General features: G+C 39.7%; 15 protein-coding genes across 29 annotated transcripts; 5 read left to right on the top strand and 10 right to left on the bottom strand.

Annotated features, from left to right (window-relative positions):
* Positions 1-457: 457 nt before the first annotated feature.
* Positions 458-3831, bottom strand: LOC144068537 (uncharacterized). Its single transcript, XM_077593129.1, has one exon. It carries the CDS (start codon positions 3644-3646, stop codon positions 1169-1171), a length of 2478 nt encoding a protein of 825 aa, XP_077449255.1. The 5' UTR covers positions 3647-3831; the 3' UTR covers positions 458-1168.
* Positions 3832-6427: 2596 nt separating this feature from the next.
* On the bottom strand, positions 6428-17557 carry LOC144068331 (organic solute transporter subunit alpha-like). The gene is made up of 8 exons (XM_077592778.1): positions 17366-17557; positions 16936-17087; positions 16434-16507; positions 15899-16057; positions 15712-15823; positions 15498-15644; positions 6840-6945; positions 6428-6757 (listed from the first exon to the last, which is right to left on the bottom strand). Exons 1-8 carry the CDS (start codon positions 17439-17441, stop codon positions 6597-6599), a joined length of 987 nt encoding a protein of 328 aa, XP_077448904.1. The 5' UTR covers positions 17442-17557; the 3' UTR covers positions 6428-6596.
* An 890-nt stretch (positions 17558-18447) lies between these two features.
* Positions 18448-24520, bottom strand: LOC144068455 (palmitoyltransferase ZDHHC20-B-like). Its single transcript, XM_077593011.1, has 13 exons — positions 24398-24520; positions 23483-23509; positions 23307-23401; positions 23097-23217; positions 22459-22528; positions 21065-21097; positions 20865-20985; positions 20606-20738; positions 20402-20528; positions 20246-20332; positions 20091-20170; positions 19971-20017; positions 18448-19150 (listed from the first exon to the last, which is right to left on the bottom strand). Exons 1-12 carry the CDS (start codon positions 24513-24515, stop codon positions 19974-19976), a joined length of 1056 nt encoding a protein of 351 aa, XP_077449137.1. The 5' UTR covers positions 24516-24520; the 3' UTR covers positions 18448-19150; positions 19971-19973.
* Positions 24521-25314: 794 nt separating this feature from the next.
* On the bottom strand, positions 25315-29328 carry LOC144067838 (choline-phosphate cytidylyltransferase B-like). The gene is made up of 9 exons (XM_077591831.1): positions 29301-29328; positions 28265-28436; positions 27197-27296; positions 26924-27040; positions 26661-26812; positions 26273-26351; positions 26053-26195; positions 25798-25986; positions 25315-25717 (listed from the first exon to the last, which is right to left on the bottom strand). Exons 2-9 carry the CDS (start codon positions 28340-28342, stop codon positions 25529-25531), a joined length of 1047 nt encoding a protein of 348 aa, XP_077447957.1. The 5' UTR covers positions 28343-28436; positions 29301-29328; the 3' UTR covers positions 25315-25528.
* Positions 29329-29335: 7 nt separating this feature from the next.
* Positions 29336-34442, top strand: lipia (lipase, member Ia). The gene is made up of 11 exons (XM_077591830.1): positions 29336-29497; positions 29836-29924; positions 31894-32264; positions 32333-32441; positions 32613-32714; positions 32782-32871; positions 32938-33105; positions 33225-33314; positions 33425-33533; positions 33821-33994; positions 34064-34442. Exons 2-11 carry the CDS (start codon positions 29846-29848, stop codon positions 34146-34148), a joined length of 1377 nt encoding a protein of 458 aa, XP_077447956.1. The 5' UTR covers positions 29336-29497; positions 29836-29845; the 3' UTR covers positions 34149-34442.
* Positions 34443-34899: 457 nt separating this feature from the next.
* LOC144067839 (SH3 domain-containing kinase-binding protein 1) lies at positions 34900-37284 on the bottom strand. 2 transcript variants are annotated; one of them, XM_077591833.1, is made up of 6 exons: positions 36394-36418; positions 35983-36035; positions 35772-35841; positions 35471-35670; positions 35342-35405; positions 34900-35243 (listed from the first exon to the last, which is right to left on the bottom strand). In XM_077591833.1, the coding sequence occupies exons 3-6, from the start codon at positions 35829-35831 to the stop codon at positions 35205-35207; spliced, it is 363 nt and encodes a 120-aa protein (XP_077447959.1). In that variant the 5' UTR covers positions 35832-35841; positions 35983-36035; positions 36394-36418; the 3' UTR covers positions 34900-35204. The 2 variants fall into 2 exon arrangements, with proteins under 2 accessions (XP_077447959.1, XP_077447958.1); XM_077591832.1 differs by lacking the exon at positions 35983-36035 and having other exon boundaries at positions 36394-37284.
* A 155-nt stretch (positions 37285-37439) lies between these two features.
* On the bottom strand, positions 37440-44424 carry LOC144067836 (uncharacterized). The gene is made up of 10 exons (XM_077591828.1): positions 44287-44424; positions 43546-43616; positions 42754-43440; positions 41770-42414; positions 39939-40051; positions 39752-39842; positions 39636-39678; positions 39461-39529; positions 39242-39391; positions 37440-39149 (listed from the first exon to the last, which is right to left on the bottom strand). Exons 2-9 carry the CDS (start codon positions 43584-43586, stop codon positions 39275-39277), a joined length of 1806 nt encoding a protein of 601 aa, XP_077447954.1. The 5' UTR covers positions 43587-43616; positions 44287-44424; the 3' UTR covers positions 37440-39149; positions 39242-39274.
* Positions 44425-45828: 1404 nt separating this feature from the next.
* On the bottom strand, positions 45829-56267 carry map7d2a (MAP7 domain containing 2a). Of its 5 annotated transcripts, XM_077592975.1 has the most exons (18): positions 56102-56267; positions 55849-56038; positions 54328-54420; positions 54143-54235; positions 53996-54073; positions 53102-53265; positions 52847-52943; positions 51504-51593; positions 50534-50640; positions 50339-50451; positions 50024-50253; positions 49815-49953; positions 49604-49742; positions 49054-49158; positions 48926-48976; positions 48696-48714; positions 46986-47547; positions 45831-46920 (listed from the first exon to the last, which is right to left on the bottom strand). In XM_077592975.1, the coding sequence occupies exons 2-18, from the start codon at positions 55886-55888 to the stop codon at positions 46665-46667; spliced, it is 2376 nt and encodes a 791-aa protein (XP_077449101.1). In that variant the 5' UTR covers positions 55889-56038; positions 56102-56267; the 3' UTR covers positions 45831-46664. The 5 variants fall into 5 exon arrangements, with proteins under 5 accessions (XP_077449104.1, XP_077449102.1, XP_077449103.1 ...); XM_077592978.1 differs by lacking the exons at positions 55849-56038; positions 56102-56267 and adding an exon at positions 55409-55798 and having other exon boundaries at positions 45829-46920; positions 54143-54232; XM_077592976.1 differs by having other exon boundaries at positions 45830-46920; positions 54143-54232; positions 55849-56220.
* Positions 56268-57139: 872 nt separating this feature from the next.
* On the top strand, positions 57140-60696 carry pdha1a (pyruvate dehydrogenase E1 subunit alpha 1a). Its single transcript, XM_077591955.1, has 11 exons — positions 57140-57294; positions 57648-57716; positions 57774-57947; positions 58025-58151; positions 58230-58321; positions 58449-58541; positions 58602-58757; positions 58994-59065; positions 59148-59215; positions 59695-59803; positions 59885-60696. Exons 1-11 carry the CDS (start codon positions 57247-57249, stop codon positions 60047-60049), a joined length of 1173 nt encoding a protein of 390 aa, XP_077448081.1. The 5' UTR covers positions 57140-57246; the 3' UTR covers positions 60050-60696.
* Positions 60697-60953: 257 nt separating this feature from the next.
* Positions 60954-63063, top strand: prdx4 (peroxiredoxin 4). The gene is made up of 7 exons (XM_077591956.1): positions 60954-61239; positions 61760-61877; positions 61965-62081; positions 62416-62538; positions 62604-62734; positions 62868-62902; positions 62971-63063. Exons 1-7 carry the CDS (start codon positions 60993-60995, stop codon positions 63019-63021), a joined length of 822 nt encoding a protein of 273 aa, XP_077448082.1. The 5' UTR covers positions 60954-60992; the 3' UTR covers positions 63022-63063.
* A 150-nt stretch (positions 63064-63213) lies between these two features.
* LOC144067898 (diamine acetyltransferase 1-like) lies at positions 63214-64885 on the top strand. The gene is made up of 6 exons (XM_077591957.1): positions 63214-64013; positions 64083-64134; positions 64203-64286; positions 64358-64459; positions 64576-64616; positions 64701-64885. The coding sequence occupies exons 1-6, from the start codon at positions 63948-63950 to the stop codon at positions 64866-64868; spliced, it is 513 nt and encodes a 170-aa protein (XP_077448083.1). The 5' UTR covers positions 63214-63947; the 3' UTR covers positions 64869-64885.
* An 847-nt stretch (positions 64886-65732) lies between these two features.
* On the top strand, positions 65733-73651 carry LOC144067988 (zinc finger X-chromosomal protein). Of its 9 annotated transcripts, none has more exons than XM_077592119.1 (8): positions 65734-66209; positions 67450-67546; positions 67787-67880; positions 67955-68101; positions 68469-68618; positions 68693-68815; positions 69240-69383; positions 69598-73651. In XM_077592119.1, the coding sequence occupies exons 3-8, from the start codon at positions 67787-67789 to the stop codon at positions 70902-70904; spliced, it is 1965 nt and encodes a 654-aa protein (XP_077448245.1). In that variant the 5' UTR covers positions 65734-66209; positions 67450-67546; the 3' UTR covers positions 70905-73651. The 9 variants fall into 9 exon arrangements, with proteins under 9 accessions (XP_077448244.1, XP_077448251.1, XP_077448245.1 ...); XM_077592120.1 differs by having other exon boundaries at positions 65734-66230; XM_077592121.1 differs by having other exon boundaries at positions 65735-66209; positions 67973-68101.
* A 4-nt stretch (positions 73652-73655) lies between these two features.
* On the bottom strand, positions 73656-81050 carry LOC144067989 (palmitoyltransferase ZDHHC23-A-like). Of its 2 annotated transcripts, XM_077592127.1 has the most exons (9): positions 79800-79934; positions 78255-78851; positions 77754-77921; positions 77405-77639; positions 75034-75173; positions 74886-74959; positions 74025-74138; positions 73838-73939; positions 73656-73768 (listed from the first exon to the last, which is right to left on the bottom strand). In XM_077592127.1, the coding sequence occupies exons 1-9, from the start codon at positions 79916-79918 to the stop codon at positions 73749-73751; spliced, it is 1569 nt and encodes a 522-aa protein (XP_077448253.1). In that variant the 5' UTR covers positions 79919-79934; the 3' UTR covers positions 73656-73748. The 2 variants fall into 2 exon arrangements, with proteins under 2 accessions (XP_077448253.1, XP_077448252.1); XM_077592126.1 differs by lacking the exons at positions 73656-73768; positions 73838-73939; positions 74025-74138; positions 74886-74959; positions 75034-75173 and adding an exon at positions 80690-81050 and having other exon boundaries at positions 77054-77639.
* A 1685-nt stretch (positions 81051-82735) lies between these two features.
* Positions 82736-88075, bottom strand: LOC144068439 (V-type proton ATPase catalytic subunit A-like). The gene is made up of 15 exons (XM_077592985.1): positions 87897-88075; positions 87394-87491; positions 87038-87166; positions 86663-86877; positions 86438-86575; positions 85475-85626; positions 85228-85390; positions 85040-85148; positions 84849-84971; positions 84657-84771; positions 84523-84586; positions 84234-84437; positions 84033-84127; positions 83789-83960; positions 82736-83333 (listed from the first exon to the last, which is right to left on the bottom strand). Exons 2-15 carry the CDS (start codon positions 87473-87475, stop codon positions 83241-83243), a joined length of 1854 nt encoding a protein of 617 aa, XP_077449111.1. The 5' UTR covers positions 87476-87491; positions 87897-88075; the 3' UTR covers positions 82736-83240.
* A 308-nt stretch (positions 88076-88383) lies between these two features.
* Positions 88384-92584, bottom strand: LOC144068169 (actin-binding protein WASF3-like). The gene is made up of 8 exons (XM_077592482.1): positions 92413-92584; positions 91470-91626; positions 90907-91041; positions 90647-90800; positions 90114-90231; positions 89830-90014; positions 89263-89711; positions 88384-89184 (listed from the first exon to the last, which is right to left on the bottom strand). Exons 2-8 carry the CDS (start codon positions 91600-91602, stop codon positions 89027-89029), a joined length of 1332 nt encoding a protein of 443 aa, XP_077448608.1. The 5' UTR covers positions 91603-91626; positions 92413-92584; the 3' UTR covers positions 88384-89026.
* Positions 92585-111234: the final 18650 nt, after the last annotated feature.

Here is a 111234-nt window from a genome sequence, read left to right as displayed (position 1 = left end):
TATATTTACTCTATTTAGACTTTCCTGATTGATGTTAGCATCCTTTTACTCTTCCCTGTAGGAGATATATAACTGTAGCAAGTAGATACACGATACCACTTGCCATAAATAGCAATGACACCAATTTCCCTTCCTTTCATGTTACTAAACTGCGTGAAAAATGAGTTCACTTGCAGCGGATTGGCCAGGTTGTCGTTGACATTAATGTGCTTTTTATTCAGGTCAGTGAACTCGTAGTGCGGCTGCTGTCACAAACGCGCACTTCGAGGAGGTCAGAGCGAACCCATGCTGAAAATCTTTACAAGTTCTTATCTTCTCCTGAATGACGACTTCATGTCATTTCCTCCCGTATTAAATTAGCTGAAAAGATAATCCAGTCTACTTCATAAATCCTCTTTTATGAGCTGTTTTAAATTCGTCACGCTGACCCAGCGCTAAAACAGCACAAAGGCACTCGTTAAATTCACATATCCTTTTATTGATTAAATAGGAAACTACATAGATAAGACTATGCACACAGATTGAATATAAGCAGGATGAGGATATGTGCCAAAATACAAACTTCAAAACACATCTCTGCATTCTCTGGAAAGTCTACTGAGCCATCCGGGATGGCCGATGATCCAGTGCCAACCCTGTTTCAATGTCAGTCTCTCCCTTTGGTCACCATGTGATCAACCCCATGTTACACAGGAAGGAGCAGGCAAACACGTTGGATACATTGGATGAGTGCAAATATAAAATGGCACCATTTCTGCTACATACGGAGGATCTTGAGCAAGGTGTGGAATGTAGAGTAGGAGCTACTGTCTCTGGAAAGAAACTGGGAAAAAGGGTAGTCCCGAACGGAAAAACGAGAAGGTTTGTACGCGGTAACAAAAGTTTAAAACACTGTAGAAAAGATTGATTTAAAATCTGTTGGAAAAGCAACCTTTAGTAAAAGGCACCAGTCCAGGTTGTGTATGTCGCATTACGATTGGACTCTTTATCTTTTTAAGCTGAATTGCTGTTTGACCAAGGTGTGGATTTTTGTTGTGCTTTAGTGCTCTTCTTTCTAGTTGTTTGCTGTCTTACGAAGCCAGAAAGTGACAAAGAAATTGACAATAAGGAGGATAAATAATTGCAACGCTCACTTTGGAAGATGATTCAAGGGCACGTGCAGCACTTTTCATTTTCTCACAACAGCAGCAGTTGCTGGTTTGTTACCGACCCTGCGGACTGGGACTCTTGAGACGGGGATCTTGGTGCGAGGGGTTTCTTTAACTTGAGGAATTTGAGACGCCGTCGGAGACTGCGCACCGTGCTTGATGGGGATCTTGGAGTCACGCGGAAGATTCATCGGAATCTTGGACTGCTGAGGCGGCTGACTCTCCTCCTGGCAGTGTTTGAAGGTGGCCACGTGGATCTCAACACTGGCACCTTTGTCTCTGCTCTCTGTTATAAGAAGGTCCAAACGACAGGGGTCCTCTTGGACGGGAGTGGGCGGGTCCCTCCTCGAATCGTCATCAGCATGCTGGCTGTCCCGCGCTGCTGGCTTACCGGTTCGGGCACCGCCGACCACGGGTATTTTGCTAAGTGCCTTCACTTGCGTCCTCCTTTCTTTGGGAACATCCATGCGTGAGCCATTATTCTGTTCCTCTAGTTTTGCTGAATGTGCATCTGTGCTGCTCAGGCGAGACAACTGTCCGTTTGTTGTTGGGTCATTCGTGCTTATCTTGTGAGATGTCAATGCTTCACTTGGCAAAGGCACCAGTGTAGTAGCACAGAGAGAATCAGTAGGGATAGGGGGAAGTCGAGGAACAGGGATTTGCACTGGAGCCGAGGAAGTTTTTGGCACAGGAACAGAATTCTGGGCCTGGACAGGAGATGTAATAGAGGTTGGCACAGCAGCAGAAGAATCTTTACTGTTAGGAACTTCCGATGGGGGAACCACAGTGGTTTTAGGAACAGTCACAGGAGGTGGAAGGTTTTGGGACGCGGAGACTAAATTCTTCTCTATGGCAGGGAATTCTTTAGAATGAGCAAGACTGTTATTATCGAAAGACGATTTTTTAGCAATAGTATTTGTAGTAGTTGGGCGAGCCTCGAGTTGAGGATCATCTGGAACGATTGAGATCCTATTTGAGTCCCAAGGGCTGATTGATGAGACAGGTTTGGAAATGTTTGGCAAGGTGGCACTAGGGGTGGAAGGAGGGTGGTTTGTGTTAGGACTGGGAGTGGTTTCCAATCCTTTAGCTACATTTTGGGGTTTAGCGCTAGAAGTTTGACAATCACGATCAGGGTGAGTCAAAGTAACAGGGGAGGACAGACTGTGAGTTGCAGGTTTATGGGATGCAGGAGGTGTCGTAGTTACAGAAAGAGGCTGACTTACTGAGGCATTTGTTTGAGAAGTAGAAGGAGAAGGAGAAGGGTGGGGGGTTGTTTCTGCTGAAGTCACTTTGTCAAAAGTGGAACTGTTTTCTTGAGTCTTGTCTCGAGAAATCTGGATACTGGGTGGAGCGTCTGGTATGGTTTTCATTGATATTGAGGGAACGGACATCATTGGAGGTCTTGGTGAAGGTTTGATGTTGGTTGTAGTTGACTTTATTGTAATCCCAATAGAAGATTGCTCTAAGGCTATGGGAGAGTCTAAGCTTGGTTTGACTGACTGAGTCATGAGTGGTGTGGATTTGGGAAAACTGGCCATAACTGGTTTATCCACACAAGACGAAGGTGGAGTTGTCACACAAGTATTGGAATGACGGCCAGCAGATACAGGTGAGAAAGAGGTATTCAGAGGAGGTGATATGGAAGAGCCGGAAGTGTCCAAGGTGGAGATCTCAGCTGGTTCTGGACTGGAGGCGCATTTGGCTTTACCCCATTCGGCCTTCATGTCAGCCATGATGTCTCCTCCTGAGATGGACTCGAAGGTGAGGAGAGAGGAGATGTCGTCTAACAGCGAGCCTAGGCTGCTCTCGGCGGGAACGGCTGGAGGTTCCGTTGCGGGCACCGGTGCTCCGTCCTCATCAGTTCTGCTTACATGACCTGCTTGTTTCGGAGAGCTCTGGACACCTGCCTTCTCCGGGCTCTCCAAAGAGCGAGGAGGAGTCTTGGGGGTGAGACCGATGTCCTCTTTGATGATCTCCACACTGTTTGAGCGAGAAGACATGAAGAGTGGGCTTGGGGGAGAGTCCACCTTGTCCTCCTTGTCTTTGGGGCGTAACTTCATGCTACCAAAGAGACCTTTCAGTCCTTGCCGTTGTCGAGTCACAGGTTGGGACACCGTTTGTACTTTTCGGTCCCCTCCTCCTCTCCGACCTCCCCTCAGCCGTGAAAAAAAATGGACGGACTTGGTCGAGCTGATGGAAGAGATGGAGTTGCGAGCGGCGGCCAGGACGCCATCTTCGAGCATGGGCTCTCCCTCCGCGTGCTCTTCGTCTCCTTGATTCAACTCCCGCGTTTTCTCCTTGACCGCCTCCGAATCGACCGCTGCGCCTTCGGGTAATCCATCGAGGGTTTGGCTCCTGGTGACAGGTGATTTGTTGTTTTTTAGAGAAAAGATGTGGCCAGGCTTACGTTTGCCAAACAGCTTGAATCCTTTTCGTATTTTTCCACTTGGTTGGGATTCACAAGGCTGGGTGTCCACATTCTCCGACTGTACATCCATCTTTTCTCTGCATCCGCCAGTGCCTCCTCCCCTATTCGATGGTGTTGTTATTCCCAACTGGATGGAGCATTTATATCCGGGCTTATCTTTGTCTGTCTGGGATGAACGTATTCGCCTCGTTCGTTCTCCCCGCGTTTACTATGTTATCGTCTGCCTGCGTCCCCTCCCTCTGGCCCTCCAATGCTTTCTCCTCTATTTCTCCCTCCAAAGCCCCTCCCCTTTGCCTGGCTCCTCTCCCCAGTTACCATGGCAACTGAGGGGGTAAGCTGCTTTCGTAAGCAATGCGGAGCCAGGGGCAGTCATCAGCATGTTCTTTCTATCTCTAGACGTGTGAAAAGTGTTTACATAATAATCGAGACAATTAGAGTATTAATAGAAGTTTAAGGTGAAAATCCTCAATATTTATTGCTTGTGAATATTGCAGTTGATCTTAATTGGAATCATTGAAATAATTGGAATGAAGATAACTTGTCAAACTTTTCAAGAACATTTTAGAGAGGAAGTAAAAACCCACAAATGTCAGGAAATGCCCACTAGAAATAGAAGAGTTAAAGATTTTTCGGGGTTAATCGCAGGTACTCTAAATGTTAGCAACTCTGTATTGAAATGTCAACATGGCTACTTCCCAGTTAAAAGAGGGTGTACATATATTTTCAGCAGTTTAATAAGTATTACTTTATTCCTTTGAGTCGAACATGTCACAAAAGTTTTAAATAATTTACACAAAATATATATATTTGATCAGGGGTGTTTAGACTTATTTATATATAGACTTTCCATCTATATGTTTTAAAACCTTATATTCTTAAACTATTGCAGCCAAGAGCAAAATTATTCTCACACAGGGTTTGGTAAAACACAGGCTGGTATGTTGAAAAGAAAATGTGATGCCGCTTTAAGTTTTATTTTTAGAACAAAATCAATCAAATATTAAATGTGAGAAGACTGAATCCTTGAAGCAGAACTGAACACAAAGGAGTCATGAGGAAAATTATGCAACTATTGAGGAGTATATAAAAACAAATCACCATTCATTTTTCACTATACCTGAATACACAATGTCATTTAATAATGATAATAATCACATTTATTGACTTAAATAGAACTATTAAAATAATCTTGCAAGAAGAAAAATATATGGAATGTTCTTTCCACTTTGGAAAACTGAGAATAGTGTTAGTATTGTGACATCGTAGTCTGACATGACACAGTCTTTATCTTGTTTGCCTGTAAAAATGACAAAGTAATACCATTTTTTGATCAAATCTCTCAACTTTGCTATTCATTGCTTTTACAATTAGTCAGGTAAATGGAGGGACAGGGCTTTTTCTTCATTTTCAGGTCATTGCATTAAGTTCTGAAGTGGAACACATTCTCTTTTGGTCAGTTGAAGAACAGCATAAAAAGCTGCCAACTGCAGCACAAGACAGTAAGTCCCACTTTTAAGTTGGTCAGCAGTTTTTATAAATCTCTGGCATTTTGATCACAGATAAAAGAGGGTTACTTAGAAAATATTCCCAAACATTCAGTATTGAAAAAGATAAAACAATTAATTCTCAATAACCTTAGCAATGAAATAACATTTAGAAAATGTCCACGTAACCACTGTTTGTTTACACATAAAGTACAAAAAAGAGGATAATCTGTCTGGATTTACAGTTTTAATCAGATCCTCTGACAAAATGTAAATGTCTTAACAAATCTCTAAAGTAAGATCTTTATACAGGATGATATCTCAATTTTCTTCGTATTAGGAATCATAACTAATGATAGTGAACACATTTCATGGCCTCGGAAAAAAAAATGTCCAGAAAACAAAGGTTTGGAATGTATATTTGGGCTTTTTTTTGTAATTAAAAAATGACCAGGTATAGTAAGACTACTCTAAACTCTGCACTTTGGAGAATGCTGGCAGGCTTGTGGGAAGTTAATGTATGTGTTTATTGTAGAATATCCAAGTATCCATCCAGATAAAAAGCTTAAAACATTATTATAATCTTGTTTAACTCAATGATGTGATATCTGATCTATAATATGAATTATATCACCAGGGTGAGGTTTCACTGAACATAGCTCTCTGGCTTGTGCTGCTAAAGTGAGGCACCAGACTTTTAAGGTAAGGATATTATTCTAGTCAAACATTTAATATTGGAGCAGCAATTTTTTTTAAACAAATATAAGTATTTTTTATAATATCCTTTGGCAGGATTTTATTCTAAGTCTTTTTTTTCTTTTAAAAGTTATCTCTTATTTTATGTCTGCACGTGGAGAAAATTACTGGCCACACCAATCAACACTTCAATGTGATGCCAACTCTTAAGTTTTTTCCTGTTAATAAAAATTTTAACTTGTCATGTTACTTGCATTCTTTTGCTAGGTAAATGAAGGAAAAGACATGTATACAATTGAAGAACATTTATTGTTTTCCACAAATTCTAAGTGGGTATCGAGACAGATATTTTTTTTAGGCCATCAGAGAAGGCCTTGCAGGTCCTGACGGTCCACCACTTGTATAGTAAGACTATTTTTCGTGGGGAAAAAAATAGCCCATTTGTAGAGAAAGGCTTTATTTGTTCAAAAAAAATAAAAAATACCATGTATAGTAAGGCTTTTTTTAATGGAAAAAAATGTTCTGTATACTAGTAAGACTATTTCGTGGGGAAAAAAGTAGACGATGTATTGTAGAACTTTTATTTGATTTAAAAAAAAGACCATGGAAACCTAAAACATACGACTTGTTAGGGCTCCATTGAAATATAATTGTAATATTTAATCAGTGAATGGCTCTAAAATCAGAGAATTTACATGTTAGTAAACACTTTATTGTGGAAATACTGTCATCTTAAGGTGTTGTCTCACATGTTAGGTGGCACCACCTCACAGACTCACATTAAATAAACCCTTTGTCCAATTGTACCTGAGAAAAAGAGCATTTTTAATTTGTTCTCATTCAAGCAACATTCTTCATGTCAGTAGCCCGCAGGGAGAATCCGTCCTTCTGATGGTTGTCATGTGTGGCCGAGGGAAGCTTGTCATATGTACGGCGGTAAAAGAAGCGTGTGACCAAGGTGATGATGAACATCTCCATGATCATCATCTGCTGACTTAGCACTGCAGGAAAAAGACACATAGGGATTGGCTCATGTCACGCCAAAGGGGAGGATAAAAATAGACACGTGCAAATGTTTCTTACTGGATCCACGGGCCTGTGAGGAGAAGGGAGGAGAGCAAGCGATGGTGCCATCCAGAGCCAGAATGTTGATGATGGAAGTCTGCAGTTGACTTAATACAAGTATTAGCTAAGGATTAAAAAGAATTAAGAAGAAAAATAATTACTCTAAAAGGTATATCACTTCATAAAGCAGTTGAAGACATCACAGGATGGAAACTATACTTCAATAAGAACACCTCGGAAATGTGTAACGGTGTGTATGCATGGCGGTGTGGATTCTCAGTTTTCATTGACACTGTTTGAGAGGTATTCATTTAACATTAACAGATTGGTATTTTTGTTTCAGTGGTCTTTCAAATCCAGTGGTGTGCCGTCAGGGCCTTCAAGGCCTTCTCTGCTGGCCTAAGAAATATCTGAATCATATATTATATTTTGTCCATCAATACTTATGAAATAATTCCAAATTGTCTGTTAGCTTCCTTCCATTGCTTTCCCGCTGGTTGCACTGCTTCCAGATGTGTGTTTTCATATTGAAGCATTTAAGAAATCACATTTCAGCTATTATTTGTTGCCAGGGTCAGAAATCTGCCTCAGGGCCTTCACAATCAGTTCTGCAGGCTCTGCTGCATTAAACAAGCGTCGATAAGACTGTTGCTTTAACCAATCAGAATTCGATTTTGTGACACCAAGGCCTTCTCGCAGGCGTAGGGATACGTCATTGCCTTCTCGTAGGCGTATATATATTTGTAGTCAAGACTTTCCAATAATGACAAAATTAAGTATGTCTACTTCATGGTGCAGAGGTTCGCTCACCTGCCTGCCATGTGGGCAGACAGGGTTAAATCCCAGTTGGTAATCATTTTTCCCTTAAATAAAAACAACCGTGTGTAGTCAGGACTTTCCAATAATGATGAAGTAAAGTGTTGCTACTTCATGGTGTAGAGGTTTGTTCACCTGACTGCCATGTAGGCAGCTAGGGTTCGAATCCCAGTCGGGAAATTTTTTCCCTCAGTTGTTTCAATATATTTGTAGTCAAGACCTTCCAATAATGACAAAGTAATGTGTGGTCACTTCATGGCCTAGAGGTTCGTTGCCCTGACTGCCATGTGGGAGGCTGGGGTTCGAATCCCAGTTGGGAAACATTTTCTCTTTATTATTTCTATATATGTGTAGTCAAGACTTTTCAATAATGAAATAGTAAAATGTGGCTACTTCATGGCATAGAGGTTTGTTCACCTGACTACCATGTGGGAGGCTTGGGTTCAATTCCCAGTTGGGAAACATTTTCCGTTAGTTGTTTCTATATATTTGTAGTCAAGACCTTCCAATAATGACAAAGTATAATGTGGCCACTTCGTGGTGTAGAGGTTTGTTCACCTGACTGCCATGTGGGAGGCTGGGGTTCAAATCCCAGTTGGGAAACATTTTCCCTTCGGGGACCCCTGCACTACACCATGAGGTGGCCCACCTATACATGGTCATTTAGTGCTTTTATTTAAGGAAAGACTGAATGACTTAGTCTTTTTAATGGCAAAATTGTTCATCGTCTACCGAGATTCGAACCCTGCCTGCCCATACGGCAGTCAGGTGAATGAACCTCTACACCATGAAGTGGCCACACTTTACTTTGTCATTATTGGAAAGTCTTGACTACACAAGGTTGTTTCTATTTAAGGGAAAAATAATTCCCAACTGGGATTTGAACCACAACTGCCCACATGACAATCAGGTGAACAAACCTCTGCACCATGAAGCGGCCACACTTAACTTTGTCATTTTTGGAAAGTCTTGACTACACACGGTTGTTTTTATTTAAGGGAAAAATTATTACCAACTGGGATTTGAACCCTCTCTGCCCACATGGCAGGCAGGTAACAGAACCACTACACCATGAAGTGGCCACACTTAACATTAACATTATTGGAAAGTGTTGACTACATATATATATACATTCAACTTACGAACAACGGTACATACGAACATGTCTGCAAATTGCGTTTAAGTCCAAAAATGTTCGCAAGTCCAATTTTGTATTTCACGCCTTTTTCGGAGTAGTACTTCTTTCCGCCGCTAATACCGATGCCTGGCGCTGTGAGAGCTCAGCTCACCCAGCATCTACCTTCTTCTTCGTTGCAATGCGGAAGTGCGTGAATGTATCTCCAGTGTGCAAAGAACCTTTTTCATTTGTATCATTAAATATCTCATGCATCCAATATTGAATATGGTTGGTAAAAAGCTAAAGGCTTCTATTGAGGGAGTTGCAAGGAAGAGGCAAGCCATTTCTTCTGAAACGAGTGGCAATAATAACGAAGCTTGATGCGCGTGAGAGTGGTAAGCGTTTCACGGGCATTGAATCGTTCGACCGTCAGTACCATTTATAAACAGAAAGATCGAGCAGCAGGACCCAAATATTGAACGTTGCACAAAGTTTGCAAATCATTTGAATGATGCCATACAGTGCTACCGCATCATTTATGATGAAAAAAAGAAGAAAACTGTGCAATCGTCATTAGGTCGCTTCTTTTGGCCAGTTTCTAATACATAAATCTCTCTCTCTCTCTCTACAGTACTGTACATATTCTCTCCATTTTATTATTATTTTTTTTTTTCAGTACAAACCAATGCGTGTTACTTATACAAGCCTTAAACATACAAATGCACTTATATAAACCTTCAATATACTTATATCGGCCTTAAACATAAATTATAATACAAAATATAGCACTGAATCAACTTACAAACAAATTCAACTAATGAACCAGCTCGGAACCAATTGCGTTCGTAAGTAGGGGAGCGTCTGTATATGTTTTGACGAAAGTTTGGCGACACTCTTTTTCCTTGTCGACGATAATGTCAAATATTTATTCATCTTATTAGACGTGCTTCATAACTGAGCAAAGAATACCCCGAGATTTGGTACAAACGTAAAGCTGGCATGCAAAATGACTTGAATGGCTGGACATCGTAAGGCTTTTTTTCTTAAAAAATGACATAGTATTGTAAGGCTTTTTTGTTTAAAAAAAACACATAGTATTGTAAGCCTTTTTTTCGTAAAAAACGACATAGTATAGTAAGGCTTTTTTCTTAAAAAACAACATAGTATAGGCTTTTTTCTTTAAAGACGACATAGTATAGTAAGGCTTATTTTCTTTAAAAACAACACAGTATAGTAAGGCTTTTTTGTCTTTAAAAACCACATAGTATAGTAAGGCTTTTTATTTACAAAAAAGACCATGTATAGTAAGGCTTTTTTCTTAAAAAATGACCATGTATAGTAAGGCTTTTTTGTTTAAAAAAGACCATGTATAGTAAGGCTTTTTTTCTTAAAAAACGACATAGTATAGTAAGGCTTTTTTTCCTAAAAAAACGACATAGTATAGTATGGCTTTTTCCCCCTAAAAAAACGACATAGTATAGTATGGCTTTCCCCCCTAAAAACGACATAGTATAGCATGGCTTTTTTTCTTGAAAAACGACATAGTCGAGGAAGGCTTTTTCCCTAAAAAACGACATAGTATAGTATGGCTTTCCCCCCTAAAAAACGACATAGTATAGTATGGCTTTTTTCCTTTAAAAAACGACATAGTATAGTAAGGCTTTTTTTCCTAAAAAACGACATAGTATAGCATGGCTTTTTTTCTTGAAAAACGATATTGTATAGTAAGGCTTCTTTTCTTAAAAAACGACATAGTATAGTAAGGCTTTTTTTCTTAAAAAAATGACAGCAAGTAAGGCTGAGAGAGTCGGAGAATAAATCTGACTTCTGATTCTTCACCTTCTAGTTGTTGCTGTGGTCCACTGGCAAAATCATTGGGTCAGAACATAAGACGGGAATCAGGAGTGAGTTCAAGTCCACTCGTTGCATATCTCAAATTGTTTATTGAGGTAATGAAAAGGATAAATACAACTTCCAACTTTACAGTGGTGCAGTGGCAAAGACAATGGGTCAGAACTTCAGGTGGACTCAAGTTCAAATCAGAAGTGAGTTTGATTCCACTCTTTGCAATTCTCAAATTGTTTATTGAGGTAATTAAAAGGATAAATATAACTTCCAATCACATCATTTCAGAAGACACTGTGGTCCAGTGGCAAGAACAATGGGTTGAAATTGAAGTTGGACAGAAGTTCAAATCTGGAGTGAGTTCAAGTCCGCTCTTTGCAAATCTCAAATTGTTTATTGAGGTGATGAAAATGATAAATATAACTTCCAATCATCTCATTTCAGAAGTCACTGTGGTCCAGTGGCAAGAACAATGGGTTGAAGTTGGACACAAGTTCAAATCTGGAGTGAGTTCAAGTCCACTCTTTGCAAATCTCAAATTGTTTATTGAGGTGATGAAAATGATAAATATAACTTCCAATCATCTCATTGCAGAAGTCACTGTGGTCCAGCGGCAAGAACAATGGGTTGAAGTTGGACACAAGTTCAAATCTGGAGTGAGTTCAAGTCCACTCTTTGCAAATCTCAAATTGTTTATTGAGGTGATGAAAATGATAAATATAACTTCCAATCATCTCATTTCAGAAGTCACTGTGGTCCAGTGGCAAGAACAATGGGTTGAAGTTGGACACAAGTTCAAATCTGGAGTGAGTTCAAGTCCACTCTTTGCAAATCTCAAATTGTTTATTGAGGTGATGAAAATGATAAATATAACTTCCAATCATCTCATTTCAGAAGTCACTGTGGTCCAGTGGCAAGAACAATGGGTTGAAGTTGGACACAAGTTCAAATCTGGAGTGAGCTCAAGTCCACTCTTTGCAAATCTCAAATTGTTTATTGAGGTGATGAAAATGATAAATATAACTTCCAATCATCTCATTTCAGAAGTCACTGTGGTCCAGTGGCAAGAACAATGGGTTGAAGTTGGACACAAGTTCAAATCTGGAGTGAGTTCAAGTCCACTCTTTGCAAATCTCAAATTGTTTATTGAGGTGATGAAAATGATAAATATAACTTCCAATCATCTCATTTCAGAAGTCACTGTGGTCCAGTGGCAAGAACAATGGGTTGAAGTTGGACACAAGTTCAAATCTGGAGTGAGCTCAAGTCCACTCTTTGCAAATCTCAAATTGTTTATTGAGGTGATGAAAATGATAAATATAACTTCCAATCATTTCATTTCAGAAGTCACTGTGGTCCAGTGGCAAAGTCAATGGGTCAGACAGACCTCAAGTTAGTGGATTTGACTGCCATGTGGGAGACTGGGGTTCGAATCCCGCTCTCGTTTGACTGATCACTACACTAGTAATTCAGTAAATGGGTAATCCTTTTTTCATTCAAATAAAGACTTAGTCATTTTTTTCAGCAAAACAATATTTCCGGTCAGCCTTCGGCTGACCGGAAGACAGTTGGGAGGGGGGGTTCCTGGTGGTGTTCGACAGTCGGCCTTCGGCCGACTGCCGACACCATACAGTCGTTGACTGGCGACACCGGGACGTGAACCCTCGACACCCACGTCGCAGGCAGGTGACTAACCCACTACACCACGAGGCGGCCCGCCTATGAATGATTGGAAGTTATATTTATCCTTTTCATTACCTAAATAAACAATTTGAGAATTGCAAAGAGAGGAATTGAACTCACTCCTGATTTGAACTTGAGTCCACCTGAAGTTCTGACCCATTGTCTTTGCCACTGGACCACAGTGACTTCTGAAATGATGTGATTGGAAGTTATATTTATCCTTTTCATTACCTAAATAAACAATTTGAGAATTGCAAAGAGTGGAATTGAACTCACTCCAGATTTGAACTTGTGTCCAACTTCAACCCATTGTCTTTGCCACTGGACCACAGTGAGTTCTGAAATAATGTGATTGGAAGTTATATCTATCCTTTTCATTACCTCAATAAACAATTTGAGAATTGCAAAGAGAGGAATTGAACTCATTCCTGATTTGAACTTGAGTCCACCTGAAGTTCTGACCCATTGTCTTTGCCACTGGACCACAGTGACGTCTAAATTGATGTGATTGGAAGTTATATTTATCCTTTTCATTACCTCAATAAACAATTTGAGAATTGCAAAGAGTGGAATTGAACTCACTCCAGATTTGAACTTGTGTCCAACTTAAACCCATTGTCTTTGCCACTGGACCACAGTGACTTCTGAAATAATGTGATTGGAAGTTATATCTATCCTTTTCATTACCTCAATAAACAATTTGAGAATTGCAAAGAGAGGAATTGAACTCATTCCTGATTTGAACTTGAGTCCACCTGAAGTTCTGACCCATTGTCTTTGCCACTGGACCACAGTGACTTCTGAAATGATGTGATTGGAAGTTATATTTATCTGTTTCATTACCTCAATAAACAATTTGAGAATTGCAAAGAGTGGAATTGAATTCACTCCAGATTTGACCTTGTGTCAAACTTCAATTTCAACCCATTGTCTTTGCCACTGGACCACAGTGACTTCTGAAATGGTGTGATTGGAAGTTATATCTATCCTTTTCATTACCTCAATAAACAATTTGAGAATTGCAAAGAGAGGAATTGAACTCATTCCTGATTTGAACTTGAGTCCACCTGAAGTTCTGACCCATTGTCTTTGCCACTGGACCACAGTGACTTCTGAAATGAAGTGATTGGAAGCTATATTTATCCTTTTCATTACCTCAATAAACAATTTGTGAATTGAACTCACTCCTGATTCCCACCTCAAGTTCTGAACCAATATTTTTGCCACTGGACCACAGCAATAACTAGGAGAAGAATCAGAAGTCAGATTTATTCTCCGACTTTCTTAGCCTTACTATACTATGTCGATTTTTTAAAGAAAAAAGCCTTACTATATACAGACGCTCCCCTACTTACGAACATTCAACTTACGAACAACGGTACATACGAACATGTCTGCAAATTGCATTTAAGTCCAAAAATGTTCGCAAGTCCAATTTTGTATTTTGCGCCTTTTTCGGAGTAGTACTTCTTTCCGCCGCTAGTACCGACGCCTGGCGCTGTGAGAGCTCAGCTCACCCAGCATCTACCTTCTTCTTCGTTGCAATGCGAAAGTGCGTGAATGTATCTCCAGTGTGCAAAGAACCTTTTTCATTTGTATCATTAAATATCTCATGCATCCAATATTGAATATGGTTGGTAAAAAGCTAAAGGCTTCTATTGAGGGAGTTGCAAGGAAGAGGCAAGCCATTTCATTTGAAACGAGTGGCAATAATAACGAAGCTTGATGCGCGTGAGAGTGGTGAGCGTTTCACGGGCATTGAATCGTTCGACCGTCAGTACCATTTATAAACAGAAAGATCGAGCAGCAGGACCCAAATATTGAACGTTGCACAAAGTTTGCAAATCAATTGAATGATGCCATACAGTGCTACCGCATCATTTATGATGAAAAAAATAAGAAAACTGTACAATTGTCATTAGGTCGCTTCTTTTGGCCAGTTTCTAATACATAAATCTCGCTCTCTCTCTCTACAGTACTGTACATATTCTCTCCATTTTATTAAATGTTTTTTTTTTCAGTACAAACCAATGCGTGTTACTTATACAAGCCTTAAACATACAAATGCACTTATATAAACCTTCAATATACTTATATCGGCCTAAAACATAAATTATAATACAAAATATAGCACTGAATCAACTTACAAACAAATTCAACTTATGAACAATCGCTCGGAACCAATTGCGTTCGTAAGTAGGGGAGCGTCTGTATATATATATATATATATATATATATATATATATATATATATATATATATATATATATATATATATATATATATATATATATATATATATATATATATATATATATATATATATATATATATATATATATATATATATATATATATATATATATATATATATATATATATATATATATATATATATATATATATATATATATATATATATATATATGCATGTATATATATGGCAGGTAGGTGAACAAACCTCTACACCATGAAGTGGCCACACCTTACCTTGTCATTTTTGGAAACCCTTGAGTACACACGGTTGCTTCTGTTTAAGGGAAAATGACACATGAAAAGATGGAGGATGGATTTTGGTGAGTATTGGCTATATTCTTAAATAATATTTCAATTGTACGAGGTTAATATTGATGGTTTTTATGTGTCGCAGCTGTAGCTGCAGTAGAGGTTTTATAGCCATAAAATAGTTTTTGAGGGTTGGATTGATTCCGACAGCTGAAGGCGTCACTAGGAAATTCACGGACCGCCACTGTTCAAATCTTATTGAATGGAAATCAAGCATGAGAATGAAGCTATGCAAATGACTTTTTTAAATGTTACATTTCATTTCATCCAGGAAGTACAATTTGAAGAGAAAAAGTCAATTTTCTGTTTTATAGTTGTTGTTATCTCTTAAATGAACATACAATTCGGTAGCAAAACGAAAGCAATAAACAGCTAAACTAAACAAATGTAGTCATGAATGAACTATCAAAGCAGGACCTCGACTCTCGTGACTGTGATATTTAAACATGGAAACAAAAAATCATTGCTCTGCATATCCTCTTGCGTTTTTTTTATCACCCAAGCAGACCCCCAAGACGGCAGGGGTGCCAAACAAGACGCGGACATACTTACCAACCACCGGGTGACTATACTGACCAGCTTGCAATAATGAACAGAAATTTAAATAATCACATTGTCACATTTAACTGCATTCAGCTTTGCCTACTCACCTGATACATGGCGTACTTTGGTATGATATTGAGGGTGCGTAAAAGGTAGTTGGTGTTCATGAACACGATGGCTACCGGCCATAGTGAAGTGATGGTGAGAACGCCAATGAATGGATTGATCCAAATTGCCGTGCCGGTGATCTCTAGCTGGAAAACAAAAAATCCTGTCACTTACAAACTTTTTTTTCCAATGGATGAACCAAAATAAACTTACATCTGAAAGGTCAAAGTTGCCATTCGTCCACAATACTATGGAGACGACACTGAGGACTGTCTTTAGGATGGCGTATTGTAGCGCACCTAACTTTAGTAGAAACAGCATACCCCTTCAAGACAATTAAAATGCATTGGGTTTGACTACTACAGAACACAATAGTTTTCAAAAAAAAGTGAGTCAATACCGAGACATGGGCACACGCGGTAAACACAAGCAGCAGCAGCAGCAAGGCCCAGTGGTGATTTTGAAGGGTTTACCAGAAAAGCGCTTGAGAAATGCTTCACTCCCTCCTAACTCTTCAATCAATAGAAGCAACACTTTGTAGACCACCACTGCAAAATAACTACAGAAAAAGTACAGCAGTTTGATTGACATATTAGAAGCAAATTCAGAGCTGAAATATTGGGGGTGAATTAAGAGCAGTTGGACAGTATTTTTATCAAAAGAATACAAGTTGTCAATTTAGCATGTGAGTTGTGATCTTCGTGTAATGATTCTACAAGTGGTTAAACTACCCTCAGACTTTACACGCATGATTTCACTCGGATGTTTTTGAGTTGATGATGCAAAGTGTGTAACAAATGAGGACATTGTTCCATTTATAACATTTTGTTTAAAAGAATTATGAGAAAATGTAGTAGGTAAATTAAAATATAGCTCATTTATTATATATTTCTGTTGTCTGATAGCAAGGGCAAAAAGAGGAAGAAAAAAAACACCAGTTTGAAGTCATATCTGTGAACATGACAGCCCTGGGGATCCACATCCCGAAACAAGACATGGTGGCAATGACCTGAAACAAAAGAATTACCTTATTACTTTTCTTTGTATAACACTGGAGGACACAATTTTGATGATAACCTTTTTGGATGTGTGAGGATAAAAAATGGATCTCAGTTTTTTACATCAGGTTTTAACGATAGGGGGATCCTATAGAGTCCTTTTTTCTTGAATATAAACTAAATACTATGCTTATCAGATGTGTGGCATTTTAAATAAACTAAAATAAACTCAAACACTCACATGCAATGAAATATGAAACAAAAAACAACTGCAATGATTATTTACTACTGTCAGATTTTTCAAAGGATAGCTCCTGAAATTATGAGTTGTGCAAAAAGTAGTTAAGCTGAGAAGAAAACAAACTCAACATTTTTGGGGGGTGTCTAAATCGCTGTTCTGTGCAATAGAGGAATCGTTACAAGGAAATGGGAAGCTTACTGGCGCAGCTCCATTCACCCAGATGATGGTTGTCTTTTTGGGGTAGGGTAGTTTTTTATAAATGTATATACATTGCTCCAAGTAGAGTAGCAGGGATACACAGGACATGAAGGTGAGCATGGCATACAGGCAAATTCCAAATACATCTAACTCTGAAAAAAAAGCAGAACAGTTAGTGATATGTTAAAAATAATAAATAGCGAGAGTATCCTCAATAAGAAGTGGATACGGTTCTCTGATTCTTAAAATAAAAGGCCATTCAGAAGAAAAATTTTGATGCTGAAAAAAAATATAGTTATTTAATCATGACTATTTTGGAGGTCCAGAGGTGCAGAACATCAAGAGAACTTTAGAAAATCTTTAAGGCTGAGTAAGATGCTCCGTATTCCAGCAATGTCGGGTTTTTTTTGGCTTGCCTGATAAGACTTACGCTTTATTACATCGATAGCCAGAGGGGGCTCCTGTAAACAAGCCGGATCAATGCTGATGTTGTTGGCTTCATCCATGACTCCTGGTAGTAGTTGTCCCCTAATACGTTCCTTTTTAGCTGTTGGTATACAAACTTCCTAAGCTTCATGTGGGAGATGAACATAGGAAATAAGTCTTTCTCTTTCACATGACACTCCGTGCAATGGGTTCAAGTAAAGTGTACTTTAACCTTATGCTACTTTTAAGGGGCCATGGCTTGATGACACGTTAAGAAATTACAGGTTTATGAGAATCCCTCCATAAGTAACTGTTGCTCATTCATTGACAGTCGCAGTCATTAAAATCCCACAAAAAGAGACGTCATCAGCGGATATGAACTTTGGCTGGGCGTGTCGTTTTCAAGTAGATAAAGGGCTTTTTAAAGGGGTATAGTAGGTATATGATTTTTTTTTACATTATCAAATTTGATGTAGCACGCCAAAATTTGGCAGATCCTAAGACCATACTTTTTATTTGTTGCTCAGTTTCTTATACATGCAATATGACTCTGATCGGTTTATGACCTACTCAGGGAGGGCAAAATCTACCCGTTTGACCTTGGCAGAGATCTGCTTTGTATTTTTTTCATTTAATGAGCAGCAAGGCTTAAATTTTGCAACACAGCAATCAAAAGGATTAAGGTCAGGGTTCAAGATGCAGGGCGAATAATTACTTCTTGAAATATATAGACAGTAATATCTCATTCAACACAGTTAATAGTTTACAAAAAAAATCACAATGTAGCGAGTATCTATTTAATATTTGGACTTTTAAAACTGTACTATTAACTCTCAATGGTAGACACTCCCCACTAGTGGCCAAAGAAATATCAAACTGTGACTTTTTCCCTATTTTATGCTTGTATTATTGTTCCTAAACTATAAGCTTTTTATATATATTTGGTGAATTCAGAATAGTCGATCAACTGAGTGGTGAGATGTTACTAAAAATATTTTTTAAATAAAGCTCAATAATAGCAAAAGGATTAACCAATTTTTAAATGCATGTGGTGAATATGCAAAAAAAAAAAAGAAAATGTCAAACTGCTTTAACAAAATCAACATTTTGAACTTTATTGTTAATGTTAAAAAACATGTACAAACAGTAAAACAAAGTTATTTACAAATTTTGATAGTGCAGTAAAGTATTTATGTTAATAGCATTTTTCAGAAATGACAATAGTTTCATAGTTAACCCTGATTTAATTCTAACTCGTAATGGTTAAATTATAAGTACACGTATAACTGACAATATACATAGTTGAACCGCTGTAAACAAAAAAATAAATCATTTGACATTAAATAAAAACCAGATAAAAGTGATTCACTGGACTGAACCTTTTTGGACATATTGCACATACGGTTGGCAGCATTCATCTTTCCTGGTCCATTTTGTGTGAGTGAGGCTTAACTAGCATGAGATACACTTAATGATACTGGTATAATACTGAGTAGTATGTGAATCAATCAGTGTAGTTAAATACACACACGGGCTCAGAGAAAAAAGCAGAACCATTTTTTGTTAATGTTTTTGGACCTCGACGAGTGCAAGCCATTTGACTGCTGCAGTCTAAAGAGCTCTGGATGAAGCCCTCTTAGTACCAAGTAGCAAGCTACTATGAAATGAATGGAGGAAGGAAAAAAAATCTGTTACTGTAGAAGCCTAGCTGAGGACTGAAGGTTGCTCCTGCAGGTGTGCTGATGGTCAAGGCAGTGTGTGAGGTCAGCTGAGTGAGCAACATTAAAATCTATTTTAAAAAGGACAATCAAGAGCAACATGATCATTCATGAGCCTAATTCATCTTGAGATAATTTGTGTAAATTTTTTTAAAAAGGGAGCTAGTAGGCAAAATAGGTTTCTTTAAAATAGGATTTTTTTTTTCATGATACAGTGGTACCTCGAGATGAACTTTTTGCACGGCAACCCGCTCATAACATAACATAAACAGATTTAAATGAGCTTGGATTACGATGCAGACAATCTAAAATAAGTTTAATCTAACCTTACACTAAATTTAATTCTAATTTTGTTTTAAATGTTTATATGCTCTATTTGCCCCGCCTCGACCCTGACTTCCAGATGAGATGCAACCTATCGAGGGTTGTTTGCTTTTGTATTCCCTTCAAAATAGTCCGAAAATGATGCACACAAATGTCCTCACAATAGGATAACGCACGACCACTTGCCTACGAGAAGTAGTATATACTCCTCGTATTAGCGATCGCTCCGCCATTCGTGCTGACTGACGGGGGAAAAAAAACACTTAAAAACTGCAACGCTCCGCCCAGTGCTCGTAGAGACATTACACGAGGAAATTGCGACCAGAAAGACAGTGCCCATGATGTTCTTATGAGCAGCCTCTCGCGTCCACTGTATGCTCGTAAATCAAAATTTGTCTCGCATCTCAAGCAAGATAAATATTTGCCCGAAATTTTACTTGTATCTCAAATTGCTCGCATGTCGAGACACTCGTATGTGGAAGTACCACTGTACTCATGTCATCTAAATGATTCCAATTTTAACAAATTCTATAGTACCCTCTCAGGCCCAACGGTGATTGAATTTACCTTCTATGGCTCGTTTTCCATGACCACAGACACTATCTGGACTCCCCCTTAAGGAAAAACAAATAATTCAAATGAGAAGAGTCATTTTTAGGATGCGAAACTTCCAAATATGCATTTTACCATTCTCTGCTTTGTTGTCATCCACTTTGTCTTGCATGTTGTCTCCCACTGCGTTTTTGTGTATATCCTCATTCGAAAGACTGAAATTAAATTCATATTGGTGATTCATGTGTAGAAGAAAACTGACGACAAATCAAATGTTTCAAAAATATCACCTTTTGCCATTTTGTTGCAGGACGCTGTTTGCCTGTTCAGGATCTATGTGCAACAGTCTCGTTCCAAATGAATAGCCATCTCCAAGACTGATGAAATAGAGAGCAATCACATATCATTAAAATATTTCAATCACAAATTTCTAGCTAAGACATTACCTGGAAAAAAAAGGAAATATAAAGCGCTTGGCTTCATCCCCAAACACCTCGGCGACATTTCGCCTGAAGCCGAGAGAAAATCCATTCTTGTCCGGACCTTTCACAAACACTGGAGCCCTAAAAGCCTCTGATGATGCGCATAGAAAATTAAATTGCACATCCGTGATATGGACGTCACACTCACAAATTGAATGAGGTGAGTACCTATGGTGGTTCTATTCTTGCCTACGAGCCAGAGGTGGTAGCTGAAGAGTGACAGGATGCTGATAAAGAACAGCGCCGCCACAAAAAACAAAAACAATATGTGGAATTTGGCGTGCGTGCTGGGGAGATGTTTCTATGGAAGGCAAAAGAAGTACGGTTGAATAATCCGCAAATCAATTTCACTTAATCCAATTTAGAGTAGACGGACGGGCCCATCATTTACATTTCTTCGATAAAACAAGGGAGTGTCTATACTCACAGACCAGAATTTGATGAAGTACTGGAGAACAGTAGCACATATCACACCACAGTAGAGTGAAGCATAAGCCAAAAATAAGACGAAGAACTTGTAGTTTGAGAAACCAACACAGTTATTCACCCTGAAAATATTAGGAGAAATGTAGTTGAAAAAGTGATGGAAAAAAAGATAAAAGAATTTAAACAAAGTGGTTACAATACCAGGGACAGTGATGGTCCATTTTAAGTACACACCTTAAAAAAATAAAAGCATGGTATTAGTGTAGATATTTCAAAGAATGGCATAATATAGTTTTGGCATTGTAGTGTGAACAATGAGCTTGAAAGTAATTGTCCACACAGACATTTATTTACATTACCGTATTTTCACGACTATAAGGCGCACATAAAAGTCTTAAATTTTCTCCAAAATAGACAGGGCGCCTTATAATCCAGTGCGCTTTATATATGGACCAATACTAAAATTGTTATCACGATAAAATAAAATAAATCAGTCGATAGGGTACACCATCCTCTACAGCTCTCATAACTACGGCAAGCAGCCCCCGACTCTACTATTTTCCCCGTAGAAAAAGTACTGCGCAGTGACTGCTGGGATAAGTAGTTCTTTTGTCAATACACCCAATGGATTGTGGCCTGTATACATCGACATCAACACCGCTTTACGAAGCATGGAAAGCAGCGTTGGAATAGTTACGCTAGCTACTAGCTAGCTACTATTTGCGAATGGATTGTGGCCGCCTGGACGAACGGATAAAACTCAGCGTTTTCGATGACTCATTTGGACAATTGCTCAATTCGGACACAGAAAATGAGGACTTTGATGGATTTGTGGGTGATGATGACATGAGTACATTGTAAAATGGCTAAATAAAGTACAACCAAACTCAGTTTTGCTTCCGTTGCCAATTTAAAAACGTGTTTTTAGCGTGTGGGTGTAGCGTGTATGTTTAAGCTGGTGTATGTTTTGCCATGCCTGGCTGCGTCTATAAAAACGGTGCGTCCTGTGTGTGTGTAAAATACAGAAATAGCACTCGTTATTGACACTGCGGCTAAAAATACGATGTGCCGTATTGTCGTGAAAATACGGTACATTGAAAATACCTTTTAATATAAAAATAACTGTTGGGTGACTTTTTAAATAATTTCTATAGCATCTTTCAATATTAGATACAATGGGATGAACGAGAGGATGTATCATGTAAAGCAGTGGTTCCCAAACTGGGGGGCGTGCCCCCCTAGGGAGGCGTAAAGAGAATTTAAGGGGTGCGTGAAGTCATCTGCTAAAAAAATGTTTAAATAGATTATAAGAATAATAAAATCAAAGAACAAATATCTGCCATTAAATACATGCAAAATATGATTATAGCAGTCACTCCAACGGTCCAACCCGTTTTCTATTAACAGAGATCTGTTTTCCTGAACAATGCTAAGAAATAAATGCAATAAAATAAAATAAGTTCACATGAGCAAAAGAGGAAGTGGGAGGGGGGGCGTGCGGGTCTACTGGAAGCAAGAAGGGGGGCGTCAGGTAAGATAGTTTGGGAACCACTGATGTAAAGGGATAGGGTCTTAAATTAAATATGTGTACTCACATCTCACATGTAGAACAGTGGTGACAGCGGTCAGGTTTGATTACCTGGCAGAAGTCACAGTATCGGATGGCTGGAGAGAAACACGCAATATACAATGACTATTTTGGGCGATTTTGTCTTTTAGCCACAAAACATGGTAATTCTATTTTCTCCATCTATTTTGTGTTTCTTTGAACAGAAAGTCCAAAGTCCCAATAGATGTAAGTTGTTCCTGAGTGGAAGTGCATACGTACATACCTGTCCCTGAAGGGGAAAAAGATGTGCGCTCGAGTCCAATTAGCCCTTCTTTTAAATGTTCCTCTCAGATACCCATGACATGAATACTTATTAGAAACGGGATGATTCATTTATCAATTTAAAAAAAAAAATATAAATACATATTAAAAACTGCATTTCTGAGGTGTATTCTGTGCCTTACGCGCAAGGAATTCTAAGTAAATTAAATAATACAATTATGAATAAAAATAAGTGAGTGTAGATTTCTAGTAAAATATATTCTGCTTACTACTTTGCCTAGGTGCTTTATTCTTGTATTTACAACTAGGTGTGGAAAGATGACTAATAAAAGGTGTTTACTTCCTTGTTCAGGCGCACTCCCTGTTTATTAAAGAGTTAAAAATGGCAGTCAAAGCCCTCACCTCCTCCAGCTGTGCGGGTGTAGACGGGCAAATTCCTGGCCACCTTCTTTAGAATTTCCTGTTGAATTTGCGCTTGCTCCTCTCTTTCAAACTGTTCTCTTTCTGCTCTCGGGAGGGCGAACTGAGGGCACAAAAAATGACAACTCTAAAAACAATCGAGATTGGGAGCATGAACACGGTGTCTCCAAAAACATCCACTTTTTATTTTACCACTTTTGAAGGTTCAGCTGGCTTGGTGCAGATGGTCTTCCAATACGACCATACAAACATGCCGAAGAAAATGTGGAAGATGACCAAATAGCTGACTGTGAGAGAGGACAAGGTGAATTTACAATCATGCCATATTTGATCGTAATCAAATGAAGGAAACACTTATAGTCGCTTACTTCGCTCTGCATTATTTGTGATTGTATCTATAAAGCATGGACAAAGAAAGCAGATAAAATATCAGTTGGTGTGCATCGGGGACGCATAAATTTACAACCCCCATTGCACGCCACCCCGTCCTGGCACCATGTGGCAGCGGCCTGGCACCACTTGCAGTACCCCCTCCCCCTCAAAGAGGCAATGAGAAAGAGCTTTGTTGAAAAAGCAGGGACGCCCCTCGCCTGATCGCAGCTGCTAAAATCCATCAACATATAGATAATACAGTAGTGTCATCAGTTCCAGGCCATGAGATAAAATAGGATGCCTGTAATTAAGGACAGCTTTTAAATAGTCCTGCCTTCTCATCAATTAAAAATGGAACCTGACTGTTTGGCAAACAAATCAAATATAAATGAATTATTTATGTGTAACTTTCATGTCTCAATTTATAGACACTAGAGTCACTGCACTTTAGAAACAACATTAAAACTATGATTGTTTGAATTTAAAATACAAACTTTGTGGACAGTCGTCTTCACGTGTTCAATTTATATCATGTCACTATAACATTTTTAAAAAGGTTTTGACCGAGTAATCGTAAGGATTTTAAGAAAGAAAAGTTATTAGGGCAGAAAGTGTATTTTAACTTCCGTAAATCATATAAATAGTAATTTTGGTATTGCTAGACTTCCTCATTTGTCTACACACAAGAAATCATCGGTGAAATTGTTAAGGCAGTGAAAATGGGGGAAAATAAATGAAACGTAAACAAAACAGGTTTATATCCCGAAAACAATAATATCACACGGGGACAAATGAGACCGGACAAATTGGTAATCGGGGAATTGACAACACAAACACAGAGTACACCTCCACATTAACAGATGATCATCAGAAGAAAAAAAAGAAATTCCGAAACAAAAATGTATACTTACAAACACAGAGCTCCACTGTGTAGGCGTAATAAGACCACCCTACTACCAAGTTGATGAATAAGACCGGTATCCAGTGAAGAGCCCGTTTGCAACACCTCAGTGTATGAGAGGGCGCCATCTTTAATCTGTAATGGCTTGTTTTGGGTGACAACCGCTGGCGTCACGGCCATGCGAGAAGACAGAAACACTACAAATCCCAGCATTCATTGCAATGTTGCTATTCGCCGTTGAATTTAAAATTTGTCGGTGATATAAAGTACGTCTTCTTAATGTTTTTTTCTTATTAAAAAAACAAGTTCCCTAGTGGTCGTATTAAAAATGTATTCAAATTGGTTAAAATAAAAAGAACTATTTTTGAGTAAAGTATTTTTTAACCCTTCTTTTATAAACACAGACAAGTCTTTTAGTTAATTAATTTATTTTGTGTAATTATCTGCTTAGCATTATTATATAAATTATATTGTATATATATATACATATATATAGTATTATTATATACATTATATTGTATATATATACACAACATAATTTATATAATAATACTAGGCAGATAATTTCACAAAATAAACTAATTAACTAAAAGACTTATCTGCCTAGCATTATTATATAAATTATATTGTATATTAATATATATATATATGTAGTATTATAAAAATTATATTGTATATATATATATATATTTATATATATAGTATTATAAAAATTATATTGTATATATATAGTATTATTATATAAATTATATTGTATATATATATATACACAATATAATTTATATAATAATACTAGGCAAATAATTACACAAAATAAATTAATTAACTAAAAGACTTGTCAGAAAATGGGTGAATGAATGTAATTACCTGAGCAGTTCATCACCTGTCATAAAATGTATACCTGGGTATAAATAAAGCATCTATAGCGAAGTATCAATATCTTTTTATTTTCAGTTTTAATACAGAATAGACCAAGAACAACAATCAGTTATAAATTAACTCAAATAATTATTTAGTTCATTTAGTGCATCAACCCAGCCATATTTGCAATCACATTAGAAAGAAAGATCCAACATAAAGATCCATTTAGCTGGTTGTGCAGCATGTGGAGGTAGCCTTGAAGGAGAAGACTGATCCTTATTCAAGAGTGACGGCTGGCAGGTGGAGAGGCAGGTGGTGATGTTGAGGCAGGAGAAGTGCTGGTGGATGCTGGGGAGGAACCGGGAGAACGTGAGCGCACTCTGGTGGGACTGCTGCTAGGGGACCCGCGTGGGGATGAGTAAGGCGACAGGGCCTGCAGCATTCGCCCACTTTGCTCTTGAATAGCATGCTGCACAAATACAGAAAAAAATTGAACTTCACAATGTTCATCTGTTATTTTCATGTGAGTGAAGGTGGAGGTAAACATGCCCAAGCTCCATCTGGTCCAAAAAGCTCCAGAAAGTTGCCAATTAATTCTCGAGACTTCTCTTCCCACTTGTGAATTAGGTCTTGACTTTTCTCTTCCACTCGATAAACAAAGTGTTTGGATTTTTCCTCCACTGTGCGGACCGTCTCTTTCATCTTGTCCACCTGGTTCTGAAGGCGGTATTTCTTATCCTGTCGCGAGCAGAACGATGTTTATTAATAATATTTTTCCTGGTCTCAAAATGGAATCCAACTTACGTTAATGAATCCAACGTTGAGTTCTCGGGCCGTGTAGCCTCTCTGGAGGTTGCGTCGTACGTAGATGTCGTAGTCACGTACGATGCGAGTAATCAGGTCCGACGTTGAGATGCCTTCTGTTCTCTGGGTGGCCACAAACATTCCTGTCACAATGACACGTGACTTGGACTACATGCAAAGTTAAAGCCTGTGAGCAAAATGCTTAATACTGAATCCTCACCTGCTGCTTTGATGTGCTTATAAACATCCTCTGATCCAGCAGAAGTGTAAGGGATGTCATCATGAGCCACAAAATCAATCTGCAGGTGTCACACACAATAGCGTTAAAGGTCTTGTGAAACAGCGAGCATGTCAAAAAAGGAATTTGGCACTCTGTTTATTGCCATTTTATAGTTCTTTTACACAAAGCTATGTATCATGGAATGTCCACTTTTTTCCCCACAGCAATTATGGTTGTGACATCACAACCAGAATTAATGATCATGTCTATTAAACATTTTGGGATGGAGATGTGTCCATAATATGGTCTGCTATCATTTTAAAGTCACTCGCTTTAGTATTTTAAAGCACTTTTGAGTGTTTTTTTTTTCTGACAGGCAACCTCTAACCTTGTGTTTTTTCAGGAACTCTTCACTGAGCGTCCAAGGAGCATCACGCACCACCTCGTCAACATAACGGCAGTGCCTCAAGGCTTCGTAGCGCTCGTCCTCGGTCATCACTGTGTAGCCCTTAAACTTGTGTGTCAACACATCACTGCACACTTTAAACACATTAAAAACATTCAATTGAGTTGAATTATCTGCTCATTTTCTCCATAGAGCAGAATTTATTGAAAACTACTGCCGCTGATTTAATAACAATCACAGTTTACCTCCAACTATCAAGTGCGTGTTGGGAAACACATTTTTGGCTTGCATGAGCGCTCGGGCGTGTCCAGAATGAAAAAGATCAAATATGCCATCAGCATATACCCGCACTGGTCTATGAGCTACAAGATAAGGCATATGAAAGGTTGAATTACATTACTGATGATATCTCATATTCTCATACAACAATAAAATGACAATATAAAAGGAGTCTAGGTGTATATTTTCACTCCTATTTTTTTATGTGTAAATTTATATCATTCTTAATCATTAGGAACCTGGTGTGCCCCTCTTCGCTTGGGCTATGGTCAACTTTTCATGGGGGACCTCTGATTCATAACCAGATGATTTGGCAAAAGCAGCCGGTTCCCGTAGGGCCTGGAAAATTGACAGCAGTAATAATAGATATTTACCATTTTTTTCTGAAAAATCAGGATTTATCAATCATGAATATATATTTTCTCTGAGTCAGTGGCACACTGTGACTGGCAGGACAAAGAAAGGCTTATTTTTATTAAACATCTTGTTACTCATGCAAGAGAAGAACTAATTGATCATTCGCTTTGTGTTCAATTAAACAAACCATGATGTCATAATGAAGTAAATTTGTAAGGAAACTCATCATTATTTTACTATTGAAGCTTTTTTTGACACTTGTTTTTAGGAAAACAACTATCTGAGCGTGAAACGAGTTTGGACATGCACTGGAGCTTTAAAGGGTATCTTAAAAAAAAACAGTTATGCTCTTTAAAGTTTCTAGATAAATTACACACAAATGCTTGATCTCTGTACTAAATGTTTGATAATCAACAAGTGGATTGCAGGAAAAATACTTACGCATATGAAATCCTAAATATAGTAATTGAAAGTAATCATTAAGGGCCGGGTCATGGACTTTGTATTGTGTATATATGACTATACACAACTTTATCTGCTGTGTCGTTGGTTATTCTTTGAACTCTAAATCCACGCAATTGCTCACTGTCAAGTAAAGCCAAAAGTCTAAAAATTTTAGTACAAGTTTTTCCACTGTTCTCCCTCATAACGTTTATATAATGGAGAGGAAAATAGCATCATCTGATACACTATTTTAGGAGCAGGAACTCGACTAAAAATAAAATACATTTTGTTTAAACTTAATGCCAATGTTAAAGTTAGATTATCAGGGTTTCTTTACACTTTTTGTTACGTGTCCTATTTAATGTCCAAATTACAGATGGTCACAATAAGATTGAAGAATCAACTATTGTTCAATAGCAACAATACAATATGCGTACAAACACATTTTTTTCTGGTTTCTTAGATGCTAATCAAGTTCACTCAAGTGTACGGTAAATATATTTTACCCTGCGTGAAGGACGTCTGGGTCCCTGAGGGGCCTGTTGCTGGTTGTTGCCGCCTCTGTTGCGCCTCCTTCCTGCCATCCTTTCAGGGGGTCAAGCACCTGTGGCTCCTCAAGCAAGGTTTCCACCAACAGCTGATACTGTAGACTTATGTGCAAACCTCTATCTGATGATTCTGTGAGCAAAGTTCAAGCAGCTCCAATTGTTGACTTTGCATATCTCCATGCCGGCAAAGTAACAATTGCACAAAAGGGAAAATTCAATTACAAAACTCTGTGACATATTCATCCCATTTTTTACATCTTGATACATTACAGAGCAGGAAAACCAAGTTGTGATTCACTGAAAAGGTGAACATTTCCACCCTCACGGAAACATACACAATACTACAACATGACAGTTGTATATAATGGCATGTTTTAACACTTCATATTGTTTTTTTATTTCACAATTTGTATATTTTGTCATTCAAAATTCATATAAGCATTGATTAGTTCATCTATATCTCTGAGAATAATAAGCGTGAATATAGTCAGTGTCCAAAACTAACTTTGGTTCATTTATTGCTGATATAAGAATTTGGTTTAGAAGTTTCGGTGGGTCTAAAATTGATGGAAACAGGCAAGTTTAAGATGGGTTAAAATGTAATTTCAATTTAAATGTTTTTCTTTTACTAACTACCACGACACATATCCTCAACATTACTGCCATAGGTTTGCATTTCCTATTTCGTTCCATGTTTGACAGACCACTTTGTTAAAACACTGGCCTCTTGTGGATTCAGTAGTAATGTGAGTCCCCCACCCTGTCGAACAGTCCTGTCTCATCATGTAGGAATTTGCTAAATAAATAAATTAATTCATTTTTACAAATCTGAGAGAATCAAGAGGGGACTATCTCACAGTTCATTTACCACAGTACTAATGAAAATGTTTACATTTGCAATTAAAGATGATGCCATAACCACTTAAATGGAAACAATCCAAGGGAACTGATGTATAATTCACATTCCAGGAGTAAGTTGAAAAGAATGTTTCACCTGCCAGCACAATGACCCGGAGCAAGGGGTGTGACCATCCTAGTTAAAGCAGAAAGGCGGGCGGGACCAGAATAGCTCAACGATCCAGCTTCCTGAAGTGAATATTGTCTCAACATGTAGTCATATACAGACACAAGATAGCCTTTTAGATTTAAAATATTGGACTAAACGGGTCAGACTGAATCCCTAAAACTAAGGTAAGACTATTTAAGTTGATTAACCGGTTTTTACATTCCTCTCCTGCCTTGGATTTTGTCTAAGAATCCGTAATATGTAGATAAGTCAGGAACCAAGTCAGAGATTGATTTCTGCAAATCTTCACAGAATTGAAGTCATTTAAAAGAACCCGTTAAAAATGTGTATGGGTTCAATGTATGTCAATGTGAATCAGGCTGAGAAAAGAAGTTGTTCATGCATATCCTGTGTGGGGTCAGCAGATGAGTAACCACGTTGGCCTCTTTCCCAGGAAGGAATGTTGACAACATTGAATTGAAACAGCCGAGTTGGTTCCAATAATGTGTATTTCAAACTCCAGGTCAATTTACATGTGGCGCATCTCAAGCATGTTCCTGTGGCCATTTCTGACACTTCTCTTGGCAATAACTGTACACACTATATGTAAAGGTAAGAGCCAGCACATGCTTAAACATTATTATTGTCGGTGTCCACACCTTTTGACAGTTGAAGAATGACTAATGCATATGTGAAAGGTTTAGAGAACAAAAGGAGTTAACGGCACCAAGCATTTGAATGTTTACAACAATGTTGCGAAAGAACACGTAATAGTTTCACTTGTACTAGGACGCAATAGATACTGAGAGGCCTTGGTATTTTGAATTGCTTCACCGAATTGGACTGGCGCCCATATATTTATCATGTGCAACACATGTACTCTACACAGGAACTGCAAGTCATGATGGTTTTTTTTCATTTGTTTTTATTGTTGAGTACTACCGCGACCCTGAGGATAAAGCGGTTCAGAAAATGAGATGAGATCTTGAGTACTAAAATAAAAATAGTGTGGATTGGCTGTATATTATTTTAAGTTCCAAATAAAAATTTCCTGCCTGAGTATCAATATATTGTGAACAGAAAGTAGTATCAGGCCTCCACTTTACAAAATCTAAAGGTGGCAATGTCTCTATTTTGTAGTTTGTAACTAATCTGGCTTTTATTAACTCATCTTCCATGTTGAACACAATGTGTGGCTGCTTTAGTGAGTCTCACCTGTCTAAAAAAGAGGGAATCAAAACCTATACTTTTTTGTAGTAAGTAGTCACAAATCATTTAACCAGTGACGCCACTGGGTTTATTGTTTCTCCTATCAGTCCATTCCAAGCAATGATGTAAAAGTATTGCATCAAGAATTGTTGGGGGAAAATGATTGTGTAAAGAAATCTAAAAACAACGAGGAAATTCCTTTTAAAAGGGAAGCGAACTGTAATATGTTGAAATACTCATTCGCACCAGGGCTTTAATTCCAGGAATGCGATGTATAGTAGAATTGTATTCTCTATTATGTCGTATTATGTGGTAACCAGTTATAGTAACATTAACTCTATTTGATTGCCCTTTGTTTTCTTCTCTTATTCTATCTTATATAAGGAAAACATGCTCAAATATGATCAAAACATGAATATAAAGCATATTGTACCAGTATAAATCTATTGTGAAATGTAGTGGTAAATGTCAACATGACATTATCCGCCATATAGCGTGGTGTGCCTGCTACTTGTCCACATGATGATTCTCATCTGATTCCTCTGTGGTCTTTTTTGTTTGTTTTTACCATTAATGACCCGAAGTTCCATAATTCCACAACAACAATTTTTTTTTTTGCTCTGATTGAGAATGACTAGGATGAACCTTGGTGTTATAGTGACAGTTCATGGTTGTTTAGGTGCCACTATGTATTCAACACAACCCTAAACAAACTGTGATCTCATAAGAATGTCAAAGGATTTATGTTTAACATGAGAAATGGCTGATTGTTAAGACCAACCATATGTACACGTGTATATGTGTATATATATAAATGTATGTATATATATATATATATATATATATATATATATAAATATATAAATGTGTATGTATATATATATATATACATATATATATACATACATATGTATACATATACGTACATATATATACATATATATATATATATATATATATATATATATATATATATATATATATATATATATATATATATACGTAAACATATACATATACATATATATGTGTATATATATGTATGTATATATATATATATATATATATATGTATACATATACATATTTGCATATATATATATACATATATATATATGTATACATATATATATATATATATCAGCAACACACTTATTTATTTATATATTTATTTACTTATGTCTAAAATGTCTTTTCCTGTATTCTCACCCTCTTGCTACTGTGACAATGAATAAAGTTATCTAATCTAATCTAATTTCCCACAATAACTGTTTTTTTTAATGAAACAGTACTAATAGTTATGTTGCATTCTCTCTGACAGAAAATAGTTTGAAACCTATCACAATGTCTTCTCTTTCACTTTTCTCCTTCAGCTGAGGAGTGTGACGACTTGGTTGATTTAGAGTTGGCTCACGCCATCATTGGCACCAGCCTTAAAATAAGGTTGCTGCTTTTCACCAGAGAGTCAGTAAAGTGCGGTTCTCTTCTCTCTCACACCAACCTCTCGGCTGAGCCTCATTTCAACGTTTCTCGACCTACTGCGTTCATCATTCACGGGTATCGGCCAACGGGCACTCCCCCCGTATGGGCTCACGAGATCACGGAGCTCCTTCTGGCCAGAAAGGATGTCAATGTTATAATTGTGGACTGGAACTACGGCGCAGCCAATATAAACTATTTAAAAGCGGTGGGGAACATGCACAAGGCTGGGGAAAACCTCACTGCCTTCCTGAAAATGATGAAGGTACAACTTGAATTTTTCACCTGATGATCTACAAAGCCTGCAATGCGGCCTTTTTTAAATTTTTACAGGAGCATGGCGCCTCGATGAATGACGTTCACATGATCGGAATTAGTCTTGGTGCTCACATATCTGGCTTTGTGGGCGCTAACCTAAACGGTACAATCGGAAGAATTACAGGTAAACGACATTTCAAACATCTCTATTCATATTTTTCGTTTATAACTTCAACTATACAACTAAGACGATTTGAGTTTTCACATGGATGTATATATTGTGTTGAGGTGGCCTTGTCAATAAACAACTCAATTTTTTTTGCACCTTAACCCGTGGTTGGTGTCACTTTCACAGCTTTGGATCCCGCCGGACCTCAGTTCACTGGAGCTCCCCCAGAGGACCGCCTTGATCCCACAGACGCCCAGTTTGTGGATGCCCTGCACACGGATATTGATGGTAAAAAAATATATAATCACAAAAAACAAATAATAGAATAAGTGTTAATCTGTAAGTGTTTTTTAAGCGCTGGGCTACAGAGAAGCTCTTGGTCACATTGATTTTTACGCAAATGGAGGAACAGATCAACCTGGCTGCCCTAAAACCATTTTCTCAGGTATCTTACTTATTTTGGATTTTATGAAAATGTTATCGTAACGGCACACGTTCTCTTTTTTTGCAGGATCTGCCTACTTTAAATGTGACCACCAGCGATCAGTGTACCTCTTTTGTGAGTCCCTGAAACGCATTTGCACCAGCAGGGCTTTCCCATGCAACAACTACAAGGACTTCCAGGATGGAAAGTGCACAAGTTGTGAGCAGTTTGGTGATGCTGGTTGTCCTGTATTTGGTACACACTCATTTTCCTTTACTGTTAGGTAGACCTGAACAAGTCCAGCATCGTGAATATGTCTTCATGCATCTTGTATATTGTCAACAAAGGTTCAGTGATGCTTCTCCCCAATCCAGGTTACGACATCGTGAATTTTAAAAACATTTTGTTGACGTTGGGACAAACCAAAAACTTCTTCGTCACAAATCAAAAGTCTCCATTCTGCAGTAAGTTAATGAACTCAATATATATATATAAAAACTGTTGAAGGTAGTGAAGAGTTTTAGATACAGTTTTAATTCATCTCACCATGAAACTGGGCATTTGTCTTTGGCAGTGTCAAATTACAGACTAGATATAGTGGTTTGGAACCAAGATGAACACTGGGGCTATATCACCGCGAAACTTCATGGAAATGGTACAGATGCTGTGGCAACGATTGACCAGTAAGTCTTGATGAGAACACCGCCTTTATTTAGTCGAGGAAGATATTTTACGCTGGAAAAAATGTCAGAGTGGCAGAACCCGTTATCTTGTGGAATAACATTCAATTGTTCTGTTTATCACTCAACCTCACTGGCATAGTTGGATAAATATACCTTATGTGTAGTAAATGAATAACTTCATACTAACTAAGTGAATTTGGATCATCCATTTCAACAGCGTGTTTGAGACCCATTTCTTTAACTACATATTTGTGTATCTCATTTTCATATCTTTGTCTGTTTAACAGCAAAGCTGCCCAGTTCAAGAAGTTCACCGAGACTAAGCTATTGGCCCATTTTGACACTGACCTCCAGTCAGTGGACAAGATGACACTCACATTCTCCACTGGAAAGGTTTTCAAGCCGAAATACAAACTGCGAGTTCTTCGCGTCCGACTCACGCATCTGGATCGCGCCGAGAGGTACAGACACGCATTTATCCAGTCTTACCTTTAAACCTGAAATACATTTTGTTGATCTGCGCAACTCAGGCCTCTGTGTCGCTACGACTTGATCCTCGAGGAAAGCAAAGAGGTCTCTTTCACGCCACTTCCCTGCCAAGAGTCCAACTTCTGAGGCGAAATCGCATCACGTTAAACCACTGTCCTTTCTGTTCTTTTATTATCTGTTGTCACTGAAAAATAACATGGTTCTCAATCAGATGCAAGCCTTTGCAATCAAATCACACATCTAGAAACAGTATTGTACTCATGGAGTAAATGTAAATACCTGATTGCTATAATGTCACAAAAAATGTCATGCTGTTTTATGGGATTTGCACTATGTATTTTAACTGACCAAAGAAATATATATTTTTATTTGTGTGGATGAATATGACGGGTTATAAATAAACAAAACATTTTGCAAACAGCTTTTAATTGGTGCAAAACAATTTACTTCACAGCATTTTTCCTCACATTGAAAAATAAAAAGTTACTCAGACATATATATACTTAAAAACATAAGAAAATTAACAATAACGTGTCCTTCTGGCTCTTGTTTTTTGCTCCTCTCACTGGACACAGTAAGACATTACATGTTGATAATAAATTTAATGGAAAATGTACCGTATTTTCACGACTATAAGGCGCACTTAAAAGTCTTAAATTTTCTCCAAAATAGACAGGGTACTTTATAATCCAGTGTGCTTTATATGGAAAAAAATAAAAATGTGTCATTCATTGAGGGTGCGCCTTATAATGCGGTGCGCCTTATAGTCGTGAAAATACGGTATTTGTTTTTTAAAAACTTAACTAAAATGAAAAAGTAGATGAAACATGGTATAATAAATACTTATATGGCACAAGTTCATTCATTCATGCTACCTCTCTCTATATATATAATATTATCATACATAAATTATACAACCTGTGAACATGTTTTTAAATAAGCAGTTCTGTATAGAAAACTAATCCTTTACTCAACGATAGCTGATACATCTTATCAGGAAGGTATTCATGTAACAACACATACTTTTTAAATCAAATATTTTGCAGTGGAATTGAACTGCACGCGCTAACAGCTCTTGGTGGTATTTTACTACACAAGTGTGACAAAATGTTGGCAACAGTTCTGTGAATGTTGCAGTGTATTTTTCACTGCAACGGAGTACAATCAGAATAAACATTGTTGTCATTTTGACATGTGCTTCTTCATTCGTTGTAGCTCCATCTATAAAATAAAAATAAAACAAAAATAATGTAGGCAACTGAATGAAGAGCCAATGCAGTCTTAAACAAAACAAACTAAACGATTGGTTTTTTTTCTACCTGTAAGGTCAAACGAATTCTCTTCTCTTCGTCGAGCTCACTCATCAGAAGTTTGATTTCTTTGCTGTAACATAAGAAAGTGTCTGTGAAAATTGTGTCAGAATTTACGATCATTCTCAAACGCTTTACTTGTGTTGACTTTTCATCTGTTGGAACTCCTCTTTCAGTTCCCTCAGCTCAGACTGCAGTCGCTCCAGTGTGGGTTCTGCAGAAGCTCCGATGGATTCAGGCATGGTCTGCCTGGCGTGCAGAACAGCTGAGAGAGCTTTAGGAAGAAGCGGGGAGAGGGATGCCGATGAATGTGGGAGATCATGTCTGGGTTCAGCTACCTTTCAAGGAGAATATACAGACAAAACACCAATTAGTCAAATTCCTCATTATCCTGCACTAGCCATTATTGTCTGACTTTTATAAATATATCAATACTTACAGGTAGAGACCCACCATTCCGCATTAAAGAGTGAAAACTCTTGTTTTTTTCTTGTTCCATCAATAGTACACTTGAAAATACCAAATATTGTATACAAATTACATCATTTGAATCAGTATCACATGTCCATATTGTTTAAAGAAGAAAATTTTCTAAATTTTTAGGCAATGAAAAAGAGAAGTTGGGTAGTTTATTATTTAGTGTGCAGTACCTTTTAGAAACTTTTTTTGCTGTTTATGTGTCAGGTTAAATATATACTGAAGCCTAAAACAGACACACGAACATTCTTAAGACATACTCTCATATCTTATCCTATGTACACCGGACAAGGTCACAAATAGAGGCACATTTTAATTCTAATTAAAATGAAGATCTGGTAGTTGTGGTTTGCTGTAGATTACTACTCATGACTATGAAGATGACTATAGCAACATACTAAACCAAATCTACAATTTTTGTCTACTCAAGATTTTATTCCTGTTCACATTAGTTTAGTATTAATATCAACTGCATGCCTAACGTTTATATTCAATACAAGCAAGATGTAATGGCTGTCATTCATTAGTAGACACTAAACCCACAAGATTGCTATTAACTATGCACATCAAGTACACACACTTACCGTGCTCAGCAACCCTCCCCCAGTGAAATACAGCCGCATCTGTGGTAACTAAACACCAGCCATTGTATCCTGCTCAGTGTTTTGGTGAGGAGCACAGCATTGGGGGGCTATGTTTAGCACAGGGTGCCACCCAGCTGACTAATATTACTAAGCAAGAGTGCGGGGTGATAAGAGATTGAAGGGCAAGTGCTTTTAGGAAGGGCAAGAAAGTCATACTTCATTTGGTTGTTAATTTTATTCATTCATTTTCTGAACTGATTTTTCCTCACTAGTAGGGGGGTGCCAGAGCCTATCTCAGATGACCCCCTGAATTGGTCATCAGCCAATCGCAGGGCATGAGACATTCACGCTCACACTCATACCTAAGGGCAATTTAGAAAATGAATAATTGTTTCGATCTCGGCAGAAAAGTGGTTGGTACGTCTGACTCTGTTCTGAGATGGAGGTTCTATCCGTGACCGGACGTTTGGTCGCCGGATGTTTGGTCGCCCGGTCGTTTGGTCGCCCGGACGCCGGACGTTTGGTCGCCCAGGTGAATATAATTTTGAGAGCTGGTTTCAACAGTAGATATTTAGATATTAAACTCTCATGAATAATTTTGAGAGCTGGTTTCAACAGTAAACTCTCTGTCATGTTGTCAAACGTCCGGCGACCAAACGTCCGAGTACCGGTTCTATCAACGGTGGATTCTGACCTTCCTGTGTGGAGACTGCATGTTCTCCCTGTGCCTGAGTGGTTTACCTCCAGGTATTCCAGTTTCGTCCCACATCCCCAAAACATGCATGTTAGGCTGTTTGAACACTAGGTATGATTGTGAACATGAACGGTTGTTTGTGTCGTTGTGCCCTGCGATTGCCTGGCGACCAATATGGAGTGTCCCACTTCTGCTGGATACAGTTGGCTGGGATAGGCTCGAGCACCCCGGCAACCCTAGTGAAGTTAACCGATAAAGAAAATGAAAATGTTTCGCACTATTGATCTATTTAAATAATGCAAAAAAATAATAAAAAAATCCCAAGTGCTGAAATCATACAGGCAACCTGATCTTGTGCTTTGACGAATTTTATTTTAAATGTCAAAAATGATTGAAATTGAGAGCTAGGTTATATAACCAGTACATTGTGATATAAAGTGACAAAAGATGCATATTGCAATACAAAACAATATATTGCGAAAATATCCAAAGAACGGATACTAAACACTGCATTGCCATGAGGAAGACAATAAACACAAGTTTATTACACCAACTGTCAGAAAAAGCACTATATGTGTATGTTTTGACAAATTTTCAAGCAACTGTAGTTTGCATTAGCATGAAAAAATAGAATTATTGTTTTTATTCAGCTGTAAGCAACAAAAAAGTTTGTCCAGCATTGCCCAATATATTGCAATGAGCACTGCAATATGCTTTTGCCATATGGGATAATGTAACAATGTTTCGAGCCTCAATACCCAGGCCTATTGAAATTGGCGTCCAACATAAAGGAGTAAATCCTGCATTAAACTGAAATTTTCCCTGTGAATAAAAGTCGAGATAAAATGTGATGGCACAGAAAAGATTGATTCTGAACGGAAACTACAAACTGAATTTTTGGTGACTATTTATTTACAAGAGCCAACATAAGCAAGCGTCTTTTTTACAAGGTGTTGGTTGTTTTTTTTTTGGAATAAACCCCAATTTTGTACAATTGTACAATACAAAAAAACCCACTGTGTAATCCAGTACCCGGACATTTCGTCGACGGACGGTTCGTCGAACGGACAATTCGTCGCCGGACAGTTCGCCTAACCTTAATCACTATTAAAGACAAAAGGAAATTCACATACTCTTTATTAAAGAAAATAAAACAGCAAAAACTCGCTCAACAACACAAACACATTAACATTTGGGCGTGTGCGTACTAAATGGCCTCGTCTCTAAACACACTACGCACGAAATGGTTCCTCGGGGGGCACTGAGTAACTCCACTAAATTACTATTAACTGTTTGGTTTTTAATCGTGAATTGATGTGGCTACGATTCTGACTGGATGCTGATATTTGTTATTAAGTATGCCAAAATTACTGCATCTCTGACTTTGATATAGACGCACACGTTTGATTTTAAATAGAGCTATCTATTGTCCTTCCAGAGAACAAATTCTATTGACTATTAATAGGAGCGAATGGGCTTAAAATGGCCAACAAGCGACGAAATCTAGCTACGTTGCCTCACAACACGCATCGGAAATCTAGTCTGCATACACGATACCTATGGGAATACCAAGCAAAAAAAAAAGACAAAGAATATGTGAATTTCCTTTGTCTTCTTTTTAATACAATTTTTAACAAAATAATTTTATTTGCCTTTTATTTTAAAAATGGAGCGCTCAACGTAGGAACCATTTAACATAGGAACAATTTCGTGCGTAGTGTGTTTAGAGACGAGCCCATTTAGTACGCACATGCCCAAATGTTAATGTGTTTGTGTTGTCGAGCGAGTTTTTGCTGTTTTATTTTCTTCAATAAAGAATATGTGAATTTCCTTTGTCTTCTTTAATAGTGGTTAAGGTTAGGCGACGTCGACGAAATGTCCGGTCACGGTGTAATCCAAAACATTCGATTTCACATGTCACTATTAAAATAATGAGGTGACTCAAAAATCGTACACAGGAAAAAGAAAAAACATTCTATTGTACAAGGTTTTGTTAAATAAGCAAAATGCATTCCTGATGCAACTTCTTAGTGACTTTTTCCAGTGTCTCTAGTTTCAGCACCTAAAATATAAAAATGTATCACTGAACTTTCTTAAAATTCCCTCAAATTGACTTCTCACAAAGGCAGCTACTGATGGTAATAACCTACAAACCTGAGGTGGTCATCAGCATGGTTGGTTGGCTCCTCAGTTGTAAGGGGCACGCTGTTTCATCACTCTCATGTTGCGGTACTTGGACATTATACTGTGACTTTTTCGGAACACAGGTTTCTGGTTAGTGAAATTGCGAGGCACCAGGTTCTCCTTAGTAAAAAAAATGTAAATAGTTAGCAAAATGAAAGGATTTGATTTCATCTTACGACTTTAGCATACCATAAGTGGCCGCCTAAAATTTCCGGAGAGCTCGGGGGCTGACCTCCTCGGGCCAGGAAATTTGGGCCTCTGTGAAATAGTGAAAACAATCAATTTCCACACTGCAACACCGTACAGATAAAAATTGAAATGATCACCGGTTTTGAACAGTGCTCAATGAAAAATCCTCACTCACTTGCATGGGTACGGGTCGTCTGTCTGGCATTAGATTTACCGGCCTGAAAAATAAATACTCCAATTAAAAAAAGAACACTCCCAACATATTTTTATTTCAATACCACCTATATTTACCTGAATGTTCTTCTCTCCAAATATCCTCGTTTTCTGTCAGGTGATTGCAACCTCGAGTCAACTCTTCCTGATCTGTTGCTCAGAGAAGAGTCTGAACAGAAACGACAAAAAGTTTCATCATTGGAAGAAAAAAACATCACTCCCATTACAATTCGCCAAATATGACTTGAATGAAAATATGTGTTACCTGTTTTTGACTTTAGGTTATGGTCTTCGGTAGGAGAATCCTCCTTAGATGTGCTCGGGCCGGCTGCCCAGTGAGAAACAACGACAAGGTCGCGTTTCTCGATGGGAGACGATCTGAAGAGGGAAAAACTGTGGTTAAATCAAGTCACGTGCAACAAATTGATGACCTGTCAAACACGTGAAATCAGTCATGAACTGCACAGGTTTGTAGAAAGAAATATAGCATGTAAAACCAAGTGTCACACGGTGGTACTTACAAAACCATGGAACGTCCATGCTCTTGTACTCCTATAATTGCACTGGCAATCAACCCGAGTTTTTTCTTCAGTTAAGCAGTGATCATTAAAGCGGTCGGTTGGGTTGTTATCGTAAAACATTGCGTCAAAAAATCTTCAATCCACCTATCCGTATTTTGGAGGGGTCGGTGAGGAAGGACTTGTTGCATCTCGGGGATGTTTTTGCTTCACGCTGGTACCACCACTTGGGTCTATTTTATCATCTGAATTCAAACGGGGAGTGGGGTTTTGAAGGGTTCTTTACGTTTAGAGAGCAGTGGTCCGACTTCCAGCTGTACTTTAGGTATTGGGAGATCATTCTCCCATTAGCACATGCTGGCTTTCTTTTTCTGAGGAGCATATTCCTCTCCTTTTATTGGGAAGACATCAAATGCACATGACATTGGTAGAGATCTTTTCCTTCCTAGGCTTTTAGAAAAGCTTGGGTTCATGATAGTAGAAAGAGGATGGACTCGAAGTACGAGAACGCGCCATTATTTGGCCCAGATCTGCTCATATTGTTAAGATGACAAGGTGGAATAATGGGACTCCCATCAGCGGTAGCAGCTACGGCGTTAGGACGGAAGGATGACATTTCAGTCTTTAGCTATGTAGCTTTTGATTTGATGACACTGGGTAAAGCAGTTTTGTTGTCAAGTGACCTTTGTCCCGTCTTTGGAACAGTGGTTAGTCTTGCAGAATTCTTTCCTTTCACAAGTGAAATGGCCACATCACTGTGGATTTAAGCTCTAAAATAGTGGCGGTCTTCGTTCTATTGCCATCTTGTATGCACAGAAAGCTATTTTGACCACCAACGTGAACATAGCGCAGCTCTCATGAAAAAAAAAAACGGAGCTCTAGTGGATGCAGCGAAGACTTCTGCGCTTGTAGTAAGAGTATGAGCAGTGGTCATCAGTGTCTTTCGCTTCTCCAGATTTTTTACCCTTCAAATATCAAGCCATTCTGCAGACAAAATGTTATTTTCCTCTTCCAATCCCCATTTTTGTCTGGATGGGCAAGTGTGACGGAGAACTGGCTATGCTCGTGTTCAATTGTTGTAGAGAGGTCATTTAACATTTCAGCAGTACGTCCATTCTTTAGCCACAAAGTCTTCTTCACTTCTTTTAAGTCATCTCAGCATCATCCACAGCATTGAAGCTGGCGAGCTGGTCTTTTTAAATAGCTTTTAAACATGGCTTGTTTTCGTGGTTTTTATTTGAATAAGACACGTGTCTTTCTTCCACGTCTCTGTGTGTGATTCAAGAGGCCGATGAGCACTTTACGACACGAGGCCAACCGTTTCATGCTCGGGAGAACGGACAGAACTTGGAAGTGCTTCAGGAGCGCTGAGAAGCTTTTTGTAGCAGACTTGAAAAACCGTTTTCACGGTACGGGAGCAAAGACGCCACCTCTTTACGGGAAAACCCAGAACGTAGACAGCGAGGGGGGGAAAGGGACTTTGCCGCGGAATTTTATGCATCGTGTCTTCTTCATTTCTCACATGTGGCTTCACGATCAAACCTCCCAAATCATCAAGCAAGAAGGAAAATACCGTACCTGTGTGTATTCAAGGAGCGACGAGACTCCACCTTTTCTTTTCTGGTATTAATCTCTCGCAGGGAGCTGCTTGCATCGTCTTCATCTCTGCCGGGGGACTGCTGAGATCTCGGTGCCCTGGGTTGCAGCCTATTCAGGGGAAACGGATTAGGCTGAAAACGCTTCTTTCTTAGAGCGAGAACAGAGCTGGGAGGTCCCCGAGACGGAATGTCACCCATCTGTGGCCTGGGTCTAAAGGGTGGAGGATTTCTAGGTCTTCCGGGAGACCCAAACCTCATTTGTCTGCCTTTAAATATTAAACTTTTGTCTCTGAGGGACAAAGGTCTAGGACCAAATTGTCTGGGAATACTGAGGAGCGGAATTTTCTCTCTTCTGGGGAATTTAGGGCCACTGTGATCCTGAGTCGGGCTGGATGAGGACATGTTGACGTCTGAGAATCTCCTCTTGCGGGGGCCAATCAGTTGTCTGTCCTGTGGGTTCCTGTGGAAGGATGACGCTGGTGGCGGCGGGTCTCCTTTCCAAGGTGGCGGGGGTCTGAAAGGGAGCTGACGGGGGACATCTTTTGCGTTCTCCATGTTGTGGGGTCTGCTGCCCTGTGTCTCCATGGGACCACGGTGCCTTCTGGAGTCTTGCTCTGATGACCACCTGCATATCCATCAGACAGAAGAAATCGTTACAATAAAAGATCCTCCTGCCATGTTAAGTGGGTGGCGGAGCTTTCTACAAAAGTAGCCCCTCCTCAAAGCCACAACAAAAATGAAACCGGAAGCAGGAGGCATCATTTCAAAGATAAATCATTGACCAATTACAGAAAATCCTCTGAAAGGCAGATGCAAGCACATTTACATCAGATCTTATAGACCCCCCCACTAATTATTTAAAGGGGGCCAAAGAAAAAAGGGCATTTATTAGCCATGTCTGGTTCAGGGTCAGCTTTCATTCTAATCATTTTAACCAGCTGGAAGAGCTGCTTCCATCCTGTACCTCTCTGGACAGGAGCCTCTTCCATGCATCTCTCTTGGGTTGCGATGAGGCCCAGACGGCCCGTGTTGCCCATTGTGCGGATGAAAGAACGCTGCTCCACTGTTGTTCCATCGCTTCTTGTCATCTAAAAAGGCCCTCTCTCTTGGACTGATGTCCCCACGGGGGGCTCGATACCTCTGCTCCGGGATGGGGAAAGCTAGCTGCCTTTTGGGCTCCCTGAAAGAACCCTGAAAGGCCGGTGCGGGACCGGGCCTCCTGTCGCCAGGATGCCCCCGAAAATGTCTCGGGGAGGGTGACCTGTGATTGGAGGAATAACCGTGAGGAGCAGGGCCCCTATGACCTGGGGACCCACGAGCAGGACTGCGGGATGATGATTGATGCTGGGCATGAGGAGAGCGGTTTGGTCTGGACGGAGGGGGTCTCCTCTGGCTGTGATGTGCTTCAATTTTAGAAGGATATGGTTGATAAGAATCCTGATTGTGTTCCCTCCAGTTATTGAACCGTGGCTCTCTGTGGGCTTCCATCGGCGAAACTTTTCTGTCGGGTGGGGGTCGACCTCGCCCCCTTGACTCCCTCCAGTTACCACTGGGTTTTCCTGGGTGGCAGTGGGGGTCTCTTCTTGTTTTTGAGTTAGGGGAGTAATTACCTTCTCTGGGCCCACTTCCATGTCTGTCTCCATACGATCTACTGTATGGAAAGAGGGGGAGGGGGTGTTAAATAATTTCAACTCTCACTTCACTTTCTCATAACATAGCACTCCCCGTCTCAGTGCAAGTATTCAATTTAAAATACCTGGGCTTCATGCGTGGAGGTCCAAACTGTGGTCGCACCATTTTTTTTGGAATTAATCTAGAGTTGGTTTACTGGTGGAGGGATAACAAAAGTCATATACCAGTAATATTTACAGATTGAGCAATGAAAAGGCAGGCAACAAAGAGCCTAAAAGTGCAAAAACATTATTCTTCACTTGTGGGATTATACCATCGCCATGTACATTTAAACCCCAAAATTCAGAATAGTTGTTGGGCTGTTTGATCTCGACAACAGTTAGCTCTATTTTCAGGGCATTCAAACGGACATGCAGCTTCTAATAATACCGATTTCGTTTGTATTTATTTTTTGTCACAAATCTGACATATACCATTGCCATCGGTTGGCAACAGACTATTCTGCTTCTTAGTTACTAGTTTGTTTTCCCCTCGCGTACAATTGACTTAGCATGTTCAATGTGGGCCTAATTCAGTTTATGACCCGCAACAAATTATAGACAATAAAATAAGCTAGGGAAAATGAAAACGTCACTTCTAGCACGGGGCGCATATATTACAATTTAGAATATGAGATCGTTTTAACTAGAAACTACAAAGGAGGTTCGTGCGTAGAGAAATTTTACCTCAATGCTAAGATAACCGTACTTGCTACAAAATGGCAACCATGTCTCCTGTAATGTCGACGCGTGGCCAGCTACATGGAAAGGTCGCTTTTAGTAGTATACTTCATTACGTACAACGTACGTAATATGGATCTACATACCAAATTATTATCGTCTAAGATATATTGCCGGTTCAGATGTTCTCTTCTGTCGTCAAACGTGAAATTAGCAAAACGGGAATAGGATCGCCGCCTGAGCTATGACGAAGATCTAACTGACCGGGCCTGCGGGGTCATGTGACTCCTTCTGAGCCAATGACGTTCGTGATGTGATAAATTCCTCTAGAATAAAGACGTGATTGGTCTACTAGATTCTAGAAATAGACGCCAATAGGACAGAAGAGAATTGAGGATTTATGCATTTTTTCATTATAGAATTCTGATAGCAAACTTTTTATTTTAGTTCTGATGAACAAACGCGTAGTAATATTAGTTAAATTATGCGTAGCACATTGGTGGCCTGAAGTTCTCACTCTGTTCTACAGTGTAGATGTCTGTGTCAACTAAAGTTAATAATTCATTCGTTTCCTGACCCGCTTTAACCTCATTAAGGTCGCGGGGGGTGCTGGAGCCTACCTCAGCTGACTCCAGGTCAGCCGATCCCAGGGCACGAGGAGACGGGCAGCCATTCACACTCACACTCATACCTAGGGGAAATTTAAAGTGTCCAATCTGCCTATCATGCATATTTTTGGAATGTGGAAGGAAACCGGAGTACCCGGAGAAAACCCACACAGGCCCAGGGAGAACATGCAAACTCCACACAGGTGGACTGACCTGGATTTGAATCCTGGATCTCAGAGCTGTGAGGCCGACGCGCCAACCGCTCAAGCCGGTACAGAAATTTGTTTGATCAAGTGATCAAAGATGTGGTAGCAGATTTGTGGGTTTAAAAAGAAACTAGTGAACTTTTAACTGTCAACAATATCCATTTTAAAAACATGCCCCATGGGGGGAAAATATATACATATTCATGATCACTAAGGGCAATCATCCATTATTGATGCTCTGTAGTAAAGAAGCTTAAAACGTTTTGGCCCGTGAGAAATCAAAAAGCTTGGTGAAACTGCAGTATGACCTGTTCTACCTGTCTGTATTATATATGTGTTCATTAAATCTGTCTAGAGAAAAGCTTAGTCATAAGGTGTTACCCGTTATTGCAATACTTCTGACAGCACACAATTTGTGTGCACTTTATGTAAGAGGAATGCACTCCCAATCACTCCTATGAAAAATTTGGAATTCTCAATGATCTAATACCATAACACTAGACTTGATCCACTAGTGTACTACTATGGCAAAGATTATGTCACTTACTGTAATTTCCATCCATCAATTATTTACACAAGTGGCACCAGCCGTTGACAAGGTGCAATCACAGTTAAATATTTACACAAATCTGAGGCTAGTGTAGAATTAACCCACAATACATGTGTTGGGGATGTGGGCATAAATCGGTGTTGGCTTGCATGCAGGAAACCGATGAATGTTTGGTGTACAAATTCCACACAGGAAGACCAGAACCTAGGTTTGAACCCTTGATGACTGAACACAAGCGATAAAAAACAATATGCAACCGTCAACAGTTTATTGTTTTGGATCATTTTTATCTTTATAATCATGCACAACTCATCTGTGACAAAGGCAAAGTCACTTGTTTTGAAATGAGTTGATGTACTTCTACATGAGCTAGAATTTGTGCGAGTCTTCTTTTGTGCGGATAATGAATTACCAATTTCATATTTAGTTTATTAATCTAAAGAGGAGGACACAAATCCATATGCAAGAAAGCTGCTGATAACATATGTCATTTGTAGATTATTCTGGGAAAATGTGACTAAGTCGTTACAGAATTTACACATAGTGATCAATGACCACACAGTATGGGATGGGGGGGAAACTGAAATGCTAATTGCACAGAATTAGGGTGTCACACAGTAGTTCTGTATATCTCTCTAAGGCATCTCTATACTGGATCTACGTACATTCAGGCACAAAAACTAAAAGTGCGTATGCAAGCATTTTAAGGTCAATCATGAAAAAACACTTGGTGCATTTGAGCATTGCTTTCTAAAGTACAATTATTGATTTATAGGCAACGTTGAAAATTTCCCATCTAAAGTCAATACCAATTCAACTATTTTACTTGAAAACCGAAGTCATATTTTCTTTTCAGTTTGCCGAAAACGTCAACATTTCCAGCATCACACTTGACCAAAAAGACAAATAAATGATAATTCTATTTAATTTAACTTAAGAAAATGTTGACAAATGATAATCCCATTTCCAATTCTTATCTGCATTATCGCTTCCGGAAAAAGAATGGTCGCCAATAAGAAAAATGTAATATTGCAAGTTGCAGTTTAATAGCTATCAGATTATATAGCTCTTTTCCCATAACTGTATTAAAGGGGAATATCATTCTGATGCTCAATGCGGTGTATATGAGGGAGAAAATAGATTCACTAACGTTCTAATGACTAACGGACATTAAGCTTATTGGAGGGAGCTGACACCCCGATGATCTTGCAATCTGCCATGGGACTGACGACCCCCTCGATCAGGTTTTTGTTAAAGTCACCAATGTTGCCTTCAGCGGTCCTTTTGGAGCACGTGACACTTCCCGTCAAGTCCATCAGGTCTTCAAGGGCTCGGTTGTTGCCGATACCACATTGCGGCATTTCATTTACAGGTGAGAATTCAGGTATGGATATCAATTCCTCCTTTGAAGCTGGGCTGAAATAATAGCAATAAAATGATCATTTTTGATCGAGTTTATCAAGAAGGTCGGTGGGACTCACCTGACATCCATGGACTGAACCCCATCATAAGGCTGCGTCACCTCCAGCGGGTGCAGGTAGATAGAAGGTGGTGGTGGCAGTCCCAAAGGTAGCTGTGAATCAAGTCTATCGATTCCCTCTGCCGAGGATGTCGTTTTCTGTTTGCTTTCCTCAGCCATCACGTGACCTTTCATAGGTTCACTACCTGGTATGACTGCTTCATGATGGTCATTTTGATTAACCCTACAACTTTCAATGATAGTTGGTTCTTTGTACAGGTCCATATCTTTGAAAGTGACACTTGCTTGCGTGTAGTCGTTGACTTGCATTTCGCTTTTTTTTAGTCGGGGCTCATCCATTCCACCCTTGTTCATCTTGTCCATGTCTATCATTTTTCTGGCATCCAGGTTTTTGTCGGAAACATTGCGAGCTAGCATCACTGCTTGAGTAATGTTTTCAACCTGCGTCTGACAGACCATCGTTGATGCTTCTTTCTCACTGCCTCCGTCGCTGTGGCTTTCAACTTGCTCTCTACCCGGTTTAACATCGTCCTGAGCTTTACTTTCAACAATCTTTACATCTCCTGTGGAAAATAACAAATGTCATAGTAGGCTTCATGCCATTTGAACGATCCACTGCCCATCATTTGCATCGGACTAGAGACTAAACTCATAAATGGTGTTCAAATATGGCAGGTGCCAAATTTTGCATCCTTTACTCGGCTTTTCTCTTAGTGTGCACTGTCCACTTCAAGAAATTATGTTACTCCTTTCCCCAAATACATGCCCCCCCAAAGCCTTCTTTAAATTCTTTTTAAAGTTTATCATGTTCAGGGACAGGATGAGTGACAGCCTTTTCCTTGATATTTTATAGCTTTAAATGAGCACAAGTTGGTTAGATTTTGGTCATGGGAGAATGCTTCTTTGATTTACTTAAGTTTCCACAGCAAGTGTGTAGTTGCTTCTTCAGTACGTATAAGTATTTTCCATCTAGTCTTAGCCCAAGGAGTTATATTTGACAAACCCAAGGTAATAGCATATCCATCTGTATTACCTCCAAATACAGCATTTCTGTGTAGGGTTAAGTGTATAAATAAACTGCTTTTGCTGAAACTGACTCTTCAAATGTTTAAAATAACACTAAAAATGTAATTGATAATTTTTGTCCCTTCAAAAGAGTGTCCCAGCATTTATTCATAACTAACTCTCATGGCATTGTCATTCCATTGTCATTTTCCAAGTAGATTTAAATGTGAGCTAATTTCAGGACAATGGAAGTTAATCATGTAAATAAACTATGTAAGCCAACCCCATGTTTTAGCCAAAGCATATATTTGACAAATACCCAAGGAAATTAAAAATATTGACAGAATGCCTTATCACTAATTTCCAAGCTTTATACTCACTTGATGCATTATTTTTTTAAATGTTCATGCATCATTCACTTACAAATGAAAATGTAAAAACAAATACATTTTGCCATATTTTTCTTAACCCATGCACCACCCCACCAGTTTTCGGAATATTGATAAACCTTTTTCAGTTTTTGCATTTACAAAAAAAAAAAAAAGCGGAAAGCAAAACCTCTTTGAGAGCTTTTTTTTAATGTGCCAGCTCAGAGCAATAGAAAGCTGCCATGCACGCAGCTGCAAGGAATATAAAAAAAGGGCAAATAAGCAGGGGAAGCAGACAAAAGTATGGTCTACTAAATCAGATGCAATAGACTACTAACCTGATGGTGACCTGGTCTCCTTCAGGGTGAATGTAGAAAAACGACGATAGAAATCATCATTTGTGACAAATGGGACGCAAAACCAAAGTATCACCATAAAATTTAATAAATACACAATCAACAAATTGTTTAAATAAAGATGGAAAAGAAAGTAAGAAAAATAACATTGTCACGTCTCGGTTGTTTGAAGGCAGCAAGGCGTCTGTATGAAGGGAACTCTCTTACAGTACCTTCACATCAGTTTCGCCTTTCCTCGTTCTCTTCATGATTTCCTCAATTCTCTGCAAAATTCCGTCAACAGGTAAGCATGTGTTTCAAGTTCTACGTGGCAGAAAGAAAAAGGTTTTCGTGTAATGACCTTCTTCCTCAGCTGCCTCTCCTCTTCTTCCTGCTGTGTCTGATGGTCGCGATCTTGACGCTGGCGCTGCACATCTTCATGTGCTAGCCTTATAACCTTTTCCCTCTAAAGATATAGAGTAGAAGACAGGACAGAACTAACTCATAAAAGATAGGACTATTGATGATTTGTTTTTTGTCATTGAATTTATGTATTTAGTTGTAAATAACCAGATTAGCTTCGGTTCTTTGAATAATTATTTTTCCCCATTTTAAAATAATTTGACGTACTACAAGGATCTTAGAGAGGAAAAAATTTGGAGTTCTTTTACAGTTTTTTAAATACTCTTAAATGTCAGGGAGAAGATGATACGCAATTTAGGAGCAAAAAGAACAAACACCTAAGCTAAATACAAATATAGTCATGAATGAATAATTAAAAGCAGGCAGGCCCGGACCTCACTTCTCGAGTGTACCGTACCAACTAGAAGTTCTTTAATATATTATATATCAAATAGTCATAGATATATGAATGAATATTAAAATACCAAGTAAGATATCTATAATCGTACCTGCTTCTCCTGCAGGTCATGTTGATGCTTATGTTCTTGTTGTATTGCCTTGTTCAAATCTGTGACATTTTTTCCAGAACCCTTAATTTCACGCTGCCGTTGCTCTTGTGCATATCTGGTCAGTGGTTCTTCCTTGTACCTGATGGTAGGGAATCTCATGCACTTCATTTACAAGTCAATGACACTGGCTTTAATCAAACAATGATTTCACCTTGCCTCGTCCCGTTTTTTTTCCTCCAGTTCTTTCTGCAACCGAGCCAGACGTCTTCGCTCCGCGAGCAGCTTACTCGCCTCTTCTGCGTTGGTAATTCCGGCGGCTACTTTCCCCGAGGGCAGGCACGGGGATGGCTCTGTTGAACACATGCGTAAAGGCTTAAAGAGCGAATCTTGGGTTAGTTAACAGCGTTATCAGATGCCTACCTCTTTTCTTCCCTTCATTGTGAGTAACATCCTTTTTATCAGGTGCATCACCTTTGAGGATTTCTGATGCACTGACTTTGAATGTGTCCACTGTGTTGTGGGCGTTTCCTTTTCCCATAACTTCACCCTTACAGTGTCCTTTCTTATCACTGGATAGCCAGGGTTTGGTGACAGGGCCGTGAGAATCGTGGGTGTTATTGGGAGACCCCGTGCGTGTCTTGGACGGCATCCTACAGTGATACATTTATCCAAATCACAGAATAAAAAATGAGTTTTGCGCAAACATTTAGCATCAATTACTTATTATTGAATCACTTGGAGGTAGCCGGGGTCTTCTGTTTGGTGATATTCGCAGGAGAATCAGATCTTTTCTTTGTGAAGGCACCACCTGGGGACGAAGTTCTCTTTTCCCTATGCAGGCGCTCTTTCTGGGAGCAGCAAAGAATCCGCATTTAACCTGTATGTTATCAGAGGATAAGGAAGTGGCTGGTAGACTGTGGCTTGCCTGACCTTGGGAGTGTTGGGAGTGGAATGAGAGCCTTCAAGGAGTCGGCTTCTGTAGGGTTCAGCTGGGCTCCGTGAGCTGCGCAAAGGTGACCTACGAGGGCTGCAGGGCGCTGCGTGACAATAAATGGGATGCTTATAAAATTAAATAACAGCAGATGGATATCAATTCAGAAGCAGCAGGCGGATGAGGCACAACCGCATCGTGCGCGTAGCTTATTCATGTGTTTAGCGGCACTAGAAGAGGAAAAATTTGGTATTTTTATATTGTGTAACAAATTCGCATGGTTAGGCATCTATGTTAATTTGAAAAGATTCTTCAGATTTAGGATGAGTGTGATGACGGATGTGTCAATGCCCGGTTTTAGTGTACTTTACGCACATTAATTCGAAACTGTTAGTGTAACTCGGGGAGTGAAACACATGTTGCTACTTCGTCCTTAACAGATACAGTACAACAAACAAAACTCAAGGCTGTTTTCTTGCTGTCCCCCATGGCCTCTCATTCCATCAATTGTGAAGTATAATCTTTAAAAAAAGTGTTTCTATTTTGGTGTCTGCATTTTTATTCTCTATCATGTGCAAATCTCCAAAATGTAAACTAAATCTGCTCATAAATAATTTAGTTGATTCGTGGAAATCACAACACAACAGGACAATTTTTTTAAAGAGCAATTTTCATGATGAAAAAATATTTCTAAACTGCTTTATTGAATTTAATCATTGTGCCTAATATTGTGACTGGTGAATATACAAAGATAAGACTGTCACTTTAAAATTCAAAGATTGCTTTTAACTACTTAAACAGATCTTATTCCTAAAGAAAACCACAACATGCAGGCATAACGATTGGTTGCCTTTGTTCATGGTGCATTCGAATCCCACTCAGAGGCAAAAAATGTAGGTTTAAAACAATAACTGCGGCGTGGGGGTAGCCATTTGGGAGTGGAAAGGGATAAGGGTAGCTGAACATTACCAGATTCGCTGACAGCAGGAAGAGGGGAGGCAATGCCATGGGAAAGGGTGATTGCAGTGGAGTAAGAGAGCGATGCATTCTCAGTATCACCTAAAATCAGTAGGTGGATGAGAACACAGCATTATCAACATTTCATTCAACCGGGATTCTAGACCCAAATGTGACTCTACTAAGTCAATTCCCAAAACATGTCATGCTTTAAAGTTGAGTCAAGTTATGACGTTACACAAACACTATGGTGGCTATTGCTTAGTAGCCTGGTGCTACACCAATGCCAGTGCAGTTAAGTCATACCTTCCTGCCTCTCAGGGATTTAAAAAGCAACAAAAAAGACTTAAATCTGCTCATGCATTTTTTTCTTTCACATGCCATTGCATCTGAAATAATCAGGCCAAGAAGAAAACTTTGCTAGAAATTTGGCGCACTTTCTTCAATTTCTAGGCATCTTTTAATCTCATCTAAAGAGATACAATGCAAGAGATGCATAACACGTGTAGTACTTAGATAAAAATATGACTCAGCATTGATTAATGTAATTCATTCAAATGCCTAATTTGGCTAACCTGAGTAAATATTACAAACGTGTTAACAAAACAAAAGATCCATAGATTTGTGTTCTAATTAGCCATATTATACAAAAACACACTACCGACTTTCTTGTCCTTGACTAACCGCTCTCAGGCTCACCTAACTTTGCCTGCAATTTGTGCAGTAACAGTAATTTTAGATATTTTGGAAATCCAGGTCATATGTTTAGTTTTAGCAACTTTTTTACTGCTGGAATCTGTGCTCTTTTGTATTAGATTAGGTACACAGTCGATTGGTCGCCGGTCTTTTGGTCGCCTGGAAGGTAAGTGATAATTACCTTTTAAATCGTTGCTCAAATTCCCTAAATACAAACTGCAAATTATTATTTAGTCATACTTAATGCCCTATTAATTATTAGGCTAAAGAAAAGCTCAAAATTTCCCGGACTTTTATTGTTTTTTGTTGGGGAACTTGCTAACACCCTGACGGACGTACCTTCCTAAGGGGACAACTCATGTACATACAAACTCTTATATACTCACACGTCGGCTCAGCGAAACTGCTCATGGCCATTGTTGGCGTTTATTGATGCGTAGACCGTGTTGTTTTACCTTGTTTTGTCGCCGGTCTTTTGGTCGTCGGTCTTTTGGTCGCGGTCTTTTGGTCGCGGTCTTTTGGTCGCCCCGACCGCGACAACGGGCGACCAAAAGACCGGCGACCAATCGACCGCTCACGTTAGATTATGTGTGTGGCCTACACATTTTAAACACCATAATGTGTAGCTGTTTAACTTTCGATGGCTATTAAATTCTCACCTGCTCCAACAGGATAGGCTCTGTTCATGCGCTTGTGTCTGTTCTCCAGGTTTATGCTGCGCTCCAGAGAGCGTCTCATCAGGGCTTCCAGACGCTCCTAAATGCATTGTAGTTATTTTTTATTTTTTTATTTCATTCTTTCACCTTTTCATTTCAATTGGGAATTTGATTGTGGGACTATTTAGAAAGCTTCAAATAATTATGATATTTTTTGTGCTTTTTTTGTAATAAAAAAAAAATATCTAGATTGCTGACCCTCTCTTCCTCAAGCTGCAGTCTTCGCTTTTCCTCCACTGCCGCTCGGTGCTGATCCTCCCTGTGCCTCTGCTCCTCCAATCGCTTCCAGCGCTCCTCCACCATACGTTCATACTGTAGCTGAGATCGCCGTTCCTTCTCTCTGATAACCTGCTCTCTTGCCGCTGGAAAAATAAGTTGTTTATAAGTTATTAATGAAAGAAAAATCAGTATTCAATGGTTTCCCAAATTACTAGATTAATTGTAATTTCTTTTTAAAGCTGCTACCAAGTAGCCCTGTTTCCAAAGTAAGGTACCGTTCAAAATTCGAGATAAAGTTAGGTGTATAAGGTTCTTAACCTCTGCTATAGTGGCCATAAATATTAAAAAGGTGTATGACCAACCCAGAAAATCAACAGCATAAACGGAATTGGTTTTGGCATTTCAGTGAATTTGTTAGAAATCTAAATGATTTGTAAGTTATGTTGTGATATGGTACAATGGGCACACGGTTTGGGATATATATTTAAGGTTTAACCCTTAAAATGGGACGTTTTCTAGCAAATTCACACTGTGTCTTTTTAATGCACTAGCTACAACTTCGTAGTTAATCTGCAACACATAAGATTTGCTGTACTAATGTTACTAACGTTCATACCCTGACTGCGAGAGAGTGAACTGTCATGAGAATAATCTGTAAGAAGACCCATTTCTGTGGACTACTCTATTTGTGCAGGTCACATTCATTGCTCTGACACAGCTCATCCTTTCACCAAGCCAGAAAAAAGGTCAGTTCAAATGTTCTACTGGCAGAGCAATTAGGCAGCGGGGGGGGTAAATGTCAGAATAGAAAGCCTAAAGCCATTTCAGAGTGAAAAATATAGACATTGTGAGTGAAAATGGGTACACTTTTACCAAGGCTTCTGTCTCTCTCCTCCCGTCTTTCTTTGGCTAAACGCATTCTGTCATCTGTCTTCATGAAACCATCCACAGCTGATGGAAACCAGGCAAAAATGGTTAATTACAAACAACTAAAACGTCAGATTTAAGAGTGAAATTTACTTGGTTTGCTGGCATTGTTGGTGCTTATGTTGGCAATCAAGTGTGAAGGTGGTGCATATCCATTTAAGACAGGCTTCTTGTCAGTGTTAGCTGCTGATAGAGCCGTGAGGACGGAAAGAAGAGAGGTGCGACATTGAATTTTGTTTCAACAGCAGCTGCAGTGTTTATTACGATTATGTACTCACTTGTTTTTTTAGTTCTGGCTGGGGAACCGTAATGGTTTGTTCCACTTTTCTTCTCAGGATGTGGAGGGACAGTGGGAGGAGCCATCTTTTCCACTGTCGCACAAAAATCAAATGTGATTCATGATAATGCCAAACTTGTTGCAATGCGCAGCTTTCTTGACCATTGTGGGTGGAAATATATAAATTAGGGATGCCCCGATGCTGATTTTGTTTACTTCTGATTTTTTTTACAAGTTGTTTTCCCAATACCGATCCATTGCCCATTTTTTAGACCAGGAAAAATAATGCAAAAAAATGTCAACAATAAATGACAAGTCATAATCTTTGTAATAAAGTGAGCCTTGCTGATAACTCCTTCAGAAATGGTATTTACACATGTATTACACGATGTGGGCGGCCCGGTGGATCGAGTGGTTAGCGCGTCGGCCTCATAGCTCTAGGGTCCTGGGTTCAAATCCAGGTCATGTCGATCCGTGTGTAGTTTGCATGTTCCCCCGGGCCTGCGTGGGTTTCCTCCGGTTTCCTCCCACATTCCAAAAACATGCATGGTAGGCTGATTGGACACTCTAAATTGCCCTTAGGTATGGGTGTGAGTCTGCATGGTTGTCCGTCTCCTTGTGCCCTGCGATTGGCTGGCCACCGATTCAGGGTGTCCCCCCTCCTCTGGCCCGAAGTCAGCTGGGATAGGCTCCAGCACCCCCTGTGACCCCGATGAGGATAAAGCGGTTCAGAAAATGAGATGAGAAGTTTCAAATTTGAAACAAAAGATGTGGTAGTTATTGTGATAACTATCGATATTGACTGATATTTTTTTTGTATTGTGATAACTTTTTTTGTCATATCGTCCAGCTCTAGATAAATAAATAAAGGCAATAAAGCAATGAGTTAGCATGTACTGTTTCCTGTTTATTCAGTACTTTTATAGTATCTCAATCAAGTTTTTGGTGTCATAACATCACTACAATATCTTAACCTATAACCCGAAGAGATTCAGTTCTAGCTAATCTGTCTCCAATGAGGAGTGACATCAGAATGGAGTTGTTTGGGTCACAAGAGGGGGTATTTAAATGTGATAACTGACCTGCTGATGTTTCTCTTTTTCAGGGTGCCTAACATTGACTTAAACTTTTAGCATCCTCCTCATCATCGTTGGCGTGGGAGGAAGCTCATCTAATCTCTCGATGGGCTTGCTGCGCTGAACCATGTCGATGCACTCAACACCCTTCAAAGCTCTTCGACGACTGAATGACGTCATTATAAAAACAACGCAAATCTACGTTTTGCCTTTAAATATCCAACAAGCCTACCCCTTCACTAAGAAAAATTAAAACAAATTACAGGAATCGCAAGGACGACGGTTTCATTTTTTTTCCCGGAATAAATTGCAAATGTTTCCAAGAAAATAAATCCCGGGTACGCATGATGATGCGCGCATGTATTGTTTGCATCCAACACAATGACGATGCAATAAAACCTCGTGGAAACATCACATTGAAGAATTCATATGTTAGAAATATTTACCTGCTGCCACTGTGTCGGATGGTGTTAGTATGTTGGCCATGGTGGACGAAGAGAAAGGAAAAGAAGGTTGATAACAAGCTGCAGTGACGTCTTTATGCAGCTCGGGTGTCCGCTTTCATCAGCGAACCTCCTGAGGATGAAACCAGCTCAGCATGCAGCTAAATAGTCCCGATGAAGGTCACTTCAAAGCCTATGAAAAAAGAGTCAGGCTCCGATATTGGATATGAGAGATACTGGGGGGATATTTACACACCAGTGAAGACAGCGGAAACATGCACTGGCAGAATGACGCACTCCGCCATTGACCATGGGGGGAGTGTCCCTTGGAAAGCATCTACAGAAATATCTCATCTCATCTCATCTCATTTCGTTTTCTGAACCGCTTTATCCTCACTAGGGTTGCGGGGGGTGCTGGAGCCTATCCCAGCTGACTTCGGGCAGGAGGCGGGGGACAGGACACCCTGAATTGGTGGCTAGCCAATCACAGGGCACAAGGGGACAAATAACCATTCACGCTCACACTCATACCTAGGGGCAATTTAGAATGTCCAATCAGCCTACTATGCATGTCTTTGGAATGTGGGAGGTAACTGGAGTACCCCGAGAAAACCCACATAGACCCGGGGAGAACATGCAAACTCCACACAGGTGGACGTCACCTGGATTTGAACCCAGGACCCCAGAGCTGTGAGGCTGACGCAGTCTACTGAAATGTGTCATTGAAAAAAAATCTTATTGTGTCGGAGATTTTTTTTAAATAGATTTTATATGAATTTACATTTTAAGAAAATTATGTTCTACAAATAAAAACTGTTAAACAATCAAATAGCCCCCCACAAAAAAAGTTGGTGTCATGTAACTTTCCTTGCACTATGAAGACCTTCACGAGCAAATAACGGATTAATTCATCAAGGAAAACAATGCCTTTTCAGTTTTGTTAAGATATAATGTTTAATCTAGAGGGTTTTTACCAAGCATAAACATTTAACATTTAATGAATACTGCCCAAAAGTGTTAATGAGCCTTTCAAGGTCGAGCATGGATAAAACATTAAACCATTCGGAATAATTCATTTCCAGTCAAAATGGATTTGGCGTCTGCCACCGTCAATGGGAATGAAATGGTGGGAATGAACGTTTCAGTTGAATGTAATGTTCCTTACAAACAACCTACTCACTAATTATAAATCCAAAAATAAAATGTTTTTCACGGTAGGATTCTAATCCACCGACTGTAAAATAAATGAGTAAATAAAAAAACACCACCAGGAAAGTGGTGGCAGCAGACCTTTTAGGTTAACGCAATAGAAGTGTAGAAGAAGAAAAATATAGCAGAGCCGGAAGTTGTACCAGAAGGACGTACACTGTAGTGGGGCGGTAGCAGATTAGCTCAGGAAAGATGCTGTCAGTTTTATCTAATGTACTGAGGACATCTGCTCAAAAACATGTAAGTTATCTGCTATAAATTGAGAGTTTTTCTATCACTAAGTTTACATGCAAAATCCTGTTGTGATCTTCACCCCACATTAAGGGTTTAATACCCAAAACAGTCGAGTATCTGCTGACCTTGTAAGGCCGAATGGTAGCTTTGAACTGTCTGAACGGGTAGTCTGGATTGTTTTGATTAGCAAAATGTAATATTAGTCGCAATGATGAGTCCTCTAAGAGTCCTTTTTTTCTGCACGTTACACAAATTGAGAACCACTCATTCATTGTTTGATCTAACGTTATTGTTAAGATCCGTCTGGTATTCATACAAGATCTTTACTTTCATGAAAGTTGATCACTGTCTGTGCCCAGGGTGCTGCAGTTGTTGTGTCAGCAAGGACATACGGCGATTTCACAACTCAGGCTACTTTCGAAATAAAGGCAAGTTTCAAATCTCACGAAGCCATTTAGGATTATAATGGAGATGTTTCTCTTCAGAAATGCGACATCCACAAACTGGAAGAGGGTCCAGCCACCCAGGTGGTGATGACGCGCGACGAGGGTCTGCAGTATTATCGTACCATGCAGACGATGAGGCGGATGGAGCTGAAGGCCGATCAGCTGTACAAGCAAAAGATCATCAGGGGCTTCTGTCACTTGTATGACGGCCAGGTAAATGGGCCTCTAAATTTCTATGTGTTTTTGACTTGACCAGTTTGGAAGCTCAAGCTCTGTGTTTCACTTTGCAGGAAGCCTGTGCTGTTGGAATCGAGGCAGCCATTAATTTGTCCGACCACCTGATCACGGCTTACCGCGCCCACGGCTACACTCTAACCAGGGGAGGTACTGTCAAGCAGATCATGGCTGAGCTTACCGGTAAATTCCACGGTTGCTAAGTATCATTTTTAGCATTGAGATGGTCATATTTTAATGTGTTTGGATTTTTTTTTTCAGGTCGAAGAGGTGGTATTGCAAAGGGAAAAGGTGGTTCCATGCACATGTACGTTAAACATTTCTATGGCGGAAATGGCATTGTTGGAGCTCAGGTAGATCACTAAATTAATGGTGTGAAAATGCTGTGACTGATGAGATACAGTAAAAATAAATTATGATCCCTGTTATGTGTGAAAAGCATAATTTAGACGGTTGTATTTGTGTCTTGACATCTCTCAGGTTCCATTGGGTGCTGGCGTAGCTCTGGCCTGTAACTATCTTGGCAATAAACAATTGTGTGTTTGTCTTTATGGTGATGGTGCTGCCAATCAGGTAAGTTTTTCTCCAATTCCCCCTTCACCCCCAGTCTCAAAATTATTTCTTTCCCCACAGGGTCAAATTTTCGAGACGTACAACATGGCTGCACTTTGGAAGCTGCCCGTCATTTTCATCTGTGAGAACAACAGGTATGGCATGGGCACGTCGGTGGAACGAGCAGCAGCCAGCACGGACTACTTCAAGAGAGGAGATTACATCCCTGGTCTCAGGGTACCCCCTTTTCTCATTTATATTCACAAGTATCACACAGCTAGATTTTCTTATGACAGTACAGATCATACATATATATCCCAGAAACTTAAGAATGATTTGAAATCAGTTTGAAAGGCAAGGTTTTGTAGGAAATGTATGTCTTTGATAATGTAAATACACTAAGAGCCAATCAATCATGCTAATACCCTGTAATCTAATGTGTTAATTTGAATATGCAATCTTTTGGGTTTCAGGTAGATGGAATGGATATCCTGTGTGTTCGGGAAGCAACTCGGTTTGCAGCTGATATGTGCCGAGCTGGGAAAGTATGTTGAACATATTAAATAATTTAACAGGGATGATGTTTCCTTAGTGATGTATTAATTTTGCCCTCAACATTTTACCCAGGGCCCTGTTTTGATGGAACTTCAGACGTACCGCTATCACGGTCACAGCATGAGTGATCCTGGTGTGAGGTAATAGATTCTTCATATGGCATCATTAATACTTTCCTATATATGTAGGGGCCACAAGACAATGCCAAAGCACTTATAACTGAAATCATATCATGTTTATAGCATGTATACATAGTGCATTTAACTGTAACCAATTTATAACATCTCAAATAGCATCGATGATTTCAACCAACTTCCACTAATATAGCACCAGGTGGCTCTAAAGTAGCGTGAACATTATTTAGCTGGCCTTTGCAAGAATTTGCACAAAACTGAAAAAAATGTTCAAAAACTAACAGTTTAAGCTATCACCTAAAAAAATAAATTTTCCTGGATTTCAGTGGGGTTATTTCTTGAATTTTTCTACCTTTAGTTCGATTCCCAGGCCCACTCAAAAGACACAATACAGGCGTATAAAAATATTGTAAAAAATATGCACATCGTGTTTATAGTCATGTGAGTAGGATTTACCCTCATTATCATGCAACTTGCTTTCACAGTTACCGCACACGTGAAGAGATCCAGGAAGTGCGCAGTAAGAGCGACCCCATCTCTTTGCTGAAAGACCGCATGCTAAGTAACAACATGGCCAGTGTGGAGGAGCTCAAGGTAGAAAGTACTTCCACGAGACTTTTCTGATTCGATTGTGCCTTAAACATTCAAAAGCACACTGTCACGTTGTACCTGTAGGAAATTGACGTCGCGGTGAGGAAGGAAATTGAAGATGCTGCTCAGTTTGCTACCACTGACCCTGAACCGCCACTGGAAGAACTGTGCAACCACATTTTTCATAACAATCCACCCTTGGAGGTGCGCGGAACCAACCCATGGACCAAGTTGAAGTCTGTCAGTTAATTGTGTTTCTTTACATTCATCCCGCTGTCCTAAAGCAACCTGTCATACTGTAGCTATTTAAGTCACAACTACACCTAATTAAAGTTAAATAAAAGACCCACAACGTGAAGGCTAAGAAACGTGTTTTATCACAAGTGTGTTTCTGACACACCCAGGACGCTTGCCTACATTAATTTTGCAAGAAGTGAATGCAGTTTTACATTCAGTTTTCCTTTAGCACATGCGTTAAGATTGTCTGCGGGAATCAACCTTTCAAGAAGCAGCCATTCAATAGGATAATTTGGTTATTTGCCAGAAAAATGAATGCAATAGAAAAATATTATCTTTCCTTTCAAACACATTAAGCACTTGTAATTCCCTGACTTCAAATAGCAACAGCATTAGACAAATATTGCCTGTAAAGTGTCTTGGACAAATTATGTTTAAATGTCACACTCCGTAAAGGGCAGTTCATTAAGTACATGTCATCTTGGCTTTTCTCCATAATAGACAAGTATTTTGCCAGCAAACAAAAAAAGCCCATACTTGTTTCGATCCAGTGTGCTGCAATGTTGGTCTGCCACTGACTGTTACATTAAAAGAAGGATGATGAAAAGAAAGTGGTGTTTCTGAACATCATGTAATAAACTATATACATACATTTAAAATCCTGTTTTTTTTTTACTTACCTTTTTTTGTTTGTTTTGTTATTTTTTATTTTTATATATATATTATTATTTATGTATAATTATTATTTTATTATTATGTTATGTACACTGATTATAAGGCTAAACGTAATACTAATGCATTTGGAACCCAATCTCCAGGACAGGAGATGGCAGTAAAGCAATAACAAGGAGGCAAAACAGCAGTAAACTCAAGAAGCAAAGCGTGTTTACAATTTACGTATTGGAAATTTGGCAAAAGTGCGTATCTCAACCCGATAGGACGGAGACGCACGCGCATGCGCAATGCGCTCTTGACTAAGTCCAATCATAGGAAGTGCCTGATGGAACTCTCAGTTCACGGCAACATGCAGAAGGAGATGTTTTGTGTTGCTTTACTGCTCTTCGTTACATTTTCGTCGTCGCAAGCAGACACACATGTGAAGAATGCCCAGTGTCACAACTATGCGGGAGGAGACGTTTATCCTGGGGAGGCTTCCCGTGTACCCATCTCAGATCATTCCCTGCACCTCAGCAAAGCCAAGAGTGGGTCTACTTAGCTATTCGCCTTTTTAAATCATGCTTTTGTATCCTTCAGCAAGGTGCTGCCTTCGGGACAAAAGGAGCACCTTAGCTTAGCCCTGACTGCTTTATTATCTTGTTTCTTTGATATAGCGTTTACTATTTGCACATCGACTTTAGGCCTTAATCTGAAACACTAGTGGTGTTTTTAGGACACGTCATTATTGTATCCTTACACGCACCCTTTGCAAGTCTGGCAAAGGAACACAAAGGGGTTGGACTTCTAAGCCCTAATCAGTTCTCTTTTAAATGAATTAATAGCCTTCATTTTTCATATAAGGATCAATATTATATGCACCTGAGCATTGTTGTGTTGTGTGTTTACATTTTTGATCTGCCATCTGTGTTCAAATATAACTTAACAGTCACAGCCTTTGTAATAGTAACACCAAATGCACTCGAATTGCACATTGTGAAGGGCTCTGTAATAAAAAATAAAAACGACATTAACCCACAATGACTGAATAATGTTTATATTTTGCAGTTTCAAAGCCTGCGCCACATTGGGAGGGAACAGCGGTCATTAATGGTGAATTCAAGGACGTGAAGTTGTCTGACTACATAGGCAAATACCTTGTCTTTTTCTTCTATCCTCTGGATTTGTGAGTTACTTTAAGCAAACGTCACACTGTAATAAATGATAGTTGTAGCTGCAAAGTGAACTTATTTGTATTTTCTTCTTTTTCCAGCACGTTTGTCTGCCCAACTGAGATCATTGCCTTTAGTGATCGTGTACATGAGTTTAGGGCCATCAATGCAGAGGTGGTTGCTTGCTCAGTGGACTCCCAGTTCACCCACCTGGCCTGGTAACCTCACGTTATCTCATAATCCAAATTATTTGGGGAAAAATTACTGTGATGGAATAGTAGAATAATTATGTACCATTAACTCAATCACGGGTGCATATGTACACACAGATTGTGTTGTGACAGTTAGAGAAAGAATAAAAACTTTATTTAAAACACCCTTTCACAACAATAGATGTCCAATCTGTTTTGCCTGGGAGAAGCTGTCAGAAATCTTTCATTGTCAAAGTTAAAATGCAATCGTCTAAAACTTATGTAGTCCCTGTTTTAATTCTTATTCCCCTCTCTTTCATATGTGTAACATTGCCTGTGCTCCCAATCCTTCCTTTTCCAGGATCAGTACAGCCAGGAAACAAGGTGGACTGGGACCAATGAACATCCCTCTTTTGTCTGATCTCACACACCAGATTTCCAAAGACTATGGAGTGTACCTGGAGGATCAGGGCCACACTCTGAGGTACAGTAGGCAAAACTGTTTCACCTTTTTTATCTCTATATTGAGTGTTTGCCATCCTATTTTAGGGGACTCTTCATCATTGATGGTAAAGGTGTTCTGAGGCAGATTACCATGAACGATCTTCCAGTTGGACGATCTGTAGATGAGACGCTTCGGCTGGTTCAAGCATTCCAGTACACAGACAAACACGGAGAAGGTAAAGGGACCTAACCTATAGAGATGGACAAATAATACATAGCAATTTAGTATAGCAGAAATTTTAGCTGATCGGAAGAACCGAGATATCTTGTTTTGTTAGAGCCCTAACTAACATTAAATTACTTTTTCAGTGTGTCCAGCAGGATGGAAACCAGGCAGTGACACGGTAAATACATGTCTTTCAGGCCATACCTATTTTTTTCTGTACTTTAACTTAACTTTTTCCCCCCATAGATCATTCCTGATCCCACAGGCAAGCTTAAGTATTTTGATAAACAGAACTGATGGAATCCATTGGACAATTCAATTAAAGTGTGTTTTTCATAAGGCTCTTGTCTCTTTTGTGAGTCTTCCTAGCAGCCAAAGTGCAACCAAGTGGGAATTACAGTACTGTTTTAAGAGGCCACATAAAATTTATATTTGATGCTGTTTTTTAGCACTGGGCGGCCCCCATAACCAAGAGAATAGTACAGTCAAGTCAGCTCCTAGAGTTAGTTTAAACTAAAGTACAGATATTTTAAATGATGGGAATTGTGTGTTGACACTCATTAAAAATATAATTGTGTTTAGTTGATCATGATGTTTTTTTTTAACCACGTATGATTTTTTTTTAAAGTACGGACTAAAGACCAAGGGTGGAAAAGAATTTCAAATTATCAAATGAGTTTACTATATATTTTTAGGACTGTTATTTCAAAAATCAAAGAATTTAATCAAGAAAAGTAGTATTTTTACAATCTCAATGTGCATTTAAAAAAAATCTGAAGCAATCTGAGCAATTTGAAAAAGTATAAGGCAGAATAACATTTGACAAAAATGTATTAAAGATGAAATATTCACTATTCTAGTTTTGCTGATTATATAGTCTATTCTTTAATAAAGTTACATTGACTGGAAATTTTCAAGGTCTGTTGAATATTTATCTCAAAGAGGATAGCGGGAAGATGCAGTCTAAGATAAGGCCAAAATCCAACCGGAAATAACTGGTGTTTTTACCATTTATGGAATGTTATTTTTTTTACTTCCTCACCACACCTACATATAGAGAGGGTGTTGAAGTGAGGCAACAGAGCCTCAACCCAGTCAGTCTATGCTGTTTTTCCTTATTCATCGGGGGGTTCAACTCCTTAGGAGCGGATGACGAAACAAATTTTGCTCTTATTCACATTTAGAGGCATAGTGCGCAAAGGCAAAAAGGGGAAAAAAAGAAAATGGCCAATTTCATATTACGGAAGGCTCAACCAAATGACGTGTGTGATATCTTGCGACTAATAAAGGTAAGATCATTAAAACTGTCATGGCTGATAGTGGCTTTGGTTAAAACATTCATTATATTTGCTGCATAGGAACTTGCAAAATTTGAAGAAATGGAGGAACAGGTCGTTCTGACAGAGAAAGGTACATGTTCGATGTGCGATTTTCAGTAAATATATAAAATAATGACTAAATGAACATTCTCCCGGCAGACCTACTTGAAGATGGCTTTGGAGATCATCCGTTCTATCACTGCTTGGTAGCTGAGGTGCCAAAGGAAAAGAAAACAACTGAAGGTAAAAGCAGAAGGAAAGAAAAACATTTTGTGAGATTGACATGAGATAATGTTATTCCTATCCTCTACTAGGGCACACTGTAATTGCCTTTGCCATGTACTACTTCACATATGATCCTTGGATTGGAAAGCTGCTCTACTTGGAGGACTTCTTTGTAATGCCAGAGTTTCGAGGTAAAGACTGAGTACTGTGTGCGTTAATTATTGATAGAAGCGGTTATATAACATTTACTGTCTGTTAATTTTTGTTATTGGTAATTACTGTGCGCACATTTTACGTTTCTGGCTAGGTGACGGTATCGGCTCAGAGATCCTGAAGGTCTTAAGTGAGGTAAAGTAAAAGCTGTTTCACAACTGCTTTCAACACCATATGTGTACCTTCTCTTTTTTTATGTCTCATTTACTCTCGCCACAGACAGCATTGAAGACTAAATGCAGCAGCATGCACTTTATCGTGGCAGAAAACAACACAAAGTCTATAGAGTTCTACAAGAGAAGGGGGGCGGCTGACCTTTCCTCTGAGGAAGGTTGGCGCCTGTTTGCCATTGAGAAGGAGGAGCTATTAAAAATAACCACTAAATAAAATGTTTAATAATCTTCCTCTATTTGCAATATGATTTACTGATTCATTTTGAGCCATATTTCTGATTAGCCACAATTGTGTGACCTGTTAAACTCGGTGCAGTGTTCAGATATTATAATCTTCATTTTATTACTTGTGTTTTTTGGTGTCAATTGGATAATATCTGTAGTAAATCAATATTTAATTGTGTTGAAGATAACATTTTGGACAGCATGTGCATTGTCAAACTATGTTAAATGTGTATGTAATTTGTATAATGAGTTTAAAGTGTAAACCTCAACTGGAAATGACTGTGTAAATTGAATTAAATTTGGAAAAAAATCATTTTTTATAACCACAAATACATGATTGACTTTTTGTGAGTTAAGTCCTTATTAAAATAAATTTTAAAAAAGACTTAATTTATCAACTTGTTTCCCTTTTTCCTGAGTTACACTCATGGAACTCTTAAAAACACTTAAAATGCTAGCATTAACAATCAAAGCAAAACAAAAAGTTATACAGTGGCTGCCATGTTTGTAGCATGACTAATTTGTAAGAATTTTATTACACACATTACTTTTAACAATTGATTTTTCAACATTAACAATCAGTAAAAGCTGTAAAAAGAATTGGTAATTCACATTATTTCGAGTATAGGGATATATAAATAATAATTAAAAAAAATGAATGCTTGTGATTTGAAAAAAATAAGTTTATTATTTAATTATATAGTACTTGTATATGTACTTTTGTGTTTTTATTGTGTTCAGTGACATGCCAAGACGCTGATTCAGGGAGTCAAACAAAATGAGGACACAAGCATAATTAACTTGTTTATCAACTTAATGCCTCTCAAACATCCTTTTCTTCCCTTTGGTCCTCCAAACTGGACGGTATACTTTGGCTCTCTGGCCTACCGCTCACTGGCTGTTTAAATTGCAAGAAAACGTGTATACATCCATCTGCGGTGATCTTCGCCCATTCGACTAACGGGGAAAAATGTGTCTTCGCCTCGAGTTTATGGCCTGTTTTTGCTGGTTATCCGCCCGTATGCTTTCCACCACTAACCCTTCCGCATTTTCCTGCCGTTCTCGGGCTGTGACGTGTTGTGCTGACGGCGGCCTCGGAGCTTGAAAGAGCGGGGGGCTACTAGCATGACAAGATCAGGCTCCAGACGCCCTGCCTTGCTTTGACTAGAGCTCTACAGCGACCCCCCGACCCCTCCTCCTCTGCTCGTTTGCGGCCCGCCCAAATAGCACCAAAGTCCCGATTGAATCTAGCTCGAGTCTGGGGTAGTGGGGGGCACCAAGCGGCCCTGGGAAGCCGAGGAGCGGACGGAGGCCATCCCTGCTGCATCTGGTACGGGGCTCCTTATTGCTCGTAAGGCTGCCGCTTGCAATGCCAAGTGTGCCTTTGCTTATGTGCTGTGTCTTTTATCCCTCCATTCATTTTTTTTACTTATTGCATGCACGGTGCATTTCGATCGATTCATTATTTCTAACCGAGAGGCCGCAAAATAAGCAGTGTGGCCTTTTCTTCTCGGGCCCAGGCCCGAAGAAAGGCCACAATTGTTTTGGGAATCCGGGCCTGTTCTTTTAGTTAGCGTGCTAACTAGCTAGCTTAAGAAAATGTTTTACTTCTCATGTGCTGTCTTCAGTCACGCATGTATTGTTTTAACAGTCTAAAAGCGCAACTGTTTTCAAAGACGGTACTTTTAATAATAAATTTTCCAGCTAGTTTACGCAATATAAACGAGTTAAATTAGCATTCGCTTGTATATCAAGCTAACAAAATGGCGGATGCTAGTGTGATGAATATGATCTGTAGCAGATTTGTTTGTGAAAGAGCGCCCCCCTAAAGAAAAAAAAGCTCCTTTCGACATGTGGGTCTTGTCTTTGTATGTTTATACACGCTGTAGTCGGCTTTGCGTAAATTGAATGAACATTTACATGTGCAAATGTGTGATTATTTGCTGTAATCCAGCCCACCTGGCTAATATATCCCGTTTTACCTTCCTCGAATATGATGCTTACTTTGATGATTCATGTAGCATCTTGAACACCATAGCTGTCTCTTTCACCTGAAGCTGGGGGATGGGACAATGTGATAATGACATACTAGCCAGGCATCCTTCATCACCAATTACCCTTCTTCATCCTTCTTGGTTTACGTGTGGGAGAGAAAAAGATGTTTCGGGTGTCCTTGTTAAGATCTTAAATGCAGACTGTTGTTGGCTTTAGAAATGAAATTGTGTTAAAGATACGGAGACATTAATTCATTATGCGTTACATTTTACAGTGAACCCCCTGCTCATTATGGTGATTTACATTGCAGACACATGTGCCATGGAAGATTTGTATCACAGTGATAATATATTTCAATTTTTATTTAACATATTCCACATAGGGCTGAGGAAATGTATCGATCATTTGGCAATATTTCCACCCCAAATTTAATTTCAATTTAGCAAATTATCTGAAAGGATTCATTTTCACGCCAATGGAAGCCAACGTTTATTTATGGTGTGACTTTTCTTTAAAATTTCCTATCATTCACAGTGCAGAATTACAAAGACCTAAGTTTCTTCTTTTGTTTTCAGCTCTCCAGTAACAAATGCAGTGCGAGGACAATGGATGAGGAGGTCACCAGGCTTTCAATATCTCCTGAAGAGCCTAAAATAATATTACACGGATCGGGTAATGAGCTATTTTTGTGTTAATGCTTGTATACACTTGACAAAAAGTTGGTCATACACAGTAGAGGGCACTGGGGTATTTGAAGAAGCAGGATTCTTAGTTCAGCCAGATAACTTTTGACCCGAAAAGTTTATAATGATGCATGCACTGATGACAGTGAGCCATTTAATTTTCTTAATTTCCAATAAAATAATGCTCTTCATGCTTATCTGGCTAACTGGGTAATCCTGCTTCTTCCAGATGAGGGTGGTGCCGGCGGGCAGGAATTTGTTGTGGAGCTTCAAGAGACTGTGTTGGTGTCAGAGGGCGAGGGTGAAAGCATGGCGGTGCACAGGTTTGCCCCAGACGAGCTAGTCATCCAGGATGCTGTTGAGGATGTGGTATCTGAGTATGTGCACTGCGATGAAGATGAAGATGTCGCTGTAGAAACCTGCGTGATGGCCTTGGACGGTGAGGAGGATGGCGTCGCCATGGGTGACATCCCCGAAGACGGCCTCGATCCCGAGCAACAGGACGATGACCAAGATGGCTGTGGCGATTATCTGATGATATCCTGTAAGACAACTCTCTCTGCAGTGATGTCATTGTTCCGTTTAAATCAAAATGTGAGGATATTAAGACGCAAGACACAGTTGCTAGGCAAGTTGCAAAAGTGTGATATAAGTTAATGGAATGCAATGTCTGCAAAATGGAAACTGTTGAATGGAAAAGGTGATGGCTTGACTGCTACTGCTTTTGTATATTTTAGGTAATAAAATTTAGCATTGCTTAAGTTGATTTTTTTAAAGAACTTTTACTCTGAAGTCCTTCTTTTAATGAAAGTATGGAATTTAAAAAATTCACAGTTGTATAAAGATATGGACTGTCATGAGCCCGTGTTAGATTTTACAGTTAAATATTTCTTGTTTGTCACCCTCACTAGTGGATGATGCTGGTAAAATGGTGTCTGAGGATGGAACGGAGGTAACTGTGGAGGGAGCGGTGGAGGACCAGGAAGTGGAGAAGGATGAAGATGGACAGGAGGTGATTAAGGTGTACATCTTCAAGGCTGACTCTGGGGAAGATGACATGGGTAAGAACTTATTTTTCTAAGCGTGTACTTATGGCCTTACCTGCATGGCAGAGACGTTTGTATTTGTCCTCTAGGAGAATCAGTAGACGTCAGCGATGGAGACATGGATAATGTGGCACTGACAGATTCAGGCCAAACGCTTCGCGAGAAGATGGTTTACATGTCTGTTGGCGACTCTCATCATCAAGGAAACCATGGTGAGTGAGTAAAACAAAACAAATTGAATATTACTACTCCTCACCTCTGCAAGCTCACTTCACAAATCTGTGCTGAAGGTAAGTATTGTGCTCTGTTTGATTTTGTGTTGCATTCTGTTTGACCAGTCATTATTGACCTTGATTTGAAAGTTTGTTCCATTGGCCCAACAGAATTGTTACATTTTACTTTAACAGGTCTGAACATTATTTAATTTAAATAATATATCTGTGCTCATTCATAAATGAGAAAGCATTATATTGACTGGAAGAACAAATTTACTTTGACTAAATAGCAGAATGTATAATCAACGAGCATATATGTACTTGTTGCCATTCGTGCAAAAGAAAAATAATAGCTAGGGATAAAATGGAAATCATTGAAGCACTGGAAATCTTATTGATGAAGGAATTGTTTTCCTTACAGATGTGGAGGATAATGAGAGCTGTGAAAACCGGAACGGTGCAGCGAGCGCGCTTCTTCACATAGACGAATCGGATAGCGTGGATGAATTAGGCCGACAGCGAAGTAAGACCAAGCGGAGAACTGAACCAAGACAAGTCCAAACAGGTAGGATGTCACAATGGGAAAATAGTGTATCACCAAACAGTGTGTACGTGGATGTTTATTTAATGTATTTTTTTAAACTTATCACATGCATTACATGGGTTTCGAGGCTTAGTACGAAACTATCTCCAAATAACAAACATTGATGGATAAAAGAACCATTACTTCTGCTGGAAAAAAAGGTTGAATAGAACTTGCTCTTGTTTCTCCTTCCCAGCCATCATCATCGGTCCCTATGGTCAACCTTTGACAGTGTATCCCTGCATGCTCTGTGGCAAAAAGTTCAAATCGCGCGGCTTCCTGAAGCGACACACAAAGAATCACCACCAGGAGGTTCTTACCCGTAAAAAGTATCAGTGCACTGACTGTGACTTTACCACCAACAAGAAAGCAAGCCTCCACAACCACATGGAAGTCCATGCCTTGAGCAGCAAAGCTCCCTTGCAGTGCGAAATGTGCGGCAAGGAGTTCCACCAGCAGGCTGCGCTGTTCTCTCACAGACTGCAGCACCAGCAACGGGAGACCAAGACTCAACAGCCGCCTCCACCCGCCAAGACGCACAAATGCAAGTTCTGTGAGTATGAAACTGCTGAGCAAGGGCTGCTTAACCGACACTTGTTGGCCGTTCACAGTAAAAGTTTCCCACACATTTGCGTGGAATGTGGGAAAGGTTTCCGTCACCCTTCGGAGCTGAAAAAACATATGCGCACGCACACGGGCGAGAAGCCTTACTCCTGCATGTACTGCGATTACAAGTCTGCTGACTCTTCTAACCTGAAGACTCATGTCAAGACCAAGCATAGCAAGGAGATGCCGTTCAAGTGCGAGCGGTGTTTCCAGACGTTTGCCGAGGAGGAGGAATTAAACCAGCACGCACTCACACACGAGGAAAATAAGACCCACCATTGTGCCCATTGTGACCACAAAAGTTCCAATTCCAGCGACTTGAAACGCCACATCATATCAGTGCACACCAAGGATTACCCACACAAATGTGCAGTTTGCGGCAAAGGCTTCCACCGGCCGTCCGAACTCAAGAAGCACTCTTTGGCCCACCGCACCAAGAAAGTCCACCAGTGCCGACACTGCAACTTCAAAAATGCCGATCCCTTTGTCCTTAGTCGCCATATCTTGTCTGTCCACACCAAGGAGCAGCAACAGCAGGCCTCCCCAGAGAAGAGCGAGGCCAAGAGGACAGAGGCGCAATCACCCTCGCCCTCCCCTAAAAAGTCCGCCCCTGCCGCTTCCACTGGTTCCAGCCAGGCTACTAGAGTGAGCGCGGCCAGTTTAGCCAGTAGCGTGACTGTGGTTGTTGGCAAAGGGCAAAAAGAGCGACGAATTTACCAGTGCCAGTACTGCGACTACAGTACCGGCGACGCTTCGGGATTCAAGCGGCACGTGATTTCCATCCACACTAAAGACTACCCGCATCGCTGCGAGATCTGTTCAAAAGGCTTCCGGCGACCATCGGAGAAAAACCAGCATATCCTGCGCCACCACAAGGACGTAGTCCAGCCAGAGTGACAAGATAGTCCGTCATATCCTCACACTGTGTCACTCGCGTAAAACTGTCTGCCGCGTGTGCTGCACTTAGCCCGTCCTCTTGTTTATTACAGTGAACCCCCTTTTATCATGGACATGTTCAAGACTCACCCACAATAAAATATTTTTCATGCTTTTACCCATCCTACACACTTAAAACCTGTGTGAACTCCATAATTGATCACATAACATTACTGGAGAAAAGAAAAAGGAAAAAAATGCTAATTTAATGGTGTTGAAATTTACTGCAAAATAGACACGTACAACAAGGTATTTAAAATTGATATTTAAACACTAAAATGGGCAGCATAACCTTACGATCACATTCACATTGCCAATTGGCAGTGGACTGTAATAAAAAAATCTTTGAATGTTTGTTTAACATTCTGCCATACGTAGGTTTTGGACGACCATCTGCGATATAGTGGGGGTTCACTGTACTTCTCTTTTATAGCCTAACATCTCTTCACATGTACATAACACAAATGCTCTTGGGGAGCAGTAGAACTCTCTGTAGACTTGCACTTTTGACTGCATGTTCCATACTTGGGAGTTGGGAACTTTGCATGGCAGATAGTGCAAATGTCTGTGTTTGATACTACTTTTTTTAAATTTTGAAGATAGCAATCACAAGGGTCATCATTTCATGCCCTACCCCCAACCCACCCTATCAGAATGTGAGGGATGTCTCAGATTTCCAGTGTACTTAACAAAGCAGTGTGTGGATAGGTATCATGTTAACTGTAGCACTTGACACCTGGGTGAAGGTAAATGCAATTTATGATTTTGATTACCGAAGCTTCATCCACTGGTTTGTATTGTGTAAAAAATCATGTGGCTACTTGCGTGTAGCACACAGTTAGGAAACAATAAGTTTTGCGTTAAGTCCAATTAATTGTGAATTAATTGTTCACAGTGAAAATTTTACAGGTGCCACGTCATGACAGACACAGAAACCACTATGTGTTAAAAAGTATCCAACTTCGTAAAAGTCATTTGACAGTATTGTTATCAGTCGCGGGCCGTGGATTTCAAACCGACGCCTTCAATTCTATATCTGAATCAATCCAACCCTCAAAAACTATTTTATGGCTATAAAACCTTTACTGCAGCTACAGCTGCGACACATAAAAAAGCATCAATTATAACCTCATACAATTGAAATATTATTTAGGAACATAGCCATATTTCACTCACCAAAACTTTTTTATCTGAATACAAAATCCATCCTCCTTTCTTTCCTCCTTTTCTATCGCCATTGAAGCTAATGCTGAAAGCGAAGCCTGTCCTGTCAGATTTCTGGCATACGTTTTTATTCAATTTAGTGCTGAAAATGTTCGTTCCCGGTTGTGACAGGCTTGCTTGCTTCGGAGTTGTCCGACCTTTCTTAATGATGTCCAGCTTTTATTGAAAAGTCTGTCTTGAAAATCGCTGACAGTAAATCTGCAAACAAATCCATTTCTTCTCCTCCAGCGATTGCGGGTTGACAAAACCGCTAATAAATCAACACAACAATATATTTGCTTGTGCAGCTCGATCCAGATACAGTTTGGTAGCTCTGGCTAGTCCACTCTATCACTAGCCAATCATAGTTGGTGAAAGTGATGACGTATCCCTACCCCTGTGAGAAGGCCTTGGTATTGCCAACTCGAAATCTGATTGATTAAGGCAACAGTTTTATCGACGCTTGTTTTATGCAGCAGAGCCTGCAGAACTGATTGTGAAGGCCTCCAGGTAGATTTGTGACCCTGGCAATAAATAATGGCTGAAATGTGATTGGTTAGATGCTTAAATATGAAAACACACATCTGGCAGCAGTGCGACCAGGGGAAAAGCAATGAAAGGAAGCTGATAGACAATTTGGAATTATTTAGTCAGTATTCATTGAAAAAGCATAATTAACATCAGTCTGTGATTCAGATATTTTTTAGGCCAGCAGAGCAGGCCTTGCAGGCTCTGACGGTCCACCACTGATTGTTATGTATACCACAAAATTATAAATGCCAAAACATTGTGACTTGTTTGAATTATTTTAATAGAAAGCATTTCTGTCAAACGTGTTAATTTGTAGAATTAGCCAAGTATTTCTCTGCAGGTCAAGACAACATTCACTCAATGGCCCAATTTATCTCCATAGAGTCTTAAATGTGGTGCTGTTGTCCATACAGTAAATTGACTGGAACTCGTTTTCACCAACACATATTGCTCTTATCATTCATTCATCTTCCGTGCCGCGTATCCTCGTAAGGGTTGCGAGGGCTTCTGGAGCCTATCCCAGCTGACTTTGGGCAAAAGGCAGAGTACACCCTCGCCAGTCAGCCGTAGGGCACATTGAGAGAGACAGACGACCATTCGCACTCACAATCATACCTGCCCGTACCGAGCCCAGGCAAGTGAAGCCCTACACTAAGAGGTGGCCCTTGCTCTTACCAAAAGGGGAAAAATGTATAGATCTTTTAAGAAGCATCTTATGAAAACAGGTGCTTGTGGTGTACTTTTTTCTTACTTGTCCCCTTTTTCGCCTCCCCACCATGTGATTGTTTTTATATTTATTTCATTCACACGTTGTATAGTTATGTGTAACTAGACTTCTATTGACCGTAAATTATTGTTTTGTATACCAATCTGTATAAAGCGTGTAGATGTAAACACTTGATGAAAGTCAGCTGTGTCATTCTGGATGTATGTTGTATTTGTTAAAAAAAAGTTAATAAAAAAAAAAAACTAAAGTACTTGAGTTCTTTCACTTTTTATTAGCACACATTTGTAAAGGTTTCATGTGACCTGGCTACATTCTCATTGGGGTAAGATGAAGTTGGCATGAAGCTAGGCCACTGTACATTCACCTAAATGAGCCAAAAGGTGATATGATCATCAAAATGAACATACATTTTTCATGTTGGTCGTAATATTACCGTTTCGTGGGAGGAAAGCAATGTTTTCAGCAAGAATTCCGGTGTCTAGCGAAAACTGCCTGAATTTCTCCAACAGATCTGGGCTGAGATCCACTCCACGACCTGTGGGATCACAAGAGGTTAGTTTTCATCTCAAATGTTGACCACATCATTTTTATTCTGAAGAACAGTCGGTGGCAGTTATTACCATAAAGCTTGTTTACAACAGTGGGATTGCCCCCTTCTGTCTTAACGGTATGAGTTAAGGCATACTGGTCATAATTGACATCGAGTAGACGTAGCTCATTGTCATTTCCCCAACCTGATGGACAGAGACATGTATATGTTTACAGAACTAAAGCAATTGATACAAATTTAGCATAGGGGCTATAATATGAAGAATGATTGTTCAAATGTCAGTTGTTGATCAAATTAATATATAAGATCAACATGAATAATGCGGCCCGGCGGATGAGTGGTTAACGTGTCGGCCTCAGAGTTCTGGGCTCCTGAGTTCAAATCCATTGTGGAGTTTGTATGTTCTCCCCCGGGCAGCATGGGTTTCCTCTGGGTACTCCAGTTTTCTCCCACATTCCAAAGACATGCATGGTAGGCTGATTGGACATTCTAAATTGCATCTAGGTATGAGTGTGAGCATGAATTGTTGTCTCTTTGTGCCCTGCGATTGGCTGGCCACCAATTCAGGGTGTCCCCCGCCTCGTGCCTGAAAGTTAGCTGGGATAGGCTCGAGCACCCCCTGCGACCCTTGTGAGGATAAGTGGGTCAGAAAATGAATGAATGAAAAAGATAGATCATTTCGCACCACAAGTCATCTCGCATTTCAGGTGATCCTGTAAAGGTAAAAAATAAACAGTAATTCCAGTTTAATGACTTTTGGCAGTCTTCATGTTATGTAGCTTTTAAAATTGGATGTCGCAGTGAGGAGTGTTTTTATGCACACAGTCATTTAAGTAAACACTTCATTTTATGATTTAAAAAAGGGCATTTCATTACCTGTCAGTAATGTAATGGAATACACTGTATTTCTTTTGTTTTTGTTTACACTTACTAGTGTATGTGAACTTTCCAGGCATGTCCGTCTTCCTGGCAAGGTTGTTCATTCTCCAACATGTTCCATCAGGTCTGCACAGAAACAACGGGTAATCAATGTCACTATTTCCCTAAAAAAATTAAAAACAATTTTCTTATTCACTCACTTTAGACTCGCATATGAAATATCCAAGTCACCGTCTGGAGTCGGGTTGAGCATGGCTGTGCCCATTTTCATGCTGTCCCGGTGTTGGACAAACCATTGGCCATTTGAGGCAAAACCGATCAGGTACCACTTCCCTGCCATCTGTGGACAACTGCAAGATGTTCTAAGCTCTGCCATTGACATGCAAAATAAATTTAAAAAATCCACACAGTTCAGACATCTTACCCGCTGGACATCGAAGCCCGTCTGGGGCATAAATTCTGCAGATGCCCTGCTGGAGGCCAAAGCAGCCGCCAACACCATTACCAGTAAGACCATTGCAGCTTGGAAGGGGAGTTGGAGAACAAAGATGAAGAGACTGGTAAAGTTCTACATGACCCACATCTCTTTATATAGTGGAGGGCTCTCTCTCCTGCAAGCACTCACACATACACACACACAAAAATAGGAGCTGGGATGAGCCCAAACATGTTCCCGTTGCCAAAATTGTAACAATGTCAGGGTTAGAAATCAGTAAAAATGACGTGAATAGCAAAACAACTGAAGCGTGTGCCAAATGTAATACCTCTATATATTTTTGTTACTTTAAATAGAGAGCCAAACAGCAGCTCCTCTCTGGTGTGTTCCACTGTAGAAAGCACATAATTAAATTCAATTGTCAGCAGTTATAACAAAAACAACTCCACATGAGATGCCAAATAGCATTTGGTTGTGTGGTTCACTAACTGCGTTCTCACGTGCTACTCTGGCAATTCTCATCATACAAAATCCACATCATTCATGACTATAAAACAATGTCACAGGAAATTTTGGTGGAACTCCAAATTATACCACATGGTGTTCAACTTGGGCAGTTCCATTTCTTTGGGGAATTTTAGTCTATAATGAGGAATTGATGCCGGTTGATGTCTTGGAAAGGTGCAGTTTATATTTCAGTGTCAACTACCTGATAGCTTTAATAGGACATTGTTTTTAGAATTAAACTGAATGACATCTTTTTTTCCTTTAGTGTAGTAGATCAAGGATGTCATCTAATGCACATCTAGATAAATGCTACAACTACCAAAATGTGATGATGTGTAAAATGGCAATGGCATTTTCTCCTTCTAGGGGGAATCTTCACATACCTTTCCAGTTTAAACAGGAAAGCCACAGCCCTGAGGGGACATAGAAACAAAAGACTTCATGGTTTCTAGTCCAATTTCACAAGATTGTAATTTGAGGTCAGTGAGTTCGGAGAACATGCAACCAACATTGGAATGGCTCAGTACCTGAAATGCCAACAAGGCCTCATTTGATAGAATCGTGCTCACTGATGAAGTCACTTGATCTTCAAGGTATGCACGTGTGTGTGTGTGTATATGTGACATGCTAAAGTGTTTAATTTATTATTTTATTAAACAAATAAAAGTCTTGGTATACTTTTAGCCCTCAACGACGCCAGACAGCTCGCCAAACAGACACATCGAGACTATTAATATATTAATTGTAATTTCTTGAAAACTAGTATAAAATGTGGGATGGGCACGGGCGAGGAAAGTTTGTCTATACACACACGAGAACAGGACGTTTCATTCTGTCACCCAGAACATAAATTGAAAAACATGTACACACATGCCAATAATACGCAACTTATTGATAATTTTGATATTAAATATTTAGATATTAATGCTCTGACATTGTCACTGCAATGACAAACTCTCTCTCTCTCATGATTATAATTTTGAGAGCGAGCGAATCCGGCGACGAATTGTCCTTTCGACGAAATGTCCGACGACGAATCCAGCGACGAATTGTCCGTCGACGAAATGCCCGGCGACGAAATGTCTGTTCGACGAACTGTCCGGCGACCAAAGGTCCGTTCGACGAAACGTCCGGAGACGAAATGTCCGTCGACCAAGTGTCCATCGACGAAACGTCCGGTCACGGCCAGTTTAGTGACAATGTAACTGAATAAACCCAAGTTCATTTATGTGGTTATAAAGGAAGGGGTGCAGAAAAACAAACAAACACTTGGGCTCGACACTAAGACACAGTATTGATTTATACAGCTTACTTCACCTACTCTATACATTATGAAAAGGAGAAACAGTGCAGTAAATATCCTACTCACGATGGTCAGCCCTTCATTAACAAATTAATAATTTAAAGTACGATTTTGCTACAGGACTACAAAAACAGCCCTGGGAGATCTTTTTATTTCCTAATTGTTAAATGTATACATACAGTAGATAAGCATATTGCATCCACATTGTGTGTGCGTGTATGTGTATCTTTTAATCAACAACAAAAATTTGCATTCTTAATGCTGCATTGTTTTCTAATACGTGAAACTAGACCAAGTCAGGTGGGGCAGATTGAGGACATGTAGCGGCGTCAGCCATCGTGAGGAAGCCAACCCAGTTCTGGTAGAAGCCCTGTGAATATGTTCCCGTGATGACGGCTAACCCGCATAGACGACTCCGGGCGGTTTTGTTCCTCAGGGCCAGCTGGGCCTCTCGCTCGGTCACGTTAAAGCTGATATTCACCAACTGTGAGACCAATAAATACACCAGCCCCCCTGTAACTATGACGCTGTACCAGACACAGGTGAAGCAGATTGCTGAGCTGCACACACACAAAGAAGGATGTAGAAAGTAGAAAAGTAAATAATGGTGTGATTGAATATTTTCTCTTTACTATGACCAATTGCGGAAATATTGCAACAAAAATGACATCTACCTGGTTTGTGAGTAGACCCCAGGGCAGTAGAAGAGTGCGCTGACTAGATATTGTTGAGGGCACAGGCTACGCAGCACCAAACTGATCCCGTACAGAGACGTCAGCAGGAACACACTCAGAGTCAACAGGAAGCTTCGGTGGTTACCCTGTCCTACACAACTGTTTATCCTACAAAGAACAGACACGTTGTTGTTCTTGGTTAAACCCATGTGTAAAAAGTCCAAAGCTGTTCAAGGACATGTTCAAAATTTGGGGAAATACTGATTTTGTTATGTAATTTGAGTTTTGGTTTATTGGATTTTACTTAAGAAAATGCATTGACCAGATTTAGCAGTTGACAAGTAATGATGACTAAATTTGAATGCAAAACAGTATTCAGTTTATTGGCGGACAAGCTCTATTACATAGTTGAAAATGGTTAAACTGGACTTGAGAGGATTCATTGTAATCCTAGAATATGTTGTCAAGGACTTTTAGTGGATAGTCTATAAAGCCACACACCATACGCAGTGGTGATCCAGACGGTATACACACGCTCCACATGTTCTACAATGTCCCGCTCGAGGTGGTCGTGTGATTTTGCAAATAGGACACAGGCTCCATTTTCCCACCGGTCTTGATTCTGGGAAAGATGAGGATGTCTCCGATAGCACAGATACATTAAGATGTGGTGAACCCTTGATGTCCTCCTCGCGTTGTGAACTACTGACAAACCCTGGGCCCCTCTTGGTCCGAACCAGAGAGATGATACTGAAGATCATCCCAGTGGTCACAGTGCACAGCTGCCCCTGACTGACATCACCGCGAGGTAAAATCTCAGTGATGAAGAGGTAGTACATGAGGGCAAGAGAGTAGAGTGCCAGTGTGAGGAAGAATAGCGTACGTCTCTTCCTCTTGTGGGTGGCGTAGTAGAGCCAAAGCACCAAGCCAGGTAGGGCCGTCAGGATAATGATACCTAGCAGATAGTGCAGCGCCGCCACGCGTATCAGGAGGGGCAGAAGGACCAGCGCTGGAACCAGGGAGATCTCCAAGTTGTCAATTAAGGCTCCCAGTAGAAATGAATTGCATCCACTCTTTGGCACCTTGTCTCTCAGCCATCTACAGTGGAAAATTGTATTTGTCAACGGACAGACAGCAATCAATGTGCAGACAGATGTTTGGATGGATCTTTGAATGGAGATATTTAAAGGTTATATGTTTTTTGCACTATGATGTGATGTGAAATTGAATTACAAATTACATACAGTACATACATGGAGTTATTTTGGATACAATTATGTGTGTGTACAACGAAGAAATATTAATCATTATATGTATGTGTGGGATATTAATCATTATATGTATAAGTGAAATATTAATCATTATAAGCTTGACAAACGCTTAGTATAATTGTTACCGAAGGACAATTCCCCCTGCAGCTGGCTCCGAGGACGTTTAATTGTTTTGCCCTGGATCCGAGGACTATTAATGACACATTCACCCAGTCCCTGGATCCGAGGACTGTTGACTTGGATTAAAACCTCGACCCTTTACCCAGTCGCAAGTTCGCAATGAAGATCTGTGAAGGACTCTTAAATTGCTTTGACTTGGATTCCAGAGCAGATGGCGATACCCGAATCGACCTCTGAAAATACTCGCAATTTTTTTTAAAATAGTGTTGCTCGGTTCACCTAATATGTAATTGTTTTGCTGAATGGAGGCTTGCTTGTTTAAATTCCTATGCAGTTGTTTTTGATTTCCGACCTTTATTGTTGTTTTGAATACCTGATATGCAATTGTTGTTGCAGTTGTTTTTCTGACCTTAATTGTGTTATTCGGGTTAACGCTTATGCAATTGTTTTGAATAAGATAACCTTAATTGTTTTTATTCTAATGCAACTAAATGGACAGGAGAGGATGTCTTTCTTTAGAATCGTCTGTGACGAGGACGAGTCAGGATTGATTCTCACTTGCAAGTACAGCTGGATATATGTGCTCCAATGTCTTTCTTTTATTAAAGTATAACTATTAATGAACATATCAATACATAATGTAACTTCTTCATACCTGTTGAAGGTCTCATCCAGATCCTCCCAGTCACAACAACATCCATTCTGGACTATGTCGCACTCACAGCAGCACATTGGATCGTCAGGTTCTGGAGGTTTTAACTTCTCCCATTTCATAGTGGCTTACTTTGACCTACACACATAGCCTACATTGATCACTTCCAGACAACAGTTCTACCAGGGTCACAAATTAATTCTTAGCGACAGTAATTATCTAGCTCTAACGGGATGTCTAAAAATGACTTATTTCTATAATCAGCCTTTAGTGCTTCCTATGTAATTTGCTGAAAGAAGGACACCGTGTCCATAGAGGAAAACCTATCTGGGCCAAAGATGTCTTCTGGACTCCACAGCATAGCTCTTAAAACTTTCATATATTATATGGCATTATTCAAATTTTACCCTCTAATATACACTTCATAGATTATTTTAACTACTTCATTCATTCATCTTCTATACTGGTTAACCTTACAAGGGTCACTTGGGGTGCTGGAGCCTATGCCAGCCAACCACAGCCAATTGCAAAGTACAATGAAATAAACAACCACTCACACTCACAGTACCGAGTGGGAATCGAACCCAGACTGCCCACACTGGAGTCAGACGGAAGAACCAGTGCACCATCGGGTGGACTTAAACTATGTGTCAATCAAAAAACAACCAAAAAAAACATTCATAACAGGCAAAAAGTTTGACATCATTCATCTCTTAAAATTTCAAGTTTCCTGTTAGTTCACTTTAAAACATTAAATATATAACTTAACCAAGTGTGTGCAGAACAATGAGTCCACCCAGGCAACTTTATATTCAATAACTAATCAGTATTTACCTGTTGAATGATAGTTTGTCTCATGAAGCAAAGATAATTATTTAAAATTTCCAACTCACCTTTTATCTCCAAACAAAAAACAAAAAGCACTCTTGAACAAAACTGAGTAAAAACGTGTCTGTTGATTTCAGATCCCTGTATGAGTAGCTGAGAGATTAAAAAAAAGGCAGAGAGAAAGTTCTCACGTCTCTGCTGTGGTGTCGCAGTGTCAAAGCATTGATATGATTGTCACTTCGAGCATTCCCACGGTGGGGGTATCCCATCAAGTTGCCCTTAATTCCTTGCAATGGCAATTGCAACACAAAGTTATTCTTGAGCCTCTTTCTCTTTCTGCTCTTTTCATTAACAGCTCTTTTTGATTGACTAAAGGAGGTTTGTTGTCCAATTGGTCAACTCTGCTCTGGTGTAACTGCAGGACAAGGCTGCATAATATTCCCCACATGACAGGCAGTGTTTAGATGGACGTAGAGTGGAGGGGAGTGATGATCCACAGGGCAGCTCCACCCTCTGGGATCACATTTCCACCTAAATGCAAGCAACCTGACCTTGATCAAGGAAGACTTCATGTGTGTCCCGTCCACTTGTTGTTTGGGAGTGTCTTTGCATCACTTTAAGTACTTTGTAATTGATAGATGATGTATGTCAGTGATGTTTTACCCAATTTTATAAATTATATCTTTCAAAATTGCTCTGTCCGCATGTGAGTGGACTTTAAAAAGTATTATTCACCAATATGACACATTAAAAATGCCTTACGCTGAAGAAAAACATACTGATTTTTGTAATAGTTTCTGACAGGTACCAATGAATATTACTGCAAAATGGACACGTGCATACATGTTAATGACTAAGTTCATACATGATAAAAATACAGTTGAACCTAAAAGATAAAACATACATGCAATGGAACATAATCTGTTTGAATTTAAAGCATCTTTTACGGATAGGAAATTAAGTTACATGAATTTCTTCAAGGCTTAACCTGTCACGTCATCATTAACACGTTGACATCGATTATTCACTTTGAGCCGCTCCAATTTTATTGTCTATTGTCGTCAATGGCAATGTCACTAATGCATAGCCCTCCTGTTTTAAATGGATTGGATAGACGTGCATTTGCATGTCAGTGTAGTCACTGGATCAGAGGATGGAGCAGGACACACCCTCCTTTTTAATTTTTTAAAATACATTTATCACTGAATATTAGAACATCATCTAAAAAGGGCCATATGCATTACGAGATAAAGACCGGAGCCTTATGAGGTCACTTAAACCTTTTTAATGTCCATGAGTGTGAGTCTGGATGGACTCAATCAATGCAGTGCAAAGCTGCTGCTCTTGCTCCTGTGGCTTTGTGCGTCCATTAGTCTTGATGGAGGCCGGAACTCTAGCTACACAGGCCGCCGGTAATCTATTTTGGAGGAATTACTGCTGCAATTTCAACGAGCTAGCGTGTGACGAGAACACCACAGAGATGTAGGATTTGCAAAGAGCAGGCGGGAAAAGCTAGTGAAAACTGCAAGGTCATCACTTTGAATAAGACCAGTGCGTCTGGGTTTTTGAGCTATTCTATGCATAAAGTACACACATATTCTCACTCAATTCATTGGTGCTGAATGGCAGTCAAGCATTATTTGAACTTTATTGCGCCATTCAGTTACTCGCCATTCATCGGGAAAGGTGGTCTTTGGCCTGTAAAGGTCTTTCGACCAATCCAAAGTGTAGAGAAGTCTACCTTTTGCACAAAGTCAGCAGAGAAAAGCTCCTGGTCTTGTGCCAATGAACAGGAAAAGTGAAAAGATCATGGATAGCTATTGAATTTCATTCAACATGCAGTCTTTTTGTGCCACCTACAGTCTATTTTCAGTTCCACATATTTCTGCCCTACATTTATATCAAGTTATCTTTTAATTGTTACTTGGGGTTTCCCTCATTTTTGTCTTAGTTTGTAGAAGTTTATTAACGAACTCTTTAGTACACCTCCATCCTTGTGTCTGCCTGACTTCCCTGCAAGTGGGTCCATTCCCCATTTCACCTTAAAACCTTAATACTTACACCCCATTTTTGTTGGTGTGAAATGAACAACAAAATAAAGACAATCAAAATAATGTATTGCATTATTATATTTCATGAGACAATTGACTTTACATATAGACATGTTTTGTTACAACACAACTAATACTCATCCATTCACAACTTACACATAATATCAAGTATATAGTCCACAAAATCACATTATTGTCACACTTTTGAGTTTAAGTGGAGGCGGAAGATCGGCCAGCTATCCTCCAGATAACACAATGTCCCTTTATTTGAGTTCATGTTCCCAATAGGTTCCCTCTTTTCTTTGCAGCAGCACCTGGCTGTTTTATATGCATCACAATGATGCATAAATAAATATGTATTGACTGGTCCATATTACAGTAGATGTATATCAACAGGATAAACTGTAAAACGTGTGCACATGATGGAATGTTGGCATGGGAGGGTAAACAAAGGAGTTCACATGACATTCGGGAATAGGACCATTTAATCTGCACTAGACTGCACCACCAAATGGGGTAGGAGAGAATTTAATTTGGAGGAGGGGGGCTCAGGAGTTGAACAAACTCATTCCTCTAAGGTCCGGAATGCATTCTGCATGTCCTCGAGCAGCTGGGCAAACTCTGCTTTTATTTTAGCTTCCCCATCTTTGACTGGGTCCTGAAGTATCAGTTATTGGTAGAAGAAAAAGACCAAGGAAATTGATTAGACACTTATGTTTTTTGTCTTGTTATGTATTTTCTGTCTTGATGATTTGACTTGGTGATTCTTAATGATCCCATTCACTTTGATTTGCTTTGTACTTTTTGCTTTTGCTTTGTTGTTCTGCGGCCTTTGCGACTGTACTGTCTAACTTATAACTAACTATGCCTTTTCTTGCTACTGTCACAATGAAATTTCCCGAATACGGGATGAATAAAGTTATCCAATCCAATGTAAGGTTGGCTTTCCATGAAACAATACACAGATAAACATGGGCTTCATTTTTTTCTACTTGATCTACTGAAATATGATTGCTATTTAGTCAACAAATGCTAACTTTATTGACAACATAAACTGGATTCTTAAAAAAAAAATCTAGTCATTATTTTGTGATGACATGATCAGAGACGTACCTTAAACTTCATCGAGCTGATCTTGTACAAAGTCTCGCCCAGGTGCTCCCTGATCATGGCCCAGGTGATCTTGTTGTCACTTTGAGCTGTCGTCTCGACGGCGTGCCGCGACATGTCGTAAAAGGCGATCATGTTTGAAAGGATGCCCACTGTTTTGTAGAAGGGGCAGAACCTGTTGGCGGAGGCGAAGAGCGAGCGTTGAGAGAAGGTTGACAAATTTTTTCATGCAATGCTTTGTCGTCACCTGTCGTAAGGTGTGTAACCATTCTGCTGCAGAAAGTCATCTTTAATGAGCTTGGCCACCTCTAGAGTGATCTTGTCGGTCTCAGCCAGAGAAGCCTAATGGCAGAATATAACCATGTTGGCAAGCATGCAGAATTATTTTTCCTCATCAAGGTCATATGTTAAAAATGGTATGGATACCGTGCTCTATCTTCTTCCTCACCTTTCCCACAAGCTGGACTATCTCAGCCAAGTCCTCTTCTTCTTGGAGAATCTCCTTGGCTTTTGTACGAAGCGGTACAAACTCAGGGAAGTGTTTATCGTAGTATTCATCTAGAGCCCGAGTGTACTTGCTGTAGCTAATCAACCAGTTAACCGAGGGGAAGTGTTTTCTCTGGGCCAACTTTTTGTCCAGTCCCCAGAACACCTGAATGGGGTAAGGCCTTCACAATTAAACGGAAGGTAACTGTGTCATAGTACTTACACATAAGCGCATATCAGCCATCACTTGCCTGGACAATGCCCAAAGTGGCTGACGTAACGGGGTCTGAGAAATCTCCACCAGGCGGCGACACACTATAAAAAAGGGCCTATAGTTGACTTAGGTAGTTTTCTCAAGATTTAATCAAAATCAAAGCCATCTTACGCTCCCACGATGCTGACGCTGCCTTCTCTCTCGGGATTCCCAAGACACTTCACGCGTCCCGCCCGCTCATAAAAAGAGGCAAGCCTGGCACCCAGGTAGGCTGGGTACCCGCTGTCTGCATACAAAAACACAAAGCCATGTTTTACCTAAAGCCATGTTATTTCTTTTCCGTGATTTACTCCGTGAACTCACCGGCAGGCATTTCGGCCAGTCGGCCAGAGATTTCTCTTAGAGCTTCGGCCCATCGCGACGTAGAGTCGGCCATCATGCTCACATTGTAACCCATATCTCGGAAGTATTCAGACAGTGTGATTCCTGCCCGCGTTTTAATGAAATAAATCAGAACCATGTTAAAATGCCACTTCCGACTTATTTGTTAGTACCTGTATAGATGGAAGCCTCTCTGGCAGCCACCGGCATGTTAGACGTGTTGGCAACAAGTGCCGTTCTCTTCATGATGCTCTCAACTTTGCCGCCAACTTCCATTGTGAGCTGAGCACGAGAAGTATGAACGCTGTGATGACTTGATTGCAATTGCATTTTAAGTTTCAATTCAAGTTGCGTTACTGACCTCGGGGAAATCTCGCAGCACCTCAGACATTTCATTCCCACGCTCTCCACAGCCGACGTAGACGATGACATCACTGTTGGAGTATTTGGACAGTGACTGGGAGATTACAGTTTTTCCGCAGCCAAAGGCACCTGGTATAGCTGTGGTGCCACCCTGCACGCAGCTGTAATGCGAAACAGTCACATTAGACGGATTATTTTTCGCCCAGCATAAAATTAAGTGTGTATTATATTGAAAGAAGCCTCACGGGAAAAGTGCATCTAGGACTCTCTGACCAGTGAGGAGAGGGTGATTGGCAGGCAACTTCTCTGTTACCGGGCGTATTTGTCTCACAGGCCAAACCTGCACCATTGTGAACTTCTCCTTTAGGCCTTCAAAGTCCAGCTCCAGAACCACATCCTATATTAACACAATTTCAAACACACTGATTTCTTGCAAAACTCAAATAACAAATTAAAAAGTTTTGTCAAGATAAAAATAGGAGGAGCGGCCCAGCAGCTGAGTGGTTAGCCCAGACATGGCCAAACTATGGCCCGCGGGCCATATACGGCCCATTAGGCTTTTTAATCCGGCCCGCCGACGTTGTCCAAATTAGAGTAAAAATCAATGACCTTATTAATTTCCCTTTCCCCCGATAGATGGCGCACTAGTTCCCACTGAAATGTGAGTTTCTCTACTGTGTTAAAAGTAGCAACTTGCACATGTACGCACAGCAGCAGTACAGTAGCTTAATTAACATGCCGCTCATCACTCTCAATTTAAAGACTGCTTTATTTCGTTGAATAATAATATGTTCTTAATGTTGAAAGTAAATTTGAAAATAAATTTTCACCTTCAATTGTGTCTTTTTTCTTACATTTCAATCCCCAGGTTTGATAAATTACATTGCGTGTCCAAATGCTCCTGGCCCAGCCCCTCTGTCAAATTTTAATATCCATTCTGGCCCGCAAGTCAAAAAGTTTGCCCACCCCTGGGTTAGCCCATTGAGTCCAGTATGGAGTTTGCATGTTCTCCATGGGCCTGCGCGGGTTTTCTTTAGGTTCTCCCGTTTCCTCCCACATTCCAAAAAACATTCATGATAGACTGGTTGGACAATGTCAATAACCCCTAGGTGTGAGTGTGAGTGTGAATGGTTGTGTGCCCTAGCACCCCCCGTGACCCTTATGAGGAGGATAAGCAGTTCAGAAAATGAATGAATAAAAGAACTCACAGAGACATCATAATTTCCAGGCGGCGCCACGTAGGTCACGGTGCCTCTACTGCGAGGCGGAAGCATCAATTTGTGCTTTATTAGGGAGTTCTCGAACACCATGCCGTAGATGTCGCCACCTGTAATGTGACTGCCAACCTAAAAAAAATGACATGCAATTTTATTTATTCATAACAACAAAATGGCATTTGCCTAAGCATCATGACCCACGCATCAAAAACATACTCTAAGACTTTGGCTTGGATTAAATTCCCATTTTAGATCTCTGTTCAGAGCGCCAATGTTTACTCCTCTTGGGATGTAGATGCTTTGCGTGAGGTCATTGATGTCTTTGAGTGGTCGCTGGATGCCGTCAAAGATGGAGCCCATGACACCTGGTCCCAACTCTACGGAGAGAGGTTTTCCTGTGCGTAGAACAGGGTCACCCACGGATACTCCAGCTGTGGTGTTAAATCAAGGAAAGCTTCATCATGTAAAACCACATGAAAAATATGCTGTTATCTTTGTGTTTGCCCCTGACCCTTGTGAGGATAAGCGGCACGGATAACGAATGAACTTTGTGTTTGGCTGAAGAGCTATTGTGGTAGGAAAATAGGATACAAGTCTCCTCATAGACCTGGATGGTGGCCATGTCTCCTTCTAAGCGAATGATCTCTCCGACCAACTCGCTATGGCCTACGCGGACCAGCTCATACATGGCTGCTCCGGCCATTGCTGTAGCTGTCACCACTACAAGTTGAGAAGAGAACAAATATTTAGGAACAAACCCTATGGCAAAGGAATGTATTTGAAATGTTGGACATCACATTAACATTCTATGATTGAAAATATGAATGACAAAAAAAGATCAATTTGTTTTTATTTATTCTGAAGGCAATAGTAATTATTGGAGCCAAAATAAACGATGGTGCTTTAGGCAATAACAAATTCCATCTCTAGAGGTAAATAAACCAGACCTGGTCCTGAAACTCCATGGACGTATCCAAACTGGCTTTCTCGCTCCGCATCCTGTATCTTTGGAAGTTTTGACATATCCATCTTGACACTTGATGTCCTGAAAGATCCATGGGGATATTGTCAAGCCATTTTAACAATCGCAGAGATGTCAACATCTCCAATGTCAGTGAGAGGCCAGCTCACATGACGCGTTGCCGCAGTATGAGAAAGACCGATATCGAGAGCATAGGGTCACTATTGAGTTTGCTAAACATGACTTCCCTAATATGACCGTCATTATTGTTATGTTTGTGTCCTAATTTGTTACTAGGGGTTCAATTGTTTCCCTAAGACTTAGCAAAGCTGATGTGTATACGTCCAAGTCAGGTGACTAGCTCGCAACGACAAGCTAACGTCATCATCCTCACTTTGAAGACGGAAAATCGTCATTATCTATAAGAAAATGGTTCAAAAGTGGTAACAGTGCCTTGTTTAGAAGTCAGATGAATTAGGGATGTCCTACCTCGCAGCGATGTACAGATGTCCAGGTTTGTCACTCACGTATTGCCAGAAGAGAGAAGCTTAGCTGTGCTAATCACCTGCCGGGTACTAAAGCAGAAAGAAACTGAAAGAAAATGTCGCCATTCTGGCTCAGTTCATAGCCTCTGTGTCCAGGAGGAAGTCATGTCTCGGAGCCAACATGGCGGCTGAGGCAACGCAGTTTCCGAGTTGACTTAGTATTACAAGGCACGCTACTGACATCTACTGGAGACAATTCATACATCATGATACATAGAATGACTTAGATTTATACAACACTTACAGAGTTAAGGATGCTTCAATTAACTCCTGTTGTAATTATCTGACATATCTGATTTCACTGTAGCTTATTAAAAATATTACCGTTTCATAAATGAATGACCGGCTGAAGTCAGCTGGGATAGGCTCCAGCACCCCTGCAGCCCTAATGAGGATAAAGCGGTTTAGAAAACGAATGAATGATAAATAAATTGTGTAGCATATTTATTTGCTTTTATTGAGTAAAGAGTACAGCCAGGGGTGCAATATTGCAGTTCTTTTAGTGTGTGTGTGTGTTTGTGTGCGTGTGTTTGTGTGTGCACGATCTATAAAAACAAAAAAGACAAGAGATTTGGAGTGAAAAATAGGCTCTCCATTGTGTATAATACCGTACTAGCAAATAAATAGACATATATCGGACATAAAACAATAAGGTAACTTCGTGTCAATGCAAAAGATGAGGAAAATAACTAAATTTAATTATTGCAGCAGCAATTCGTGAGATTTCACATTGCTACTTGAAGACATATCTCATAAAGCCTGGGAGATGCATGAATTCTGTTTATACTTAATGATCTGAAACCTCTTTTGGAGCATAACTATATCACTCCAGTAAAGTGCTCAGGACACACATTCAATCAACCCACAAATAAAACATCAAATAAATGAAATGATGAATAAAACATAATGTTAAAAGTAAAAAAAAAAAAAGATAAATGCATTACAATGATAGAATAATGTGTCAAGTGCGATTTATGCGTATGAAATCCACCTCGCTGTTTGATGGTGACCTTTAAAGTCCAAAAACTACAGTTTAAAAAAGTCTTAAATTCCACAGAAGGTCCATCCCAGCAGTCAATCCGACCATTCATTGTCATCAAGTTCTGAGTCGTCATCAGAGTCCGTGTACTCCACTGCAATGCGCCGCGAAAGGATAGTGGCCACGTCGTTGCCAATTGGGTCGTGTTTACTCTGCATCTCTTGCTGCTCTTGCACTTTTTTCAGCTGGATGCCTAATGAACATACATGGAATTACAATTGTACATCATCTCAAAAGAATTTCACGACCATGGAGGCAGATCATTACTCACCCATGCGGATTGCAGATAGCAAATCACTCCTCACATCTCTCACTGGTTTTGATTCCGCACCAATAATTCCACGGAGCCCTGAAAGGTGTGATGGGAAAGCCGGGGGAGGAACCGGTGCAGGTGGGGGTTCTGGGGGTGCAGGAGCGTTGCAAGGTCTCAGAGAAGGCACGGGTGGAAGTGGGAAACCTGGGCCAAGGTGTAAATGGGTTCCATTATAGGCTGAGGGTGGGGGGAAAACAAAGGCTGTCTTGGCTGAAGGGATATGTGGGCCTTGGGCAGGTGGAGGGTCTGTAGTCTGAACTTCTACTGCTGTTGTATTATAGTTGACGTCAATACTGTGGTATTCGTGCTCAGATGGTGGGGAGGGTTGCGCATTCCCATGTGTCTTGATTTTATTGGTAGCACTGTGGCATGGCACAGGAGGGGTGGGATAGTCAGGAAGGTCAGGTCTGGAAGAACACGGAACAGCGTTGTGTATGTCTTTTTTGCCTTTGATTTAGAGAATCATTGTTAAAAGGAGATTTAGACACAAAATGGTGGCATTGGTGATGATCTTATTGTACAAACCTGGCCTCCGGGGAGAGTGAGCCTTCGGAAGACGCTCCTCGCCGCAGGGTTTGAGGATGGCTGTGATCTGGTCGTAACTCTTTATCGAAGGCCATCATGTTCCACTCGTTTCTGCGGTTTCGAGCCTTCCTCACCTTTCTTACCTGTCGCTGGAGGGTGCTGCTTTCCACGCTACGTTTCTGCTCCTGGATGGAGAGTAAAAAAGTTTTTTTTCTTTTTTCGTGACCAATCAGTAGTCAGTTAGTGTGAAGGAAAGGGAAATAAAATATGGGGTATGCTCTCACTCTCTGCCTCCTTCTTTCTTTTCTCTTTTCTTCTGTGTCCTGCAGCATTTTCTCTTTCCACAAGTCAAAAAAGTAAGACGGGTTTGAGTAGTATTTCATGGCGTCAGTGCCGTCCTCTCTGTTTTGAAAGAAGAAACAACATTGTGTTTGTCCTTTTTGTTGATGAGTTCACAACATTCTCGTTCCCCAACCATTATTCAGCCAAGGCACATATTTTAAATCTGTTATAACGTCGTTAGGGTGGCCCGGCAGATGAGTGGTTAGCGCGTCAGCCTCACAGCTCTGGGGTCCTGGGTTCAAATCCAGGTCAGTCCACCTGTGTGAAGTTTGCATGTTCTCCCCAGGCCTATGGGGGTTTTCGCCGGGTACCCTGGTTTCCTCCCCCATTTGAAAAACATTCATGGTAGGCTGATTGGACACTCTAAATTGCCCCTAGGTATGAGTGTGAGCTTGAATGGTTGTTTGTCTCCGTGTGCCCTGCGATTGGCTGGCCACCAACACAAAAAAAAATAGACAAACATTTTGTAGAGTACCTGTAAGTAGTGAGATCTCTGAGAGGAGGAGGTCGGTCGCTGTTGTCGTACATGTGAGTCACTGAGCTTGGAGTGGTGCCCTTGGACAACACCTGCTGATCCTGCATCTTAGAACTTTTAAATGCTTTCCTCAAGTTTATAGCCTTAAGAGAGACTGCAAAACAGTAGTATGATTGTTTAAAATGAGCGACGTCGCTAACAAATTATAACCTGCCCTCCACACACACACACACACACACACAAAAACATATGCAACTGACCTTCTTCCACACTGGAGTCAAGCTGTGTGACTTTAATGGCCAAGCGGTCAATGCGGTCTTGTAGAGAGTTTGCACGTGTATAAAATATGTTAGCTTCATCGAAAAGATCACCAAATACATTTTCTGCATGTTTGCCTGAAACCACAACAACAGTCCGCGTAATATCGATTAGTTGATGCAAACACAACTCATGACATTTTGGCTAACATTGAATATGAAGAAATTACATTGCTAAAATAAAATAAAGTATATATTTTACAAGGTCCATCCATTTTATGGTCTACCCCACATTGGGTGGGCACTCTAACAATTGTTTGTGTGCTTTTGTAAATCCAATTAATCTGTGTAGATTACAGAAACCCCACGTGATCCTTTCCCAACCAAACCCTAAGAATGGCAGTGAGTGTTATACGATGTTATTAGAATGGCTTTGTCCTTCATCCTCCCATTCTCCATCTTATCTCCCCATGGAAGCTTGGCGTAAAACCCTCATAATTTTGCTTAATCCCATCACATTGGAATTGAGCATGTGTATGTGTGTGTCAGCCCATAAAATATCTTACTCAAACTGCTCAGTTGACGGATGACGGATGACAAGGTATTGTTGTTCACACATTCCAGCTCGCTTTCAATCCCGTTGGGCACTGCGGTTTGACACAGGTGCCGGGGTTCAACGGCTCTCCTGATCAAAGGCATCACACCTTCTCACATCCCGTACCACTGAGAAAAAAAAAGACATTATGATTATTAGATCACAAACTTACATTCCATTCATAAAACTATTCTCCACCTCTGAAAGAAATATGAATCAATCTATTCGATCGCTATTCCAACCTTTCCTTAACTAACCAAACGGTGCCCATTGGTAGATTTTTTAAAATGGAGGGATGAGCGAGGTCATTTGTAGATGATCGAAAAATAAAAATTAATATGTGGATATTGCTTGCAACAAAGTTAGCCAAATGGTTTGCCACATCATCAGTGAGACTTATCGCCACTGATACTTCTTTAATTTATCAATTAAAATGTCAATTTTTGAATGACATCATTTTAATTAACAAACTAATGCAGGGGGCATGCATCCTTATGATGTATTAACCAACACAGTAGCCCAGAATACCATCCCTCAATTAAAAAAATACTCTGTTCTTCATTTTTTTAAGGAATTAGTACTTGCAATTCAACAGGAGATGACACAGAAATTCCTTTTTTTCCATGAATACAATTACCCACAAATCCTTGCGCAAACCAATACACTTATGCCCAGATAGATGTATTAGGCTCCACTTCATGAAAAGTCAACAAACATAAACCCTCTGAAAATAACCGTAAAACTCAAATACCACAGGTAATATACACTGTACGGTGTGTGAAAGTGCATTAGTGGGAATTGCACACACACATAGCCCATTGACAAATGCTCCAAAACTCACACACCCACACACACACGCACACACACACACGCACAAACACATACGCACACCAAAGCTCAAAGTAATAACCTACCTATGTTGTTGGCAGCGTTAGATATGTTATTTGTTGAATTTTCACTGGCACGCCGAAAGGAGGAGGGAACTCCCTGGTATCTTTAATTCAAATTTAAAATGTTTTGTAATCCTCACTGCTGTCGTGTGCCAGGTAGATACTGAAGGCATCCGAGCCCGACGGAATGCACTGTGACAACATGACCTCTCAATCTAAATCACAACATGAGGGGATTTACCCAGCAGATTTACTAGATCGGCCAATCCCTTGGAGGCATGGCCAACCTCCGACATCCTGTGTGCTTTCCCCTAAAGCCTAATTATAACCTCAGACCATGGACAAAGTCATTAGTTTGACAAGATCTTTTTTTAAACATGATGAATTCCCAAAATATTTGAGCATTTGAGAACCGTTCAATGGGGCAGAAAGCATTTCCAGTTTTAAGAATATCCGTGCATATTTAATATTATTGAATGCAATGTCACTTTTTTATGTCCTCATTCATTCATCCTTAACTGCTTATCCTCACAACTGTAGAAAATCAACAACTATTAGAATACATTTTCAACATCACACTTTCAGTATTATCGCACACTTCACAGTAATGACTGATATACTACCTTAGGTCACATGTGTCAAAGTGGCGGCCCGGGGGCCAAATCTGGCCCGATGCATCATTTTGTGTGGCCCGGGAAAGTAAATCATGAGTGCCGAATTTCTGTTTTAGGATCAAATTTAAATGAAGAGTATAGATGTATATTACATTTCCTGATTTTCCGCCTTTTAAATCAATAATTGTAATTTTTTAATCCATTTTTATGTGTTTTTAGTTCAAAAAATATTTTGTAAAATCTAAAAATATTTAAAAACACAACAAAAATAAAGATTGTTTTAGATCTATAAAAAACTGAATATTCAGGGATTTTAATCCAGTTCTTTTAATCCATTCATTAAAAAAAATATCTAAATATTATATCTAAAATGGTCCGGCCCACATGAAATTGACGTTAAAGCGGCCCACGAACCAACCCGAGTCTAACACCCTTGCCTAAGGTACACCTTTATTGGAACTTTGGAAGAAGGGGCTAAGGCATTAGTGTTTAACAAGAGTCAGAAGGCAAACTACTCAGTAAAATCTTTTTTTTTATTTGTCTGGTGCATGACACAAATTGTGATTTTGGTTCCAAAGCCAAGGCCGTTAAAAAGGCCTCTTCCCCAAATATGAAACACAGAAATTGAGAATTTGAAGTAATCAAAACATGTATTTAATATACTTATCACTGCAGTGGAGCGGGTATCTTTTGACTTTTTGCCTTCTAATTTCATACTTTTTCATTTCAAAGGAAGTTCACCTGTTGCTGTGAGACCAAAATGCAGTTTCCGTGCTATAATGCCGATTTAGGCCATTTCAATGTCGCAATTGCCCATTCTTCAAAATAAGGACAAGTCAATCAGTTGATACTTCACTGTAGTCGACCTGGATTACCAGTGCAAGGAGAGGCTAGTATTTGATTTCAAAAGCATCACATGGACACACACACACATCACTCCTTTATCACAGATGGTCTCATCTGGATTGAGGGAGGGAGTATTGTAACCTAGATATCAAGGCTTAACTCTTTATAAGTAGAACATCGTCATATTCACAACCCTACAAACAGTACGGAGATTGTTTATTCCATAAATACATTGTTTGATCCAACATTAGGAATCACCTTGCAGTGCCATAATTGGAAAGTGATTGGGCTACAAATGATGTGACTGAATAATGCATTCCAAAAAAGTGTTAACTGAAATATGCTCAATTTTCATTATTTTTAAAATTATTTATACATTCATTGATTCATTTATGTATTTATTTATTTACTTATTTATGTATATATGTATTTACTTATTCACTTACTTAGTGTTATCATTATTATTTTGTTTATAAAAATACAGTAATTTTGTTATTAATGTTAGCAGCATCAATTATATTGTTGTAATAGCTGCACATCCACATTTATTTGCATTTTACATGCTCATAAGCTTGTTATTTTTGTTTTCTTGTGAATTGTTTACATGTTGGGGAACATGCCACTTAGGGGCTGTCTTTGTTTTTAATGGCCAAATAATCTTCAGATCAGTGGTATTAACCTCAATATAATATGTACCCTCCTTCTTCATCATTGGCCAGAGAGTTTATGCGAAGCAATTTTATCATTTGTCGTGGAATAAAATTTAGTTGTCAAATATTTTTCTTGGTAAAGTACTTAGTGAAAAATGATTTACATGACTGGTTTATGACATAGGAATATAATTTCCTCTTCCAGTAGTGCCGTCTGCTGGCTATAGCCGGTACAACCTTTAAATCAGCAGATTGATATTTTATTGCATTTTGAACAATGTCATCTATGATTTGTGTTTTGAAGCCTATTTAAGAGCAGTGTACTGAACCTAAAGCGGACCCTAACAACACAATGTACGATGACTCTGTTCTTTGCTCAAAGTATTAAGTAAGTAGACTTTCTAGAACCCAAAGTTTATATAGTTTTATAGATGATTTAACAGAAATTCTAATTGATGTAGTCACGTGGATATTAAAGATTACTCTGTAACTAATGGTGTTTTGATATAATATTGTGATCTGATAACTTCATTCATGCATTCATTTTCCATTTCGCTCATCCTCAAAAGGTTCATTGGGGTGCTGAAGCTTATTTCAGCCAAATACTCTGCAGATCAAAATTTTAATAGAGTAAATACAACTAATTCAGTGTAACTGATGTTTCTACTCTTATTTCATATGCCGTGCAGAGGGAACCCTAGTTTGTGATGATGTCACGGCAGCGGATTGTTAGTTTAATGCAGTTCCTATCCTGTATTATGAATTTATAAAAACATCATCATTAGCATTTATTCTGAATTATAGTTCTTTGTTTGAGAATGGACAAAATGCAGCTCTTCTGACCTCCTTCTGTAAATTTATAAGTAAGGGACCCAAAATATTGGACTCAGTTTCATTGTGATGCAGTGTAGTTTTACACTATTAACTTAATGGAAAGTACAAATAAAAGTATACTTCAACTGTGTGCTTTAATATCTTTGTAAAAAACAGAATATTTTCGTGTTCTGCCAGTATATGTGGTGCTCAGTGGTAAAGTAAACCGTTTATTCTGGTTTAAGTTGCTTATTTCGAACACTTACAAAAAGGTCTGAATTATTGTAATAATTTTGGTGTTCATTAGATCATTTAAAAGCATCTTTTGAAAAGCAACTGTCTGAGACATATTTCCTTTGAAATACGTCATTGTACCGTTGTGGCAGTGCCATTATGTAATTAAGCTACAGTTGTCTTCTTGTCTTGTTTACAATAGGCCTCGACAAAAGACAAAACGTTGAATTTTCCCATAGTGGCGCGCCACTCATCACAGAGGAGTGGGAAAAATAATCAGGCGCAGCTTAATACCGCATGAAAAGCCTTCACAGCTCCTGAGCCGCTTTAAGTGGGGGTGACTCTAAGAATGCCTTAGCTTGTTTGTCTCATGGTTTAAGTGGTGCACATAGCCATGGAAAGATCATTAAATCACTGTTTTACCACTTGCCTTAATCCCCACAACAAAAGGGGCCGATGCAAAAAAAATAAGGAGAAAGAAAAAAAAATGGCCAGAGAGATTAAGAAGAAACTTGATGGATCCAAAGTGACGGCTCGGGTTCCCAGCCTCGCCGAATGGGCGTTAGGAATCTTGATTCCGTATCTCCCAGGGACGCAGGCTGAAGAGTGGCGGCTGATCGGACGTTCGCCGTTACCCCTGCAGTGGCCAGCCTCGCTCGCGGTGTCCACCGCTGTGGCCATCTGCCGGATTACCCAGCAGGATAGATTTTTATAGAGAGCATCCTATTCATATTCTGCCTGCAAAGGTTTACATTAAGGTTGAACTCGGGTGCACTTACAATGACAGAAGAAGTAAGCCCTGTCCTTCTTACAGCACCCCCCATCTTCTCACTGTTTGGGGTGTTGATGGCACAGACTTAAAAGGGGATGCTTTTACCGTCCCTTGAAAGAGGATCTCACTCAATGCCACTGTCTGCCACTGCTTGTTTTGTTTTGTTTTTTTCTCCTCTTCCAGAGACAGACAATAAAATGGTGCCCAGCATGAAGGGTGGAAAAAAAAAACAGTTGGATGTGCCAAGTGTGATTGTTTCAACTAATAGGCATCAACAGGGCAACTTTTCCCAGTTACCATACAGGTGAACTCATTCCTGGGAAAATGTTTTTCTCTTTCTCAGCCTTGTAGGCGCGATGGCGTCCCCCTTTTTCCTCGCTCTAACGGGATTAGTCGTGCCAGTGCTACCCCGGCTGTCACGGTACTGTCTACTTCCCATCTCTCTTCTGGGCCTCTAATGTGATTAACCCATTCCCTGTGGTCCAAATGGTTCTGGAGTGGGGGGAGCGTGGGGGGCACCTCCTTGGCATGTTCGCTATGATGCCCAACTAGCAGTCATTGGCACCTTTTGTCAGGAAGGAAGGACTGAGGTCAACTTAGTGCTAAGTAACAAGGAAAGGAAATTCTTTCCCTCTTCTAACACTGATCATTTCAAACAAACCACTTGGTTAACTAACACAAGGCTCTCTTAAATTAAACAGGCATGTTTTCATGCATGTAAAAACATTGCACCTTGAAACCCTATCTTACCGTTTGCACCTTTCTGTGGGTTCGACACTGGTTATAAACTGCTGGCTTCGATGATAAGGATTGCCGACGCCCATCATCTTGTCAAACGTCAGTGTCGCGGGGGCTTCGCGCGCCTGTTTAACACCCGTCACGCTCATTTTCGACTCAAGTCGTCTTAGGGGCAGGGTTGTATGCAGAAGACTTCGTGGCCTTTGCCACAGCTCGCTCATAGGGAGCGTTCTCGCTGTTGCACTATTGCATTTGGAAATCGTTATAAGATTGACACATACTTGTCGCCTCATTATTGTGGTTTTTTTGTTGAAATGTAAGACAGGTTCTCTGTGAAGTATGTAGGGTAATAATAATCTTTGTGAAGTTGGTCATGAATTATGCCTTGGTGGTTTTATAGTGAAATGCTGGTACACGGTCGATTGGTCGCCGGTCTTTTGGTCGCCCAGAAGGTTATTGATAATTACCATTTAAATCGTTGCTCAAATTCCCTAAATGCAAACTGCGAATTATTATTTAGTCATACATAATGCCCTATTAATTAATAGGCTAAAGAAAAGCTCCAAATTTCCCGTACTTTTATTGTGTTTTGTTGGAGAACTTGTTAGGACCCTGACTGACGTCCCTTCCTAAGGGGACAACTCATGTACATACAAACTCTTATACACTCACACGTCGGCTCAGTGAAACTGCTCATGGCCATTGTTGGCTTTTATTGATGCGTAGACCGTGTTGTTTTACCTTGTTTTGTCGCCGGTCTTTTGGTCGTCGGTCTTTTGGTCGCCGGTCTTTTGGTCGTCCGTTGTCGCGGTCCGGGCGACCAAAAGACTGCGACCAAAAGACCGGCGACCAAAAGACGGCGACCAAAAGACCGGCGACCAATCGACCGCACACGGAAATGCTGACTGATTTGTGAGCATAATGGAATAATTTGGATTGCAGAAAATGACGTTGGCATCACAGTTTTATTAATGAGCATTTTCCTCTAACTGAAAGTTCTTAATCATTTAAGTGTAGGTACTAAAAAGTGCGTGTTTGTTCTAAGTGGTTCAAAATGTATGCTCCTTTTTGGATGCTTTTAAGTTAACTATTTACTTCTGGAAACGTTTGTCTTTTTTCTTTTGAGTGTGAGCACCTGCAATACACTGGAAAATACACCCCCCCTATCTAAACTGGGTTGACTCTGTCAGACGTACGTTTTGGGCTTAGTCAAACCCAAGACAGCATAAAAAAGCGTAAATACCCGAATAACAAAGACAGTCTTTCACGTGAGTGCACAGCTTTGCTCAGGCGACAGCATGGAGAATTAAGAGTCTTAATTAAGATTTTTAACAACTCTGCATGTGCTGTTCATATGGGAGACAACAGGCTTCAATAGGGTGGGGTGTGGCAGCTCCTTAAACAGCTGCCCGCTCCCTAGGAAGACCCGACAGTGGGAAAAAGATTCACACTTTGAAGGAATGGCTCATTCTATTTCTAATTTTTCATTTTACGTACTTGCCAAATCTATCTATGGTAGAGAAACTTTGATCACTTAGCAAACGTGTATCCGTATGCATTTGTGTTTAAAGCATTCATAAAGGCGCAAATGAAAACAATTCGTCATTGTGGCTGAAAGACAATACTGGCCATGAGAGTGCGGCACCCCTTGTGTGAAGATTTGGTGGCTTTCCAATCCTGATATCTTTGCCAGCACCATGTAATAGAAGGTGACACTTATTGTATTAGTAAGGGCTAATGAGTGTCTAAAAGCTGTGTGACTGTGTGTGCCCAGGAATCTCATCGTGTGCGTTAGTTTTTTGGGGAAAAAAGGACAATGTCTTCTTGCAAAAGAAGTGCAGCCCCCAAAAAACAAATGGTCGTACCACCGTCAGTGTGACTCTCACGAGGCACGCGAGTTCAATTATTCCACTGCTAATAGAGATATAAAGACAAAAAGATAAGTTTGCAACTTGAATTGCCCTTTGGTCCATGAAGTCCATGACCAACTTTAGACCTCTTCTTTTCACCTGCTAAAAGTGGAGTTCTTTCAATGAACACCAGAGGTTATGCTGTTAAAATTGCACATTATTTAAGCCCTCACTTTTACTAAATTTTAAGCTTCCTGACAGATATATAATATATGTAGATAGTGTATATATTTATATATATATATATATATATATATATATATATATATATATATATATATATATATATATATATATATATAGGAAGGCACAACAATTGAATTAAATTGAATTGAATTGAATGTTTTTATTGTCATTATACCAGTATAATGATATTTAAAGCTTTCACCACATAGTGCACAAATAAGAACAGACAGACAAACAAAATGGGAACAATCCAATCAAACCAAGAGTAATGGAAGCAACATATTTGTTCAAAGTAAATGAAACCTTTTAAATATGCCATTTCAGAAAAAATAACAGAATTATCATTTGTTTAAAATGACATCTTTCAGATGGTGTTTTCCTGTACGAATGCATTATCAAACTTTGCTTTTGAATGAAGATAAAATGATGGCCTCAAAGTCACAGAAAATTTCAAAGGGGTGTTTGCTCCTTTTTACAATTTTACTCTAAATATGACTGAACACACAAGCAAACACAAAATATTTTTCACATCTGTTGAGCTTGTTTGTCCATTGTTGAGTTGAAATCAATATAAGAGTACATCTATTAAAACATCTTAGTGATTGACTATTTTTGTAAGGACCTGAAAATTTTGAATATATATTCATATGGAAAGGAGGATGCTTGGAAGCTGTTAACATCGTTTAACTGGGTTTGTGGGAATGCAATACCCATTAGTCAACACAGGGGGAATATCGAGCTATTGAAAGATTTCTCTGGAACCACCTTGAGTGACCCGGCGGCTTGAGGGGTTAGTTAGCAGGTCAGCCTCACAGCTCTGGGGTCCTGGGTTCCAATCCAGGTCGGTCCACCTGTGTGGAGTCTGCATGTTCTCCCCGGGCCTGTATGGGTTTTCTCTGGGTACTCCGGTTTCCTCCCACATTTCAAAGACATGCATGGTAGGCTGATTGGACACTCTAAATTGCCCCTAGGTATGAGTGTGAGAGTGAATGGTTCTGCGTCTTCTCGTGCCGTGCGATTGGCTGGCCACCGATTCAGGGTGTCCTCCGCCTCTGGCACGAAGTCAGCTGGGATAGGCTCCAGCACCCCCCACAACCCTAGTGAGGATAAAGCAGTTCAGAAAATGAGTGAATGCAACCGCCTCAGTTTGATGCACCATCAGTTTAAATAGTATAGATAAGGATTAGATTGATGTGTTTTTGATTATTCATTTATTCATCTTCCATACCGCCTATCCTCAAAAGGGTTGCAGGGTTGCTGGAGCCTAACCCAGCTGTCTTCAGGCAAAAGGCAGACTACAGTCTAGGCCAGGGGTCGGGAACCTATGGCTCGCGAGCCATATATGGCTCTTTTGATGATTGCATATGGCTCGCTCTTTATTTATTTATTTTTATTTTTTATTTTTTTTTATTTTTATTTTTTTACCCCTTTCCCCATGATGGCGCCGATTGATGTGCAAGATGCCCCTCCTGAGCTTCAAATGGAGCTCATTGACCTGCAGTGCAACTCTGCACTCAAAGCCAAGTTCAGGGAGGTGAGTGGAGAAGCAGACAAGCTTGGGCAATTTTTGAGAGAGTTGACCCCCAGCTTCCCTGAACTTTCCCGAAGGTTCAAGCGGACCATGTGCCTTTTTGGGAGCACATACTTGTGTGAGAAGCTCTTCTCCACCTTGAACTTCAATAAGTCCAAGTACAGGTCCAGACTTACTGATGAGCATCTTCAAGCTCTACTGAGGGTCTCCACTGCTTCCTCCCTCAAGCCAAATGTGACTATGTGAGAAGAAGCGCTGCCAGGTCTCTAGCAGCAAGGAGTAGGCAAGAGAAGCCGTGTTCAGAATATTTCATGTTCAATGTTCCATTCAAGTTCAGAAAGTTAAAGGTTAAAGAGCTGTTAATACAGACATTTGAAACGGAATAAAAATAATTCATTTTCTCTACTTAGCCAGCCAGTGTATATCTACTGTATGCTCATTAGTATTATTTGGTTTTGTATTACTGATTGATTTATTTTTTATTCATCTTTAAGTTAATTTATTTAATTCATTATTTTTTGTTAAAAAATAAAGATATTTGATAACATTGGAATGTTTTATCAGTGCTTTTCTTGTGGAAATCCTGATGCGGCCCAGTCTCACCCAGACTCGGCCTCTAGCGGCCCCCAGGTAAATTGAGTTCGAGACCCCTGATTTAGAGGCTTATTATACTGACATTTAGTTGAATTCACTTTTAAAAATATTATATGGCTCTCGCTGAAATAAATTTTCAATTTTTTTGCTTTCATGGCTCTCTTAGTCAAAAAGGTTCCCGACCCCTGGTCTAGGCCCTTGGGTGTAGTCATGCCGACACCGGCAGGAATCGAGCCCACGCCTGGCCACATCGAAGTCAGGCGAGTGAACCTCTACACCAGGGGTGTCAGACTCGGGTTTGGTTAGCGGGCCGCGTTAACGTCAACTCGATTTCATGTGGGCCGGACCATTTTAGATAAACTTAGATAGACTTTTTATGAATGGATTAAAAGCCCTGAATATTCGGTTTTTTATAGATCTAAAACAATGTTTATTTTAGCTTTTTTTTAAATATATATTTTTAGATTTTACAAAATGATTTTTGAACTAAAAACACAGAAAAAAATGATTAAAAAATTACAATTATTGATTTAAAAGGGGGAAAATCAGGAAATTTATTATACATCTATACACTTCATTTTAATTTGATCCTAAAACAGAAAGACGGCACTCATGATTTACTTTCCCGGGCCACACAAAATGATGCGGCGGGACAGATTTGGCCCCCGGACCGCCACTTTGACACAAGTGACCTACACCATGAGGCAACATACTACTTTTGATTAGTTTGAATGAAATCCATGTAGTGTATATATGTTTAACTCAACAGAAAAAGGTGCACTTTTGGCCTTTTTGGGGGGGTTTATTTAGAACAAACAGACATAACAACATTTGAGTAAGTATTAAAATGTTTTTCTAGAGTCTACAAGACGCCCTTTTATACACCTTGTGACATTTTTACAATTATACCTCTTTTCTGAGACTATCTTTCATTGAACTATATCTTTCCCAGGGACTTTTTGCCCAAATTTTATATACTACTAGATACAAATGACAAGCTGCCTCGCTGCAGCGAGAAACTGACCATTGAAATTCCCGTCATTGTTCCTAATTCATGAAAAGCCTAATTTGTTAGCGGATCACACATGTGGCCTTTCACAGAGGTGGACATTTTATGGACGCTTTCACTGATAGGCAGCTTTGAGGAGAAATAATGTCACCAAAGCAGGAGGCTGTCAACTATAGGAACATGGCCCACTGGAGATAGAATGACATCAAGGAACTCTTAACGCAACCGGGCTTTTTCAAGCCGTCATCGCGGGCCTACACTTGCTCCACAGGTCAGCGGCGGTGCACTCATCTGCACGTAACTCGGCCCGACACAATTTGACCTCACGCCGTAGCCTTCTCTGCTCGCCATTTGTTTTCCTGCTCTCTCCTGGGAACGGCACCGTACACATTCTATCAAATGTGTTAGTCTTCTAAGCTCTCATTTCTCAACATTTGCTTTTCTATTATTTCCCACAATTGCATGTCTTTTCAGGAAGGCCCTTTGTAGGCCTTCACTGAGCAGGATGGGGTCTGGTGGAATTGTTTGGCTCAGGCTGCCATCAAAGACTCCTTTAAAGGCCTGGATGAAGAGGCTTTTGTGAGCTCATTTTAGACGTCTCCAAATAGTGTACCGATAGGTTTAAATCGTTTAGAAAACAAGAAATTTACCGTTTTTTTCCCCCCTTGCCTGTTTTTTTTAAATTAAAAACGGAATTTCTTGGTGAGGACAAGGCTTCTGAAATAGAGAAAAGATTCACTCAACTTTCGAATGAACGTTTCCAAAGATTTCACAGTCAGATGATCAGCTAAAGCTAAATATGGTTAATGCAGTGCAACACAAAGAAGCCATAATCTTTGCTTTTTTTCCCTCGGACTTTAAATTAAGAATTAGTCAAGTGTTTTAGACAACTAGTGTAGACTGAGAGCTATCACCTGCTTCTCACACAGGTCACTCATTCTCATATTGTCATTGGATTAAAGTCACATAGCCTTGGCCTTACTTTCATCCACTTAAAGTCAAATTTACTTTATTCAAATCATCTCCAACTGACCACTATGACTTTCTGTTATTTTATATCAATTTCACGTTGGTTTTACGTGGTCATCAGACCTTTTTGATAGATTTTGGCCATGTTCTTTTTTTTTATATACATTTGAAAATGGGCATTTATAATGTGGTAATCTTAATAGTCCTGTAGCCCAAAAGCCTTTTGACGCTTTCCATCATTCTGCATGTTTGAAAACCCATTTAAATTCTTTTTGGGAGACATCTGGAAAAAGAACATGATTTTGAAGTAGCAGGTGGATGATTGCACGCTCGACTGATCAGATCTAAAAAGGATTTGCAAAAGGGCATTCAATAAAAGCCATGTTGCTCGTTTGCTAATTGGACGCTGCCTGAGGCTGCGACTTTGCAACACGCACAATGTTTGCATGGATCCCCCTCAAAAAAAGTTTAGTCAAGGCACAAAGCCTTTGGTTGTTTCTCAGCAAACAGTTGCTTGTTTGGGGGGCCACCTCGATTTAGTTATAGTGAATGAATAGCGTGCGAGGTGTGAAGGTCAATTCCTCCGTGATGCTGTAAATACCGACTGACCACATCTGAAATGAGTGAGGCCACCACCTTGCTTGCTATTCAGCCTTTGTAGGCCAACAAAACAAACTGTTGTCACCCAACAATTATTCACGTTAAAAGGATAAACTGTAAAAAAATGTATACCATTTTTTTGGTCTCATGCCTCTTTTGCTTGCATTTTGAAAGCGAATCAGAAAATTTGATTCTGGATGCATCCGTTGATACATTCAAGTCAATTATTTTTCTTTTAAAGAGTGGTTACAAAAGTCTGCACCCCTGTTCAAACGTCAGGGGTATATTTATTATTCAAACTCTTGGGAAACATTGTTGCTCATGCTAAAAAAACAGTTTATTAGCACGCTTAGAACTTTTAATGGCATGTTGTGTTGCAGTTGCACTTTGCACCAGAGGGTGTCACTATTAAAATGAATAACTTTCCGGATCTGTTGTATTCAAGTTTTATGTAAAAGGCATGACTTTCACATGAATAATTTAGCAAGATACAACACAATTGAATGGTGTCTTTAACTTGGTGTGTCTATTGTCCTAAAACACTTTTATTCCATTGAGAAAATGTTAAAAATCAACTGAAAGAGAAAACAAGGCCCTGGACTAGCACATGCTTTAACAATCAATCTATTTAATTACTAGAAGCTTTGTTACCAATAATCTTGATTATTCACATATACTTTTCTACCAATTTGTGGAAAAATGCATTTATTTGCGTGTCAATATAATAAAAAAGTATAGAAAATATCACAGGTAAAAAGTGGGCAGACCTAAATGTTAAAGGAATAGTCTTTTATTATTTTATTTTATTCTGTTATGCTTTTAAATTGGGGGAATTTATTTCAGTTGTAAGTGACTTTTAAGGAGTGATAACAAATAACCCCTCCTCCAAAATTGAGCTTGTCTTTTAAAAAATGTAAACAGGTTTATTTTTGTCTACGTAATTGTAAAACAAATCATTTGTTCAATTCACTGTTTTATTTTAAACTACAACCTTAAATCACTGTGTTTTAAAAAAAAAAAATCTGCCTAGAAGCAAAGCTTATGCTTCATTATAGGGTATTTTTACATAATGATCCTCATGTTGCTGCTGTTAATTTTTTTTTATTAACGCAATTACCTGTCTCTTATTGGACTGGGTCAGAGGTCTAATTACCCTACGCCATGCCGGTAAATAGTTAGTGCCACCGAGCAGGTGGCCCTGGAGGTATAAGAGGGAGACATGGGGCATACCGAGGCGGGCAATTATGGGATGAATTTCACTTTAATAAATGTTGAGCTACATTTGGAAATTCAGATAACAGAGCTTTCTGCCTAATGGGTGCTGCACTGAGGCCACTTGTGCAAGGAAATTATTCCAAAGAGGGTTTAATTAACACCAGCAACATGATCCTGGCAGCGAGTGACAGAATGTTAAAGTGAGGGGGAGAGCGCACAGCTCAGGGATAATATGAAAATTACACAAAGTACAGGATGGAAGAATAGAAAGTAGGTGCTAACTTTTATATTCCTCCTGTAAATGTTGCTCTGCTATTGAAAAAGAATAGTACAGAGTTCAATCTTCAGCGTGTTTAAATATTGCAACCATATCTATCTCTTGTGTCATCATTCCTGGAACTTTACACATCAACAAATAGCTAAATGATAACACTTTGACGGCAGTAGGCGTCCAATCTACTCAGCCAATCGCTGCCAGCCTCTCCCAGTCTGAATTGATTGGACGTCCAAGGCATCCGATGCAGTTTATTTATGAAATAGCATCCAAGGTAAAAGCCATTAGAACAGTGGGAAGGCAAATAATGTGTTTTATGTGGTGTCATCATTCCTGGAACTTTACACATCAACAAATAGCTAAATGATAACACTTTGACGGCAGTAGGCGTCCAATCTACTCAGCCAATCGCTGCCAGCCTCTCCCAGTCTGAATTGATTGGACGTCCAAGGCATCCGATGCAGTTTATTTATGAAATAGCATCCAAGGTAAAAGCCATTAGAACAGTGGGAAGGCAAATAATGTGTTTTATGTGGTGTCATCATTCCTGGAACTTTACACATCAACAAATAGCTGAATGATAACACTTTGACGGCAGTAGGCGTCCAATCTACTCAGCCAATCGCTGCCAGCCTCTCCCAGTCTGAATTGATTGGACGTCCAAGGCATCCGATGCAGTTTATTTATGAAATAGCATCCAAGGTAAAAGTCATTAGAACAGTGGGAAGGCAAATAATGTGTTTTATGTGGTGTCATCATTCCTGGAACTTTACACATCAACAAATAGCTGAATGATAACACTTTGACGGCAGTAGGCGTCCAATCTACTCAGCCAATCGCTGCCACCTCTCCCAGTCTGAATTGATTGGACGTCCAAGGCATCCGATGCAGTTTATTTATGAAATAGCATCCAAGGTAAAAGCCATTAGAACAGTGGGAAGGCAAATAATGTGTTTTATGTGGTAATATGTATGTTGTTGTTTTTATTATAGAAATAGTTTTCTCTATCACCGTGAATGGCAGCCAATGCCCATGGAGATGAACGGGCAGCGGCGTAATGGTACGTTTGCATCAACACGCCTAATTTATTGTCACACATTTGAGACAGAGAGTTTGTTTTGCCCTGTAGCTGCTGTCACTTTTCATGTTTTTAGTGCAGCTCGCACCAGCTGTTCCCAAGCGCCACCATATAGCGTGGCGATGGTTTTGTTTTGTGAGGTCTCGTGTATGCGAGGTCCTCATGGCCACACATGGCGGTCTCCCTCCGCTCTCCACCGGTGCTAAAAGCCCAGAAACAGAACGGTAATTGGCCAATTAGGGCCCTCGCTCCGTGGGCCGCAGAGCACTATGCGCCTCCACATGCTCACAGAGTCAGATAATTGAGATGAAAGCAAATGAAGGGATGGCAGACAAACAAGCTACTAGAAAATAATTACTTGGAGTGTTTCTTTTCAGTACCTGTACAGCGAATTTCATTATTGTCAATAGCCTCTAAAGCTGCTGGTATTTTTCATATTCACAGAGACTTGATAATGACATTAATTTGTCTTAATGGCTTGGTTCTATTGTTAAAAATAGGGAAATGAGCAGAAATGGTCTTTCCTCAGAAAGTTGAGAGGACTTTAGCACACTCCAGGCCAGAATAAGGAGGTAATTTGGGGTGCTTGTTAAATTTGCAATAATTTGTTACATGGAACATGAGTAATGTTAATACCATTAATGTCCATTTTCCTCTAAATTCAGCACTGCCCTTTTCTCCAGTGTGTTGTTTTCCAAGAATTCCGGTTATTACTGCAAGAGTGGGTACAACTGTTACAGTTTTGTCTTATTTACAAACGAGTTGAGAAAGACACAGGTATTTCTGACTCATATGCTCACAAGAAAATGTTCCTCAATCCATAGCTGCTTTTAAGATTTCCACGGTAACACTGTAATTATGTTATGTACCGCTTAGGATTTTCAATGTTTGAATGACTGATAATTTAAAACAATCTCGGCTCTCTAGCTACAGTAATAAAACTTTCAAAATGTGTACTCTGATTCGGTTTAGTCATGAACAACAAAAAGGAACAAAGGTAACAAAGCAGAAAAGAAAAATATTGTCAGCGTTCTCATTTTGGTAGAATCACAGAAGTAGTCATTCATTCATTCATTTTCTACACCGCTTAATTCTCACTTAGGGTCGCGGGGGGTGCTGGAGCCTATCTGAGGTGACTGCGGGTCAGAGGCGGGGGACACCATGAATTGGTGGCCAGCCAATCGCAGGGCACAAGGAGACGGACGACCATTCAAACTCACAATCATACATAGAGGCAATTTAAAGTGTCCAAGCATGCATGTTTTTGGAATGTGGGAGGAAACCAGAATACCCGGAGAAAACCCACGTGGCCCTGGGGAGAACATGCAGACCGATGGACCGATCTGGATTTGAACCCAGGACCCCAGACCTGTGAGGCTGACGCACTAACCACTCATCCGCCGGGCCGCCTCATCACAGAAGTAGTTTATGATAAATATTAAAGCACAACATTAGTAGATGATGATTCATACTACTTGTTTGAAAAGCTACTCTTATACATCTTGCAATAATAATACTGTAATCGAGTATGTCAACACGATGAAGTCAGAAAATTCCTTTGAGTGTAGATATGACGATATTAAAATATTTTTCTGCAACCACCTCATTTTAAAGGCACCAACTATTTTATTGATGTAGTTTTGTGTGATTTTGAAGTGTTTGAATGAGATTCATGCAATGATTCTAAAGGCCACAGGGGGGAAAACACACTGATATTTCTGCATTTAGAATGAATAGAAATAACACAATTTTGGGATTAAAATGTCTGAATCTATAAAATAATCCGCTTTAGTTTTTCCCCCTCAAGTTTAAAAAGTACTGTATATGTTTTTGTATTTATTTTAAAATTAAAAGACACTGATAGTGTTATTGCCTAGGTTAGGAAAGGTTTCTTTTAATGCTACTCTGGATTTTTTTGGGATTGGGCAGATGGAAACATCTGTTTATTCAAGCTAGTTTTATATTCTCTTGGAAATACAAGTGCAGACTTTTTCTTTATAGGTTTTTCATATATACAACATTTGAAGGAAGTGACACAGGTCCTCCATGTCTAATGAGGAGAAATAATACTGTGCTTATCTGCTTGAATATTTCCAACGGTAATTTCTTTTTTGACTGTCCAGAGGGAGGTCTCAAAATCTCACTTGCTTCTGAGTCTTGCAAACTTGAATTGCTACTCCTCCGTTATTTGTGCATGGATGACAACAAGATTCATATTATATTTTTTCTGGAATTTGTTTTATTTTTGACAGCAACCAACAGAGGTCCTACTGAAATTATCACATTTTATTCACTACTATCTGCTCTTGTTATAACCACACTTTGGCATTAAGTTTTGTTTTCTATTACTTGACAAACCAGCTGCCACAGTCTTTGTTTGTATATGTGAGTTTGTATTTTCCAGTTTTTAAATGTACATTTTTATTTGTGTATGAGTAATGAAAGGTTAGGGTCATTATTTCTTAACAGTCTACACAGAAAGTAGTGATTCATATGACCCCTGTAGCTTAGTATTATATAACGCGGTGAATAATGCTTTTTAAATGGTCTCCTGTACTTTTGTCTGTGTTGCAAATTGCTGTGTTTAGGGTAATGCAAAAAATGGTTACTTTATTTGTTGATTGTCTGCAAATTATTTTGGGGAATAAGTGGATGAATTGGACCAAAAATGTGTTTTGATTGCCATTCCTAAATACGTTATTAGAAAAAGAAAACAAAAAATATATAGGCACAAATTAATTCTAATTAATGTATTGTTTTTGTCCATAACGTTTCAGAAAACAGAACATTTTCCACCAAAAATTAAATGTCTTATTTTGTTTACATAGAAAGCTACAATTCGATACTAGTTACTGGTGGTAGCTGAAACTCCAGGCAATTGAACAGTTTTAAGTTCACTTCTCTAAAAAAGTCATCAAAGTAATTGCCACTTCATAAATAATATGGTCACCGCTAATGTTTATGTGATGTAATGTATCATATTACATATATTTGCAATGCTAGTTTCAGAAATGGTTACGATTAATACCTAAAAATGTTCCAATGTTTCATGAAATCACCGTTTCATTAGGAATCAGTGAGTTTTTTCTGGTTCTTTGAATTTTATTCTCGTGGCCCCCACCCCACAATTAAAAAATAAATGAGCACCATCATGCAAAAATCTCAAAGAACTCCCTCCGAACCACATTAAGCCTGTGTTTAAATGAAATTTAAAGGACAAGAAGGGTGTTCTGATTTGAATAATTCATTGGCCCTGTATCCCCACCTGCTTCGGCCTCTGTGCCAGTGTCTGAATTTGTGTGACCACGCCGCTGAATGGTGATGTGTGACACACTCCCGATGAAAAATAACAGCCGCTCTCAGATCTGCGCAACGGCCGCTGAAGAATCGCTGACTTTTATTGGCGCTGAATAAAAGGATGCGGTGAAAGAGTCAAAGGCTGGGGGAGAGAGAGAGGGATTCGGAGGGAGGGGCGGAGGAGTGCAAAACAAGGCCCCATCCATCACAGGAGTTGAGGAGACACATTCCAGTGCCCTTAGCAAGAGGATACATTCACTCAAAGTCACAATAGAGGAGGAATCTGGGAGAAGCTGGGAGGGGCATCCATCAATACACAACCTCACCCCTGGGCACAAATTCAATGCTCCTCTCAGCCCAATTCACTTTCCTCTATGGGCATGACAAATGTACATTTTGATGCCGGTGAATGTGTATCTACTCAAAACAGAGCCAGACCGAATCGCGGCACGGATGCGAATAGTCCACATCTCAGTTAGTCCTCCCTCGCGCTTTCTCCTTTTGCCTCCCGCTCATTAATTGGGAGTTGCAGAAAATTTGGGGCCGGGGCGCAAGGATATATCTCTGTCTGGCCGAGTCGCCGGGGACTTTAGGGTGGAGGGAGCAGGTGATGGCTTTCTGGAGTGCACTCATTTACACTCCTCCCTTTCTCTCGCTGAGCAGCGTGAAGAGGTGGAAGAGATGAGGGGGCCGCTTCCCCTCGCTCCTGTGAGCTGCACCTGCCAGGGGCGAGAGGATCATTGCTGAACTCTGACCTCCTACCTTTCACAATGCCCGGTTATCAGCCCTAGTGTGTAATGTATATGGTCATTTGTTGAGGATGTACCACAGCCCTGTGTTTTTAAGTTGGAAGAACCTTGTCAATTACTGGAGTGTAAAAGCCTATATTGCTTGACTTTAAAGTCTTTCGTGGACAGTGGCCACTGGAGTGGACATCTGCAAGTCACGGAGCATCAGATGTGGCAGTTCATAAGAGAGGGAAATTGCTATAGAAAAGGACGATTGACGGATATCGACGTCCAATCACTTTTAACTGTGAGGAGCTGGAAGCGATAGTTCGGCGGCAGCAAAAAAGTTACCTTAAGTGAGCTCACCAAAGATATTTCAAACAAAACAAAGTAATAAAAACATTTCCAGTTGTCAGAATTATTTGAATTCAAGTCCTTGTTTCTCTTCCTTTTTTTCAACCTATTACAATTTTCATGTATTTTTGGAATGTGACTTTATTTAAGTTTAATTAAGCATTTTGGATTTGTTTTATGACTCATGGCTCTTTTTAAATGTGCTTTTTATAGTCTCTTTTCTTAATTGTCATTCATTCATCTTCCATACCGCACAGCTTCGAAAGATAACCCAGCTGACTTCAGGCGAAAAGCAGACTACACACTGGACTGGTCGCCAGTTAGCTGCAGGGCACACAGAGAGACAAACGACCATCTGCACTCACGATCATACTGCCACCAGCAGGAATCGAGCCCGCGACTGCCTGCACCGAAGTCAGTCGAGTGAACCTTAC

The sequence above is a fragment of the Stigmatopora argus genome, chromosome 22 (assembly GCF_051989625.1).
Source record: "Stigmatopora argus isolate UIUO_Sarg chromosome 22, RoL_Sarg_1.0, whole genome shotgun sequence".
Taxonomy (NCBI): domain Eukaryota; kingdom Metazoa; phylum Chordata; class Actinopteri; order Syngnathiformes; family Syngnathidae; genus Stigmatopora; species Stigmatopora argus.
The sequence above is the reverse complement of the archived record's forward strand: the minus strand, read 5'-3'. Positions and strand labels throughout refer to the sequence as shown.

What these genes read in the sequence shown, in the direction of transcription:
- LOC144068537 (XM_077593129.1), bottom strand. Translation starts at nt 3,646, where the DNA reads ATGGATGTACAGTCGGAGAATGTGGACACCCAGCCTTGTGAATCCCAA.
- LOC144068331 (XM_077592778.1), bottom strand. Translation starts at nt 17,441, where the DNA reads ATGGATGAAGCCAACAACATCAGCATTGATCCGGCTTGTTTACAGGAG. An exon ending in GGGTGAATGGAGCTGCGCCA is followed by an intron (nt 16,508 to 16,935) that starts GTAAGCTTCCCA and finishes CTTTTGTTTCAG; the next exon opens with GTCATTGCCACCATGTCTTG. An exon ending in CTCACAGGCCCGTGGATCCA is followed by an intron (nt 6,758 to 6,839) that starts GTAAGAAACATT and finishes TTTTTCCTGCAG; the next exon opens with TGCTAAGTCAGCAGATGATG.
- LOC144068455 (XM_077593011.1), bottom strand. Translation starts at nt 24,515, where the DNA reads ATGGCGCCCTCTCATACACTGAGGTGTTGCAAACGGGCTCTTCACTGG. An exon ending in CAAGAATAGAACCACCATAG is followed by an intron (nt 20,529 to 20,605) that starts GTACTCACCTCA and finishes GCGCATCATCAG; the next exon opens with AGGCTTTTAGGGCTCCAGTG. An exon ending in TGACAACAAAGCAGAGAATG is followed by an intron (nt 20,018 to 20,090) that starts GTAAAATGCATA and finishes TTTTTCCTTAAG; the next exon opens with GGGGAGTCCAGATAGTGTCT.
- LOC144067838 (XM_077591831.1), bottom strand. Translation starts at nt 28,342, where the DNA reads ATGGCAGGAAGGAGGCGCAACAGAGGCGGCAACAACCAGCAACAGGCC. An exon ending in CACGCACTTGATAGTTGGAG is followed by an intron (nt 26,813 to 26,923) that starts GTAAACTGTGAT and finishes ATGTGTTTAAAG; the next exon opens with TGTGCAGTGATGTGTTGACA. An exon ending in AGTTCCTGAAAAAACACAAG is followed by an intron (nt 26,352 to 26,660) that starts GTTAGAGGTTGC and finishes TGACACCTGCAG; the next exon opens with ATTGATTTTGTGGCTCATGA.
- lipia (XM_077591830.1), top strand. Translation starts at nt 29,846, where the DNA reads ATGTGGCGCATCTCAAGCATGTTCCTGTGGCCATTTCTGACACTTCTC. An exon ending in CCTTCCTGAAAATGATGAAG is followed by an intron (nt 32,265 to 32,332) that starts GTACAACTTGAA and finishes AAATTTTTACAG; the next exon opens with GAGCATGGCGCCTCGATGAA. An exon ending in CCCTAAAACCATTTTCTCAG is followed by an intron (nt 32,872 to 32,937) that starts GTATCTTACTTA and finishes CTTTTTTTGCAG; the next exon opens with GATCTGCCTACTTTAAATGT.
- LOC144067839 (XM_077591832.1), bottom strand. Translation starts at nt 35,831, where the DNA reads ATGGAACAAGAAAAAAACAAGAGTTTTCACTCTTTAATGCGGAATGGT. An exon ending in GGAATGGTGGGTCTCTACCT is followed by an intron (nt 35,671 to 35,771) that starts GTAAGTATTGAT and finishes TCTCCTTGAAAG; the next exon opens with GTAGCTGAACCCAGACATGA. An exon ending in GAATTCGTTTGACCTTACAG is followed by an intron (nt 35,244 to 35,341) that starts GTAGAAAAAAAA and finishes TTTATTTTATAG; the next exon opens with ATGGAGCTACAACGAATGAA.
- LOC144067836 (XM_077591828.1), bottom strand. Translation starts at nt 43,586, where the DNA reads ATGGTGCGACCACAGTTTGGACCTCCACGCATGAAGCCCAG. An exon ending in AGAGGCTCCTGTCCAGAGAG is followed by an intron (nt 42,415 to 42,753) that starts GTACAGGATGGA and finishes ATGGATATGCAG; the next exon opens with GTGGTCATCAGAGCAAGACT. An exon ending in CGCTCCTTGAATACACACAG is followed by an intron (nt 40,052 to 41,769) that starts GTACGGTATTTT and finishes TTCCCTCTTCAG; the next exon opens with ATCGTCTCCCATCGAGAAAC.
- map7d2a (XM_077592975.1), bottom strand. Translation starts at nt 55,888, where the DNA reads ATGGCCAACATACTAACACCATCCGACACAGTGGCAGCAG. An exon ending in ATCCGACACAGTGGCAGCAG is followed by an intron (nt 54,421 to 55,848) that starts GTAAATATTTCT and finishes TTTGTGCGACAG; the next exon opens with TGGAAAAGATGGCTCCTCCC. An exon ending in AGCCTATCCTGTTGGAGCAG is followed by an intron (nt 51,594 to 52,846) that starts GTGAGAATTTAA and finishes TACTGATTTTAG; the next exon opens with GTGATACTGAGAATGCATCG.
- pdha1a (XM_077591955.1), top strand. Translation starts at nt 57,247, where the DNA reads ATGCTGTCAGTTTTATCTAATGTACTGAGGACATCTGCTCAAAAACAT. An exon ending in ATTACATCCCTGGTCTCAGG is followed by an intron (nt 58,758 to 58,993) that starts GTACCCCCTTTT and finishes TTTGGGTTTCAG; the next exon opens with GTAGATGGAATGGATATCCT. An exon ending in ATGAGTGATCCTGGTGTGAG is followed by an intron (nt 59,216 to 59,694) that starts GTAATAGATTCT and finishes TTGCTTTCACAG; the next exon opens with TTACCGCACACGTGAAGAGA.
- prdx4 (XM_077591956.1), top strand. Translation starts at nt 60,993, where the DNA reads ATGCGCAATGCGCTCTTGACTAAGTCCAATCATAGGAAGTGCCTGATG. An exon ending in CAGTTCACCCACCTGGCCTG is followed by an intron (nt 62,082 to 62,415) that starts GTAACCTCACGT and finishes TTCCTTTTCCAG; the next exon opens with GATCAGTACAGCCAGGAAAC. An exon ending in CACAGACAAACACGGAGAAG is followed by an intron (nt 62,735 to 62,867) that starts GTAAAGGGACCT and finishes TTACTTTTTCAG; the next exon opens with TGTGTCCAGCAGGATGGAAA.
- LOC144067898 (XM_077591957.1), top strand. Translation starts at nt 63,948, where the DNA reads ATGGCCAATTTCATATTACGGAAGGCTCAACCAAATGACGTGTGTGAT. An exon ending in ATATCTTGCGACTAATAAAG is followed by an intron (nt 64,014 to 64,082) that starts GTAAGATCATTA and finishes TTTGCTGCATAG; the next exon opens with GAACTTGCAAAATTTGAAGA. An exon ending in TGTAATGCCAGAGTTTCGAG is followed by an intron (nt 64,460 to 64,575) that starts GTAAAGACTGAG and finishes GTTTCTGGCTAG; the next exon opens with GTGACGGTATCGGCTCAGAG.
- LOC144067988 (XM_077592118.1), top strand. Translation starts at nt 67,480, where the DNA reads ATGGATGAGGAGGTCACCAGGCTTTCAATATCTCCTGAAGAGCCTAAA. An exon ending in AATAATATTACACGGATCGG is followed by an intron (nt 67,547 to 67,786) that starts GTAATGAGCTAT and finishes TGCTTCTTCCAG; the next exon opens with ATGAGGGTGGTGCCGGCGGG. An exon ending in ACCAAGACAAGTCCAAACAG is followed by an intron (nt 69,384 to 69,597) that starts GTAGGATGTCAC and finishes TCTCCTTCCCAG; the next exon opens with CCATCATCATCGGTCCCTAT.
- LOC144067989 (XM_077592127.1), bottom strand. Translation starts at nt 79,918, where the DNA reads ATGAAATGGGAGAAGTTAAAACCTCCAGAACCTGACGATCCAATGTGC. An exon ending in GGGGTCTACTCACAAACCAG is followed by an intron (nt 77,640 to 77,753) that starts GTAGATGTCATT and finishes GTGTGTGTGCAG; the next exon opens with CTCAGCAATCTGCTTCACCT. An exon ending in TGGAAAGTTCACATACACTA is followed by an intron (nt 74,139 to 74,885) that starts GTAAGTGTAAAC and finishes TCTGTCCATCAG; the next exon opens with GTTGGGGAAATGACAATGAG.
- LOC144068439 (XM_077592985.1), bottom strand. Translation starts at nt 87,475, where the DNA reads ATGGATATGTCAAAACTTCCAAAGATACAGGATGCGGAGCGAGAAAGC. An exon ending in CTGGAAATTATGATGTCTCT is followed by an intron (nt 85,627 to 86,437) that starts GTGAGTTCTTTT and finishes GTGTTAATATAG; the next exon opens with GATGTGGTTCTGGAGCTGGA. An exon ending in AGCGTCAGCATCGTGGGAGC is followed by an intron (nt 84,587 to 84,656) that starts GTAAGATGGCTT and finishes CCTTTTTTATAG; the next exon opens with TGTGTCGCCGCCTGGTGGAG.
- LOC144068169 (XM_077592482.1), bottom strand. Translation starts at nt 91,602, where the DNA reads ATGCCTTTGATCAGGAGAGCCGTTGAACCCCGGCACCTGTGTCAAACC. An exon ending in AGAGATCTCACTACTTACAG is followed by an intron (nt 90,232 to 90,646) that starts GTACTCTACAAA and finishes CTTTCAAAACAG; the next exon opens with AGAGGACGGCACTGACGCCA. An exon ending in GCTATCTGCAATCCGCATGG is followed by an intron (nt 89,185 to 89,262) that starts GTGAGTAATGAT and finishes TATGTTCATTAG; the next exon opens with GCATCCAGCTGAAAAAAGTG.